Source organism: Physella acuta, unplaced genomic scaffold (assembly GCF_028476545.2).
Source record: "Physella acuta isolate Inbredline_101_S28 unplaced genomic scaffold, ASM2847654v3 ptg001350l, whole genome shotgun sequence".
Taxonomy (NCBI): Eukaryota; Metazoa; Mollusca; class Gastropoda; family Physidae; genus Physella; species Physella acuta.
Window position 1 is genome coordinate 26,660 of NW_026732865.1, and position 144,179 is coordinate 170,838.

The 144,179-nt window shown below is 36.9% G+C and overlaps 4 protein-coding genes across 6 annotated transcripts; 1 reads left to right on the forward strand and 3 right to left on the reverse strand.

Annotated features, from left to right (window-relative positions):
- Positions 1–9,779: 9,779 nt before the first annotated feature.
- On the reverse strand, positions 9,780–11,027 carry LOC131926914 (general transcription factor II-I repeat domain-containing protein 2A-like; the record flags this gene model as incomplete). The annotated part of the gene is made up of 2 exons (XM_059282504.1): positions 10,415–11,027; positions 9,780–9,919 (listed from the first exon to the last, which is right to left on the reverse strand). Coding segments are annotated over exons 1-2 (753 nt in total), but the record flags the coding sequence as incomplete, so codon positions are not given.
- A 5,257-nt stretch (positions 11,028–16,284) lies between these two features.
- Positions 16,285–31,561, reverse strand: LOC131926915 (phosphatidylinositol 3,4,5-trisphosphate 3-phosphatase TPTE2). 2 transcript variants are annotated; one of them, XM_059282507.1, is made up of 15 exons: positions 31,503–31,561; positions 29,879–30,197; positions 29,382–29,588; positions 28,967–29,092; positions 28,345–28,511; positions 27,810–27,874; positions 27,622–27,682; positions 27,181–27,262; positions 24,461–24,611; positions 23,243–23,323; positions 22,576–22,681; positions 22,152–22,249; positions 21,083–21,178; positions 20,522–20,595; positions 16,285–19,971 (listed from the first exon to the last, which is right to left on the reverse strand). In XM_059282507.1, the coding sequence occupies exons 2-15, from the start codon at positions 30,097–30,099 to the stop codon at positions 19,863–19,865; spliced, it is 1,644 nt and encodes a 547-aa protein (XP_059138490.1). In that variant the 5' UTR covers positions 30,100–30,197; positions 31,503–31,561; the 3' UTR covers positions 16,285–19,862. The 2 variants fall into 2 exon arrangements, with proteins under 2 accessions (XP_059138490.1, XP_059138488.1); XM_059282505.1 differs by lacking the exon at positions 31,503–31,561 and adding an exon at positions 31,181–31,264.
- Positions 31,562–32,171: 610 nt separating this feature from the next.
- On the forward strand, positions 32,172–104,201 carry LOC131926916 (ankyrin repeat and LEM domain-containing protein 2). The gene is made up of 16 exons (XM_059282508.1): positions 32,172–32,217; positions 37,228–37,430; positions 37,861–38,040; positions 38,821–38,999; positions 39,453–39,626; positions 39,988–40,174; positions 40,258–40,325; positions 41,081–41,203; positions 41,852–41,902; positions 97,664–97,733; positions 98,410–98,609; positions 99,268–99,380; positions 100,074–101,819; positions 102,398–102,541; positions 102,815–102,961; positions 103,399–104,201. Exons 1-16 carry the CDS (start codon positions 32,174–32,176, stop codon positions 103,574–103,576), a joined length of 3,807 nt encoding a protein of 1,268 aa, XP_059138491.1. The 5' UTR covers positions 32,172–32,173; the 3' UTR covers positions 103,577–104,201.
- Positions 104,202–106,674: 2,473 nt separating this feature from the next.
- Positions 106,675–110,731, reverse strand: LOC131926913 (proteasome maturation protein). Of its 2 annotated transcripts, none has more exons than XM_059282502.1 (6): positions 110,485–110,731; positions 108,351–108,445; positions 107,855–107,921; positions 107,646–107,747; positions 107,441–107,534; positions 106,675–107,314 (listed from the first exon to the last, which is right to left on the reverse strand). In XM_059282502.1, the coding sequence occupies exons 1-6, from the start codon at positions 110,485–110,487 to the stop codon at positions 107,247–107,249; spliced, it is 429 nt and encodes a 142-aa protein (XP_059138485.1). In that variant the 5' UTR covers positions 110,488–110,731; the 3' UTR covers positions 106,675–107,246. The 2 variants fall into 2 exon arrangements, with proteins under 2 accessions (XP_059138485.1, XP_059138486.1); XM_059282503.1 differs by lacking the exon at positions 110,485–110,731 and adding an exon at positions 110,410–110,430.
- Between the last annotated feature and the right edge of the window lie 33,448 nt (positions 110,732–144,179).

Sequence of the window (144,179 nt, forward strand, 5' to 3'; positions counted from 1 at the left end):
TGCGTCATGGCCAGATAAAGCGAGATAACAAAAAGGCTAAAGTTTTAAAATTAATTTTAATTTTCGCTCCGATTTTTTTTACGTGTTCTTTTTTTAAACTGTGGCTTTCAGTTGCTAATTTTTTTTAAAGGTGAATAGTATACATTTACTCAAAATCTTAATTAAAAATCACCTGTGCATTTTTTATATCTTGATGAAGATTATTTATCGTATATTTTAAAGTTTAATTTTAACCGAACGAACGGCGTTACATATTCTCGTTTGGATATGTATCATAAGACATATATAGATTCTAGGGATAAAATCACATGTGAAGAAGTTGATGGTTAGGGGAGGGGGTTGTGACGTTCTTGCGTTAGGATGAAACGGATAAGAAGTGACACAAAACACGCCTCCCCGAGCAAATAAATTACGCATCGTTTAGCGTTTAGCGACGAGTCACCTGAGACAGACTTCCGTACCTATTGTGATCCCATGGCTCCAGAGACGCACTAAAGCCATGCCTTTTGTTGTGGTGGAATCGGCTGCTGTGGTGACGGCATCAAGCAAGTACTGCATGTAGGCCTACAACCCCCACCCTTACTGTTTTTACTGTAAAATATTATAAAACCTAATACGATGAAACCTTTTTAATTTCATGATGACGTATGTAGCCCTGGAGTCTTAAGCTGCTGGCTCCTGTTTCATTGCTAATCTTTAATACCCCTTTTTTTGCCCCGCTACGTGTTTAAAAAGTTATAAATCTGTCACGTGCAGAGTTTCTTTCAGGCATCTCTTCGGAGGAGGTAGGGGTACTACCCACCCCTGAAGAGCGTCCACCTCCTGGAGGAGGTAGGGGTACTACCCACCCTGGAGAACGTCCACCTCCCGTCCCACCCCGGGGGAATTTTTTTTTTAAATATGTAAGCTAACCAGATTTGAGAGTCCGCCTCGCCTCCACTCCGAAGGTTCAAGTGAACCGCCACTCAAATACCAATGTCTGAAAGAAACCTTGGTCATGTGATCGTGATTTGTTTTGATCTATGCTCAGATACACGGATATGTCACGGCGAAGCCTAGCGGTAGAGCGCTAAACTGTAAACCCGAAAGTCTTGAGTTCGAATCCGGTTTGAAATCAGTTAAACGTCCCTGAGACCACTCGACAGCGGCTGGGGATAATGCTGACCACATTACCCCTTCATTGGCCGAAGAAACGTATGACTTCTACCTCCCCTGCCCCATGGATCGCTAGATCTAGAAAAGTAATGTTTACTTTACAAATTCCACGGACCGTTTCTCGCTGGTAGTTCTGGAATTACGAAGACAAACAAAGGGACATGACCCAATAATTCAGTGCCGTGAAAAAAAAAAAAAAACTTTGCGCATTCAGGAACCGGAAAGCTAGTTACAACCCTGAAAGTGGATACTAGCAATAGAACCGTCGGTGACTTGGGGCGTATGAAAAGATTTCAAATTCTTGATGTTTTTGTTACACGACAAGGTAGAAGATGGCATTTAGCTACTTTACGTAGATTTCAATGTCTTGATTTTTTGTTGTATAACAATGTAGCTCAAATACAAATAGCTGAAACAGAAGTTCCTCAAGTAAAAGTATATAGGAAATTAAAAAGATTATACCAAACAGGCCGTTGCGAAGAGTATTCAAAGCAAGTCATAGCGAAAGTTTGAGTTATACTACATAGAATACCAGCGTCCTCCATTTTTCATCAGAGAATGTCAATACAGGGGGATAATTGTGAACAGATTTCTCGCTATGTCATCGCTTTAATTATCTACTCTCCATATGAGAACCAGTATAGTCGGGTGGTAGAGCGCTCGAGTGCTAACATGAAAATATAGAGTTCGGATCTTGGTCCTGACTAAAGTCTTCGGGACGTCACTGAGTCCACCCAGTTCTTATGGGTACCTGATTCACGTTTGGAAAGTAAACACGGCTTGGCATAGTGCTGACGACACAATCATTTCAAAACGACAAAGTCAAAAAACTACTTCATCCGCCTAGTGAGTCTTTAGATCTGAGAAGGGAACTTGATATGAAAATGATGGGATAAATGCCTTCAAGATCAAAACATCAATAGATCACTCACGCCCATGTTAACTAACAGTCTACCAAACAAACTAAACCTTACGCTAGACGAGGCATCAAGGTAAAGTCACAGTGGAAAGAAACTAACCAAATACATCGACTTAAAAACCAATTTAAAAAAAAAAAAAACTTAAATGGCCTTTGATGTTTATGTCTATTTAACTTGGTTTTGATCCCGTGCCATATGAAAAGTCACATATGCGCGCAATCGTTAAAGTTTTATCAACTAGTGCGAAAGAAATTGAAGAGATTAGTAAAAGTCAGGGGAAAAAATCAAATGCGTGTATCGAGCTCAAAACCAAAGTTTACCTACTTCCATGTATCCAAAGCGAATGCAATATGTAGACCACATACATACATACATATATATATATATATATACGAGAAAAATGGCCCGTTGAGGAAGGATACAACGGGCGCTAGGCTGATAGTGCTGTCTCTTTTCTCTAAACTAAAACCACCCCACCCCCCCCCCCCCACACACACACCACCCCCCACCCCCCACACACACACACCACCTTCCACCCCCACCCCCCCACACACCACCCCCCACCCCCACACACCAACCCCCCACCCCCACACACCACCCCCCCACACACACACACACCACCCCTTCCACCCCCCCCCCCCACTAACACCACCCCCACCCCCACCCCCCACCCCCACACACACCACCCCCCCCCCACCCCCACACACACAACCCCCCCAAAAAACCTGTCTACCGTCCCATTCAACGAAATATAATTATATACTTTTTCCAGTGTCCGCCCCCTCCCCGAAAATTCTACCCCCGCCCCCGAAAATTTCAAGTACCCGCACCCCTCTCCGTGGAGGAAAAAGTCTGAAAGAAACACTGGTGTCGCGCATAGCCACTACGCGAAGAATTGCATTAAAGAAATTGCAAGAAAACCACTTTTTAGATTAGACACATTAATTAGGCGGTAATTTTATTAGTATCGATGAGGAAATTTCTTTTGAGTTGGGGAGAGGGGGGGGGGGGCTCAGACGTTCTTACGCGGGGGTGGGGCTTCGCCCCTACCCGAAGAATTGTATGAAAGAAACTTCACGCAAACCACTTAGATTAGACCAAATTAGACCAAATCAATGACGTCATATCAATGTGTGCACTATCCGGCTTGAGATTATTTTCTACTCTGTGCGCTAAATGTGTCGACGTCATACTTCGTTTTTCGAATTACTATGCATGTTTTTATTTTCCTTGTGTTTTCTCTAGAGCGTTCTTGTCAGACAGATAGATAGATAGATAGATAGATAGATAGATAGAGAGACAGCGAAACTATTAGTATTAATATATATATATATATATATATATATATATATATATATATATATATATATATATATATATATATATATATATATATATATATATATATATATATATATATATATATATATATCTTAATATAAATATCTTTAATATATATATATATATATATATATATATATATATATATCTTAATATAAATATCTTTATATATATATATATACATATATATATATATATATATATATATATATATATATATATATATATATATATATATATATATATATTCCAGCTGTCAATATAGTTGTGTAAATGATCCAATAATTAGACATTAATGTTTATATTTCTTTTAGCATTAAATAATGTATATACTTTCCATACCTAATTCGTCAGAACCTCACTGCGAAGCATCCATAATCCTATGCGTAACATTAAACTACACGCATACATACACATACATATTTCTGCCACTATGGCATTTTTTAAAATTGAAAATAAATAAATCTGTAAGCTGCGAACACCAAGGGAGCCGGTCTAGCTTGAAGTGGCCGACACTTCAGGGAATTGAACGATCCTTGAGTCACAAAAGCCAGTTGTCCAGCATTTGCGGCTGAATAGAATCTCGCTAAGGGGCTTCTGGATGGGCCTTGCGGAGGGCTTCTCGCTTACTCCCGTCCGGTGTATCAATATGGTCTTAAAGACCCCGACATCCGTTATTCACCCGTGTGCCTACCCGCTCATTGAGTGTCGACGGTAGCCAATCAACACACGCCCCGTTCGTGTATTGTCACGTAGATCCATTTAGCTTAAGCCAGAGGAAGAAGAAGAAGAAAAAAAACCTGTTAATGGTTTAGTGTTTCTATTGTCGTTTTAATTAAATTATGAATGTACGGCTAGATCCTGTTTTGGAGACGAGTGGCTTTTTAGGATGGTTGACTGGGTACGTGTGACCAATGATTTAGTACTTTTGGCTATCGGTGGTGAAACTTTTGACACATGATTGTGTACTTTTGACATATGATTGTGTACTTTTGACATTTGATGGTGCTCATTTGATATGTGATTGTGTACTTTGACACATGAATGTGTACTTTTGACATATGCTTTTGTACTTTTGACACATTATTAAGTACTTTTGACATACGAGTGCTTTTTGATCGACGATTATGCATTTTTTAGCAGATAGTGATGTCATTGCAATGGATAGTTGTGTCCCTTGAAAACTGTATTGTAATGGTTGCGTATTTATTTATGACGGATGGTTGTATATTTATGACAGATGGTTGTATATTTATGACGGATGGTTGTATATTTATGACAGATGGTTGTATATTTATGACGGATGGTTGTATATTTATGAAGGATGGTTGTATATTTATGACAGATGGTTGTATATTTTATGACGGATGGTTGTATATTTATGACAGATGGTTGTATATTTATGACGGATGGTTGTTGTATATTTATGAAGGATGGTTGTATAGACAGATGGTTGTAAGTTTATGACAGATGGTTGTAAGTTTATGAAGGATGGCTGTTATATTTATGAACGGATGGTTGTATATTTTGAAGGATGGTTGTATATTTATAGGAAGGTTGGTTGTATATGGATGGTTGTAAGTATATTTCTGACGGATGGTTTGTATATTTATGACGGATGGTTGTATATTTATGAAGGATGGTTGTATATACAGATGGTTGTATTTTATTTGATGAAGATGGGTGTATGATGTAAGGTTATGGGATTGGTTGTATATTTCTGACGTATGGTTGTATATACAGATGGTTGTAAGTTTATGACAGATGGTTGTATATTTATGAAGGGATGGTTGTATATTTCTGACGTATGGTTGTATATTTATGACGAACGGTTTTGTCCTCTATTTCCATCTCTCCCCCTACTGCCTGCCTGGGAGCCTCAATGTTTTCTCTACTCCTCCAGTAGTCTTTCTGTGAGGTCTATTAACCCTAGCAAGTGCCAAGTCTTGTAGTGTTCGATCTTGCCCCCCCCCCCCTCATCCCACCCTGATCTAACCATCCCACCCCCACCCTGGTGATACACTGAGTCTACAATGTTTAAGCTCAAACTCTCTAATTGGGCAAAGTCTTTTTAATTATTTTTTTTTGCTATGTTTAATCAACCCCGATATCAAAGCCCCCTGGTTCAACCACAGAAACCGCTTAGCTTCAGTGATACGATTTACATATTGACTACCCAAAACTTGATTCAATATTGCCCTATCGCTCTCTCTACACCCCCCCCCCCCCACACCTACACCCACACACATACACACAACACTACGACTTTATGTCAGATTCGCATCACATAAAAAAATAAAGAGAACTTCATTAAAACGTTCGTTATGTAAATTCCATTCCCAATATTTACATAATTAATCTGAATATTAAACACATTTCGTTCATACAATATTGATATTACTTTATTATTTAAATCAAGGATTTACACAGGATAAATATTAAAATATTGCTTATGTATTTTTCGCGTTAACATCGAGACATATTCCCCTCATTTCCATCAATAAACTATATTTTTAATCCGTTCCTTACGCAACGCCGTGTTTTTTATTTCCCCTATGCCCCAACACCCGCGGCGCGGCTTTTACGCACTGGACGAGTTAACGTCTGCTAAATGGTTTGGACCGCAGGTGACACATTCGCGCCATATGGGAAAACGCCTTCCATTGAAATTCCTCCACTATAGCCTTGAGGCCTGACTGCTTTCAACGCCAGCGAGGTACTTTTGTCGAAACTTCAACGCCGATATGGTCATCGAGTGCGGCAACGAGGGGGCAGGGGCGGAACTACAGTGCCGCCAGACCCCGCAATGGGGGGGGGGGGGCGCGTATATGGGCCCACGGCGGACCATAATCAATTTTTTTTTTATAGTTAAAAAGAAAATAATTTTCTTGCATTTTTGACTTGATGTTGTTTTTTTTTTAAAGAATACTATAGCTGCGGTTGGGTTATCTTTATTTTGTAGACACCATCCCACGCTCTTGTATATTCTTTATCCCTTTATTTTTAAATCATTGTGAAAGCCGAGTCCTCCTTCTCCTACAATCAAACATACGCTGTTGTCGGCAAAATTCTGTTGAAAAAAAAAATCCTTTGCGCGAGAGACCATTTCATGACTTATTTCCCTTTTTAAAAGTGTGAAACAGAGGTGATCATTAGCTCCTTTTAATAGATGTGTACTAAAAAAATCAAAAATCAATTACTTCTTTTAATTATTATTTAACAAAAATACATACCAAAGAATGACATAGTACAAAAAAGGAAATGTATTTAAAATTAATAATATAAATACAAAAAAATATATAAATAAACAACACGAGAAACCATGACACATACAAAGCTTACATGTTTCATATTCTTTTGACCGTCACGATGAAAGGAAGTATTACAGCAGACATAAAATAAAACAGAGGTTTTCAAAACAAACCAACTAATGCACTCACACACATGACATGATCTTATAATTGGGGGGCCCAAATTTTTTTTTTTTGCGGGGTGGCCATTTTTTTCTAGTTCCGCCACTGCAAGGGGGAACAGAATTTAACGCCAATTATAAACCCGGAATATTGCTTTTATTTTACCCTTTGTACCAAGCGATTAAAAAACTATTCACGCCGCATGCGAGTTTTTTTTGGCTTCATGTTTTGAAAAGGGGCGGATAATACCATTCACGGCGTCCGTTTGCCTAATTGACTGAAAACTTCAAAAAGGTCTTGATCAGAATTATTGTACACTGCTGTTACGTTTCATTCAGGCAGAAAAAAAAAATGGGCGCGAATTTCTGTATTAATTATCGCGATCTATTAATTATAGAAAATGTGTCGAATCAAGTTTGCACTTAACATACACCTGTTAAAAAACGATAGTCTGAAACTCTGGAATCAGATGAGAAGAGGTGGTAGGTGAGGGGGGGGGGGGCACTGGTTTACAGAACATGCGCCTTCTTGGTATTACTGTAAGGGCGGTGGCTGTGGTTAGACGACATGGATTCCAATTAGTTTTAAGTAACGGCCAACGCTTTAAAAAACAAGTTAATAAAAAGTCTAGTGACAATTTAAGCGCAATTTCCTTAATTAATTTTTTGTGACCGAACGAAAGGATATTTTTGAAAACTTTCTTCGGCAATATTGTTCTAAATTATGGCAGGAATCGATTGGTAAATGTTTCAAGTCGCTAAGTGGTCTGGTTGCCGAGATATGGGCCAAAAACTGCATTTTTTCCGAGTTTTTGGCTTTTCCGGGAAATCCAGGAAGGAATTCCGGGAATTTTTTTGGCCCACAATCATCCTCGGAACTTGCTAAACATATTTGCTTTTGGAACTAGTCCTCGATATTGCTTCGTTGAGGAGGAGATACCACTTAAAGCTGCGGACACACATCGGACACACATCGGACACACATCCATCCTTGGCGAGTTAATAATCGCAATTGTCCGTATGGAAATTGCGCTAAAAAAATCACAGAACCTGATGCGTCACATTAGCGATCAGCAGTGTTTCTTTCAGGGGGGGGGGGGGGCATGGTAAAAGTATATATTTTTAATATAAATTCTATTTCGTTCGGAGTGGGAGGGGGGGTTAAGGTGGGCGGTAGACGTTCATGGGGGAGAGAGGGGGGGGGGGCGTCAAGAAGATGAAGAGATGCCTGAAAGAAACTCGGGCGATCAGCTGTCTTTTAAAATTGTTCAAGCAGACCAACGCTTAAGTAAACTAAGCCACAAATAATTGAACTACAAAAACTTTGTTTTAACCGATTTCATTAATAATGTAAATTGTAGTTTGTTCTTGGTTGGACAAAGGCTATGGAAGCAAATCCAAAAAGAAAAGCAGGCTGAAATCGGAGTCAATGGCCTCAATGGCGCATAATCAGTTAACACGTAACGCTTAATTGTGTTGGAGGCGTGGTCGAGTCGGCAAAAAGGTCATGGTTGATAAATTCGAACAGTCTCGAGTTCAAACCCACTGGCAAATAAATCTCGATCCCCTTCAACACTAATAATTAAGAACGAAGAAGAAGAAGATTAATAATGAGTGTAAATGCTCACAAAATATATTTTTCGGAAGAATGCAACTTTAATTAGAAAACGAGTGGTGGAAAGTTTTGAAAAAAAATAATTGAAAACCCTGCACAAAGTATTATATTATATGTCTCTTCAGAGGCGTAGCGAGGGGGGAGAGGGGGGACATATGTCCCCGGGCGCCGACCTTAAGGGGGCGCCAAATTGAAAGTTTGAGGGGGGGGGGTGCAAATGAAAAGTTCGAGGGTGGGGGGGGTGCAAATGAAAAGTTCGAGGGAGGGGGATGCAAATCGAAAGTTTGTCCCCTGGCGCCGGGAAGGGTCGCTACGCCTCTGTGTCTCTTGACCACCAATATACGCAATATAACACAACATAACAAAATGACAACTCCATTTCATCCCTTCATGTTACAACTCATTAAAGGTTAAACGCGATTTTTTTTTTCCATGTGATAAGGGAGACAACATATAACAAAAATCTGTGATTCAACAAAAGAAAACATAATTCACGAAAAAACCTGTTAAAAGTATTATTTTTGTAAGTTGTTAAAAGCAGAAATTATTTGTAAAGAAAAAAATACATGAATTTATCGATTATTTAAACTACATTTAAAATGCTTACAAACTTTTAAACGACAACACTTTATTTTTATTTTATAACGTTGCTTATTAAGTAAAAATAATCTTATATAATATAATTCCTCACTACTTGAAAAATCTGTGGTTTAACAAATTTTTCTTATACTGTTACTTTGCCTCAATGGGTAGGGTGTGATGTTAAATATCACCCACTGAAGTAGCACAGGCTACAACAGGGGTCGGCAACCTTTTGGGACTGAAGAGCCAAAAGTCAAAATTTTCCAGGTTTTAAAGAGCCGCCATACTTTTTATTACAATGTTATGGTATTTGATTAATTAATGTTAGGTATATGCATTTGATTTTTTATTTAAAATAAAGAAATAGCTTTAAATGCGAAACAATCTTTATTCTTATAAGTACATACAAAGCAAAGTATATTAGCTAGCTGTGATAGAATAAAATAATTAGTAATCAAAGAATGTAACTGTAATTTTAGAATAATATTTTACAATAATTACATCAATGGGAGCATTGGCCTTGCATGACTTTTGAAAGTTTGGTTAAATCTGGCTCATAACTTGTTGTTTTCAGTTTCAAGCACGCCTCCAGATTTGTATTTGTAAGTTGGCTTCTTACTTTTATTTTGATTATATTCATGCAAGAGAACGCTTGCTCGCACGAATATGTGGACCCGAAGATCGTCAGCACTCCAAATGCCAACTTTTTTACCTCACTGAAAGATTCTAACAGACTATACCATGCTTCAAATACCAGTGTCTCAACTCGCGGCATTTCTTTAAGAGATGTCCACTTGTGCAGCTTAACATGCATGCTTTTCTGGACCTCCAACTCTTCCAACTTGCTCTTGAGTTCTGTAAACTTATCACTCCACAAATGTTTGGTTCTCAAATCTAGGAGTTGCATTTGAGGCAAACCAGCATCAATTTTAAATGGTTCAATGTTGATCTCATTTGTATTTGTGTTGAAAGGATATACAATGAAAGCCAGTGTACTTGGGCTCGTTTTGAATTGCTCAAATCTTTCAGCGAATCCATCCTTCATTTTGCTTATGGTAACGCTGAAGTATTTGGTGTCAATAGTTGCATTATTTTCATCGCGATATTGCTTAAGATTTTCGAAATAAAGTAATTTGCCGCTCTCCATATCTTCGACAAAGACAACTAATTTGTTTTCGAAACAAAGCACTTCTTCAAGCAAAGCATATGCGGGGTTTCCCTTCCCTTGGAGTTTTACATTTAGCTCGTTTAATTTCTTTGTGATATCCACCATGAAGTAAAATATTTGCAGCCATGTGTCTTCTTTTAATTATGGATGGACAATGCCTTTTTCATTCAAGAATGTTTCTATTTCACTCAAACAAGAAGCAAAACGTTTCAATACGTTACCCTTGGAAAGCCAAAGAACTTTATTGTACATAAGTAGGTCAGAATAATGGCTTTCTAATTCTTCAAGAAACTCCTTAGACTTGCGATGGTAGAGAGCTTTAGCCAAAATGCTGTTACTGATCTTAATAACCAAGTCCATGACCTCAACCATTTCTGTCGGAAATGTTCGGGCACAAAGCGCCTCTTGATGAACTATACAGTGAAACGTTAAAATTTCGCGGTTTATTTTCTGCCGAAGAATTGTTGTAACACCGTTATGTATTCCGGTCATAATTCTGGCTTCATCTGTTGCTATGGAAACTATTTTATTTATATCGATGTCATAGTCCTCCAGGCAGTTTTGCACAGCATCTGCTATGTCTTCTCCACGAGTTTGCCCTGAGAGCGGCAGCAAACCTAGCAGTTCTTCTTTAGGACCTTGGGACGAAATATACCTGGCGAATAGGGTAACGTGTGCCGTGTCTCTTATGTCGCAAGACTCATCCATAGCAAGTGATGTAGCAGAAGCCGACTGAATGTTTTCCACATGCATGTGTGTTATATTTGAAGACATTTTAGAAGTTCTATCTTGTACTGTTTTAGCAGACAAAGGCAAATCTTTGATTTTCTTCATGATTTCGGTTTTGATTTTGAAATCACGAAACAGTTCTTCAGCTCCAACTATGAAACAATCTTTGACGTAATCACCATCTGTGAATGGTTTCCCTCTTTTTTGCAATTTGTAATGATATCGCGAAGCTTGCCAGATTGGCATTACTTGAAGATTGCGTCCAGTAGTTGAGCATAGAACTGGACTGTTGTTTTTGTTTTTGAAGCTCTTTGACAGCTTTTTTCCGTGCCTCACTGGTTGGATATTGAACAGCGAATCGGGCATGTTTTGTAGTGAAGTGTCTCTCCAAATTTGACTTTTTATTGTGCGCAAGTTTTTCTTGGCAAATGAGACAAGTCGGCAGACCATATGTGTTGCATATGAACGCAAACGACTCGGTCCAATCCTGATTAAATTCTCTATTTTCTTCTTCAATTCGTCTCTTCTTTCTATCAGATGACATACTGGTGGCGGGGTTAAAATAAAGAGTTTTAAAATGTTATTGAGCATCTAAAACTGCGTTAATAAATCATTAAGTAAATAGTTGATTTTGTATATTGCTAAAAAAAACCTTTTATTAAATGTTAAAGCGTATAGAAAAGTATTGTACCTCCAGGCAGAATCGCTTTTTTAAAAATTTAAATCATCCTTAGAAGTATTTTTTGTCTTTCTATACCATGTTTACTGAATGTCACTGTAACAAAATAAATAAGTATACGAAAGAAATAAAATGTTCTTGTACCTATGGACGTTCGAAGGTACAAGAATAAGAATGATTGTCCAGCGGTCCAACAAGGGTATTTTCAGAAACTTCCACGTGTAAAATAATTTGACATGATGAATATTCAAAACAGACAATACATTTAAAAAGCTGAACACATATAGTTTATAATATAATACTTATCATAACAGCGTGAAACAAACAGAATATGCAGTACATCATAACTATGAAAATATTTACCTCAAAACAATAACGCCAGATATTACATACACAATTGAATGAAGTGTGTCAATATCAACAATATTTAATAGGAAGTACTTTGGAATAGGGAGGTTTTATTGTTTAAATTTATTATTATATCTTTCATTACAGAGTGTTGTAAAAGGCTTGCCGTCTGACATGCCCCATACCAAGCGACAATCAGCTGTCCGTAAACCGTATACTCTCTACTCCACCTATTCTCACTGTTCTGTGCTGAGTGTTTTTATCCTGTTTAAAGTATTTTCTGCAGTATACTATTTTTTTTAATGAGTATAGAAATTGAAATAATTTAATGATTAATATTTGAGCATTGAACCCGAGAGCCGCACTTTGACATCAAAAGAGCCGCATGCGGCTCGCGAGCCGCAGGTTGCCGACCCCTGGGCTACAAGACATGCAATAAAAAGTTGATGTACTATAACTATGAGCAATCTCTCAGCGTGTAGGTCCCAAGATCAACAAAGAAAAGACAAGTGATGAGAATTAACATTAACCAGGAGGCCCCAGTAACAATAGACGGAAGCAGGTAAATGATGTGCAAGAGTGGTGTGCAAATAAGAAGGAGGAAATGGCGCTGGGTGGGACACACGCCGCTTGAGTGGAACACCCAGGGAAAGCGGAAAAGATGGCGCCCAAGACAGACCTGGAGGCGGAGTCCCTTTAAGAACTGAAGCCAACAGGGATGTCTTGGGAGTTGACAAAATTAATAGCAGGGGATTGGATGAAATGGAAGGAAATGGTTGAGGCCCTATGTTCCATAAGGAGCAAAGAGGACCAAGTCAAGAAGTGTACTGCTTAAAAGGGCTGACCCTGGGAGATAACACACAAACGATCAATGACGCTTTTGTTGAAAGATCCTGGCTTTATGGCATATGCTGCTAATTCGTATACGGCCAATTCATTAACGTCAAATCCATACACGGCCTATAGCCCTAAAACAAATGGAAACAAATAATAATAGGTTACATATCTGAATACACTACCATGTGTAGGCTAACATAAATACACAGGTGTCTTTAAATAGAAGTTTCCTTACCTAAACATGTTATACAAAAGCGTCGCTAGACTAATTGAGCTTATGTTAGTTAACGCGATCTAGCGCTACTATTTAAATATCCTGATAATATTCATGAATGTTCCACGTATATATATATATATATATATATATATATATATATATATATATATATATATATGAGGGCCCCCAAAAAATTTCAGCATCCGCCCCTGCTGCGAAAGGCTCACTAATGTGACACGCCAGGTGCTGGTCAATATCAAAGCTGATATAATTGAAACTTATTATAACTTAAATATAAAAATTTAAAACTTCTGAATTCAAGAAAACGGTGTTGTCTCTCCGTAGTTTGGTTATCAGACCTAACTCGCAGTCTTTGCACGCTGAACCATTCTAACCATGATTCTAATTTAAATTTAAACGAACAGTTTCTAGATTGATCAACCAAATCAGATTAGAACCCTTAGATATACCATTATACAATATGTAGGCCTACATCAATCTTCGCACATACAAATCAATCTTTGCACATACAGATCAATCTTTGCACATACAGATCAATTTTTGCACATACAGATAAATCTTTGCACATACATATCAATCTTTGCACATACAGATCAATCTTTGCACATACAGATAAATCTTTGCACATACAGATCAATCTTTGCACATACAGATAAATCTTTGCACATACAGATAAATCTTTGCACATACAGATACATCTTTCCACATACAGATAAATCTTTGCATCCCTACAGATCAATCTTTGCACATACAGATCAATCTTGGCACGTACAGATCAATCTTTGCACAAACAGGTCAATCTTTGCACATACATATCAATCTTTGCACAAATAGATCAATCTTTGCACATACGGATCAATCTTTGCATCCCTACAGATCAATCTTTGCACATACAGAACAATCTTTGCAAATACAGATCAATCTTTGCACATACATATCAATCTTTGCACATACAGATCAATTTTTGCACATACAGATAAATCTTTGCACATACATATCAATCTTTGCACATACAGATCAATCTTTGCACATACAGATAAATCTTTGCACATACAGATCAATCTTTGCACATACAGATACATCTTTGCACATACAGATAAATCTTTGCACATACAGATAAATCTTTCCACATACAGATAAATCTTTGCATCCCTACAGATCAATCTTTGCACATACAGATCAATTTTGGCACGTACAGATCAATCTTTGCACAAACAGGTCAATCTTTGCACATACATATCAATCTTTGCACAAATAGATCAATCTTTGCACATACGGATCAATCTTTGCATCCCTACAGATCAATCTTTGCACATACAGAACAATCTTTGCAAATACAGATCAATCTTTGCACATACATATCAATCTTTGCACATACAGATCAATCTTTGCACATACAGATCAATCTTTGCACATACAGATTAGTCGTCGCACCTGTTCATCAATCGTTGCATCTGTGGATTGATCGTTGCAACTTAAGATTAATCACGCAGCTTTAGATCAATCGGTGCATCTTTGATCAATAAATATTCATGAGATACTCGAGGTTCGATCATCACCGTTCGATCCAAGGAGAAATAATGAAGTGAACAAAATCGATACATTGATTTTATGCGGGGTTTATAATTGATCATCCATCGCGTCCATTGTTTCATTATTTATTTTTTGTCAATTAATGCCAGATTCATGCCAGGGTTTAAATTTATTTCATCCGGAAACGCTTTCTTGAATTTTAATTTTTGTTATTTTTTTTTTTAGTGTTTTCCCTCATATTTTACTTGCTAAAAATAAAATTAAAACAGGCTCATGCTATCAAATAGTATTTCTTACAATAACTATCCTTACCATACTAAATTAACCTAAGTAAAAGAGAGCAACAACGTTACGTTTATCAACCCAATTTAGATTGAAACCGTTGTATTGCTGACTTAAAGATTTTACTCCAACCCTAAACAAGCAACAGCCTATCGACAGGGGTACTAAAGCCTGCAAATGGGGGATGGATGGGACACGCCCAGAGAACCACATCGCGAGGATGGCGTCAGACTGGAGCCCTCAGGTGAACAAAAAGTCGGCCGACCAGAGTTACTTTCAGGCATCTCTTCGGGAGGGGGGGGGGCGAGCGAAATGGAATTTACATAGAATATATTTTTAACAGTGACCGCCCCCCCCCCACCTGGAAATTATTTTTTAGTCCGCCCCCCCCCCTCCAATTCCAAGTCCCCCCCCCCCCCCCTGGGAGAAAAAAGTCAGCAAGGGCTGTAGGGCTTACATAGATAAAGCTGCCCACCCTCTCTAACGCCTCCCCCCCCCTTCCCCACGTGGCGGTTATAAAAGAAGTCAAAGGCTACTGCTAACATGGCATCGCGTGCGAATGTAAAGTAAACTTTGGCCCACTTGGTACTGCCATCCAGTGCAATCTACACCCCCTTGTAACGCCTTTGAAATTTAAAAGACCTAAGGAGAAAAGGTCTAAGTATTTATAACTCAATTTAGCAAATTGAGGGCGGCGTGGTCGAATAGCAAAGTGTACGCCACCCCAAAGTCCCGAGTTCGAATCCGGGTCTCGAGCCCGTTAGAGTCCTTGAGTCCACCCAGCTCAGATGGGTACCTGACTCGGCGACTGAGTATAGTGATGGGCACACTTTCCCTTCATATGCCGGGGTCACAGTAACAGGTGCACCCTACTTCACGTGCACCATGACTATCAGGTTCGAAAGGGTACTTTAACTTTTTTAAATTAGCTAATTAGAATTATTGTATAATTACTTCATTCAAAAAATTTGATCTATATTCTCCGTAACTATTTTATTCTATGTTATTGTTTTTCCCAAAATGTATTATTTAGACAAAAAAAATTACAAAGTAAAGGCGAAATAAATATTTATTTACATCAAAATATTCCACAAAATGAATACCATACACAGTTGAATTAAAACGTGGGAAGACAAATGAAGGGAGGGTAGCAAATAAATTGTGTGAACAACATCCAAGAGTTGTTTTTCTTGTTTTTTTTGTTTTGATTTGTTTGGTCTCCAGAATCATTTGGTTGTTTTTTTTAAATCATGTTTCTGTTTTTTTTTTATAATCCAAAGAATATGTGTACAGAATTATTACTTTAAAATATTCTGTTTTTGACACATTTTTAAATTTTTATTTAAAATTGATATAATTAAAAAAAGATGTTCAAAAGGTGATATATAAAATGAACTATAAACTTTCTACATTAGCTTCTTTTTGAGAAAAAAAAAAAAAAAAAAAAAAAAAAAAGGTTTTTAGGCCTCATTAAAAGAACAGCATGAAAAGAATGTATTTCATCACATTACTGTGAGGTATTAATTATATTCAAATATTTATCTTTTTAAAATTAGTTTACAATTAGCAATCAAGTATTAAAAAAAATACCTTTCTGTGTATACCAACAAAATAATCAACCTCTACTATAACTTATTTATATTTTGTAATAAAACTTTGACTGTAAAATTGAAAATAGAAAGCAGAGAATAGTTTCTTTAAAAAAAAAAAAAGAAAAATGCTTATTATTGACCAATCAGAATGCAGCTCAAGGATTTAATTCAACACAATTTAGAAACATTCAGCAAGACATGAGGGATAACTCTAGGTGCCGCAAGGATAGTGTTTAGGTGAAAAATTAAACTTATGGTAGAAGTCTGGAATAAATACATTTCTTTAACCCTTTCAGTACTAAGTAACCTCTCAGAAACAGCTGTCAGATAATACATTATTTCATTTAAGACTAAAATTACATCCAAAGTTCAATTTCTCTGATAATTTAAGCTCAACATCTATACTACAATATTAATTTGCTCAGTTATCCCATGGCAATCAAAATCGTAGTAAAAGCTCCCAAATAACAATCACTTCTAAAACATGTATCAGTTATACTATTATCACATTTATAAATTATCATTCTAATTATTACTGTAACAATTATATCATTTTTGCACATATTATGTTAAAGGTATTAAATGTCCCATGGCATTCAAAATGGTAGTAAAAGGTCCCAAAAAAAACAATTATTTTTAAAACATGAATCAGTTATACTATTGTTACTGTGATAAACTGTCATTCTTATTATTACTGTTGCAGTTATTGATGTCAGTCTTATGTGAGTTATGTTGAAGTAAATACAACATACAAAAAGTAAAACAGAGGTATCTCCACAATTGTGAATGTTGTAACCAACTACGGGAGCAGAAGGGTTATTTTCACCGTACTTTATTCTCTCAACCAGGCAATAATTATATTATAAATCAACCACATAAAATATACTTAAAAAAGCAAAAGGAAACCATTTTTTAAAAAAAAATCATGTAAAAAAAAATCATTCTTTAAAACCACATTTTAAAAGAAACATTGCAGGCATGTATAATCTTTATCTGAAACCTCAATAAAAAAAAGTAATCTTAATGTGTTAACCCAATCCATAAACAAAACTGTAAAGTTTAAGGTGAATTTAAACTTCTCAGAGAAAATAAGTATCAGGGGTGTAAAATGTGCATTTAACATTAGGTCGAAAGTTTTAAAACAAAAAAATGTTGTTTTAAAAAGTAAAATTATTAAACAACCATTATCTAGCTTATGAAGAGCTTAACTTTAAAAAAAGAAAACAAATATTGCAACCAAAAAAATTAATTGAACATGCTTATAGAGTATTATTATTCTTAAATGCTTTCAACACAAACAATAAAATGGGGAAATTTTGGACCAGAATATTTTGTGATGTAATAAAAAATATATTAGTGTATTTGAAACACAATCACAATGGGGAAAAATACACAAGTTATATACACAATTGAGAAAAATGATGGTAAATTATGATATTACAAACGTCATTAATAATATGTAATTGTGCATAGTATCATCTGTTGAATAAGTTATATATATTACAAAACAAATTATTAAATCAGAAAACAGCATGCACATTTAATCATTTTGCAGGGATCAGATAAAATGTTTTTAAAATTTTGTGAAATTTTTTTCTGAGAAACTATTACTGCCACAAATTATCAAGACAATCTGTGATGTTATTAAAGCTCTTTGACAGCCTTTGAAAAGTTTCATGTCACTTATTTGGCAACACTTGCAACTTTCCTTCAAGACTCAAAACAACCTGCATTGTGACAAGGATTTAAAAGTGACCACATTGAGTGCAGTTTGAAGAAAAAATAACATTGGAATTATTGCATTACTTGTTTTCATTATTGTAAAAACTGGCATATAATAAACCAAAACCTGCTTTCAAATTAAATTTAAATACTTTTTTTTTAAAATCTTGTTTAACTTTTAACTACACGTTATACCAAATGAAAGGAAAAAGCAATCTTTCAGATTTAAATACTCTTCAAAAATATCACAAAACAAGTTTGATAATTTTTATCACAATGTTAAACTATTTCATTTACCTGATACTGATATACAGGAATGCTCAGAAGATTATTAAGTGGAAAAAAAAACATAAATACAAGCATTCTGTAAAAATAATGTTTACATTTTTTAAAAATATAAAAAACAAATTTTGTAAAACCGGATATTACTGATTACAAAAAACTATTGCACACATTGAATACAGTATAACGAGAGTGTATCTGACCAGTTTTGAAAGCATTCTTAAGTTTAAAATACATTTAATACTTTTATTTTTAAATACAGAAAATTGTTCAGAACTTATATAAAATTTTACACACAATAGAATTGATGGCCTACTGCAAGAGTTAAATTATTGCAAGTTCAGCTACTACTTTTACTTCTGTTTAATCTTTGTTTTTTATTTGATTCAGCTGTATGTGGCTTAATTGAACACAAAATGATTTGCATAGCAAACATTTCATTTAGTCATGAATTATATAGGAAATATTATGGGACTAACTAACTGTAAAAACCTTTTTAAGACCTGGTAGATTTAACGTGACTCATTTTTAAGAAAAGATAACGCATGTGACTGACTTAATGGACAGGGGGACTATTTTATAGGACTTATGGTTAGAGAAAAAATTGAGCTCTTCTATTGAATATTTACAGTAAAAAGCTAAATTTCATAGTGGGACTTATGAAAACTGTATGATTATTATTATTAGAAAAAAAATTGTAGAATAATGACATGATTGTCCATTTTTCTTCAAAATTACTTTGTAAGTGCCAATGTCCAACTTCTTAAAAAAATTTCCTAAAATTTAATAATGTTCATCTTTCTGTAATAATACTTTCTAAGCATTATTGTCCATCCTCATGAAAAGTTTCAAAACATTAATGTTGATCTTTCTTCAAAAATATTTTCTAAACACTGAATGATTTCAGGATATACAAACAACAGTGCATTAAATATGAATATTCATTTAATGAAGACTAGTATATTTGTTCCATTTTCCTATTATTATGTACAGAATTACTGGCCAAAGCACACACTGTATAAAATTAAAAACACAAAAAAATTATAGTAAAAAAAAAAGGAAAATTACAAATTGTAAGTTTTCATCAAAAATAAAATTACACAAATTAAAGAAAACATGTATAATTCAAATTAATACCAAAGAGGCTGAAAAATGTGCTGTCTGTTCTTTAGAAAGTAATTGTGCGATGGTATAAATGACATGACTTTAAAAGCTTTGAAAAAAATGACAGTGGTTTAGAATTGCTTTACTAGATATCAAACTGCTTCTTTCTTCAGCATTTTCAAAATTCAGCTCTCAAAGAGGCTGAAAAATGTGCTGTCTGTTCTTTACAAAGTAATTGTGCGATGGTATAAATGACAAGACTTTAAAAGATTTGAAAAGAAATGACAGTGGTTTAGATTTGCTTAACTAGATATCAAACTGCTTCATTCTTCAGCATTTTCAAAATTCAGCTCCACTCCAAAGTTTTCACGGAAAACATTATGAGTTTTACTCTTATGTGGATTGTCCAGTTCATCCCTTGGAATGTACAATCTAAAAAAATAATTTAATGTTAAAATAATGACACTGGGACAGAAAATAAACAGAAATTATACAAAGAAAATGTAGAAATAATGGAATATGAGTTAAATGTGAGAAAGATGTAATATTTTGAAGAAAAAAATTTGGCGTTTCAACTGCTTAAATTCAGTGTATTACAAAGTCTAGTACAATATTATAGCTTTTTATAATTTAAAACAAAAATAGTTTTAGATATGAATTTGTATACCACTTTTTTCAAACATATACCTCCAAAGAATGTGTAAAAATCTACTGTAAGGTATAGAGCTAATGTATTATATTTATGTTTTAAAAAATTTTCCTCCTTAAAACTACTGATGAGTTTTATAGCAAGGTGCATCTTGTAGAACAAAAATTACAATATATATTATATATTTATATATATAATTATATATTTGTGCTTACCACTAAACCAGTTATATATTTGTGTTTACCAATGCACCAGTTATATATTTGTGCTTACCACTGCACCAGTTATATATCTGTGCTTACCACTCCACCAGTTATATATTTGTATACATACCGGTTATCTTCTATGAATGAGGTGTAGAACCAAAAGTAGAATGGACACTTGTCATAACCTATGGGTATCTTTTTCTGTTTTAAAAAAAACCTTAGGTTAAACATTTTAGAACAGTTCAAGTTAGAGTAGTTTTAGAGTTAACATTGAATGTAAATACCATCTAACTTTTTTTTTTTACAACTTGTGGCTTTGTTTGTAAAAAACTTTATTAAGATATGATCACAAGTGAAATGTTAAAATTAAAATTTCAAATTAGTGTAAATTACAACAGTAGTGTATTACCATTTTATTGCAGTATGATTAATTAGCTTTTATTAAGTATTATGATGACAATCACAGAGCCCAACAAAAATTGTTTCTTATAAATGTAACAACTCTAATTTTATACAAAAATATACAAACTTACGCTATTAGTCTTAACCAACAATAATTTCTTCTATACATATAAAAATTTTAAGTTTACATAAAAATATACAAACTTTCGCTATTAGTCTTAACCAACAATAATTTCTTCTATACACATGACGATCCTAAGCTTACATAAAAAATATACAAACTTACGCTGTTAGTCTTAAACATGATCTTGATATCACCATTGATGTTGGGGCAGTTTTTCAAGTTGGTGACAATGCTGTCACTATCTGTATACTTCAACACCTATCAAAAACATATCAAGTTAAAAATATAATTCATTTAATAAAAGAATTCTACTTTTACTAAATCTACTACAGACTTTATAAAAGTAGTAATTTTTGGGTACATTATATAAAAAAATCATAGTAAGAAATTTTTACAAAATCTATCATTAACTTTTTGATAGATATATTTTAGTTTGTCTAGTTAATATATGTTTTCCAATATTTATGTTAATGCAAGCATCTGTAAAAACATGTTTTTTGACAACTTCTCATCAGTGACTTATCTATAATATAAGCCGCGAGGTAGTGTGTCAGTCCGTCATCGCTATAGGCGCGGACACCCAGGTAAACGTGTAGTTTGGCGGCGGTCTAGATGACGACCGAGTTCGGGGAGGAGAGATATCTGGACGGACATTCGTGAGAGCGTCGGCACTCAATTTCTTTTTACCATAGCTTCATTTTCGTGAATTCCATGTTCGCACCAAAGTTCTACAGACACCTGCGCGCAGCACAGTGCGCTGAAGGAATATCCGCCCTAATGTGGGGACCCCCATATGCGCGCAGCACGGTAAAAACTGAATATTCGCCCCAATGCGGGGACTCGCACCCGCGCGCAACGCGGTAAATTTTGAGCTGCACTAAAAAAATATCCACCCCTAAGCGGAGAGCCCCATCTGCGCGCAGCGCTGTAAACTCTGAGGTAATATCCATATCCACACTGTGGCGAAGCACGGGCATATGCACAGCGCAGTGCACTGAAGGAATAGAATGATTCAAATGATAAAATGGCGGAGCACGGGTATGCAGCTAGTACTTGCATAAACATCTACTTTGATGAGAGAGCTTTGTTTTCAAATTATTTCCATAGAAACACTGTTGGCTCTCACTAGCAAATGACACAACCATTTACAAAAACTTTACTTGATTACTTTTATAATTAAGATCAGACATAAAGATGCTAGTAAACAGGACAGAGAAAAAAGTATTTTTACCTCACAGTTTGATTGAGTGCCTAAATTGCATTCAAAAATTAACAATCCATCCTGGCGCAGTTCCATGAATAGGTCACTGCCATCACCATTACCAACGGCTGCAGTGAATGAAAATGTTAGAATACATCAGAAGGGTAGGTCTACATATTGGTCAAATTATTTTTTACTTTATAATACTTGTATGCCGAGGTCATTAAAACAGAATAACTCTGCTTCATCTGTTATTTGTGTCTAGCTCCTGTCTCTGGCACACGACACCTGGTTTATATATGGGTGTGGGAAGGAAGGTGGGGTGGTTCAGTTGTGGGTGACCTATGGTTTTGAGATAAGGTGACTTTCCAGCAACAAATGCAGGTGCAGCATCAAAACCAAGCTTGAGTTACAAAATTTTTGTTGAAAAAAAAAACTTCCATCCTCTACTTACAATTTATTCCTGTAATCTTAATTGAATTCAACTTCAAAACTTTTTTAGGGGGTAGTTGTCGGTTGTATTCGTTTTTCAGTTTTTCATAATATTCCACATATCGGCTCTGATTGGTAAATGATAAATAATTACAATAATTAGAAATCATTTACTAACAATAATTATAATATGGTCGAATGTTAGAGAGTTTGGTTGCAAGCACAAAGGTTTCAAGTTCGGATTTGTGACTGTAAGATGTCCCTGAGTTGCCCAGCTCTGATGGGTACCTGACTTACTTTGGTGAAAGTAAAGTCACTGGGGATAGTGCTGACCACACCATCCCTTAATAAGCCAAAGTCAAGAAACATATGAACTCTACTACATCTGCTCAATGGATCACTAGGTCAAAAGAAAAACTCTACTTTAATACTATTTATAAAATTATTTGTAACAATAATTAAGCTTGTAGTCAAGGCTAATAGATTAAAATCCTCAGGGTTTTACCTATAGAAAAATTATCAATTTGAAATGGCTACAAAACAAGTAACCACTTTTTTACCTGGAATAAAACTGTGTTGATTTTTTTTCTTGTTAAAAGTATAAGGGTTAACTTTAAAACACAAGAAAATAATGTAAATGTAAATATAAATTTTGACCCTAAAACAAAAATAGATTAGGTTTAACTTACCTGGCTAGGTGTTTCTACACCTTGGAAGGTACTTCCCTTGCTTAGGTCAGTTCTTCTATCACCAAAATACTCCAGACTTTCCTGTGAAAACAATGCAAATTCTAAATAAAGTGAGTTAAGTACCCTTTTCAAACCTTAAGGTCAGGTTAAGTATAGTACACCTGTAACAATGACCTCTAACGAGATAGTGTGGTCAGTATACTTTTCCCATCCGCCTTTACTTTCCCATCAGAGCTGGGTGGACTCTGTGTCGTCATATAGACTCGAACCCAACTCATAGAAAACTATAATTTATTTTATTTGTTTATTAAGTAGTTTATTAAAAAATGTTATTAAGTCCATAACTTTCCAGATATGCTAGTAGCCATTAACATGCTAGTAGCCATCAGAACTACATAGATCTATACCGTTTGCAATTGAGAAAAGCTATTGTAAATAAACCGGGAGTGATCTCCCCTAAACTTTCTCGAATATTCTAATATAACACTACAGGGGATGGCAACTCGGGATATAGACTTCTAGACATGATTTTTAATCCATTTTAAATACTCACATTTCTTAAAATAGAATATAATCTCATAGAAAAAAGAAATGCACACCAAGTGAACGCTAAATAAAAAAGCGCATAATAGTGCGCAATATTATTAGTACTTTATAAATTTACATGCGTTTTTTGAGAAATCGGAAATAGCGTAAATAAGTACTTCCGGTCAACGGAAATTACTCAAAATTTGACAGAAGGTAGAGAATTAGCTCTTTTACGTACATATCAAATTTCATTTATCTATCTGAAATAGTACTCAAGTTATAGGCTTTTGAAAAATTCAAAGTAGAAAAAGTACCACTTCCGGTTATCGGAATTCGCTCAAAAGTTGATACGGATCTACGATTTTGATAAAATACTTATATATGAAATTTCACCAGCCTAGCTGTAACGGTACTCAAGTTATCGTGTTTACACACGGACACACAGACACACACAGACATACGGACAAGATTGCAAAATTATGTTTTTCCGTATCAGTGAGGTGTAAAACGTCGAGATTTGTAAAAATCTCGATTTTTTTTTTTTGCACGATTACAATACTTTCTCTATACTACGTATATACGAGAAAGTAAAAAAGTCACAATAGCTACGCTTATTTAAATGGTTGGTGCTCTTTAAAATTATTTTTTAGAAATCATACATTTTTTTCATGATTCCCATGTTAATCTTACCTGTGCACTTTCCAGCAGTCCACAGTCAATTAGCCATGTACAGATAATAGTGCCTGTACGACCTTTGCCTCCCTTACAATGAATAGCAATCACATTTTGCTTGTCAGCAGCCATCCACTCTCTTGCATTGGCAGTGAAATCTAACATTTCTCTGGAAATAATTTAAATTTTATCTTATGAAATGACAGAAATGTTATAGATCTAGTTTTAAGAAAAAAAAAGTTAAATTTAATGTAAGGAAATCTAACATTTATCTGGAAATAATTTAAATTTGGTTATAAAATGAGAAAAATGTAATGGTTTTAAGAAAACAAAGCTAAATTTAATGTCAGGAAATCTAATTATCTGAAAAAAATATAATTTAATAATAGGAAATGTAACCATTTTTAGAAAAAAAGTTAGCAAAATTTTATATTTCTTTGAAAAAAAAATATGATCTTACCATATAGGCCTAGTTAAATTTAATGCCAAGAATAACATTTCTCAGAAGAAAATTTTAATTTACTATTAGGAATTCTAACATATCTCTGAATTTTTTAGCATTAGCAGCTAATTATAACAATTCTTTCATTGCATGTCATTAAAAAGTACAACCAAATATTTTTTTTTTAACTTAAGGGCATGGGCGGGTGTACTTTTCGTCATAAATCCACTAAATCATCGATTTCCCACTTTTACTTGATCTATACAGAATAACCATCGTTGAATCTAAAAATGACATTGTTATGACCCTAAAATTAGTATTTAATTATGAAAAACCGGGTTCAATGTAGTGTGTACAGGGTCTTTTGTTTAATTTTTTAGTAAAAATAGCAATTTTTCGACCTAGAAAAGTACTATTAGGCTTCGCGGAAACCTAATGTGTTTCATATCAATGGAAAGGCCGTGACCTCCTTTCTTTATTTGTTCTAAAATTAAATGACCAATCAAAATACCTATTTTAATGTGATTATTTTTCTACGTCATAAAGTTGTTTATTTTACTCAGTCGGGTTTTTCCGGTATGCAAATTTTTGACCTCAATTTTTTCATTGGCATACGGCGGCGGAAGCTAGTTAGCGATTGGTCGTTTCGCTTCGTAAGTAAACATTCCCTTAGTTTCAGCGCGTTGCTAAGTTTGATCTAGTTTTGTTTCTCTAAGCTTCTGTAAAATACTTACATTATTTTAACATATAATTATTTCAATTAAATATACTATTAACAGTTTAGATTAGTTTGTGTGAATTATCATAAGCAGTGAGGCGATTTAATTTGTTTCTCTTTCGATAATGCGTAGAACAAAACACTCGCTAAAAATAGATACACTACACACATCTAACTAATTTACTAAAGCTAGGGCACGTCCGAATGCAACTGATTGCAGCTACCTCCACTCAATCTAGCACTATTCAGACAAGCACTGGTGCAGATGTAATATGCACATTTACTAAGAAACTGCGGCAATGTAAGACACAGTTTTTACAGACAGAAGAAAGCACTGTTACATCTCGTACTGGTAGTACTAATTGTAAACCACAGCCATGCAGAATTATTGTCGACTGTGATTTGCTTCTTGATGTTATCAATACATGTGATGTAGTGGCTACTATTGATGAAAAAAGTGTAAAGGGTTTGCTTCAAGCATGGTGTGGCAGTAATAAAAATGTTGTAAACCGTAAGTATACAACTGCAAAAGAATCCAGAACAAGGCCTTTCACAATAAACAAAGACATCGTCTTATCATAATTGGCTTTAGACATGAGACCATGCAAAATATACTTCTGTTTCTGCGATAGCATAATTCAATTTTGGGCCCAGGCATGCTATGGCATTGCTGTCAAAAGAAGGAAACCATAGTCGAAGACTCAGTGAAGGACGCGAAAAAAGACGCCATGACAACAGCTTTACTACAACTCTAGGTAAAACAAAGAGCGCCAGAAAAAAATAAAACTAACAGCCGAACAAGCTCAGAAGGAATATATTCAGCAGCACCAAACTTCAGGCTATAAATGTGGTCGATTTTAGTGACATACAGCGATAAATTTTTATTTTTTGCAACTTTTTGTTCGTTTTTTGCGTTTTTCTCAGTTTGATGTTTTTTTGTACAATTGTTGAAATAACTTTGTTAATAATTATCAGAACTGAACTAAATTTGCTCCAGTTACTCTTTATATATGTTCAAATAAAACTGATAGAACACTTTTGGAATTTTTGTAAAAAAAAAATTTTTGTTGTTGAAATAGTGAAAAAATTGGACGAAATAATGAAATTTTTACAGTGATGTTTGAAAAAAAAAAGTAAAAAAAAAACCATTTTCTTTTTTGAAAATGTAATCTATCAGAAGTCTTAAACACATGTGTCTGCAGACTATATTAAGTTTTCATGAAATTTGTACAAACCATTTTTGAGTTATTTCCATTTAAAAATCGTCAATAAAATCCAATATGGCCGCCGTCACCATGGCAACGCAAGATTTAAAAAATTAAAAAAAATATTTTTATGCTTAACTCTTTGAGTTATAACTATTAGCCAAGTATTACATCTTTAGACTCGGAAATAAGAAAGTTGGTACTCATCACCCGCCCATGCCCTTAAGCATATTTCTAAAAGAAAGAAGTGCCTTGTATGACATTAAAAAGTAATATCAAACATTATTTTGAAACAATAATCAAATTTAATCTTTTAAAGAGGAGAATATAAATTTAAAAAAAAGGTACCCAAAGTAATTAAAAAACAGCTCACCTCAGCTTAGGCACATTGTGGTCATCAATATAAATTCTTTCAACATTATTGAAAAACAGATTCTCATCATAATCACGCTCACCTAACAGAAAAATAAAAACAATTAACACTTGTTCAAATGGGAGAGTATTAAAAAAAAATTAGCATACATATAACGCTCAGTTCAGAAGGCAATGGGGTAGCCAAGTGATCACTAGATTAACAAAATGTTGGTTGAAAGGCACTCAACATGGTACAGCATAAAAAAAATGTGTCACTATTCACTATTCCCTTAGTGGAGCCCCACAATTTAGTTGCATACTAAAATAATGAAGCCTTTAACTAGCAAAAGAAGAAAGTTCTTGTGATATTAATATACAAAGTGGTAGAAATATAAAACTACATTTTCAGTTAAAGAAATATTGCAGTTTAAATAATCATCAAGAAATATTTCCTACTTACTACATAAATTATAAATTCTGTAATGCTCTTTGTGTTTAGTATTAAAGAACCGAGCAACTTCCTGTGGAAACAAAAAAAAAACAACTGTTAATACTGTAGCTCAACTAATCCAAAACTGAGATTGTTTATAATGTAAACAATTATAAAACTAATGATAGATTTATGTAAAAAACTAGACCATCACTCACAGCAACAGGATTACGATAGAGCGCCATCATGCCCTTAGATGGGAATGACATAGCAATTACCCTTTCTGTAGAATAAAAATTATTATACATAAGTTTACAGTTGTTTAAAAAATGTTACATTTACAGCACTATTATTAACAAATTTAAATTAACCCATTCAAATATTGTAAAATGTTGGTACAAATGGTTTCTTCTTTGTTTTTAATTATAATTTTGGACCTGATTTCCTCCAACCTTTTATGCGCCTTATAGGCTATTGACTACAACTTCAGCCTGCTTTTCTTTTTGGATATGCTTCCAAAAAGAAATTGGTCATTACAAGAAACAACTACAAGGCAGCAGTTGTTTGATTTTGGAGTTGCTCCTAGAGGGTTGCTGTCCCCAGCTAACAAGCATCATCTGCCCGAGGGTTTGAACAGAGGGGTTTGAACCTGGGACTTTTTGGTTTAGCAACCATAAGCTCTAGTGACCAACTATGCTGACTCTTAAAAACAGCTACTTTATATGATCTTTGAACATGTATTTTTCAATAAACCTGTAATGTAGCAGAGGTCAAGGTCAAAGCCATCTTTTTGGTAGCGTCTTTTGTTCTGCGACACCATTTGCCTTGTTGCCCTGGCAACCTGCCTGTGCTGGACTATCATAATGTAAACAATACGTACAACCCTGATGGCCCGCACAACTCTGCCAATGACCACAAGCCTGGAAGAAATAAATCAAGAGAAATGTTCTAACTTCATTTGTTTCAGATTTGTTCCTGAAATTTGAACATGTATCAGATATAGAAGACTACTCTCTGTGTAAAATTGAAGTTGCCATTTCAAGCCTGGTGGTCCATGGGATAAGTGAAGTAGAGTTAACCTGTTTCTGGAATAGTGTGTTCAGCACTAAGCCCAGCTTCCCTTACTTTCCCTGACATGACTTAGTTACCCATCAGAGCTGGGTGCACTCCCTGTAGCTCTATTATGTTGACACCCACAATATTTTTAAAATGACACTTTTTAAGACTGGTTTTAAACAATTATTACACTAATAAAGTATTTAAAAGTATTGTTTCATTTATGAAGTTTCTAATAATTCCTTTTTATTTATGTTTGTTGTGTTGTTTTTTTTCTTATATAAATTGTTTAACAAACTGAAACAAAATTGTTACATACTGTGCCATTCTTCCAGATTCAGAGCAATCTGAAGATGATATTGCTAAGAAGACAACATCCACAATGAAGGAGACAAGAACCACCCCAAAATCTAAAATATCCAAAAAGTTGTAGAAAAACCTGCGCCTGGAAATTAGAAATACATAGTTGTATAAAAGCTATTCAAAAACAAAAAAATTCTTGTAACAAACTAGATTATTTTAGTAAAACATTTTTAAATAATTAAAATTATATCAGTGAAAAATAAGTCATTAACCTACAAGTAACCCTAATAATCTTATGATACTAATATGTTTTTTTAAATAGAGTATATTCTTTATTATAATTATATAGAATGCACACATGCAGACTAATATTAATCCTGTAATTGAGCTCATTATAAAAAAATATAAGGTATTACAAAAATCAATCTTACCCTTGCACAAATATTCTAGCACAAATTTCAATGAGAAAGTAAATCAGGATGATGTGTGAAATAATTTCAAGGGGCTGATCATTGTTAGCACAGTCGTACAAAGACAGATCTACAATAACTAAGGTGAAATCAAGGAGGATCACGATCACAGTAAATGCTCGGAAGAAAAAATTATCAACTATCCGCTGAACTTGCATTTGGACTTTCCTGAAAAGTACATGTAAAAATAAATTAGTTTATGCCTGTTACCACCATGCATAAGTAGGCCTACAGTTCACTTTATTTCTGAATAAAACTATACTTTGTTATAATAAGACAATACAAATATTTATAATGTTTTTGACAATAAAATTATACACACAATTGTAGAAGATTTTCTTATTGCTAAGAATCACAAGAGGTATTTGAACTGCAAATCACGATGTTTTAAAGTAAAGTAAATTGAACTATACATATTTTAGCATCACTGATAAGCTAATGCATTGTTGTTTACTTACTCTATATTAGTTTTAGGAGCATAAGGATCACCAGCAGGGTCAGATACATATTCTTTATTTTCAACACCAAAAATGGTGACTTTGCCCTCAGTTTCGATTTCAATCTGACTGTCCCTAACTCCTCCATCTCCTTTATCGTCTCCCTTCATTGATAACCTGTTATTTGTCTCCCCTGATGATTTCCCCACTCCGTTTTTGTCAAATCTTTCATATGATGCCATAGTGATCCCTGCTACTAGAGCATCTAGCGTTGGTGTGGAAGAGTGATGCTCTGAAAGACTCTGTCCTTTTTTTTTCAACCACTGTGATCGCCTTTCACCTGTTATTAGTAAACAATGCATTATGTAATATGTTGTAAAACACAGAAGTGAAGAACACAGAAATGAAGAGATGAAGTAGATTTTAACTGTTTTTTTTTTACTACAGTTGAAGTTATTGATTGCGTCGTCAACACAATTCCAGGCCACCTTTATTTTCCATGACTAAAGTTAGTAGTTATTAATTTGCTCTTTCATAATCATTGTCTTTCTGGTATCTCTTTGGGCCCCTTTCACACCCTCCAAAAGCACATTCACCTATGTCTGTCCATTCATTCCCCCCCCCCCCCTTTCCTGAATAAAATAGAATTTTTTATTTAAATAGAAAATATATACTAATTTAACCAGTGAAAATGTATGTGGCCCCATCCCCAGAAAGTATGTTTCAAGTGCTATATTTAATTAATAAATAATAATAAACTACTAATATTATTAGACCAATACTGCCCTATTATACTATACATATTAAATTAATTATTAATTAATAAACAAGAAATTCAGAATTGATTAACAACATAATTAAATTCATGAATTAACTTAATTAATTAGGAAATTGGTAGGCCTAATGGGCCTAATGTGTACTAGTAAATATTATTATATAGGCCCCCTAGGCCCTACACATTATAATTTATTAATGAGTCATTATGAGTAATTTGGAAATTTCACTAATTACTAATTTTAACTTTAGGCCTAGGGCCTACTAATTATAATTAGGGCATAATTATTAATTTAATTAAATAATTAGTTTAGGCCAGGCGTAGGCCTAGAGTTAACTAGAGTAAGTAGAGATGTAGAGATCTAGTAAAGTAATTAAAAAAATCATTCCAGTGAATAATAAAGTGGGCTTATCATGGCTATGGCTTAAAAAAAAAAAAAAAGCAAAACCTACAATAAGAAGAAAAAAGTAGAGAAGTTGTTAATTTAGTATTTAGGGCTATATACTATATAGTATATAGATCTATATCTATAATTATAATTACTGTACCTTAGCATTTCAATTTAATTTTTTTGTTGTTGCTTTAGGCCTTAGGCCATTAATTACTAGACCTTATTATAAATTATAAGATAAGGCTTATACTACAAATTTTTGGGGGCGTTTCCTTACACAGTCAAATTTTTAACAACCGCTGTAGACTACAACAAGTCTGAGCTCTAAACTCAAGTTATCTTTGGAATATTAAATTAATATGGCAATTCTTTTCCTGGGCCTAAGAAAAGCTAAGCAGAAATAATAAATGGAAAGATGTCCTTAATTATTTGGGAATAAAACTAATATCTGTTTTTGATTTTGAAATAGAATGTCTCACGTTTATATTTTTTCCACGTTGTTTGCGACAGACACAATTTGACCTTTCACCGGGTCGAGTTTACATTTGTAAGAATGGAGATCATTGGTGCAAAATGCTCTGGTACTATTCCCCCCCCCCCCCTTTCCCGTTGTGTAAACGTTAGGCCTACTAAGTCTACTATGATAGAAATAGATAGGCCTACAATGTAGTTTTAATTTATAAACATCTTTACCGCATTGTTTGAGTTTAATTAATGATGTAGGCATACTCTTTCCTCCCACTCTTAGTAGTCTAGTAATTTGCTTTATCTTTTAATTAAGGCTGACCATATTTATATCGCTATGTTTAACATTAAATCTGTTAAAAACTTCTCCAATCAGAAATTAATAGATCGATGTCTATTATAAATTATTATTGTCTATTATTTCTTATTCCTTGTCTAGACACTTTGAAAGAAGTTGGCAGTGATGAAAAAAATGATTATGATTATTAAAAATGGTTTATCGCAAAACTATTAAATACGTTTACGTATTGAATGATTAAAGATCAGATCTTGAATATAGATCTAGATCCAGATCTTTATGTTCACTCAACATTGTTATAGTTTTTTTTTTTCAAGATCAATCATTTTATCAATTCAAATTTTACATGCGTTTTTCTTACAAGCCAATCAAATCGCTTGTAACAAAATGTCAACTCCGAAGAGATTCAAAATGGCTGATGATAAACAATTGTAAGTATTGCATTGATTTTTCATGTCGCTGTAGAATCTATCTCTAGAAGCTGCTTAACAGTGTTTTCTAAGCATTTTAACTATGTTTATGCCGAAATCGTTTATATTTCTTTAAAAATGTGTAGATCTAGTCATTCAATATTTTATGGCAACCTTAAATATCTTAGTTCTTAGTCACTACTCACCGGACGTTTTCTCAGCTGTTATTCTGCAGTTTCACTTGTGGTGAATTCGGAGAGTGAGTCAAATCTGATGTAGACTATTATTAGATCATCTATAATACTAAAGGCCTGAGAGAACTTGATTAGTCACCACTCGTCTTTACTGACTTAATAGTTAGATTGAGATAGATCTAGATCTCAGATCTAGAATTACTAGAATAGGTTCTTCTTCGTCTTCATGAACTGACTGACACAGTCACACTGAACTGAACAGATCAACAATAAATAATTTTTTATTTTACTTTACCATTTGCCAGAGGCTAAATTTATTTATTAAGTTAGATTTAGACCTAGTCCAGATTTATTGAACTTCCACCATCATACAAATAAAATTTATTCTGGGTAGGGAAAATGCAAAAGGATAGGCCTTAAAAGTTTAAAAGCCTTAAAACATTACTTACAATTTTAAATAGTATTATAGGCCATAGGCTAACTGATAAAAAAGTAAGAACAAAAATTCATTATAATTATTAATTAGGCCTACATTTAGACTAAGTGTTGCAGACTAAACTATTTCTGAATTATGAAATTATACTAGTAGCTAGGCCAATGCAAAAATTTAATTTCAGTAAAACAATATAATAGTTACATATTTGGATAGGGGCTGTCAATCTGATTACAGATCAGTTTGAATTTTCAAAATCTGACCATAAACAAAAAAGTTATGAATTTTTTAGTCATTAAAAAACAGCAGTTTTTTCAGACAAACGGGATAGACCCTGAAAGAGGAAAAATACTGGGAGGGTATGGACCAAATTTTTAAGCGTTTTTCACTAAAAGTGGTATAAAAGCCAGAATACTTTATCAATTGATGTAATTTTAAGACATTTTATAGATTTTTGTATGCTGAATCCAATGATGCTATTTTAAAAAGTGTCCTTCGATTACTCAACCTACTAATCTCATAGATTATGTAATACCCCCCTTTCAATTTTTTTTTAAACATATAATAATCAATGTGATAAGAAGTCATTCTTTAAATGTAACGCTGTTTTAATCTAAAATATGACATTTGTATATGCTCAAGCTAATGGTAGATTTAAAATGGTCCAACATTGTTACATAACTATCAAATGTAAGGTTATGTAATCCCACCCTTTGCTCAAAATATACCATGAATTTGTTTTAAAATCACTTTTGCTCATTGTCAGTTAACTTCAAGTTAATAGCCTACTAGATCTAGAAGAAATATAACTAATCAAGTTTTTCAATACAAAGAGAAGAATGCTATAGTAAATTTGTGATTATGTAACTTCTTAAAAGATGTTATGTAATCTATGTGCAATACTATAGGCCTACTCTATTCCAAAAATAAAGGCCTATCTCATTATAATTATATTTCTTGTTATTTTAAATATCTTAATCCTTTTTACTATAGAATTAGTCTAGTTACAAATGTGTCTGATCAGAATCAGAGTGTGCTTTATGGTAATTACGTAATATTATTACCCATATTAAAGTTAATCATTTTTACAATGTCAATAAAATAAACTTTGGAGGAAAAATTTTTTTTTTAAACTTGCACAAGATATAGTTAAGTTATAGATATATAACATAAATTTATATCTATGCCCAATGTTTATGCTAGTAGTAAGTAGGTTTATGTATTTTGTAAGCCTACCAGTAGGCCTTTTACAATTAACAACTTTCTTAAGAAAAAAGCACGTGATTGAGTGCTTGACTGTGTAGATCTAGTAGATTCTAGAAATTGTGTAAGACTACCGTGTTTGGCTATACACAGACACGTGTACCACCACCAGCTTTTGCCTAGATTTAGTTCAATCAGACATGTGGGTAACCAGGTCTTCTGACCAACGAATTTTATTGCCCTATTACGTAAACACGACCGCTGGATAGGCTAGTCGACCGCTGGATAGGCTAGTCGGCCAACCCGATGAACGTGTCAGATGAATATTATGTAATCTCAGAGACAAAAGTCTGGCAAGATTTCCTGATCTATGCCCGAGGGTTAGTAACATCAACTCCACAAAGTGAAGGGGGAGGGTGGTGGGGTATGAAACCACCGTGTACCGTACGGGTGTTACACAACATCAAAAGCGATGCTCGTCGGCTTGTCGCGTCACGGACTAGTGTGGGCGGGGTGAGGCTATGGGTGTTACAAACAGTGTAGGATGGTCAGTTGCTACCCCCATCCACCCCACCCCATTTTGGTCGATTTGGCAAGCTAGTAACCCCCACGTTGTTAGTGGTATTAAAATTTGTAGAAAAGAGCCCCGGATATAATTTAATTTATTTTTAAAGCCATTTTTACGAAAATGTAATGTACACAATAATGAAACGTTACGCGAATCACATCACAGCATTGTTTGATCGTGCCGAAGCTATTCGGATTAATTTCTAATGAAGATTCATTTTGACGATTGGTCCTCAGCCGTATAAACTAACAAAGCTTTTGTTTGACGTTTCAATGGGTTAAGACAAAGTTATGCCACATGTCTGTGTGCTTATAAATATAAAGTAGCAATAGCCGTCGAGTCAAACACGGGAACACATGTATCTATCTTTAGACATTGTTTATAGTATCATCCAATCGGATCAAGCGCCTAGCGTCACGTGACCACACACTCGGCTGTGCCACACGATGTGTAGATCACCAATCAGTCGGACGGCGGCCGACGCGTTAATTTTTATTTTCGTTCGGTTTTAAAATGTATGGACGGCTTTATTACGAGGTGCTATAATACATGTCATACATTAAAATAAACGGCGGGATTTCGGGAATACGGCTCAGGGTTCTAATGTAAAATATGTCCAATAATAGACCGGGAAACGTGGTTCAACTTTGCGGTCCGATATCTCCAAAAGTATTTAACTTATTTTGACCACGAACCCTGATCGTTATACGTCTACATTTAATGTATTCGTCTGCCAAATTTAACTGTTGTAGTACGTAAACTCGATACGTGTATACAAATTTTGTAACGCGTCATCAGGCTAAAGACGGCGATTCGAAGCACAGCAGGGCGGTTCAGTCGAACAGCGGTCGGCGCGTCGTGTTTATATTTTCGGTCCATTTCAAAGTCTATAGACGTCCTTATTATAGGGCCTTATAGGACATATGATACATATTAATAAACGTCGAGATTTCAGGAATACAGCTCAGGGTTCAAATAAAAAATCGATCCATAAATAGCTCAAATAACTTAGTTTAACTTTGCGGTCTGATATCTCCGAAAGTATTTAACATATTTTAACCAAGAACCCTGAGCGTTATACGTGTACATTTAATCTATTCTTCTACCAAGTTTCACAGTTTTAGTACGAAAACTCACAGAGTCTATAGACTCCAAGTAACACCCCCCTTTTAAAAAGGTGAAAAAGCCTCCCCCCTAATCGGCACGTCGCCGCGGAGGGTAAAAAATGCGATTTAATCGCCGATTTCTTCAACGTCTGAAATAATACAGAAATCAAACTTATACAGTTAAAAAGGTTATTCAATTACGAACAGAATGATGTATAACATGTTAATATAAACACAATAAAAACATGCAAAAAACAGAGTTAAACATGCAAGGGGTAGGGAAAAGCCGATTTGTCCGATTTTCTCGGCAGCGGCATTGGCCTAGCTAATACTAGATCTATTGGGCCTACCTATAATTATAATAATCCTGACAGAAAAAGACCCATCATATTATAACACTTTAAAGATTATGTTTTCTAGGTCCATATGAATTATAAGAATATACTTCTGGTTTGTTTAAAGCCCATAAGCCAATAACTTGCTTACTTTTAAAGTTAAGTAGATGAAATTTCACATGTAATTATTAAATTGAGTGCACAGGTTTCTAACAACTCTATTTCAATGTGAATACTGTAACTTTAGTAATGTTTTAGTTAGGTAGATGAAATTTCATATAGATCTACAAGGTTAAGATCTTATAGTATACTAAGTATAGGCCTACATGGTTTACTTTTAATTTTTGAGTGATCACCGGATCAGGCACTTTGATTTCCTGTCTAAATGAATGATAACTTAAGGACTGTATCAGTTAGGTGGGCAACATGTTATGTATAGCAATAAGATCTTATGCAGTGGCTTCATACACATTTTGAGTAATATCCAGTGACTGGAAGTAGTATTTTATGCTATTTTTGATTTCTCAAAAACTGTAAGTGTAAGACTTTGATTATTTACATAGTTTTTAAATTTAAAGCAGCATATTCAAAGAACTTTTTACCATTATGTGCTTTCTCAAAACTTGAGCAGCTTTTGTCACTGACTTTTATATTTTTAATCTATAGACCGATTATACTGCAAGTGCTTAATTAATACCATCCCAAACCCTTATTGTTATTTAAGCATAGATGAGAAAGTTTAGGGTAGATCACCCCCACTTTGTTTTTACTAGTAAAGCACGACTTAGAAATATATATTTATTATAAATGTAAATGTTAAATATTTTAGTTTAGTAAATTGATTAAAACCCTTTTTTGTAATAAAATGCTCTGGTGGACTGGTGCACCAATTTTGAACACTTTGTAGCAGAGATTTGTCATAGTAATTAATCAAGATAATTTGCCATTTTATAAATATTTTCCTTCCTTTACACATATTTCTAATATGATATGAATATAATGTAAATGTACCCAATAATTTTTATATTGATAGTTAGAAGGAGAGACTCAACAATTCTTGTTATTGAAAAGGATTTAAGAACCTTAAATTTTTAACATTATTTCAATTATGGTTTCTGAACATTTGGATTAAAACAATTAAAAATGTGCTTTGTTGACTAATTGTAGTCTAATGATTTTCATCTATCTACAGCTCATCAAAATTAGGTGAATTATCTAAAAAAATTGAAACAAAAGTTGAAGAATTGTCCAGAAATTATAATGATATTCAGCTGAAAGAACTTCTTGTTGAACATGGCCTTGAAAATGTTCCACTTACCTCGCATACTAAAAAAGTTGTAATTAAGAAACTGGCTCAGAAAATTCTTGGTGTTGATGGGGAAACAATTGCTTGCGGTAAGCTAGTAATATTTGTATGTGTGAGCCACTAAGGCAGTAGTTGGAGCATTTCTCAAATGTATGCTATAAGCAAGGGAAATTAATATTTCTAACAAGTTTTTTTTTTTTTTAAATTTATGTATGATATTAGAAGTTGATTTTAAGAAACAATACTTTATACTGCAGTTATTAAATGTGAACATTTAGGTTTTATTCATAACTTTAAGCTATAACATATTGTATGACATCATTTGTTTGTTTTACTAAGCGTTAATTTTATTCTAATTGTATTCTCTACATTTTCTCTCCAAAAAAAAATTTGAATGTAAATATTAAATGATTAAAACCTGATCTTAAACAACCCAATCCTTTAATGCTAATACACTTGCAATTGATAAAAATCAAATTGCACATTTAAAATCTAATTTAACACAAACTAAAATTTTAGAAACAAGAGACGCAAAAGACAGTAAAAACCAAAAGAATAGTGTGACGCCATCAGCAGAAAGCAATAACAACACAAGCACAACAGAAATGCGCAGAAATCTACAGGAAGCCAAGGAAACTCTGTCCTTGTGTCTGGAAGAATCAAACAAAACTCACTATGCTGTCTGCATTCCTGGCTCAGGTAAACATAATTTTTAAAAAAAAATGAAGTTTGAATACTTTTTTACATTAATGGATTTTTGAATAAAGCTGACTTTGGCTAATTAATCTGTAACTTTTAAATACATAGATTTCATTATTTGAGATTTTTTGGTTTTAAATTCTCTGTCAGTATTCTCGCTTATTAATCATTTAATGTGTATCCTTTCAGTACAATCTATTATTTTGGTTAATTGTGATTTCATTCTTTATCACCAGGTTCAAATTGACAGTTATTTCATTTAATTAATCTGTTATAATTATAATTGCTCACCTTTTGCTTTGGGATTTAAAATTGACACATTCCAGTACCTTCTGATTCTAAAAACTTAATTCATGTAGTAACAGTCTGAGCATTTTACCAGCAAGAGGTGTGATAGAAAAAGTTTTAATGAGAGAAATTACACCTGGCTAATGTAATATAAATATCAGAAAACATTTCATTTAAACAATACAATTTGAGATTTAAAAAGAAAAAAATCCTTTTTTTTTCACATGGTCCATTTTCAGTTATTAAAGCTGAGAATGGTTATTTTGAATTTGTTTTTGGAAGAATTTTCCAGTTTAGAAAGCTAAATCCAGCTGTTTAGACTGTTGCAGAAAAATGGCAGTTGTACATTTTTTAATGGCTCTACAATACTTAAAATAGGAAATTTGGCTTAAAGGTGTTAAAGTGCTTGTTTGTATCTGACGTGTTTGTATTTTGTTTTAAAGTTTTGTACCTTAGTGATATTATCCCCTTTAACTCTTTTCTCTGTTTTAGTTAACGCCATAACAGTACACAGTGACTTCAGGGAGGTGTTGAAAATAATGAAAGAAAATAAACTACTCAACCCTCGGATGTTGTCTTTTCGTAATTTGGCTGAAGCTGAAAACTTTGCTGAGCAGAACTCTGCCAACGAAGTTTGTGATGGGGCCACTATCAAGTCTAATTACCCACTGGTATGTTTTGTTTTCAGCTCTCAGTTGTTCTAATGTTTTTTTTTAAGTTGTTTTTTAAAAAGAATATATATTACTGCTAAATTAATTTTCAGAAAAAGTAGTTAAAATGTAATTATTAATTATTTATTATATAAAGCTACAATATCATTTTTTAAAAAGAATATCCCTAGGCCTACCAAACTAAATTTCTGCTTTTAAAAGATTGGGCTTAGCTTTGTTTCATAGCCTGTAAATAATAAACTCATTAGATTAAAATTTCTTTAAAAACGTTTAATTTGTTTCTGATTTATCTTCAATCTAGCTTTAATAATTTTCTATCACTAAATGTCTTACAAATAGTTATTTTTAAAAACTTTTATGAGATTTGAGGTAATTACTTTTTTTTAAAAAGAAACATTCTTTTAGAAGTTGCCTTCAGAGTTTAATATATATTATCATATTTAAAATTTGAAGGAAAAAGCAGAAGTAGAATCAGGTGAGGTCAAGTTGTTCCCATCTCTGGCACAGTCACAGATCAATGAGTTCAGGATACAACTAGAAAAGGGAAATATTAATTTTTGCCGTGAAAAGATTCTGGGCAACCCCAGGTTCCTGATCGGCAATGGTGACATGCCTACAATCTTGAAGGTACTATGATTGTAAAATTATATAAGTTAACTTTAAATCAATCAGTAGTTGTATTTGTTGTTCAAACTTACCAATTTTAAAAATATATCAACTTTAAATCACTCGATAGTAAATATTATGTCATTAGAATTTGCCAACAATCTTAAAATTAGTATAATTTTAAAAATCTATCCATTAACTTAAAATTAATCAGTAGTTGTGTTTTTCATTCATTATTTTTTAACCTCTTCCTTTCATATTGGTGAAATTTTAAAACTAAACATAACCTTTTTCTTTTGTTAAAATTTTTAATTCATGCTAAGCCAGTTGGATATTAACAATATATTAATTTGTAAAGAGATTTGTATTTTTTATTATTCAGGAAGGAACCCGCTACAATGCTATGCATTCCAGCGTCATCGCTGGGCAGATAGAGTCTTGCCAGTTGGTGATGGAGATGGTTAGTGATATAGAGTTCTTGAAGCGAATGTATGGCACCCAGCAGCGTGCAGAAGAAAACTCTAAAAGACTTGTGGATTTGTATCTGAACACACCTGATAAATCAGTGAGTATTTGCTTTGCCGCTCTAGCTTTCATTACTACATTTGTGAATTGAAAGAAAACTCTAAAGTCTTTTAGATTTTTCTTTCAGTTCACAGTGAATTGAAAGAAAACTCTAAAAGACTTGTGGATTTGTATCTGAACACACCTGATAAATCAGTGAGTATTTGCTTTGCCGCTCTAGCTTTCATATCTACATTTGTGAATTGAAAGGTAGCTTTATTGTGAACTTGCGGTAAAACATCTATAGGTTTCAAAAATACCCTGACAGCTCTAGCTGGGATCTAGGCTAAAGATTTAGATTAGTGTCAGTACAATTAGTAAAGATCGTATGTTTATTTTTTTACATTTATATTAGTATAATATGTTTCTTATTTTTTTTTTTACATTTAGATTAGCTTCAGTATAATTTAGTTAAGATCATATGCTTCTAAATATTTTTTTCTGAAGCGACTAAAACTCCCATAAACATCTCACTACTCATGTCGCAGCATTTAGAATATATTCATGTTCTCTTGCAAGGCAGTATTAGTTATTTTTGTATGTGTTGTAATCACTGCCAGCACTAATACAAATCCTGACAGTTATAGAAAGGAATATTGGCAGAACAAAAAGAAACTTTGTAAAATGTTGTAGTACCTATTTTAAAACAGCTTATTCCTTTAGGGCACATTCAAAGTATCTCCCAAGGCTTATGTTTATTGCTAGCTAAAATTTTATTTAATACTTATGGTTTGAATTACAGAATGATTTATTTAGATGTCTTTTCTAGATATTTGTTTCATAGATTTATTTAGATGTCTTTTCTAGATATTTGTTTCATAGATTTATTTAAATGTCATTTCTAGATATTTATTTCATAGATTTATTTTGATGTCTTTTCTAGATATTTGTTTCATACATTTTTCTCTTAGGCCAATAAGACCCCCTTACATTTTGCTAGTGAGAAGGGAATGGTTGATATTGTGGCTTTTCTAGTCAGCTTCAAGGCCTGCATTCGAAACTTCAACAAACATATGGTTTTCAACATTAGAAAGGTGAGCTACAAATATATCGCTTCCTTCGAACCAAACTGTTCTAACTTCATTTTTCATTTTTTTAAATTGTATACAACATTGTGTTCTAAATCTACCACGGCATCATGGTGAAAAATTTTGTGGCCTTATCTCACACTAATATTATTTAACTATTTAAATTTCAACTTAATATTGAAATGTTAGGGAAAATAAAACTTTAAAACCTTCTTGTGAACATTTTTGACAAGTAAAGTCGGAAAATCTGGCCTAAGGGAAGCGATATGTAAAAACCCTTGCAATTCCAATAAAGATTTGAAGTACCAGAATAAATATTATAATTACCATTACAATATGTTTCATTCATGCTGTAAACAAGCTTTTAACCATAAATAAAATTCTTGTTAATAGAGACTGAAATATTTGGGTATAATTATGCACAATATGTGTAAAAAAATTAAATCTTAACATCCCTCAAGTGACAGCTCTAAATGTATTTCAGAAGTAAAGAAATAAGAATATTTTTTAGCTAGATTAATTTTATATAGCTAGTCTGTAATCTTCTTTCGTTTTTAATCTCATTACCAGGTTTTACTTAAAAACTTTTGTCTTCTATTTAATAAAACTATTGCTGAATTTAACAATAAATGATTTTTTTTTATATCTTCAAAGGGAGATAAACACTATGAATCAAGAACCTGCACTGGCAAGACTCCAGAAGAGGTAAGCAGTTTATACATAAATGTGTTGGACATTTCAGGTTTTGAAAATTTAAATAAATTAATAAAATAAAGAGTGGTTCTAAAATTATAGAGCGCAACTTAGCCAGAAAACTATAAGACCCATGCATGCTGTTACATGAGAGAAACGGAAATAACCACAACTAACAATTTTTACCACCTGTTACTAGGGTACATTGCATGAATACAGTGTTGAAAAAATAACATTTTGAGATTAAGAATTTTTTTTTTATCAACCAGAACATACTGCACACTCATTTAAAAGCTGTTTCTTACTGTTTAAAAAAATTGTAGCTTTGTTGTTTCTTTAAAATGTCTATGTTTTGGGCCATTTATGTGATCATAGTGGTGGGTTGATGTTTTATTTAATTATAATTTTTATCCTATATGATTCATTATGTATAATATTCAAGTAACCTTACTGTAAATATCCTCAAAAGCTTATTTTGAGCGAGTCTTTTTCATGTATGCAAAGTTCTGATATATTCAGGGCTAATATAAGTATTGAGTTGAAGTTTAAACTTATCAGGGTACATTGTATGGATAGTTTTACATACAGTACTAACATGACTTCTGATAATACTGAAGTAAATCTTGGGGAATGGTGTATAGTAGACATATGCTTTGTGTTTGGACTGCTGTATTCTAAGTTTTCAAATTTTCAAATAAGTTATGATTGTCTTGTTCAAGATTTGCTTTTTTACAACTATATATAAGTCATGTATAAAAACAAAACATCTATTCGACATTTAAACATACTCCAGTACTGAATTAAGTCCCCTCTTTAAGGTGACATTTTTGTCTTTCTGATTCGGATTCTTTGTGACATTAAAAAAAAGACAGTTGTAATATTAGGTGCAATGGACATGACAAAGCTCATGTCAACATCTTTGACAATCCGCACATGGCATCCGTACGTCAGGAGGATTAGGCACTAAGCCACTCACCCGTTCGTGATAATTAAAAAAAAATAATCGCCAAGCCCTACTTGACACTTTTATGTCAAGATTTACCCCCCCCCCCCCCTTTCCCATCCCTGGCCTCTCTCTCTGTCTTTCTCTCGATTGTAGTTCGTTTTATTTCGATTCTGAAATCTTCTTCATCACGAAATATTTGTTTCGTAAAGAATTTCCTTCCTTTTGTATGGGATTTTTTTGTAAATGGCGTCCGTCATTTGCATCTTCATCAGTGCTGATATCCTTGGCGTCCCCCGTTGCTCTTGGCAACCGTCTTTGTTTATCAAGGTTTTTTGTAAATCCTCTGCAGGGTGTTTAGTTTTTTTTTTTACTTAGCCTTTGAAATGTAATCTAAGACGATGGGTGCATACATTTAATCTCCATTCAAACTTGACATGGGGCAATGTCAGAAAAAAATAAATTAAAGCTGAATTTGTGGTTCGGATTTGACAACAATAACAATAGGGAATTCCATGTTTTGTGTTTTTGTAATTCTAATGTTCGGGTTTGATAGCAATAGGGTATTACATGTTTTTTTTTTTAAATTCTGAATGACCAACGTATTAGTACATGTGTTTCTGTTAGTAAAGCATGTTGCATAGCGATGGGTGTCTCTAGTAACTAAGTAACTATGTAACGTAATAGTGGATGTTCCTATTAACTTACTGTAATTGTTACGTCGTCGCAGTAGATATCTTTAAAGTTTAATAACGGCTATAACGTCGCTATAGATATCCCTAGTTCTTAGTAATGGATACAACTTCGAAATAGATGTCCCTAGTAACGGCTATAACGTCGCAATAGATGTCCCTAGTAACGGCTATAACGTCGCAATATATGTCCCTAGTAACGGATATAACGTCGCAATATATGTCCCTAGTAACGGATATAACGTCGCAATATATGTCCCTAGTCCCTAGAAGCAGATATAACATCACAATAGATGTCCCTAGTAACGGCTATAACGTCGCAATATATGTCCCTAGTAACGGATATAACGTCGCAATATATGTCCCTAGTAACGGATATAACGTCGCAATATATGTCCCTAGTAACGGATATAACGTCGCAATATATGTCCCTAGTCCCTAGAAGCAGATATAACATCACAATAGATGTCCCTAGTAACGGCTATAACGTCGCAATATATGTCCCTAGTAACGGATATAACGTCGCAATATATGTCCCTAGTAACGGATATAACGTCGCAATATATGTCCCTAGTAACGGATATAACGTCGCAATATATGTCCCTAGTCCCTAGAAGCAGATATAACATCACAATAGATGTCCCTAGTAACGGCTATAACGTCGCAATATATGTCCCTAGTAACGGATATAACGTCGCAATATATGTCCCTAGTCCCTAGAAGCAGATATAACATCACAATAGATGTCCCTAGTAACGGCTATAACGTCGCAATATATGTCCCTAGTAACGGCTATAACGTCGCAATGGATGTTCATTTTCCCCTCAGTGGACTTGTATATTAAGGCGATTGTCGTTATTGGCTTTTCTGTCATCAGTACATCCTTTCTCTTCCCCCTCTCCCTTCCATTATTCAGTCCATTGCCCTCGGGTGTCGTCATGATTAGAGAAAGTATTTAGTTAGTTGACATTAACATATTGTGAGGTATGCTAAGTATTAGTATGAGTCGAGAGAAGTCACTATTTTTTTTAAATTAGCGAAACTTACTGCTGTATAATTACGATTGGCTGTTTATTATAGTGGATACAATATTGGTTAAAGCTTGTTTAATAAAAATAAAAAAAAATTAAGCGATGGGTTGTCTTTTAACGATGTAATTCAATTAGGAAATATATTCATTAAGAAAATGAAAAATAGAACTATTAAAAAGAACCTTTTGAGCAAAATTAAGGGTTTCGTTGCATGTTTCAAGCTAGTAGTGGGCTTAGCATTACATTAATTAATAAATTCTGAAAATAAACCCGCCTTACCCCTTTTTGTCCACTGGTATGTAGTTTGAAAGATAAGTATAAATATGTAAATCTGTCATAGCCATCTTCCCACCACTGGTACTTTATGTGGAACTTTAAAATGAATGTGTAAACTTGTCGTAGCCTACTTCACTGGTACGTTTCGTGAAATATAAGTATAAATATGTAAGTCACCCAATTTACCCACTATGATGTAAAGTGTAGGGACGGCGTGGCCTTAGCGGTAGAGAGCTAGACTGCTAACCCGAGATATTCGAGTTCGAATCGCTGAAACGTCCTTGACCGCAATATCCCTTCATATGCCGAGGTCAATGAATCAGATTAACTCTACTTCATCTGCCCCATGTGTCTTGGGCACGAACGGGATTAAGAAGATGTAATGTGTAACTGAAACTTAGAATGTTTAAACCTGGCATCACTTACCTTCCTCGACCCTCCCCTGGAAGCTCCCCCTGGGCGAGTTGCCCGGTGTCCAGCTCAACCTGCGCTGCCCCGCGGCCCCGTCCAGCCTGGACATGCTGCTGGAGATGAGCTTGTCCTCCACCACCTGCACCTGGTGCTCTCGCCGCTCCGGACGCTTCTGGGCGTTGGGCACCAGCGTGTTGAGGCTGCGGCTCAGTCTCCGGTCCTCGGACCCCGGCACGTCCAAGCTGTAGCTGCACTTGAGCTTGTTCCCTGCTGACCTGCCTACGCTGCGGATCATTAGCTGCCTCTGGGCGCAGTTGACCGGTAGGGATAAACGGCCGTACGGCACCGGGGAGGAAGGGTGGCTTCTTGTTTTGACGCCCGGCTCACTGACGGGGGAGTCGTCCACGATCATGACGTCGTTTTCGGGGATAAATTGTGTTGTGGTGGACTCGAGGATCAAGTCGTGTTGATTTACTGTCTCATCTTGGTTAGTCTCGTCCTCTATTTTTATTGTGATAGGAGGGACCTCCATACTCCTGCTGCGGTAGTTGGTTTTGGTGGTCTTCGGCGTGGGCTCGCTGTGAGCCCGGTGTCTTGTCACGTCACAGGACGCCATCGCCTTGTACCCTCTACCCGACGACAGCCTGGCGCCAATCTTGCCCAGCCGCGGGTTTTTACTGATGGGAAACGGGTCGAAGGTTTCTTGGGAATGGTCGTAGGTGTCATCAACCTCGGTTTGTCTTTGTAGTAGATTCCTTGTTGATTTATCCGGAGTGGTCTGCGTGAACACGTCTTCCGGGCATGGGGATAGAGCAGCGGGGATAATCTCCCTTGTATCGTTGATTTGTTCGATGCTACTTATACTGCTTGTGGTGTTGGTTGGAGTAGGGGGACTTTGTCTATCTCCGTGCGGTGTTTGCTGAAGAACTACATCCGTGTTTATAACCACATCGTGTATGTCTACGTGAATGGAGCCCAACTCGAGGGGTAAATCTTGTATAGAGGCCTGGTCCAGCCAGACCACACCATCCACGCTGCTACCAGCCAGCCCGTCATCAGGTATCAGATGCGGAGCTCCCCCGCCCTCAAGCAGTACAGGAACTCCTACCGACCCCGACATTGTTAAGTCTTGTGTCTGGTCCACTGGCTAAGTTTTAATTTACATTTTCTCTATCATGGTAGCGGGATGTTTGCGAGAGGCCTTGGGTGTAAAACTGAAGGCATTTTTTTCTTAGTAGCTTTCACATCATGGCTGCCATTGTGGAGATATTACTTGATATATCGGGAATCTGTGAAAGTAAAATTAGTGATTTAAGTTTGAATATGTAGAGAGACAGTTAAAATACGCGAATATTTAGTGGTTTGTTAGGTATATGTGTATGATTGTGTGTGTTTGTGTACACCCATACACGCACCCACACCTCCACACACTACGCTCACAACCACACCTCACACCTCACACAGACACAACAACACACACACATGAGTGAGGTTTTGTATGCATACACATGATTACCATTGTATACAACACCGGTACTTTTACATATAGTAAAATACTCCGTTCTGCCGTTTTGGAAGATTTATGTATAGCAGTACTTGGAACGAGCACGTCATTAATGCTAATTGGTTAATCCACGTACGTGTCCTGTAATCATCGAGCTTAGCCCACATACGCTTTAGGTTGAAGTGTAGGGTATTAGATACTGTACATCAAACAACGGAAGGGGGAGTGGGGTGGATGAACTCATAGCTATCAGCGCCGTGTTTCTGCAGGGCTTGGCTGTGCTACTAGTCTATGCCAATACTAGGAAGCTAATAGATTCTTAGGTTTAGATCATCAGATTTCGGCGTAACCCATATACAGCGTTGTATAATCCTGTGCTAAACATGACGTCCAGACAGAGGGAGATTGTCACATTGGGGTTAACTAGATAGAAGCTGTAAGGAATAAATTTATCTCCCCCCCCCCCCCACACACACACACAGACTTAACACTGATAAAACGAGAAATCAAAGAGGTTAAGTGTTGGTAATGTTTATTTTTATTGATAGCTGTTTAACTGGTTGAAGAGCCTGTCATCATTTTTAAAAAAAATTGCTTTTTTTTTTTACTATAAGAGTTTTTCCCCTAAGTAAATGTATTAATGTATCAGCGAAAGTTGCACTACCTGGATGATACCTGATTATGTAGGCTGTGGTTGGGTAAATTGGAAGATACATTTAGTTTGAAAATTTTAAGATAGGTAGACGAAAACGTGTTCGCTGTATAAACCAGTTAGTGTCTTTATTGATAGCACAATCACACTATCTGCTCCATGAAGTTATGGAGCAAAAAACGCCGCTACTACACTTTTTCAAAGGACTTGCTTTTGGGCGACTTTCTTCAGTTGGACCCATGTAATAAAATACTTAAAAAAAACATTTTAAAAAACCACGTTTTTCTTGTGGACTAAAAAGTAGAAAATAAATTTTTCTTTTGTGCTTCCTCGAGCTGTGCAGGTTCTTGTGATGACTGACAAAAAACGTGGGTACGTTCACCATCAAATTTCCCGACCCATCTGCCCGACCCACGTTTTTTGTCAGTCATCACAAGAACCTGCACAGCTCGAGGAAGCACAAAAGAAAAATTTATTTTCTACTTTTTAGTCCACAAGAAAAACGTGGTTTTTTAAAAAGTTTTTTATATAGTTTATTTTCTACTTTATCTAATGACTTGATTAAGTATGACTTGACTAAGTGTTTATAAATACACGGACTAAAAATCTTGAGCGACCGATACGCTTTAAACAGAGAAAGGGCGTAATTTAATTAAGCCTACATGCCGTGACCAGGATTCGAACCTGGCGGCCACAACGCGAAGTACTAACCACTATACGATCACGGCCAGCGCGCTCACATCGATTGGGGCCGAAGTAACTGTGTCAATAGGCCTCCAGTCTTGTCGGTATGTTTAGAAATCATGTCCTCGATTTTATGGTCCTTGGGGCGTAATTTAATTAAGCTAATTTAGGTCTCTAATTGCTAGTTTGTATGATTGCATCTGAAATTGTTAGGCGAAAATAGCCTGCATGCCGAATTTCAGATCTCTAAAGCAATCAGAAGTGGGCTAATTTTCGTTGTCAATTTTAACAACAAACCCACAAACGCGAAGCTGAGTTAAGAAAAACGGGTTAAAAATAAAATCTTTCATTCTCAGAAGTAGCCAAGAAAAATAAAAACCCTCATATAATACTCTGTTGTTTCCAGGTTATTCCTGAATGATGCGATGTTTTGGATTATGTACGTGCATGTGATAATAACTGGTGTTGTCAAACAACGGAAAGTTCTTTTAGTTGTTTGATAGCTTTTTTTAAGACTCCCCCCCCCCCCCACCATTCCCTCACACAAGATATAACTAGTGTTGCCAAGCCAGCGAAAAGTTCATTTAGTTGTTTGATAGCTTTTTTTAACACCCCCCCCCCCACCACCCATTCCCTCACACATGATATAACAGGTTTTGCCGGACTACGTAAAGTTCATTCAGTCCTTTGATAGCTTTTTTAACGTCGTCCCCCACACATACACGTAACGACATTCACACGCCATTGTGGCTTGAGCAATGGGGGCTGCCGGGAAAGGCGATAAAACTAATAAAGTCGATTTTTTTCCCCTCGCGAAAATAGACAAGAGTGTAAACAGAAGCAAGTGTTCCCTAATCGAGTCTCCCCCTTGAGTTGTCTTCCTCTGTGCTGTTTGCGCCCCCCCCCCCCTACCCCTTCCCCATTTCAGCTTGCTGCTTCAACGATTATAATTCAAGTAATCCACAAAAGCAGTTTTATATTTCAATTAAACCACAGTAAAAACAGCAGTTCAGGGTGTGGTTATTTATGTGAGTTTTAAACTGTTTACATTTCTTTGAAGGATAAATGCCGTTTAATGTGATGATTGGTTAAAAAAAAGTTGCTGCGAGAAAAGCAGAGTTATGTTTCCTTGACGAGGGAGGTTTTGTTTCTAGCATAATAAAAATTCAGACAAAAACTTAAGCACAAGCTTGATGGATTCAGCAAGGCGAATGTTATATTACACAAACGGGCTAGGGGTTGTTAGCATTGTATGCGTAATAAAAACATCAGGATGACAGGTTTAAAAAAAGGGGGCGAAGAACTGGAGCTTGGGGCTTGGGGGCGTGATTGGGGGGGGGGGGGGTCTACTGTGGTCTATGAAAGTATTTTCTTAATTTTCACTTTTGTTAAGGATTTTAATTGCCAAAAAGTACCCAACACCCCTGAACACGACAGATCTAGGTACCCAGCACCCCTGAACACGACAGATCTAGGTACCCAGCACCCCTGAACACGACAGATCTAGGTACCAAGCACCCCTGAACATGACAGATCTAGGTACCCAGCACCCCTGAACACGACAGATCTAGGTACCCAGCACCCCTGAACACGACAGATCTAGGTACCCAGCACCCCTGAACTACATACCCAGCATCCCTGAACACGACAGAGCTAGGTAGCCAGCACCCCTGAACACGACAGATCTAGGTACCCAGCACCCCTGAACACGACAGATCTAGGTACCCAGCACCCCTGAACTACATACCCAGCATCCCTGAACACGACAGAGCTAGGTAGCCAGCACCCCTGAACACGACAGATCTAGGTACCCAACACCCCTGAACACGACAGAGCTAGGTACCCAGCACCCCTGAACACGACATATCTAGGTACCCAACACCCCTGAACACGACAGATCTAGGTACCCAGCACCCCTGAACTACATACCCAGCATCCCTGAACACGACAGAGCTAGGTAGCCAGCACCCCTGAACACGACAGATCTAGGTACCCAGCACCCCTGAACACGACAGATCTAGGTACCCAGCACCCCTGAACTACATACCCAGCATCCCTGAACACGACAGAGCTAGGTAGCCAGCACCCCTGAACACGACAGATCTAGGTACCCAACACCCCTGAACACGACAGAGCTAGGTACCCAGCACCCCTGAACACGACATATCTAGGTACCCAACACCCCTGAACACGACAGATCTAGGTACCCAGCACCCCTGAACTACGTACCCAGCACCCCTGAACTACATACCCAGCACCCCTGAACTACATACCCAGCACCCCTGAACACGACAGATCTAGGTAGCCAGCACCCCTGAACACGACAGATCTAGGTATCCAACACCCCTGAACACGACAGGTCTAGGTACCCAGCACCCCTGAACTACGTACCCAGCACCCCTGAACTACGTACCCAGCACCCCTGAACTACGTACCCAGCACCCCTGAACAACGTACCCAGCACCCCTGAACACGACAGAGCTAGGTAGCCAGCACCCCTGAACACGACAGATCTAGGTACCCAACACCCCTGAACACGACAGATCTAGGTACCCAGCACCCCTGAACTACGTACCCAGCACCCCTGAACTACGTACCCAGCACCCCTGAACTACGTACCCAGCACCCCTGAACTACGTACCCAGCACCCCTGAACTACGTACCCAGCACCACTGAACTACGTACCCAACACCACTGAACTACGTACCCAGCACCCCTGAACTACGTACCCAGCACCCCTGAACTACGTACCCAGCACCCCTGAACTACGTACCCAGCACCCCTGAACTACGTACCCAGCACCCCTGAACTACGTACCCAGCACCCCTGAACTACGTACCCAGCACCCCTGAACTACGTACCCAGCACCCCTGAACTACGTAGCCAGCATTCCTGAACTACGTACCCAGCACCCCTGAACTACGTACCCAGCACCCCTGAACTACGTACCCAGCATTCCTGAACTACGTACCCAGCACCCCTGAACTACGTACCCAGCACCCCTGAACTACGTACACAGCACCCCTGAACTACGTACCCAGCATTCCTGAACTACGTACTCAGCATTCCTGAACTACGTACCCAGCACCCCTGAAGTACGTACCCAGCATTCCTGAACTACGTACACAGCACCCCTGAACTACGTACCCAGCATTCCTGAACTACGTACCCAGCACCCCTGAACTACGTACCCAACACCCCTGAACAGGGACCTTATTTTCTACGTGATGCCTGATGTTGTGGTAACTCCACATGTCTTTTGTATCTCTATCCGTGCACGTCGCGTGCAAGGTCTCAAGAAGAAATCACGTAATTACGGCACTCGATTTGAATGTGGTTTTACAAAGCTGATAGATTTACACAACGCCCGAGAGAGCCAAGGTTTATTTCCTTTCTCAGCACCCCCCACCCTTTCTTCCACACACAAACCTTCGACATCTTTGTGCATTAGTTGTATTTCTATTACAGCTCGTCCCATACATCTTACAGGGACGAATGTAATGTCATCCCCCTCCCGTCCTTACCATGCACGTCCAGCCCCCCCCCCCCCCGGCAATGCAGCCTTGTATGTGCGTTCTCGGTGACTTCCTATCCTGCAGTGTTGACGCTACCGGAACTGCCATTCATGCTATTGGTATTGATTTTTATTATCGGTATGGATCTGTTCAAACAACACCACTGAGTAGCTGTCCGGCAATTCAAAAAATGTTTATTTATAGCACCCCAGTTTTTGTTCAAGTTAATTAATTATATTATAGAAACTGATGTTCAGTCGGGCAAATGGGGTAGAGTTTGTGGATTTTTTTTTTTAAGTCAGTACATTGCTAAGTCGTCGTTTGAATAACTAGCCTGGTCGTACTCTGTTATATCCATTAGAAAGACGCCCATCAGAAGACTTAACGGGCTTTTTAAAACTAAAGTAGTCGATGTGAGTAGCCGGTGGTTAAAACGTAGTTGAGCGTATCGATACATGTCGAGTATTTTGTATTCGACGGCTTTCAACCATGGTCAGATTGCAAGAAAGAATCGCTACTGATTTTCATGTGGTGTCTATAGATCACAACAGTCAACTGTGGACTCCAGCCATCTCACAAGATTGCTGTTGAAAACCTGTACATGAGTTATAGCCTTGATGGTAGTTATAGCCTTGATGGGAACTATAGAGTTATAGCCTTGATATGAACTATAGACTTATCGCCTTGATGGGAACCAAAGTCCTAACTATAGCAGGAACTATGAAGTCATTAAAGTCAATGCCTGACGGATGAACGAACAAGGAAGAGAACCGGAAACAGTGTACACATGGCCTTCTGTGATAACGTGTGTGGCTAGGGTGTGGGGGAGCCCAGAAGATCGTGTGGGGGTGTGTGTGAGTGTGCATACAGACAGTCTATTGTTTGTCGTTGGCTTCCCATCAACAAATGGGCGTAATGATTTCCTGCTGGGGACAGAGTAAATGATCCCCGCTGTGTTGGTCCGCGCTGTCAAAAAATGAAACCCTTTCTCACCCGTTAATAAATTAATGGCCTTTGACTGGGTAGGAAGTGATGCTATTTTGGGGCGTGTTATAAAAATCTTTGATGCCGTCACTTGAGTTTTCGGGCTTTTTCTTGTTTTGTAACGCAATGCTGTTGTGTTTTTTAAAGTATGATTTAGAACATGTGGAAAGAAAGCAACCAAAATCAATCTTTGTTGGACGGTAGAGGTCTTATTATTAAAGATGTACACGTTCATACGTCATATGTACTCACCTTCACCCCACCCCTTCCTTATTCACTCAAGATATCTCTAAAAACTTTTTAAACATGCGGGAATGATATTACCTTTGTTAGTTAGTGTTGTAATTGTATACACTGCATAATAGTGCGCGACTTCGGATTCCTTCGACATAATTCTAATCCACATCGTTGTTAATGGGACGGAGTGGTCTAGCGGTAGAGAGCTGGACTGCTAACCCTTAAGTCTCGAGTTCGAATCTGGGTTTAAGTCAGTAGACCGTCCCTGAGTCCACCCAACTCACGTTAGGGTAAGTAAAGGCGGCTGGGCATAGTGCTGACCACAATATCCCCTTCATATGCCGAGGTCACAGAAACAAGTGAACTCTCTCACTTGCCCCATAGACCGTCAGGTTTGAAAGGGAAACTTTACTTTTACATCGGTGTTAGTTCTTAATTGTAATATTAGACGGGGTTACCTCCAGCTCACATATGTATTACGTGTCAGCCCCTACCTTGATCCGCCTTTGGTTATATAGCCCATTCACTTTTTTAGAACAATCTGCAAAGCAGTAGTTTTTTATTTTTTTAATTAAAAAAATAAATAATTTTGTAGTTTTTTCCTCAAGATGGTTTGCGGTTCCCAGCTAACGAGCCCCATCTACTCGGGATCCGAACTCGGACTTTTGGAGTTGGAAGTCACACGTGTTTCCAACCCGACTACGCCGCCCCTATCAGTGTTAGAGACTGTACATTATTGAGATCTTATCACCCCCACGGCCAGCTGAAAGAATCTTTCCCCCCTCTCCTAACCCACCAGCCCACACTTATAAAACCCAGATCGGGAATGCCTTTGGTGAAATAGAATTGAAGTGTTAACAATTAATGACCCGGGAGGACAATGCGGATAGGACGTGTCTATGAGCCATTTTGTGGCATCGATCCTGTCCCACCCCTTCACTGGCTAATGTTATCCGATGGGAGATCACTCTCAATGGGGTGTGGATAATGCTGGTTAATATTTAGTTGTCTAAACAAGGAAATGACGAGGTTTTCATATTCCCGCTAGTGCTGTTGGTCGCGATGTTTCGGAAAATAGAAAAAAGAGTAGCAATAAAAAACTTAATTAAACACGTAGCCAACACAATACAAGTTTAATATATCACAACTTAAATAATTTGATGACACCATCCACAAATTTACCACCACAACTTTACTACTTTACCACACTGTAGCCACATCAACTCTACCACACCACAAGTTGCCACTGGTAATATCTCAAGATTTCTGTATCATTGCAATCTACTGTTTAGACAAAACATTTCCACACGTTTGTTATTCAGCAGTATTGTTTAAATACCCCCCCCCTTATACAAACCCTATATAAGCTTATTATATACTTATTAACTCTACTTCCCGTGAATGCTCAAACAAGAACCTTCAGGTCTATCGCTTCAGTTGTAAATTGTTTCGCCTGGCGCTTCCAAAGCTTGTTTTCAGGCACGATTTGATTTTACAGTTTATTTTGTTCACAGAAGATGTGTTTGTCTGTAGTCTAAATGGTTCTCTGTTCAATAAGTGTGAGTCGAAAATTCTGACTTTCGCTTAATTGGGGAATTAGCTTGACCACACAAGAGCTAATTACCAGAGGCATCGACTTGGGTTGTACAGAGTGAAGGGCGTGGTCAAGAGTTGGACACGACGTAGAGAATGGGGAAGGGTTGGAAAACAAAATTGGTTGTAGACATTAAGTATGAATAGCTAGTGAGCCAGACGTTTCCCGAGACACTTGCACGAAACCGTTTTCCCGAATGCGACAAATGCCAGAATGGACGTTAGCACGAATGCGACAAATGCCCGAATGGACGTTTTCCCGAATGCGACAAATGCCAGAATGGACGTTTTCCCGAATGCGACAAATGCCATAATGGACGTTTTCCCGAATGCGACAAATGCCATAATGGACGTTTTCCCGAATGCGACAAATGCCCGAATGGACGTTAGCACGAATGCGACAAATGCCCGAATGCGACAAATGCCAGAATGGACGTTTTCCCGAATGCGACAAATGCCATAATGGACGTTTTCCCGAATGCGACAAATGCCCGAATGGACGTTAGCACGAATGCGACAAATGCCCGAGTGGACGTTAGCACGAATGCGATAAAGGCCTGTATGGCCTTTTGCCCGCATGCGACAAAGCCCAAATGAATGTTTTTCCCGATTGGTCGATTGCTGAATGCGACAAATGTCCGAATGGACATTTCTCCGAATGCGACAAAGCCCGAACTTGCCTCTGGGCCCTAACATAATTACTACATGCCCTAAACCTCAGTATTGCATCACCTCCATCCCATCACTGCAGGGCCTGCCAGAATTGATCTCAGATCATGTTTCCATCTGCACCCGTTGTGCCGTGTATTATTGTAGGACACTGGGGTAATATTTCTTTGTTATATTCAATCACTGGCATGTGGTGTCCTGTGTCTATAGGAATTACTCGGATCTATTCACCGAGTCGCACCAATAAGGCCCGTACGTTAGGGTTAACGCTGATTGTATAAATAGGTGTATGGCATGTCATATATATGGTTGTATGGCATATATCATGGATTTAGCAAAATTGCATTTTTCAGCTATATGAAATCTCATATGTCAGATGCTTCAATATGACATTTTTCCCGAGTTTTTAGCTATATGGCATGGCATGTGTCATGGATTCAGTAATTAGACATTTGTCCTGAGTTTTCAGCTATATGACATGGCATGTGTCATGGATTCAGTAATAAGACATTTGTCCTGAGTTTTTAGCTATATGACATGTCTACTGAACTTTACACTAGAACTAGTAGCGTGATGTGTTCTGTATTGTTACAGATGATTTATGGCTTGTTGGAGAAGTTTATTCTTGTTTACATAAAGTAAATGAGACAACATTTGATTGTCTTGATGAGGAATATTTCATTGACTTAATTGAGACAATGTGTTATTGATTTTATTGAGACAATGATTCATTGATTCGATTGATACAATGTTTCGTTGATTTTATTGAGATAATGTTTTATTGATTTCGTTCAATGCCTATCTCCACGAATGCAAGGCATTGATGCATACATTCACCCAATGCGTGGTGTTAACGCCTGCCCGACCTTCATTCATAAAACATGTGGTTTCACGACAAATGTCTGCGTACCTCCGAGGATTAATTTCTTTTTTAAATTCAGTCGTGCGTCTTGATGATATCCTAGATTCTATTTTAAAACGTTTTTCTTAACTCAGCTTCGCGTTTGTTTGGTTGTTTGGATGTTTGTTGTTAAAATTGACATCGAAAATTAGCCCACTTCTGATTGCTCTACAGACCTGAAATTTGGCATGCATGCTACTTTCGCCTAACAATTTCAGATGCAATCATAAAAACTAGCAATTAGTGACCGTAATTAGCTTAATTTAATTACGCCCCAAGGACCATAAAATTGAGGACATGATTTCTAAAGATACCGACAAGACTTGAAGCCTATTGACACAGTTACTTCGGCCCCAATCGATGTGAGCGCGCTGGCCGTGATCGTATAGTGGTTAGTACTTCGCGTTGTGGCCGCGACAACCCAGGTTCGAATCCTGGTCGCTCAAGATTTTTAGTCCGTGTATTTATAAACACTTTTTTAAAAACCACGTTTTTCATGTGTAGCAACGGACTAAAAAGGAGAACGGACACGGTAACACATTGTTAACGGTGACACGGTTGGTACGCTGGGCATGCTAAAATACACATAAACACGTTTTTCCTTAACTCAGCTTCGCGTTTATTTGTTTGTTTATGGGAGATTTGATCACGTGATTCGTGAGTAGATCTCCACGCCAGCAACGTAAATTACACCCTTTCTCTGTTTAAAGCGTATCGGTCGCTCAAGATTTTTTTAGTCCGTGTATTTAAAAACACTTAGTCAAGTCATACTTAATCAAGTGATTAGATAAAGTAGAAAATAAACTATATAAAAAACTTTTTAAAAACCACGTTTTTCATGTGTAGCAACGGACTAAAAAGGAGAAAATAAAATACTTAAAAAAAACTTTTTAAAAAACCACGTTTTTCTTGTGGACTAAAAAGTAGAAAATAACTATTTACATACATTTGATGACAAAAAACGTGGGTCGGGCAGATGGGTCGGGAAATTTGATGGTGAACGTACCCACGTTTTTTGTCATCAAATGTATGTAAATAGTTATTTTCTACTTTTTAGTCCACAAGAAAAACGTGGTTTTTTAAAAAGTTTTTTTTAAGTATTTTATTATTTCTTCTTTTTTTGCACCTGATAAGGTAGCGGTTATGTCCCCTGTTTCTATAGGTAAGAAGCACGTATTGACCAGGAATAGAATTTACTGCTCTTTTGATTGCAAGCGGCTTGTTTTGTGTGTTCTTTTAGACAAAACCAAAAGGTATTAGGTCTCTGTGTATAAGTTGATGATCGTAAATTGCTAAACATTTTGTTGTAGATAGCGAAACGCCACTTTGACTAAATTTGTGGACAATCATTAAATGGGTATTTTCCATATAAGCCCCACCACTACTGCAAAAACAGTGCTCGCGCCAAAAGTTAAGCCCCACCACTTTTTGGCAGCTCCAATTTATAATGCACTCACGCAACCTTGAGGAATAGGGTACCGAAATACAGACCTTTTCAATCAAATTATTAACGATATGAATCAATTACACTTTCTTCAATAAAAATTTAAAAAAAGGCCTACGTTTCATATCCTCTGTTTAGATAATCTTATTTTTTTTTTGGTGGCTGGGTTCTTTTTTTTTATCTGGAAAAAGGTCCAATTAAAATGGTAATTATCTGAGTATGCGACATGTCGAACAGAAACAGTAGGTTCCTATTTGTTTCTGGCATTTAAACTGGTATTGCTCCTAATGTGCGAGATCATTGACCTTGTACTGTAGTATAGACCTGATGTAGACAGGCTGAAGTTAACGAGACCAAATGACATTGTGATTGGCTGAAGTGTACGAGATCAATGACCTTGTGACTGGCTGAAGTTAACGAGACCAATGACCTTGTGACTGGCTGAAGTGTACGAGATCAATGACCTTGTGACTGGCTGAAGTTAACGAGACCAATGACCTTGTGACTGGCTGAAGTGTACGAGATCAGTGACCTTGTGACTGGCTGAAGTATACGAGACCAATGACCTTTTGACTGGCTGAAGTATACGAGACCAATGACCTTGTAGACCTGATGTAGACAGGCTGAAGTTAACGAGACCAATGACCTTGTGACTGGCTGAAGTGTACGAGATCAGTGACCTTGTGACTGGCTGAAGTATACGAGACCAATGACCTTGTGACTGGCTGAAGTATACGAGACCAATGACCTTGTAGACCTGATGTAGACAGGCTGAAGTTAACGAGACCAATGACCTTGTGACTGGCTGAAGTGTACGAGATCAGTGACCTTGTGACTGGCTGAAGTATACGAGACCAATGACCTTGTGACTGGCTGAAGTATACGAGACCAATGACCTTGTAGACCTGATGTAGACAGGCTGAAGTTAACGAGACCAATGACCTTGTGACTGGCTGAAGTGTACGAGATCAGTGACCTTGTGACTGGATGAAGTATACGAGACCAATGACCTTGTGACTGGCTGAAGTATACGAGACCAATGACCTTGTAGACCTGATGTAGACAGGCTGAAGTTAACGAGACCAATGACCTTGTGACTGGCTGAAGTGTACGAGATCAGTGACCTTGTGACTGGCTGAAGTATACGAGACCAATGACCTTGTGACTGGCTGAAGTATACGAGACCAATGACCTTGTAGACCTGATGTAGACAGGCTGAAGTTAACGAGACCAATGACCTTGTGACTGGCTGAAGTGTACGAGATCAGTGACCTTGTGACTGGCTGAAGTATACGAGACCAATGACCTTGTAGACCTGATGTAGACAGGCTGAAGTTAACGAGACCAATGACCTTGTGACTGGCTGAAGTGTACGAGATCAGTGACCTTGTGGCTGGCTGAAGTATACGAGACCAATGACCTTGTGACTGGCTGAAGTGTACGAGATCAGTGACCTTGTGACTGGCTGAAGTATACGAGACCAATGACCTTGTAGACCTGATGTAGACTGGCTGAAGGATCTCGCTCGCTGACATGTAATTTGTCACGGCTGTTTGTCCTCCATACACAGTCCTTAAAGTTTGTCCTGTCAGCCTCACGCTATTGAGTTCAGTGTAATCGGAATATGCTGACCTGGTCCTGGCTGTATTGTCCTGGTCCTCGTTCTGTCCTACTTAACATTGTATTGTCTTGGTCCTCTTTGTATTGTCCTGATCCTGTTCTGCTTTGCATCGTATTGTATTAGTCCTCTTTGAATTGTCCTGATCATGTTGTCCTGCTTAGCCTCGTATTGTATTTGACCACTTTGAAACGTCCTAGGCCTTACCATCATCTCCTACTATTCAAAACGGCGTACAGTTTTTGTTTTCCCTGTATTCTTACTATAAGTTCAGATTGAAAAGTCGACAGCTGTTGGCAACACCGTTCAGTTTTATTTGCGTGTACTGTTTGCATTTTAATTTTTTAATTTCCTCCGTGAAGTTCATGCATGTTTAGAGGCGATAGTTTTTAATCTTTAAATTTTTTAAAAGAATAAAACATCATTAAACTCGTGGCACTTTTTAAGGTAATATCATTTTAACCTGTGGCTGTTTGGGCTCTTTCGATCTGAGGTCATGGTGGGCCACTTGTAGATGTATGGAATGTTATTATTTTACATTGTTTGTAGTGTGTTTTAGATATCTGATCTGTCTGTTGTTTTACATTGTCGTCTAGTGTGTTTTAGATATCTGATCTGTCTGTAGTTTTACATTGTCGTCTAGTGTGTTTTAGATATCTGATCTGTCTGTTGTTTTACATTGTCGTGTAGTGTGTTTTAGATATCTGATCTGTCTGTTGTTTTACATTGTCGTGTAGTGTGTTTTAGATATCTGATCTGTCTGTTGTTTTACATTGTTGTGTAGTGTGTTTTAGATATCTGATCTGTCTGTTGTTTTACATTGTCGTCTAGTGTGTTTTAGATATCTGATCTGTCTGTTGTTTTACATTGTCGTGTAGTGTGTTTTAGATATTTCTTCTGTTGGTTGTGATACATATTTGTAAGATGCGTTTTTTTTTTTATAATTTGTGTCTGGGAAAGAAATAATACTAGTCTATGTCAGTACCGCCCACTGTCTCTTAGGTACAACTCTAAGTGCAGGATTATGTTAAGCTCTATCCATTGTGTCTTGAGTGGACGTATCAATCACGTCACTTAACCAAACCACCAGAGGTATCCACACACAGAGAAACGAAACGAAACGTTATTAAAACTTGAATGCCTAGAGCCGCTGAATTAAAATATTTAAAAAAAAAAAATTGAATGTGAAAAGATTTTGTCAAACGCTTTGGTGAGTTTTTGCAAGACAGAACAGCGCAGAGTGTATTGATCAACTGCATTACAAACTGGGAATAGTTTCAAGAGCCATTAAAGGATTAGAGAATATTTCTCACATTGTGTTTTAATGCTATTGAACTCGATCTGCAACCTACACGTTTCCAAATGGACAGTGTTCCACCAATTTATATCTATACGAGCCGACCCGCGGCGTATCATACACCGCTTTTAAGTTGTTTTATTTTCTACTTTTCAGTAATTCATAATTTGTGAATTCGACAGTACCAATGCTGCACTGAAAATATTTGCTTTAAAACACTAACCCCCCCCCCCCCCCTTTCCCCCAACCCCTACCCTACACCCCCCCCCCCCCGTGAAAGCAGCCTCCAGTTACCTCCTCTAAGTTAAAAATCGTTTCAAACTAAATTATCTGCCCCTAAGAGCCGTCACTAATTCCGGCTCTATGATTATAAACATTTAGCGTGACCACAGCTCACCAGACCATGTGGAGGGTGGGGGTGGTAGTGATAGAGAGGAAGAGAGGGGACTGCAAGGCGCGCTTGCAGCTTGTTTTCTAACGTCTCCCAGAAGAGAATTATATAGATAGATAGATATATATAGATAGATGATACTTCTACATCTAGACACACACACACTCACACACGCACACTTAAATATATATATATATATATATATATATATATATATATATATATATATATATATATATATATATATTGTATAGTTAACGCCTCCGTCTTGGGCCCACTATATAATGTGTGGTAACAGAGGGGGGGGGGGGGGTGGCTCATACATGGTCAACAAATAGATCTTCACAACTTTCTGTCCGGGCCTTGCGTCATCTTAATTGCCATGGCGGAGCCATCCAATCGTCTATCTTACGTTTGACTTAAGAGCTACTGAAAAGAAATTTCTTCAGCTAAAATTGGCTAAAATTTCCCCTCTCCCCTCCCACCAACATCCCTGGGTTTAAAATTATTTACATATTTTTAAAAATTAAAATTGAGAGACTTTTCTAAAAACATTTCTTGTCATGTAATTTCTTACATTCGTCCTCTGAAACCCCAGTTCTAGACAGGCCATTACACGCCTGTGATGAAGTAAGTAGGGGTAAGGTAATCGAATCGGTAGGAAGTGCGTGTCTCTAAGGATTCCACGTCTGTAGTCGTTGCGTCGCGGTACGCAGACGGGTCTTTCTACTAGTGCAAGGGGTTTTAAATTAGGGGGTAATAGGATAGGGTTTAAAATTAGGGGGTAATAGGATAGGGTTTAAAATTAGGGGGTAATAGGATAGGGTTTGAAATTTTGAATGCTAGGGTTGCTTTTTTACAGCAACCACGTATTGGATAAGTGTCGTTTATGTGGGTTGGCAGGGTAGTTCACCTTAGTTCTGGGTTGTCAGTGGACTTTTTTTGGGGTTGTCGGGGTGACTATATCTAAACAGTCGTTTTTTTTTTTGGTTTTTTTGTAATAATAGAGTTATGATAATTCTAAACTAGCTTTGTACTGAAAAGGCCTGTGTTAAGCCACGTAGGTTGTACGTTATTGTTCCATTTATCTAAGTTAGCTCAGGCTGTGTTGGTGATTTAGTACAGGGGGCTGTAGTTCATTCCCGTCAAGACAAAAAAAAAAACTCAATACACTAAGGATGACCGGAGTCCAATGTTTTTCGGCTTTACAAAAATAGTTTGTAGAGGCGAAAGACATAAATATACTAAGAATGGCTGGGGCCTAATGTTTTTGTAGAGCAAAAAAAAAACAAAAACAAAAAACAAACAAACAAAAAAACAAAAAAAAAAAAAAAAAAACCAAAAAAAAATTAGCCTAAGAATGGCTAGGGCCTTATGTTTTTGTAGAGCCAAAAAAAAAGCATTAGCCTAAGAATGGCTGGGGCCTAATGTATTTTTTTGTAGAGCCGAAAAACCAAAAAATACTTCGTATGGTTGGGGCCTATTGTTTCTTTAGTGCAGAAAGAAAAAAAAACGCAACGAAAAAATGCGCACAGATAAGTTCACATGGGAACTTTTATTGTTTTGGCGATAACTCAGGGACGTTAGCAAAGAACAAGCACATGTAAATAGCAGCAGAGTAAAACATCTCTACACGATAAGTGACCACATGAAACAAAGCTGTATTATATTGTGAATTCGTATTTGCGCAATTTTCGGTTTCCCTTTTTTCCGTTGCGCTTTTTTTTCTGAGTACCAAAAAGCCGCAAATTAACTCTTTATGGTTAAAAAACCAGAATATTACATATGGTTTGGAGCCTGATTTTTTTGTTGGGCCAACAACCAATATGCCATGTCAGGGGTTTCCAGTGAGCCACACACCAACACACTATCATGCAGTACCGGCTAAGCCAAAAGTAACGTGCGCGCTGATTAAAAAAAAACTACTGTCAAGTTCTTATGTGAGTTGGAGAGGGCGTTGCTAGACCACTCCGTCAAATATCACGGCTAACTACCCAGAATTCCTGTCATCCGTCACGTTCTGATCAATCTTTTGGCCCCGCTCTGGATCTAGCTGCCTTCATTTTTTGTCCAGTTTTAAATAATTCTAACCTCCCGTTTGCCCAATTGAATAACTTTTAGACAACAACATAATTATCGAAATTGATGTTGTGGCATTTAATACGTTTAAACCATATGTTTCTAACAGCAATTTTTGCGCAAGCGATACGTATTATCCTTGCGCAAAAAAAAATATTTCTAACCCTTACCTTATACAATTAAACAATCACATTCAGACCAAGCAAGAAATGAAGGCAAAAAACTACCAAGTGTACTTCAATATTTTCAAATAATTGATAAAAACGATGACAGGGGAACGGAGTGGTCTAGCGGTAGAGAGCTGGACTACTAACCCGTAAGTCTCGAGTTCGAATCCGGGTTGAAGTCAATAGACCGTCCCTTCACTTGCCCCATAGACCGTCAGGTTTAAAAGGGAACTTTACTTACTTTATGATAAAAACGATGAACCCTTGAACGGCTTTTTAATGTCAAATAAGACTAATTGGTAATAACTTTTGTTTAAACTTGAGAGTGAGAGTCAGTCAGGGCATAAATGGCACTAAATGGAGTCTCGTGATAACATTTTCATTGCTCCGTTTGGTAATCGCTTGCGTTATGGATTATCATCATGACATACGTTGATTTAGTACCTAAAGACCAGTCGAAAATATATATCATTTCTACTACATCACACTCACCAATTAATTACTCAACACACTCATTACGGTAGAACGGAACAATGTAATTAAATGAATACAAAACATGGCCTACTGCGGAAAGTTCTGCTAAACTCTACGCTTCACCCCCCCCCCCCTCCATTTTTTATGACTCTCCCAATAACCGGCGAGGTTTGACCCAATTACGGAAGGTCATGTGGCATTCGATAATGTCAGTCAAAGGTGATGTGTCATAACACTACATATAAATGTCGCGGATAAAATGTTAAGACAATCTGCTGTAGGTTATAAATCAACAGATTGTCTGAAATTGTCTAAAAACTAATACTTTTACTTATATTGTTTATAAAAACCAATACTTTGACAGATATTGGGTCTCATAGACCAAGACCTCGAATGCAACCATTCCCTGCTACTACTGGTAGATTGCACACGCAATTAACAAATGAGCGTACAGGATTCAACAAAATATTTCTCCACCCCGGGATTAACAGAACCGTGTACATAGGCCTATTCAGTTCATATAGAAACTGTCACCATGGTTAAGCTTGACCACTGAGCTAGCCTATGTTTTCCCCGCCAAATACAAGTCTCATGCTGAGCACCCCGTGTCACAACTGTACAACAGGACACTGGGTAGCTTAGTGCGGCGAATAAAAAAATAAGTTAAGAAACTTACACCGTTTATTTCCCTTATATATCCAGTTTGTAAAGTTACTTCCCCTGGATGAGTAGTGCTAGAAGCAAGTATCCTCTGGTAAAGAATGGAATATTTCGTGTGTTGACAGGACCACGGTTCCAATCAGTTGTCACGTCACTGGTCCTTTCATCTGCCGCTACACACAACACACTGGTCTTAATCGTGTCACCCCATACGGAAGTCAACGTCAGCACACTCGCTACACACCTACACACATCAGCTGTTGTCACCTAAGTCACACACTGCGCAGGCTCTGCACACATCTACACACTGATCGCGTCCTCACATAAGTCATGTCTACACACGCTACACACCACTGCTGTATCTAAGTCGATACCAAAACAAGTGTTTTTCACGTTAACTTTCCCATTCTCTTTACAACTACTGACTCATTGAGTACCACGTGACCGTTTGTTTTGTTGGGCTTTCGCTGTTTCATACATAATATCCTGTTACTTAAAAGCGGTACTATCATTTAGTTGTACTATAAAACTAAACTTTTTATTCAATTCCGGGAGAGTAGGTTTTACGAGCAAAAGGAATAGGCAACAAAAGGGAAGCAATACTCTCAAGGGATTATATCCTCTTACACACCTTGTGAGTGGGGTTATCGATCCTAAACGTGTGTCGGAGTTATTTACATGTTTGTATTGTACTTTTATAATCACATTGTTTTGATGCTGGTATGTTAAGGCAAGACTTGGGTTGGTCTTGTGTCAAGGACTCACACGTAAAGATGTCGTTTGTTTGAAAGATAAATGTGAGTTTGGCTGATGACAGGCTCACGTTTGGTGGGAGATGTGGTGTGTGTGCAGAATTTCACTTGGTGGCTAGTTTTCTCTAGATGAGCAATTAAATGTTCAGTGTCTGAAATGGTCTCAATCTTCCATGGCCACGGTATGTGTTTGTAGAATTTCCCTTCCTGGCTAGTATTCTCTATGTGAGCAATTAAATGTTCAGAGTCTGAAATGGTCTCAATCTTCCATGGCCACGGTATGTGTTTGTAGAATTTCCCTTCCTGGCTAGTATTCTCTATGTGAGCAATTAAATGTTCAGAGTCTGAAATGGTCTCAATCTTTCATGGCCATTTACGTCCGGTCATCACGACGTCCACCCAGTGAACTCCCCTTGTATCAGCTCAGCTGGTTGCTGGTCCAATTAGGAAAACTCGTTCCTCTATGCTCAATCACAGCTGCAGACACTTAAGTCTACTGTAGGACTATCAACCGCTGACTACATTAAATGTATACTACCTGCTCTACTACACATTCATTTTTCGTGTAGTCTTTTTTCTTTGGTTCCACGTAAAATGACGTAATTATAATCGTTAAAAAGAGGGTATTGTTTCTAATCATATGTTTCGTTAATGAACAAAAATGGCAAAGTTGCATTCGTACATTCTTTCTATAACTACGGTTGTCTTGGAGCTGTTTCTTTTTTTTTAAGTTGGTCCAAAAAAAATTTTCCCGGATAATTTTCAACCAATTTCTAATTTTATTTTTGAAAAACAATCTTGAAAGATGGTATTTGCGATAGATATGGGGGGGGGGGGGGGGGGGTGAAAGTAAAAGAAGACACAACGAGACAGGTAACGGAGGTGGGCCAACACGGCTTGGTGCTTACCACCTGATATCGGCAACAAAAACGCTAATTGCTACCACACGTTATGTAGATAGCTCAACTTGTGCCTACCTCATTAGCGTCTTCGTGAAGACTTATGTGAGTTGATTTACGATAAGTGGAGCATTCAGCTCAGGTTTCTCATCCGTGTTAGACCCAGTCCGTGTTATGCGACACTATTGTTTTCATTTGCCATTTACATCGCCTATCTTCTAATTTTTAGCGCAATTTCCATACGGACAATTGCGATTATTAACTCTTCAAGGATGTGTGTCCGATGTGTGTCCGCAGCTTTAAGTCGTATCTCCTCCTCAACGAAGCAATATCGAGGACTAGTTCCAAAAGCAAATATGTTAAGCAAGTTCCGAGGATGATTGTGGGCCAAAAAAATTCCCGGAATTCCTTCCTGGATTTCCCGGAAAAGCCAAAAAAACCTCGAAAAAATGCAGTTTTTGGCCCATATCTCGGCAACCAGACCACTTAGCGACTTGAAACATTTACCAATCTATTCCTGCCATAATTTGGAACAATATTGCCGAAGAAAGTTTTCAAAAATATCCTTTCGTTCGGTCACAATTTTTTTTTTTTAAATTACATAAACACCTACAAACCGATCGTTCTCCTAGCTTGAACGCACCCCAGCAGTATACGTCTTGTGTTTTGTCCCCGTGTGTGCTATTTTTAGATAACATAAGGAAATTGCGCTTAAATTGTCACTAGACTTTTTATTAACTTGTTTTTTTTTACTGTCCCATTGTTTTAAATACTCTTTACCATCCTCAGTGGTTTCACAAGTTTGGTGTCACTCGGTGCGGTTACTAAGGGTGTCGTGTTGCCGCCTCTCCTCCCTACTATGTTATTATTTTATCTGGATAAAACAGTATTTTGATAGTAAATAGCGTACACAAGCCCCCCGCCTTGTGACGTTACCGACTATCTCAGTTTCTCATTGTTGGTTACTATTATTTATGTTTCGCCCCCTATGTTCTCATTCTTCTCATTGCTCTTTCCCTGTCTTTTCCCCTGTCATTGTCGACATCGAGGCCACCTGACCTCAATTATTTCCTACCAGAGATCCATGCTGGCAACACCGTATTTAAATATATGCGTGGCTATGTGCCAGTTTTTTTTTTGCTACTAGACTTTCGATCCGGACATATTTTTTGTTACCCATTGTTATATTTGCCCAATCTGAAGTAACAAAAAAAAGCAATAACTTATGTTCTTGTGATATTCCCACAAACATATACGCTTTATGAAAACAGTTTTTACAAATTAAAACTAGAAGATAGTTGGTTACTATCACAGAAACAGATCTAGTAGCATGAATGAAAATAGTTCAGAAAAAATCAAACCAATACACGTCGACTACATTTTCCAGCAGTCACGTTACTTCCTGTTTCTAAAATTCATAAAAATCGATTCCCCCCCCCCCTCTCAAACGCAACACCGTTAAATAAATTAACATGCTAAACAAATACAGTTAGCAGCGCGTGAACAATCTCCCAAACGGCAACGCCAATTTTTAAAAATTAAAATTAGACTCCAATAAAAAAAAAAACAAACTCCGGAACACCAAGAGTACAATCCATGCCGCTGCCGAGTGTACATGAAAGTTTAATGACACAATCATGCTGCTAATGACACAATCATGCTGCTAATGACACAATCATGCTGCTAATGACACAATCATGCTGCTAATGACACAGTTGAACAATCCTAGGTTGGGTCGGTGAACTTTGCCAGTTCCATACAAGCAAGTACTTGTGTTATGTTTTTTTTCCTGGGACTTAAGAATGTCCCGTCATCTTAGTCCCAGATTACGTCTCTGGCGTTTTGTTTACAAATGTCAGGTGTTGTCATAAATGTCAGGTCTTGTTCATAAATGTCAGGTATTCTTGTCACAAATGTCAGGTCTAGTCACAAATGTCAGGTATTCTTGTCACAAATGTCAGGTCTTGTCAAAAATGTCAGGTGTTGACTTAAATGTCAGGTCTTATCACACATATCAGGTGTTGTCACAAATGTCACGTCTGGTCACAAATGTCAGGTTGTTTTGTCACAAATGTCAGGTTGTTTTGTCACAAATGTCAGGTCTTGTCATAAATGTCAGGTTGTTTTGTCACAAATGTCAGGTCTTGTCACAAATGTCAGGTGTTGACTTAAATGTCAGGTCTTATCACACATATCAGGTGTTGTCACAAATGTCACGTCTGGTCACAAATGTCAGGTTGTTTTGTCACAAATGTCAGGTTGTTTTGTCACAAATGTCAGGTCTTGTCATAAATGTCAGGTCTTGTCACAAATGTCAGGCTTTGTCACAAATGTCAGGTCTTGTCTCCAATGTCAGGATTGGGATCACCGTTGGCTTTGAGAGTAAGGTGTAGGTTCTGTGAGGTTGATGTTATGAACTACACGCAAAAAAATGTCAGTGATTCAGAGAGTAGGAACCTATGATAGCACATGCAGAACGAAATATATCAGGCTGATGTAGGGCTAATTTGTTAAGTACTTCATCAACCACGCTTTTAATTAAGTGCTATCATAGTAAGAGGCCACTTAAGTACTACATTTGTGTATATGTCACCGACAACGTGTAAAAACCGGCATTCTACAGAATCGACAGGCAATCAGTCAATACCGAAATTTCATACTTTATCTGAACTGAAAACAACAGCGATTGTATACATTGCCTAGGTATTCTATGTAATACCGGTTTTTCATAGATTACCGGTAACATACACACATACACACACGCACACACACACACATATATATATATATATATATATATATATATATATATATATATATATATATATATATTTAATGATATATGTATATGCCACCTTGCACTTTACTGCACAACATTACGTAACGCCAACTCATCGTTGTAATGTCTGAAAATGATTTTTTCAATAAACACTGTGACATTCATAAAGAAAGGAACATTTACCCTCCTGGCCTCATTACTGAAGTTTTGTTTAACCAATTATTGCACAATCGGCCTGACATTTCCTGGTAGAAAACTTTTTTCAAGGTCGCACTCGACATTTTAATGCTCAACTAAAGACATCCCCTCCTTCGTCGCTCATGCACTCCGTACTTTTATTTTTTTAAATTTATTTTTATTTTACTTTATTTAAAAAAAAAATTATTGTTGTGACTGATAACTTGTGATAAAAATGTTGATCCTTTTTTTTTTTTTTGCGGCAATTGTTTTTCTCTTGGCGTTTTGGCGTCCAGCTGGGAGAATAGAGGATTGTTCCAGTTCCATGGGCTTGTTCGGGCTATGTCGCAATCATCCCGACTGGTAGGGGGTGGGGGGGGGGGGAAGATACATCACACAACCTGCCCACCCCTTGTATTGACGGATTGAATGAGATATTGTTACGAGCGCGGCGTGGTTGATTAGGTTTTGTTTTTTTTGTCTGCGGGTTGTTTTTGTTTGTATGTATTTGTTTTCGCTTGACTGCCGGGTCTAATTAATTTACTATTCATGTTGACGATCTTTATTATTTTATTATTAATTATTATTGTGTTATTGATTTACATGTATTTGTTCATGCACATACTTAAATTTATTTATACTTATAGATGTCAATATATCTATCTGGTCGTCTGCCTGCCTGCCTGTCTTGTCTATCTATCTATCTATCTATCTATCTATCTATCTATCTATCTATCTATCTATCTATCTATCTATCTATCTATCTATCTATCTATCTATCTGTCTGTCTGTCTGTCTGTCTGTCTGTCTGTCTGTCTGTCTGTCTGTCTGTCTGTCTGTCTGTCTGTCTGTCTGTCTGTCTGTCTGTCTGTCTGTCTGTCTGTCTGTCTGTCTGCCTGCCTGCCTGCCTGCCTGCCTGCCTGCCTGCCTGCCTGCCTGCCTGCCTGCCTGTCTGTCTGTCTGCCTGCCTGCCTGCCTGCCTGCCTGCCTGCCTGCCTGCCTGTCTGTCTGTCTGTCTGTCTGTCTGTCTGTCTGTCTCTGTCTGTCTGTCTGTCTATCTCTGTCTGTGTGTCCAATAGTTATTGCGTAATGGTTTGATTAGTTAAGCAGGTCGATACAGTTTAGCTAATCGCTGACATTTCATCCCAGCCATAACTAGCATTACACAACATCCCTGTCTACTCAATACGTACGCTTAGCGAGATGCAACGCATAACGGTCAGAAATTTAATCCCAAAACGGACTTAAAACATCTGTTCCCTGTCTTGTTTTAATGGTAGTCTATTGTCTTATCTCCAAACCTTATCTATCTTTTGAGATTAAACTTGTCTGTTGGCATTAAGTAATTAGATCAATTCATTAAAAATGTCTGAATTTAGAATCCCGCAATTAGCTCGACTTTAGAACGTTTTTTTTAATCGATGGTCGGTGCAGCTTATGCAGTTTAAAAAATAAAAAAAAACCCCTCTAATTTAAGATTTCAGATTCATTATTTTCTATCACGCAGCGATTTAAAAAAATAGTTTAATGTATCTCTTCTTTAATTACTGTTGTTAGAAAGATATTGGACTGATCTTATTTATAGCATATGGCATGACACATGATAGTTTTCAAGCTTAAATATGCTATGTTTGTTACTATTGGTATAGTTAAAGCCTGACTCCCTGTTATATCAGATGTCCTCAGTGTCTCTGTATGTTTTTTTTAGCCTCCCCCCCCTACCCGTTACGGTATATATGCCCCTGGTGAGGAGTTTCTTTCGGGCATCTCTTCAAACGAAATAAAATTTATATAAGAAAAATATACTTCAACAAGTCTTCGCCTCCCCCCCCCCCCTCTTAATTATAGCCCTCCCCCTGTCAACTTTAAATCTATTTTTACACATGCACAACTTATGTAGATTCCACACATATTCACTGAAAGCACGTTGTCAGTGCCTTGACGACTGACCAGTTGTAAAGCACCCTTCCATCAACACCCTGAAACCATTTCCTTCCGCTCGTCGCTAGTTTTAATACACGTCCTTGTGACGTACGTGGAGTCTCACAGAATATTCCGTCTAATGTCACGACTTGTTTTTAGATAGTCTTACAGTAAGGTTAATAATGTCTGTTTACTTAGTCGTCTATTGATAGTGGTATTCTATTCATTATATCCCCCACAAGAACACTTTTTAACAGTAAACATTCAGCCGCATTTAACGATAAAATAGTATGTTTTTTTTTAAACGCAAGTTAACTACAAACATGTTAGATAGAACCCATTTTAACCATATTTTAAAATATTTTTTTCCAAATCGTTTAACTAGATTTTCAATGCATTTATTTAAACCCCTTTCAACTTTTCTCTTTTTTTTTTCTTTAACCCAATTTAACTTAATACATTTATACATTGATTCCAACCCAACTCGATCCATCTATACATTGATTCCAACCTTCATTAACTTGATACATCTATACATTGATTCCAACGTTCATTAACTTGATACATCTATACATTGATTCCAACCTTCATTAACTTGATACATCTATACATTGATTCCAACCCAACTCGATCCATCTATACATCGATTTCAACCCTCTTTAACTAGATACATCTATGCATTGATGCCTACCTTCTTTAACTTGATACATCTATACATTGATTTCCACCCTCTTTAACTAGATACATCTATACATTGGTGCCAACCCTCTTTCACTTGATACATCTATGAATCGACTCCAACCTAATTTCTAACCTCAAAAGTACGTACATTCCCAGCATCGTTTTACCAACAACCAAACTGGGTAGTAAATTATCCTGCCTGCAGTACATACTAAACTAGGCGTATTTCAGTCATAATCAATAACAAGTCACGCTCCATACCATAAACCTCACAGCACCTCGCTGAGCCCGTAGCTCTAGGGGCAACCTTTGCTAGCCTACTAAACAAACTGTTTTATAAAGCCAACCTACTAAACAAACTGTCGTATAACGCCAGCCTACTAAACAAACTCTAAAGTCAGCCTACTAAACAAATTCTTGTATAAAGCCAGCCTACTAAACAAACTTGTATAAAGCAAGCCTACTAAACGAACTTGTATAAAGCAAGCCTACTAAACAAACTCTTGTATAAAGCCAGCCTACTAAACAAACTCATATATAAAGCCAGCCTACTAAACAAACTCATATATAAAGCCAGCCTACTAAACAAACTTGTATAAAGCCAGCCTACTAAACAAACTTGTATAAAGCCAGCCTACTAAACAAACTCTTGTATAAAGCCAGCCTACTAAACAAACTCATATATAAAGCCAGCCTACTAAACAAACTTGTATAAAGCCAGCCTACTAAACAAACTTGTATAAAGCCAGCCTACTAAACAAACTCTTGTATAAAGCCACCCTACTAAACAAACTCTTGTATAAAGCCAGCCTACTAAACAAACTTGTATAAAGCCAGACTACTAAACAAACTCTTGTATAAAACCAGCCTACTAAACAAACTCTTGTATAAAACCAGCCTACTAAACAAACTCTTGTATAAAACCAGCCTACTAAACAAACTCTTGTATAAAGCCAGCCTACTAAACAAACTCTTGTATAAAACCAGCCTACTAAACAAACTCTTGTATAAAGCCAGCCTACTAAACAAACTCTTGTATAAATCCAGCCTACTAAACAAACTCTTGTATAAATCCAGCCTACTAAACAAACTCTTGTATAAATCCAGCCTACTAAACAAACTTTTGTATAAAGCCAGCCTACTAAACAAAGTTGTATAAAGCCAGCCTACTAAACAAACTCTTGTATAAAGCCAGCCTACTAAACAAACTTTTGTATAAAACCAGCCTACTAAACAAACTCTTGTATAAAACCAGCCTACTAAACAAACTCTTGTATAAAACTAGCCTACTAAACAAACTCTTGTATAAAGCCAGCCTACTAAACAAACTTTTGTATAAAGCCAGCCTACTAAACAAAGTTGTATAAAGCCAGCCTACTAAACAAACTCTTGTATAAAGCCAGCCTACTAAACAAACTCTTGTATAAAACCAGCCTACTAAACAAACTCTTGTATAAAACCAGCCTACTAAACAAACTCTTGTATAAAACCAGCCTACTAAACAAACTCTTGTATAAAGCCAGCCTACTAAACAAACTTTTGTATAAAGCCAGCCTACTAAACAAAGTTGTATAAAGCCAGCCTACTAAACAAACTCTTGTATAAAGCCAGCCTACTAAACAAACTTTTGTATAAAACCAGCCCACTAAACAAACTCTTGTATAAAACCAGCCTACTAAACAAACTCTTGTATAAAGCCAGCCTACTAAACAAACTTGTATAAAGCCAGCCTACTAAACAAACTCTTGTATAAATCCAGCCTACTAAACAAACTTTTGTATAAAGCCAGCCTACTAAACAAACTTTTGTATAAAGCCAGCCTACTAAACAAAGTTGTATAAAGCCAGCCTACTAAACAAACTCTTGTATAAAACCAGCCTACTAAACAAACTTTTGTATAAAGCCAGCCTACTAAACAAAGTTGTATAAAGCCAGCCTACTAAACAAACTCTTGTATAAAGCCAGCCTACTAAACAAACTCTTGTATAAATCCAGCCTACTAAACAAACTCTTGTATAAAGCCAACCTACTAAACAGTCTTGTATAAAGCCAGCCTACTAAACAAACTTGTATAAAGCCAACCTACTCAACAAACTCTTGTATAAAGCCAGCCTACTAAACAAACTATAAAGCCAGCCTACTAAACAAACTTGTATAAAGCCAGCCTACTAAACAAACTTGTATAAAGCCAGCCTACTAAACAAACTCTAAAGCCAGCCTACTAAACAAACTCTTGTATAAAGCCAGCCTACTAAACAAACTTGTATAAAGCCAGCCTACTAAACAAACTCTTGTATAAAGCCAGCCTACTAAACAAACTTGTATAAAGCCAGTCTACTAAACAAACTCTTGTATAAAGCCAGCCTACTAAACAAACTGGTATAAAGCCCACCTACTAAACAAACTTGTATAAAGCCAGCCTACTAAACAAACTCTTGTATAAAGCCAGCCTACTAAACAAACTGGTATAAAGCCCACCTACTAAACAAACTTGTATAAAGCCAGCCTACTAAACAAACTGGTATAAAGCCCACCTACTAAACAAACTTGTATAAAGCCAGCCTACTAAACAAACTCTTGTATAAAGCCAGCCTACTAAACAAACTCTTGTATAAAGCCAGCCTACTAAAAAAAACTGTTGTATAAAGCCAGCCTACTAAACAAACTCTTATAAAAAGCCAGCCTACTAAACAAACTTGTATAAAACCTACCCACTAAACAAACTGTATAGATAGTAAGTGCCCATAAAACTACGGGCACTCCATCAACTCTTGTATAGAAATTACTTTATTTTCTATGTCCGGAACTCTGATAGAAAAGTTTGGCATTGGAGTCCCATGTAAGTACCTGATATTGATTTCTGTATTCAAAGACTGGCATCTCTTGTTCCCGTTACCATGGGGAACGGGATGTAACGAGGAACTGGGGTGCCATAAAAATATGATTTTTAAAACCGTCTTCCCTGTGAATGTGAATCGTTCCAAGTGCAGTTGTGTGTGTTCAGGGTTACGTCTAACTCGATTACTTCCCTTAAGGCTTTGGCTCGCGACATTGATACATTCACTTCGGATCATTAAAAAAATTATCGACGAATTGATGATGCAAATATATACTTTAGGAGGCTCCCCGCTTAGTGTCGTAAAATTATGACGAAATAATAAGAAACTATACGCTAAACCTATCCCCCACCCCTCCCCATCACACACATTTAAGTAGCGGTACAGAGAGACATCATTTATCACATTCGATATTCAGTCTAGTGGAGTTAGTCCAAGTCGTTGTAATGTTTTGTTGGCATATTCCATTCTTCCACTTGAGTTGTCTCCGTTTGGCCCATCTATCTTAGTGCGCTTAGGTCTATCGTTGTGGTGTATGTTAGGGTTAGTAGATACATGCTGAGGAAGCACACACTCCGGGTAGGTATTAATACGTTCCATGTCAAACTTTGGCATTGAGATAATACTTTATGTCTGTATGGCTATTTCATTAACAATACCAGCTTCCAAACCCGTCTTCATACGTGACTCGTAGTCATTATAATACCAGGTGTAGTAATTGTAATCCTAGATGTATCACTGTTAGCTTGTTCAGTTTGGTTATCAGATATCACTCTTCTGTTTGCCAGTATTTCTACTACCATTTTCTAGAGCGCCAGGCTAGAGAGAGCTAGACATTGAGTTTACTTTGATACACCTAACACCGTGAGTAGTATATTAGGTCCCTTTTGGGTCGGTTTTTTGGCGGAGGAGCGCAGGCGCAGGCGCAAAGGTTATATAGTAAAATACTCGGAGGAGCAGGCGCAGCCTGCCGCAGCCTGGGACAATGACATATAGCAAAATACTCCCAGCCTGGCGCATCGGGATGGTGAGGAGCGAAGGGTGAAGGCGCAAAGACATATAGTAAAATACTACGCCAACTGGGGTTGTCGGAGGAGCCGTAGGTACAATGAGATATAGTAAAATACTACGCCAGCTGCCGCAGGGTGGGTGAGCAGGATGCACCGCAGGCGCAAAGACATATAGTAAAATACTACGCCAACTGGGGTTGGCGGAGCAGTGAAGGGTGAGTCACCTTTTGGTGACCTTGTGACGTAATCATTGACCTTGTGACGTAATCAATGACCTTGTGACGTAATCATTGACCTAGTTACGTAATTTTAATGTGTTTTTTAATGAGTTTTAATGAATTTTTAAAATTTTAATTAATTTTTGACCTAGTTACGTAATTTTAATGAGTTTTTTTAATGAGTTTTAATGAGTTTTTAAAATTTTAATTAATTTTTGACCTAGTTACGTAATTTTAATGTGTTTTTATTACGTAATTGTTTAATTTGTTTGATTTAAATTGTTTAATTACTTTGTTTATATTGTGTAATTTTTATTAACGAGTTACATAATTTGATTATTTGTTTACTTTTTAATTATTTTTATTTTGTTTATTTTTAATTTTATTTTATTTTTAATAAGTTTAATTAATTTGATTTTTATTTATTTTGTATCTAGTTACGTAATTTTAATTTTATTTTATAATTAGTTTGAATTTTTATTGACTAGTTATGTAATTTAATTACTTTGATTGTTTAATTAGTTTGTTTACTTGTTGTTTAATTTAATTACTTTGTTTATATTGTGTAATTTTTATTAACGAGTTACATAATTTGATTATTTGTTTGAAATTCATTTTAATTAATTTGATTTTAATTACTTTGTTTAATTTATTTATTTGATATATTTCTTTTCTTTGTTGTTTAATTTGTTGGTTTGTTTATTTGGTTGTATGTATGTTTTAAATTCTCCCCTACAACGACCGTGTACAAAAAACAGGTTAAATTCTCCACCACAACGAACGTTACAAACATAGAACATTCATTTAATCACATCTGTTACTTAGCGATCCGCGATCCTTTGTTTTTGACACGCGCTCCCCGGTTTTTAATGGGAATGTATTGATCGCACCCACGGGCCATCACACCTAATTAAATTTTGATAGGTCATGATGATTTATGTGGGTTCGCGAAGCGATCCCACCAGGGGGTATGGTCAGGGGCGGATTAAGCTTCTGCGGGGCCCCTGGCTGAAACTTTTTTCGGGGCCCCCTAAACTATATATATATATATATATATATATATATATATATATATATATATATATATATATATATATATATATATATATATATATATGCGTAGTTTATATAATGACATCACAAAACAAATGCCTTTCCAAAAATAAAGGTTGAATGGAATAAGCTAAATGTTAACAGAAGCCATGGCATATACAAAAAATGTTACATTAAATGTAATGTTAAATTACATTGAGACTTAAGAGCATTTAAAGTGACAATTATTTATTTACTAATGCAAAAGAAATTATGAATACTTACATTTATTACAGTTGTTTTTATTTAGAGCTAAAGACCAAGTAACTTTTATAGGGAACATTTTCGAGCTTTCCTGATAGCAAACTCTTCTATTAGTTTTGTATAATTTAGTGAGCTTACAATGTCATTTTCTATGCTCATAAGTGAGAGCATACTAAGTCTCTACTGTCCCATAGTGCTTCTAAGATCGCTTTTAATCTTTTTCATTTTGGAAAATGAGCGCTCTCCGCTGCAGTTAGACGCCATCATACACAGATAAATTCGAAGAGCAATGTGCACATTTGGAAAGCTCTGAATGCACTTGAATCTATTTAAAAACATCAACATTTCTAATTCAATGCTATCATTGTAGACGTTTTGCTCTTTTCCCCCATGAATTGATTTAAACAGCTCGGCGAATTGAATCAACTCCGATGAAAAACATTCTTCAAAGTCATCGGGATATTTGTTGATTAGTTTTGTAGCTGCTTCTGTAATGTCACCAGTGCTAAGGTTGGTCAGGTCACTGAAGAAATCGAACATTTCTTGAACAGTTTTATAGGAATCTAAGCGATGATGTAGAGCTGTAGTTAGGTGGTCGATCACACAGATGAATACTTCAGTCATAAATTTTTCTCTAGGAGAAAGTTGCATTTCTGAAACTTTGCTTTCGTCAAATTGTCGCTTCCTCTTTAGTGGTCGTCTGTTGGAATAAGTGTAGTCTTTGACTTCACATTTAATTTTTCCTTTTGATTCGAAGCTAGCGAATTCATTACGTTGACTTTCAATAAAAAGGAGAACAGATTTTAACAAATTAACTGCTGTATTAAGAGATAAACCTTTTTCTTGAAGAGATACATTTGTTTTTTGCAATCTCTCTAAAATTGTATCCCATACCTCCAATAATATTACTGTTTCTAGTTTTTGTAATCTTTTAAGATATCCTTCAGCTTCAGCTCTACATTTAAGAGGTTGATTTTCATCGGCTGCTAACTCCTCCAAAGCCGATATATTTTCCTTATACCCTCTATTTAAAGCCTTAACAGCATCATGTCGAGCGGACCATCTGGTTTCCGACAAAGCTTTAGCAACAGGCAATCCATTCATGTGCTTGTTGTGTATATGCCAACGATGGGTAGATGCAGAAAGCCAAGAGTAAAGGCTCTGAAGGAGATTAAAAAACCCAACTGACGTGGGGCAGCACTCAGCTGCACAGCTCCCAACTAAATTGAGTGAATGTGCTGTGCACGGTACATACAATGCCACGTCACACTTCTCCCGGATTTTAGCCTGAACGCCGTTATACTTGCCGCTCATGTTGGACGCGTTGTCATATGATTGACCGCGACAATTTTTAATGTCAATTCCATTTTCTTCTAAAAATGTTAATATTAAATTAGCTATTTCCGAACCAGTGTGTGAAAACATTGGTACAAATTTTAAGAAGCGCTCAATAGGTCCGGTGTCTTGTACATAGCGAATAACGATTGTGAGTTGATCAACATGTGAAACATCTGGAGTCGAATCTACAGATATAGAAAAATATTTCGCTGTCTTTATTTCATCTACAATTACAGACAAAACCTTTTGGCCCATAAGTTCAATCATCTCCTCACATATTGTTGAAGATATGTAGGATGTATGTCCTCGTCCTTTGTTGGCGTGTATCCGCATATGTTCTGCGAGAAAGGTATCGTACTGACTTAACAGCTCCAGCAACCCGAGATAATTCCCATTGTTTGGAGAACCAACCTCTTCAGTTCTGCCCCGGAACGGAAGACCACGAATACAAAGAAACTTATCACACTAACGATTCTGTGAAGTACTTGTCTCCAGTACTGAATTTCACTTTCATATTGCGTTACAAGTTTCCTGTCAATCTGACCAGTAGATTTTCGTGAACACAGCGCTGCCAATGAATCAATATGTTGTTTTGAATTTTCATGCCTAGATAGCACTTCATGGGCACTTTTCCATTGTTTGAACCCTGATGTCATTTTGTTAGTTATAGGTGACATCAGCTTACATACAAAACAATAAACACACCCGCTTGTTTTGGAATAACACAACCAATTTCTTTCAAATTGTTCTCCTGTTCGTGCATGGACACGTGTGAATAAAGAAATGGTGCAGAACCGACGTTGTGACTCTCTTTCTAACTGTATGACCGATTCTTTAAAGTCCCCGTTTTTGTTTTGACATGGTGTAGTACCACGTTGAATCCAATAGTTTCTAAATGCCTCTGACATCTTTTCCCGCTCTGGCCAAAAATGAAGGTCGTATATAGCATGACTATCTTCAAGGGGTTTTGCTGTATCATCTTTCAAATCACATTGTTTTAAAGTAGGAGCCTGCTCTACATCTTTTACCCCGGCGGTGTCTGATTCAATTGCAGATCCCTTTTCTATGTGACTATTTTCCTTGGTACTCGAAGTTGGTTTGAAAAAGGAGAGCAGTTTTGTAGTTTTTTCAGCAAGCTCAGCTTCGATCTTTCTTTTTTTCACCGATAATGCGCGTTTTTTTGCTCCACTAGGATAGTTACGAGACATATTCAATAGAATTTAAAAAAAAAAACAAGGCTGAATCTAATTAAAAGTCCGGCTCTTTGCTGAAATTGCAAATTGTCGTTTTTTCTCCAACAAGCAATTTTTTGACATATAGGTCTGATGAATGAGCCTTTAGGATTACTTTGTCTATCTGAAAAGTCTGAAGCCTGGATAATGGTGGAGGGTTAGAAATCAAGAAAAATTTTGAACTCTTGAGTAGACTCCGTGCGAATAAATCCAAAAGAATGACTGACTCAACAAATGTAATTCCGAGTGGGATTTCGGGGAGGAAGATATAGTTTGGGGACGTGCCGGAAGTGGGGGGGGGGGGGGGGGGGGTGGTGATATGCCAAGCTCAACAAAAGAGGTTCCAGTTTCCATTACCCTAACGGGTCGGACAGAGTTCACAGTTTAATTAAATTGGAAAAATACTTAAAGGTCAAAGTTCGCCATTGTTTATTGTTACAACTGAGGCCACGGTTGATGTTAGGCCTAGTGAGTTACCCCCCCCCCCCTTCCCCATCTCAACTTGAACAATGCTGTATTTTATATGAAGACATTAGTGTCGCACCTAGTTGTTATGTGCAGGGAAGAGAACTACGGTCGCCTGGAGATTGTTTTACCTGAGGTGGATGGCGATAGGTCGATTAAGTGAGCCCTCCCCCCCTCCCTCCGCCTTCACCCCCTTGTACCTGGTATGTAAATTTGGGAAAAAAACGTAATGTGATATCCTATTGTATTCTGACCAATGAAGATGTTTTTTTTGGGTTTTTTTTTTTTTTTTTTTTTTTTTTTTTTATGCCTTTGCTAGTTACAATTAGGTGGTAAATTTGGGGGCCCCTAAAAATCGGGGGCCCGTAGCTGCAGCCCTTTCAGCATCCCCCTTAATCCGCCACTGGGTATGGTAAACGTAATTTAATTACTTTGATCGCATTTTTATTTTGTTTAATTTGTTTGTTTACTTGTTGTTTAATTTAATTACTTTGTTTATATTGTGTAATTTTTATTAACGAGTTACGTAATTTGATTATTTGTTTACTTTTTAATTATTTTTTATTGAGTAGTTACGTAATTGGATTTTAATTTTTTGAATTTTTAAATTTTTAATTTTATTTTATAATTAGTTAAATTATTATTAACTAGTTACGTAATTTGATTTTAATTACTTTGTTTATTTGTTTATTTAATATATTTCTTTTCTTTGTTGTTTAATTTGTTGGTTTGTTTATTTGCTTGTATGTATGTTTTAAATAAAAGACTAACACTAGCGTGGACTTTGTATAGGGACCATTCAGCAACACAACGAACGGTTACCGAAAATAGAACATCCATTTAACCACACCTGTTACTTATCGATCCGACACCAAAGCTTTTCGTTTGACTGGGACCGTACACGTCCAGAGTTAATATTGGTCACACCCACTGGACCATCATCAACTTGATAGCCCGCCTAATTAAATTTTGACACCCGTCATTGATTAATGGGGTTCACTAAGTGTCTCTCCGCGAAGCACTTAGGTCATTATCCAACAGCTGTTGTGCGACAGCTGGTGGTGTAATTAGGTTGAGCAACCGGACATTACCTTGATGGTTTTCTAGTACGCGTATGCTACACGTATACACACACACACACACACACACACACACACACACTAAAATTAGAACAAAAGTCTTCTTATATTTTATTTGTTTATTAACGTTTTTCCAATTCATCAAAGGCTTTTAAAATTTCATCCTGTAAACTTAATAGGCGCTCAAAGCAGACGCGACTCATACTAACACCAGAATTTGTAGGAAAATTAAGATCGGTCCCATCTATAAGCTCTCTACGATTTAAAGTGTTTTTGTTCATGAATTGGCTGACAATCGCCAATTTAAATCCGGTGTGATTCATCGTTCGTATTTCCGTCACTTTATTGTTACCTCTGGCCACAAGTATCCAATCTTCATTAGACATCTTGAAATAATCTTTTATAATTAGTTCCAATAATTTGAAGTGTTAAACGTAATATAATACGATCGTTAATATATTGACGATTCGCTGACGCCGAAAAGGGTTGTAATATAACTTTTAAATTTGCACCGCGCGTTTAATCGAAAGAGCTAAGTAGTTAACCGCAAAGCTACCGTTAAGTGTGGCGACAGATGTTACCAAGCGGGTGGTGGTGGTGGTGGTGGTGGTAAATTTGCTTAAGATTATAAACTTCAAGTTTTAAAAATCAACAACGTTATAGTACGTCGTGTCAAATGACACACAGTTTAAAATGTCTACATTTAAATTTCACCAAAATAAGGATGTATAAACTAAATATGATATGACGTTAGCATACATATCATTCAATCTAATCATTCTAAAGTACAAATCAATAATTTTTTATTGATTAAGTGGCCGTGTTCATACTAGGGTCGGTGAAGTTTTCACCGATGAGTGTATCGGGTGGTACATAGGTTTTTTGTTGCATAGACTCTAATATACGAGGATCCATTAAAAGCATTTTCCTGGCCATCCTTAAAATCCCAAGACACCTTTAAGTACACCGAGGACTGGTCCGAGTAAAGCACCTAGGAAACCGCCGGTCTGCAAAATTTGCTTTCGTCTTTTGACGGTCAATGACTTTTTGGTAAGTTGTCTCAAGTTCACTTTGTGACGACGCAAACGTCTCTTCTAACCAGGCGTGAGGGGAACGTTGCCTTTTAAGACATTGTGACAGCACTCGCATAACGTTTTTACGAGTTGTGGGGTAGCATTTTCGACAACGGCTTTCACGGCGGGTGGTTTGGCCCGAGCCAAAAACCTTAACATCTCACCTTGTCGTTTTACCGACTCAGACATGGTTGCTTTTTATTTCGGGACGTAAACGACTTGCTGCTCGTAAGAAAAGATACTACTGCGTAATCTCAGATTATCAGGTGTTTCCTGTCGAAGGTCGATCAACAAATAACCATGAGGGGCCGATGTTGCGTCCTTAAAACTTTCCTGGACATACGAAACGCGACCGGGATACATTTGTTTTGCCAAATTTGTAATTTGTGAACCGTCTCTAGGGTTCTTGAACAACACGATGTAATGCGAATTGAGACTAATGGTTCTTTGTTCTTTATTTTTCCCGAATAGGTTTTGGACAATATACATGACACTAATATTACGATGGTGACTACCTTTCGTAAACAATTTTGTAATTCGATCATCTGTTTCCGCCATCAAATCATCGATGACGACTAGACGCCTACGTTTTCCATCCCCCATTGATCCACTTTCTAAGTCAGGAAGACATTCCACAAACTGAACGTTCTTCATGGTATCAAACAAAGGCTGCCACTCCCCGTAACAGTAATAAATTTCCTCAGGTGCAGGATCCATCATCCCTGACACCTGGGATAAAAATGTTTTGACAAATACTGTTTTACCACTCCCGGTTGGCCCTGCGATCAGAGCGGTAAAGGGATGTTTCCATCTCGGATCCATCGTCTTAAATGAATTATTTTGATTCCAGTCATACGAGTTAGTGTTGGTCGCAGTATAGTCTGTTTGGATCGCTGATGGCGGTTGATCGGTTTGTCTGTCGACCGGTGATGGGGTGTCCCTCAGTATAGTTTGGTTGTTGTGCGCTGTCTTATAATGGTTCGTTAAATTGTCAAGTTGTGTAAATAGTTTCCCGCATGTTGTGCAGGGATGTCTTTGTCGTCCGTGTACAGAGTCGTGATGTCTTGTCAAAGCGTCTTTGCGAGTGAATACCCGCTCGCATATGTCACACTTGTTACGGGACATGGCTGGGTGGGTGGTAGGTTGGGCGGCTTCCATTATTGACGAGTTATCTAGTAGTCGGCTGCTTGGGTAGGTCGTTGGCTGTAGAATAAAAATAATTACATAAAATAAAAAGCATAAAATAAAATACATACTTAAAACAAAATTAAAAATGAAACGTACCTATGGGTTTGAACATCTAAGGTGAACGTGAAGTTAGCTGTAGCTGGAACGTTTGGTTCAGTGGCTGCCTCGGGGATGTGTGGGTAGCTCAATAGGGTCGGTCGATGGAACAGTTGTGTGGAGGGTCGGTTGTACACTAAAAAGGAATACATGTGACGACTTATTTAGATACATATTTATTTAAAGGTTATTTTAATTGGTTAGTTTCCTTAAAATAAACGTAATATTCACCTTACCTCGGTGTACGATTCAAAAGTAAAGTAAATACATGTGAGTACTTATTTAATAAGTTTTGATTTTAATGGGGTTAGCGCCCTTAAAAGAAAAGTAATATTCACCTTACCTCGATGTACGATTCAAAAGTAAAGTAAATACATGTGAGTACTTATTTAATAAGATTTGATTTTAATGGGGTTAGTTCCCTTAAAACAATTCATACTAAAAATAAACGTAATATTCACCTTACGTCGGTGTACGATACAAAATTAAAGTAAATACCTGTGACTACTTATTTAATAAGTTTTGATTTTAATGGGGTTAGCGCCCTTAAAAGAAAAGTAATATTAAACTTACCTTTAATAGAATAAACACGCACAAAAGATGTGGTCTGTGGAAGGATTAGGTGGGTGTGATGGTTGGTAAAGCTGACGTGGGTTAGTTTCAGGAGTCAACAGAGGTCTCAGGTAGGATAAGTCGCTGTGATGGTTGGTTTGAAGTCCAAAGTCGAAGTGATTAGAACACAATTTGCGCGGTCATTTATACGGTTGGACACTCTAATTACAGCCCACACCAACCGACTCCAAAACATGCATGTTCCGAGTTCAAAACCAACCTCGGTGAAAACTTCACCGACCCTAGTATGAACACGGCCACTTAATCAATAAAAAATTATTGATTTGTACTTTAGAATGATTAGATTGAATGATATGTATGCTAACGTCATATCATATTTAGTTTATACATCCTTATTTTGGTGAAATTTAAATGTAGACATTTTAAACTGTGTGTCATTTGACACGACGTACTATAACGTTGTTGATTTTTAAAACTTGAAGTTTATAATCTTAAGCAAATTTACCACCACCACCACCACCACCACCCGCTTGGTAACATCTGTCGCCACACTTAACGGTAGCTTTGCGGTTAACTACTTAGCTCTTTCGATTAAACGCGCGGTGCAAATTTAAAAGTTATATTACAACCCTTTTCGGCGTCAGCGAATCGTCAATATATTAACGATCGTATTATATTACGTTTAACACTTCAAATTATTGGAACTAATTATAAAAGATTATTTCAAGATGTCTAATGAAGATTGGATACTTGTGGCCAGAGGTAACAATAAAGTGACGGAAATACGAACGATGAATCACACCGGATTTAAATTGGCGATTGTCAGCCAATTCATGAACAAAAACACTTTAAATCTTAGAGAGCTTATAGATGGGACCGATCTTAATTTTCCTACAATTTCTGGTGTTAGTATGAGTCGCGTCTGCTTTGAGCGCCTATTAAGTTTACAGGATGAAATTTTAAAAGCCTTTGATGAATTGGAAAAACGTTAATAAACAAATAAAATATAAGAAGACTTTTGTTCTAATTTTAGTGTGTGTGTGTGTGTGTGTGTGTGTGTGTGTGTGTGTGTGTGTGTGTATATACGTGTAGCATACGCGTACTAGAAAACCATCAAGGTAATGTCCGGTTGCTCAACCTAATTACACCACCAGCTGTCGCACAACAGCTGTTGGATAATGACCTAAGTGCTTCGCGGAGAGACACTTAGTGAACCCCATTAATCAATGACGGGTGTCAAAATTTAATTAGGCGGGCTATCAAGTTGATGATGGTCCAGTGGGTGTGACCAATATTAACTCTGGACGTGTACGGTCCCAGTCAAACGAAAAGCTTTGGTGTCGGATCGATAAGTAACAGGTGTGGTTAAATGGATGTTCTATTTTCGGTAACCGTTCGTTGTGTTGCTGAATGGTCCCTATACAAAGTCCACGCTAGTGTTAGTCTTTTATTTAAAACATACATACAAGCAAATAAACAAACCAACAAATTAAACAACAAAGAAAAGAAATATATTAAATAAACAAATAAACAAAATAATTAAAATCAAATTACGTAACTAGTTAATAATAATTTAACTAATTATAAAATAAAATTAAAAATTTAAAAATTCAAAAAATTAAAATCCAATTACGTAACTACTCAATAAAAAATAATTAAAAAGTAAACAAATAATCAAATTACGTAACTCGTTAATAAAAATTACACAATATAAACAAAGTAATTAAATTAAACAACAAGTAAACAAACAAATTAAACAAAATAAAAATGCGATCAAAGTAATTAAATTACGTTTACCATACCCCCTGGTGGGATCGCTTCGCGAACCCACATAAATCATCATGACCTATCAAAATTTAATTAGGTGTGATGGCCCGTGGGTGCGATCAATACATTCCCATTAAAAACCGGGGAGCGCGTGTCAAAAACAAAGGATCGCGGATCGCTAAGTAACAGATGTGATTAAATGAATGTTCTATGTTTGTAACGTTCGTTGTGGTGGAGAATTTAACCTGTTTTTTGTACACGGTCGTTGTAGGGGAGAATTTAAAACATACATACAACCAAATAAACAAACCAACAAATTAAACAACAAAGAAAAGAAATATATCAAATAAATAAATTAAACAAAGTAATTAAAATCAAATTAATTAAAATGAATTTCAAACAAATAATCAAATTATGTAACTCGTTAATAAAAATTACACAATATAAACAAAGTAATTAAATTAAACAACAAGTAAACAAACTAATTAAACAATCAAAGTAATTAAATTACATAACTAGTCAATAAAAATTCAAACTAATTATAAAATAAAATTAAAATTACGTAACTAGATACAAAATAAATAAAAATCAAATTAATTAAACTTATTAAAAATAAAATAAAATTAAAAATAAACAAAATAAAAATAATTAAAAAGTAAACAAATAATCAAATTATGTAACTCGTTAATAAAAATTACACAATATAAACAAAGTAATTAAACAATTTAAATCAAACAAATTAAACAATTACGTAATAAAAACACATTAAAATTACGTAACTAGGTCAAAAATTAATTAAAATTTTAAAAACTCATTAAAACTCATTAAAAAAACTCATTAAAATTACGTAACTAGGTCAAAAATTAATTAAAATTTTAAAAATTCATTAAAACTCATTAAAAAACACATTAAAATTACGTAACTAGGTCAATGATTACGTCACAAGGTCATTGATTACGTCACAAGGTCAATGATTACGTCACAAGGTCACCAAAAGGTGACTCACCCTTCACTGCTCCGCCAACCCCAGTTGGCGTAGTATTTTACTATATGTCTTTGCGCCTGCGGTGCATCCTGCTCACCCACCCTGCGGCAGCTGGCGTAGTATTTTACTATATCTCATTGTACCTACGGCTCCTCCGACAACCCCAGTTGGCGTAGTATTTTACTATATGTCTTTGCGCCTTCACCCTTCGCTCCTCACCATCCCGATGCGCCAGGCTGGGAGTATTTTGCTATATGTCATTGTCCCAGGCTGCGGCAGGCTGCGCCTGCTCCTCCGAGTATTTTACTATATAACCTTTGCGCCTGCGCCTGCGCTCCTCCGCCAAAAAACCGACCCAAAAGGGACCTAATATACTACTACCGTGCTCGTCTGCTGGGTTCGTGTTGCGCGTGAGTTTAACCTGTGATTACGCTAATCCAGATAATACCTGGATTATGATAGAGGAAGGTGTATGAAGGCTGCGTGCTGATTCTCTGGTGATCAAAGCCATCGTAACTTTCTCCAAAAAAAAAATAAAAAAATTAATTGATATGAGAGTCTATCGACCGTAGTCTAGTTGTATGTTCCGTGTCAACCTTAAAGCTATTTCTCAGACATAGACGGTGACTTTGGCCTGCATGATTTGTGTATAGACAGTTTCTAGTGTTCGTGACGCTGTTTGTTGTTGGCTTCATCGGCCTTGACTGCGGTTATATCCTGAAAACTTGCCGTGAAAATTTGGCCTTGAAGAAAATGAAACATCAGGAATTACATTCCACTTGTAATAAAAAAAAAATTCCGAATGGTATCGTGTTTCCACACCCTCGCCTCAATGTGGTCTTAACTGTTGATTTTCTTGAATTGATCAATTACTGGCACCGTCTCATACTCAGGGGCAGTCAGATGGTTAAGGTTTGACGTCAATTGATGGGTATCTTCTTCTAGCCTTATGATGCTGCCAACATTTGACACACATCTAGACCACTGGTTCTTGACCTTTTTGGAGGTACCGAACCCCACCAGTTTTATATGCGCATTCACCGAGCCCTTCATAATAGTTCTATCTACCGACTTAGTCTGATCGTGAGTCGGGTGTGTCTTGACCTCCACCGAACCACAGGGGTTCGATTGAATCCAGGTTAAGAACCACTGATCTAAAACATTTGTTTTGATGCTATGGATTTTTTGTTGTAGTTGGTGGTTGAAGAGTTTTGTTATAAATGCTATGTGTGGTTGTGATTGTAGGGTTTTGGTTTTGATTGTATTGTTTCTTGTAGTAGTTGTGCTTTTTTTTTGTTTCTTAAATTTGTGTTATAGTGGTAGTTGGTAGTTCAATAATTTGTCTCTTGATGGTTAAGGCTTTTGTGGGATTTGAAGGCGTAGGCAGCACGTTTAAAGCGCATGTTTACTATCTAGTCGCTACAACTCCAAACACTTTGCCGTACAGTACATGGACTTTGTGTGACAACGTGTGTGAACCTACCCATATCTAATGAGTAGCCGTGTTGGACTGGGAGGGGCGGAGGTGAGTAAACGGAGGCGGGCATTGTACTTCGGCGGTTGTTACCAGGGATTAATTATAGATTACTCTTTCTTCATTAGGCAGCGACCAGCTCGCCAAACCTTTCGGTTACATTTCTCTACGCACGCAATCAATGCCAACTTTAATTGGTCAATTATTAACAGCTGACGGTACCGGTCGAGTGGGGGAAAAATGTGTGTGTGTGGGGAGGGGGTGTAATTATTTAAAACAAAACACTTCGTACAAATTATTGAATATAATTATAGAGTGAATGGGTGAGTTAAGGCCCTAAAATAGATTTTAATTTATTTTTTTATTTTTGGGAATATGCTGGTGTTAATATTTGATTACTGGGTCGTCACACTTCTATGTTGAGCATGTCTAATGTCCAGTGGTCTCTGGGGTGGGGTAATCCAGAACAAGTGGCAGCTAGTGCTTGGATTAGAGAGTAGAGGTGATAGGTAAAACATGTACCCAGAATTTTTTCCAACTCATCTCTCCAAGGGGGAGATGACTCTCGAAACACCGCCACCCCCACCCCCATATAATTCTATATAGAAATATATGTACTTTAACCATTGTGTATTTCCGTCGTCGTCTCGTCCCCTACCGCCCACCGGAAATTATAAGTACGGTCACCTCCATCGAAAAATTCAAGTGTCTCCAAAGAAAAATGTCCGAAAGAAACATCAAATGAACCGATCTCCCTCCCTAAGACGTGAACTGTACGTTACGCATGGTGTTTAACCGTGTCTTTATTTTAATTACATATTTAGTACGGTTCCAGTTAAAAAGAATGTCAATTAAAATTCTATTACGAAATAGTCCAATTTTTTTTTTTAAAAGTCCAACATAATAAAACTTATTCTTGAAGTTCAAAAGATTTTCACTTGCATCTTTGTCCATTGCATTTCTTTGTTCTGCCTATCACTTTGCTTAGTTTTAATAAATATTTTATCTTCAATCTTCAATGTGTCTTATTCGCCACATTACATTTATTAGTTTTGAGGGTCAATAGAAATTGTGGTAATTGAAGTAGAGATTAATCACTATGCATCTGCATGTTCGCTGAAAAATAGGTAGATCACCAAGTGGCGTTGAGTAATTCATTGTTTGAAAAAGGGGCGGCTGGCCAATTATTTTAGAACCATTGTGTTACATTAGTACGTGGTTAGGTTCATAGATACTTACAGGCTATGTTTATCCGCATGGAAATCGGCATAAACGTAATATGTTGATCACGTGATGTAAAGGTCACTACAAGAATACTAACACAGTAACTTGCACACAACGCTTATAGATGCACGTATATATAACCATACATTGTCTTTGGATGAACGTAATATATAACCAATAACTGCCTTCGGATGAACGGACTATGTAACCAGTACCTTGAGCGTCATCCGTACGACGGAGGATGCACTAATATCTGCTAATTATTTCTGTCTTGGCCCCGTGGCGGTGCCAACTATTGTGACCTAGTCTTGTTGCTGTAGTGGTTGGTTGTACGTTTGTTTTTGGTTTTGCTGATGGGGGGTAACAATTTCAGTGGGAATTGTGTTTAGTGTGTATGAGGGTTAGTATCCGAACACGTGTTTCTTTAGTGTGTTTGTTATCTGTGCGATTATCTGTACGTTTTTTTGTTGTTGTTGTTTGTCAGAGTTTCTTCCAGGCATCTGTTTTCTTTTACCAGTGTCCGCCCCACTCCCCCTGAAAATATCAAGTGCCCCCTCCCCCCTGGAGAAAAAAAGGCTGAAAGAAACCCTGGTTGTTGTTCAGTGTTAAATAGAGTTAGGAGACCAAATATCTGAAGGTTTCTTTTGTTAATTGTGTATAAACGTCAGGTGTGCCTATATCTGAAGGTTATTTGGCCAGCGTGTTAAAGGGTTAGGAATGCTATTCTCTGAAGGCTTTATGGTCAGCATGTAGTCGGGTAAGGTTTGGGGATATAGCTGAAGATTTTGTGTTGTGTGTATGAGGCTGCGAGTTAGTGAAGATGAGTGGCATAACGAGGCACCTGGTTAGATGATGTCAGTGTTTCTTCCAGACTTTTTCTCGTGAGGTGGGGGGGGGGGGGGGTGAGGCACTTGAAATTTTCTTGAGAACGGACTAAAATTTCTCGGTGGGAACGGGGGACACTATATAAAGAATATATTCTCCATATAAATTCTATTTAGTACGGGGGAGGGGGGGGTAGACTTACTTCGCTCCCCCCCCCCCTCTCCCCGAAGAGATGCCTGGAAGAAACTCTGGATGATGTTTTTGTATTCCGGTAATTAAGTTTATTTTCTATATGTTGTGCTAGATATTTATGACCGGCTCCAATTAAAACAATTTAATTAACGATCTCAAACAAGTCTGGCGCGCTGGTGTAAAAAAAAAAAATTCTCGGCTTACGATATGTTATTGTTTTACACTGGTCGTTTTATTAAGAAGAAACTTCATCAACATGACCTTTAAGTGACGTAACATATCCCGCAGACACCTAAAGGTGACACAGGTCACCGTGGCGGCCTTGTCTAATTGTGGACTGAGCTATTTACGGATGTAAGTCGGGGGAAGAAATGACATTACTGATTAGAGGGCCCGGATTATGGTAGAACAGTGTTATTGTTAGTGGCTGGCCGCTGGTGGGAAATGGATGGAGAGGGGGGGGGGACTTGGATGGGTTAGGATGCTTTGTCAACGGTGGTAAAAATAAGACGACGTGTGTCTTCTTGTTAGGTTTAAGTGGGGTGGGCATGGCGGGGGGAATTAGTGGGTTAATAGGTCAACAAAAGAAAAGGCACCGCTGTAGGGAATTCGGTTAAGTGGGTTGGGGAAGGGGTATTGTAATAGGCATGACAGTATTGTTAGTGTATGAAGAGTGGCGTACAACTGCTGACCCGAAAGTCTCGAGTTCGGATCCCGGGCTCGAGTCCGTAGGGCGTCTCTGAGTCCACCCAGCTCTAATGGGTACCCGAGTCACGTTAGGAAAAGCAAAGACAACTGGGCATAGTGCTGAGCACAGAATCCCTTCATCCGAAGTCACAGAAACAGGTAAACTCTACTTCATTGTCCCCTGCGATCGCCATGCCCGAAAGTGAAATTTTACAGTGAAGAGAGATGTCACCAGTACCACAGCCAGACATGCTATACACGTGAAGTCATGAGACGTCCCATCACGTCAAAGCCAGCTGACAAACAAGGCTACCAAACACTAGTCCGATTCCTTGTGTAGATTGTCAAAGACGGTGTCGATATCGGAGTGATCGGATCGATGAAACGGAAGTAATCGGCTGCTATAACTCGTGCCGTAAGCTGATTAAAAAACCGTTCATTTTGTTTTTGTAATAGATTTTTTCTTTAAATCTTTTTTAACCTAGTCATGTGTTAAAAATGCGAAAGCCATCTTAAGGTGGAGTAGAGTAAAAGATAAGATGGGAGCTAATAATAAATCTTGCTGTCATGAGCTGCATCAACTGTTTCCTATGCCGGACACTCCTACCCCCTAGGGTGAAGCGGCTGTAAGGTTTGGTTCACAAATAAAAATATAGTTTTATATGTCAATACTGTCAGTATAACTAATAAACCGGGAGTGATCTCCCCTAAACTTTCTCGAATATTCTTATATAAAATAACAGGGGATGGAAACTCGGGCTATAGACATGATTTTTAATCCATTTTAAATACTTAAAGTTTTAAAAATAGAATAAAATCTCGTAGACAAATTAATTGCACACCAAGTGAACGCAAATAAAAAAAGCGCATAATAGTGCGCAATATTATTAGTACTTTTAAAATTTACATTAGTTTTTTGAGAAATCGGAAGTAGCGTAAATTACTACTTCCAGTCAACGGAAATTACTCAAAATTTAACAGAAGGTAGAGAATTAGATCTTTTACTTACATGTGAAATTTCATTTATCTATCTGAAATAGTACTCAAGTTATAGGCTTTTAAAAAATTCAAAGTAGGAAAAGTACCACTTCCGGTTATCGGAAATCGCTCAAAAGTTGATACGGATCTACGATTTTGATAAAATACTTATATATGAAATTTCATCAACCTAGCTGTAACGGTACTCAAGTTATCGTGTTTACACACGGACACACACACAGACAGACACACACACACACAGACATACGGACAAGATTGCAAAATTATGTTTTTCCGTATCAGTGAGGTGTAAAACGTCGAGATTTGTAAAAATCTCGATTTTTTCTTTTGCACGATTACAATACTTTCTCTATACTACGTATATACGAGAAAGTAAAAATAGCATGTAGCCTACCCAAGGGGGTTTGTTGGCCTACACTAGTTTGGTGGAACTGGGATTCTGATTACCAATCCACATATTGATTAGAATATACATTTTACGTTTGTGTTGTAAGGCTGAATCCGGAGTGGGCCATTTAACTTTACAAATGTTGCTTATTATAAAGGGGAAGTTGAGAGGGCAATGGCTCTAAGTTTTGTGTCTGCTTTCTCAAGTTCATGTTAGTAAAATTCTAGACCATGCCTAACTAATGCAATTAAATACGTAGTATGCCGCATTAAATTAGGTGTCTGGGATATATACGTCGATTTAGTGAGGCAACTCATGTTAGATGATATTAGGTTTATACAAGTAAACTTCAGGGATATTTTTTTTAATATAAAAGACATTTAGTATAAATGTTCGTTTTTATTTTACATCTGTTTCTATTAAAAATCTATTTTTTTTTATGGCCAGTCGAATGGATTCGTTTCAAGGTCCCCGTCTTCAATTATTTTTATAATCATGCATGTGTCACAAGTGGAATCGTGTTCCTGTTGTTACATATTCATGAAGGCATCGTTTGTCGTCATTGAACTGGAGGAGAGTTGAAAGGTCACTAGTCCCACAGACACCCGGGATGGATGGAGGGTGTGGGGAGAGACGCCAAGTGGGTATTAGACCTACTATATTTCGGGAATATCGCACAAATCGTGGACGGGGTAACGGCAGTTCTCTGGTTCATGCTTGAATATAGGTACTAGAAATATGAGATGAGAGAAATTGCTAATGGCAGCTAGAAATGGTCGTTAGTTTCTCGCGGTGGAGGCTGTGTTGTACTGGTTTTACATTTTAATAGATGTGGTCGTTTATTGACTCATTCAATTTTTGTTACTTAAACCACTTCAGTGATTCGTTTTTTGGTGAAACACTTTTTGACTGGCTCAGTACTTTCTGTAGAGCCGATCGGATATTTTAGTATATGTTAATGTTGGGGAGACGGGACTACGTGGTCGGGTGTTAGAGATCTCGACTGCTAGCTCGAATGTCTCGAGGTCGTATCTCAGTCAGGACCTGTGTCTGTATGACGTCCATGAGTCCACCCAGCTCTGATAAGTACTGTACCGGACTCACGTTCGGGAAAGCAAAGGCGGCTGACCACCCCATCCCTTCACAAGCCGAGGTCAAGAAACATATCAACTCTAATTCATCAGTTAGGTCGGAAAGGGGAACTTAACTTTTGCCTTATGTGGAGACGGTAATGGGGTGGAGAGCGACTACCAACGGTTACGTAATGTATGTTTTGACAAATTGAATTGGTCAGTTTCGCTTGGTATGGGAGAGGGGGGGGGGGGTTGACAAATTATTCCGTATTTTTCTATTTAGATAAAATGTTTTAGCCAGATCTAATCGCCATCGCTTCCCCACAAGCTACGAGCTGTAATTTAAACATCACCCCCCTCTCCCTTCTCCCCCCCCCCCCCCCACACCACGTGTCCGATGCGCGGTGTCGGCCAAATGGAACAAGCTCGACCAAAGTCGTAATTTTGACTAACACGATTTTCCCGTGGTCGTCTGATGTGGGTGGTGGCTAGGTTGTAGAGCGGCTGTCAAGTTTGGAGTCGTTGTTTTCAATTTGTTAGTCGGAAGGATTTGTTCGTTGACAGCAATACATAGTTAGCTGGTCCCTCCCTTCATGATCTATCTATGCAGTTATCTATTGATGTATCTATCTATGTATCTATCTGTCTGTCTATCTCTCTGTATGTCCGTTCGTTCGTTCGTTCGTTCGTTCGTCCGTCCATCCATCCATCCATCCATCCATCCATCCATCCATCCATCCATCCATCCATCCATCCATCCATCCATCCATCTATCCATCCATCCATCCATCCATCCATCCATCCATCCATCCATCCAATCTATCTATCCATACAATTATGATTGTGTGTTACTGCAGTGGACGGTTGTATGACTGACTTTTCGTGTTCCTCCCTATGGCCAGGTACTCGATCACAGCTGAGTCGGTTTGTGTCAGCTCCACGACCAATATAACGACTTTCATTAGACTTTGATTTGCATTTGACCTCTTCATACAACCTCGCCGTATAATTTACTATAAGACATTTAACCTTTCTTTTTTTAAACTATTTTAACGTTTAAAAACAAATCTGCAAACCAATTTAAAAAAAATAAAATAAGTTTACATTAATTATCAACTTAAACGTTTTTCTAATACTCTTTTCAACAAAGTACATTTTTGACAGCAACGTATTTTTCCGACCTACAACTTAATGATTACGATTAAAACAACTAAAGCCACCCGACAAGGCCATTTTGTTTCCACTGTTTCATTCTATCCCGCCAGTCGCCTCTACCATTAAATGAACGCCACGCAAGGGACGTAAACAACTGGCTTAATTATCCTTGCATTCCTGCTGTAAAACAGTAACAAAACCAGCCGCCTAACAACATTACCTCCCCTCGTCCGCGCTATACCAATTTGAGTGCTATATAAAAAAGTGATTGTTTTTTTTGTGTGTGTATTTAATTTAATTTTTATTTGGTACAATATTTTGTTAAATAATATCTACCTTGATGTGGCCAATTTGTTTGTGTATACGGCTTTACTATATAATAACGTAATAGATGGTCTTACCTTGGTATTATTAATCCTAGGATGAAATATCAGTAGATACAAATTAACGCTAGTCCGGTTGTGGAGACATGAGAAACTAGAGTCATCTCCCCTGAAGACGTTTGTTGTGTAATCTCTTTAATAAAACCAGAGCAAATGTTCCCCTGCTAGGTTGGTTCGGCCAGGATCGGTTGCGGATGGTGTGATTGAATGGGCAAATAGATGTTGAAATAGGGCGGGAAGATGGAGGAATCAATGGAGGGGTGGGTGGGTGCTGGGTGGTGGTGGTGGGGAGTGAGGGAGGGAGGGGGGTGGAGTATTGATTTGGCGGAGTAGGGGAAGGTTCATGGGCAGTCGTGGGGTTAGACAATACATGAAGTCTGTAAGAGATGGGTGTGGTGGTGGGATGGGGGGGGGGGGGGGGCGTCATGGGCAGTTATCGGATTAGGCAGTTTATGAAATTATTATGGGATAGTAGGGGAGTGAGTAAAATTGTATGATGGTGTAGGGTCCTATTGTGGGCTATGTAGGGTGGTAGTTCTCTATACTGTACTGCTGTTTGTAGGGTATGAAGGGGATGGGGATTTAAAATGTGCACTCTGTTGGGTGGGGATTTTTTTTTTGTATATTAATTTGATATGTAGGGGGATCTACTTGTACAGTGTAGGATATCTATAGGCTATGTTGGGTTTGTTATTTGTAGGCTATGTTAGGGGGAATTAGCAGCAGACTTTGTTGGGTGGTTATCTGTTCTTTGTGTTGGGTGGTTTATCTGTTCTCTAGGGTGGTTTATCTCTTCTCTATGTAGGGTGGTTTATCTCTGTGTAGGGTGGTTTATCTGTTCTTTGTGTAGGGTGGTTTTTCTGTTCTCTGTGTAGGGTGGTTTATCTGGTCTCTATGTAGGGTGGTTTATCTGTTCTCTGTGTAGGGTGGTTTATCTGTTCTCTATGGTGGTTTATCTGTTCTCTATGTAGGGTGGTTTATCTGTTCTCTGTGTAGGGTGGTTTATCTGTTCTCTATGGTGGTTTATCTGTTCTCTATGTAGGGTGGTTTATCTGTTCTCTGTGTAGGGTGGTTTATCTGTTCTCTATGGTGGTTTATCTGTTCTCTATGTAGGGTGGTTTATCTGTTCTCTATGTAGGGTGGTTTATCTGTTCTCTATGTAGGGTGGTTTATCTGTTCTCTGTGTAGGGTGGTTTATCTGTTCTCTATGGTGGTTTATCTGTTCTCTATGTAGGGTGGTTTATCTGTTCTCTATGTAGGGTGGTTTATCTGTTCTCTATGGTGGTTTATCTGTTCTCTATGTAGGGTGGTTTATCTGTTCTCAATGGTGGTTTATCTGTTCTCTATGTAGGGTGGTTTATCTGTTCTCTATGTAGGGTGGTTTATCTGGTCTCTATGTAGGGTGGTTTATCTCTGTGTAGGGTGGTTTATCTGTTCTCTATGTTGGGTGGTTTATCTGTTCTCTATGTTGGGTGGTTTATCTGTTCTCTAGGGTGGTTTATCTGTTCTCTAGGGTGGTTTATCTGTTCTCTATGGTGGTTTATCTGTTCTCTAGGGTGGTTTATCTGTTCTCTATGTAGGGTGGTTTATCTGTTATCTGTGTAGGGTGGTTTATCTGTTCTCTGTGTAGGGTGGTTTATCTGTTCTCTAGGGTGTTTTATATAGGGTGGTTTATCTGTTCTCTATGTTGGGTGGTTTATCTGTTCTCTATGGTGGTTTTTCTGTTCTCTATGTTGTGTGGTTTATCTGTTCTCTATATAGGGTGGATTTTCTGTTCTCTATGGTGGTTTACCTGTTCTCTATATACAGCGGTTTATCTTAAGACTGTGAAGGCTGCTTTATCTGGTCTCCATGTAGTAGTTTATCTGTAGGATGTGTAGGTTTATCTATTCTTTATGTAGGGTGATTTATCTATAGACTGTGTAGGGTGGTTTATCTGTTCTTTATGTAGGGTGATTTATCTATAGGCTGTGTAGGGTGGTTTATCTGCTCTTTGTGTAGGGTGATTTATCTATAGGCTGTGTTGGGTGGTTTATCTAGTAGAGTTGTGTGCCTGTTCTCTAATTTGGGTGGTTTATCTATTCTCTATATAGGGTGGTTTATCTATTCTCTATATAGGGTGGTTTATCAAGTTGGGTGGTGTATCTGTTCTATATGTTAGGTGGTGTATCTGTTCTCTACTTTGCTGTTGAGCTCAGCCATGTTGAGTATCCTCTGGTTACTGCCGTTTTCTCACCTCTGTGTACTGGCATCACCATAGACCTTCATCACTGTGATATTCTTTAGTGCAATCTTGTTAATTTAAATGTCATCTTAACCATTTTCTTCCTCTGGCCTATTAGAGAGCATCTTAATTAAAGCTTAACGACTGGTGTTGAAGCTAGAAAAAAAAAGTTTCTTAAAGGGTTTTTGCTTCTTTTTTTTGCGGAATTGTTAATTAAGCAGTTATGCTTTATGAAGAATCTGCCTTGCCCAAGTTAGATTGCATGCTTCTATTTTTGAAATGAATCTAGAAAAATGTAATTGAGCAGTGATTATATATTTAAAGGGTTGAATGCAGTATATGATTGAGTTATCTAAATGTAAAATATCTTAGATGTTATGCAAGTAGAATGCTATTTTGAAATGAGGTTTTTGATGTGTTGTTTTTACAATTAATACACAGCCCATATAAAGGAACCAACTATAATTATTATTTTGTTTTATTTTATTTAAAAAATTAATACATATACTATAGTAAGGAACCAACTGTAATGAATGCTTTTATTTTGTTTTATTTGCAGCTTGCTTGTTCCAGGTACAATGGTCCAAACCCAGCCACAGTCAAAGCTAAAATCATCAATCTAATCCAAGGTATGTCCTATAATTAGGTGCTATGTCTAGGTACTTTATTACACCACAGTTTATACTTAGGTGCCACATATAGCTAGTTTGTTACACCTCAGTTTACTCTCTCTGTTTTATTATCTGTATATAGTATACATGTGTAAATGGTGGACATGTAAATAATAGTGTTTTGCCAGTTTATATGCATGGATATGTTATAACCCTCTCAATGTATAAGTAATGCTGAGAACCCATTATAGCTGGGTTGGCTCACTGAAATCAGAATAAACAAATCTGAAATACTGATATTACTTGTATTTAAGCCTATAATCTTTGTTATATTATGACTTGCTCTACTGCATAACCGCAGGTCTCCATCCATGTATGTCTAAATAAGCCAATCATCATCAACTTTTCTCTTCCATGCCCAAGACACCAGGGGCGGATAAAGTAAAATTTATTTGTTTCGATTACCTTGGCATACTGGGGCATAGTATGTTTAGCACTATGCCCAGCCACCTTAGTTTCCCTAATGTAAGTTAAGTACTCATCAGAGTAAGTAAACAACTGGTGTATTTATCCTAGTTAGTAGACTCAGGGACATCCTACAGCGTTGAACCAGAAATAAGTGAATGTTTTCCTCGTATAACAAGGTACTTTTAATTTTGTCGAGATACCTTAACAACCAGATTCTTGTTTTCAGAGGGGACATGCTACGTACCCCTGATTAGGAGTGACACAACCGGACCATACGCCATGGTTGGCAACCCGTACACCCCATCCTCCCCCTACAATCTAGTCACTGAAATAGAGGATTCGTTCAATCCTGCGTCAGACGTTGTATTAAAAGACTTCAGGAATATGAAAGTCTGGGCCTACGCTGGCCCTATGTCTCCACAGGAGGTGAGATACACTACTTTCTCAATGTTATTTCAACTTTTTTTTAAACTGCTATTTCAACAATAATGTCCTTCTGATCACTATTTTGACAACAATTTTTGTTCTGATTACTATCTCTACAATTTTTATACAAAAATTGTCTCATCGTTAATTCCATTTATTTTTAGGGTTGCGTTTTCAAATAATATTTTTAATGTGATTACCATTTCTACAAAAACCACAAAATAAAAGCTCATTTACAATTGCTGAATGTGTTTTACAATACTTTTTACCTGTTCCTAATGTCCTTCACATAAGTAGTTTTTTTTTTAGAAATATTTTCTAAACTTAAATATAAACTTTTTACTCATAGACTTGTAGCTCACTAAAAAAAAAAAAAAATTTGAATTACTGTTTAAAATACTTTAATTATTCAAAATAAAAAATTAATAAAAACATTTTATTCTAATAATGTATTTATGACACCTTATGTGTTTTAGAAAAAATACAGCCTTATGATAATCCACAACTAAACAACTTTTCTGTCTTTTTATAGAAATAAATTGTTTGAGTTCTTATTAAAATATTATGTTTAATAAAAAATAAAACTTGAAGTCATTGCTGTAGATAATAATTTGTAACTGAATACAGTTATAATATTGATTCAACCCTTTATATTCAGGCCCAGGATTTTAAACTAGAATGGAAATGCCCAAGAGTAAAAAGACCGGACAAATACAACCGGGAGAATTTAAAGGTCGCAGACAGTGAGAGAGGCTTTGAGCGCTTCGGCAGGTAATCAAAGTAACCCTTGAGTCTGTTTCTTGTCCAGGATCAATATTTCAAGGTGTTTATTTAAGACAGTAATTAGCCCGGAACTGGACTTTGACGCCATGTTACCTAGAGGGTTAATCTCACTCAGAGTGCATGTCTTTACCTTGAAAAGGTTTTTTTACAAATAAGAAAAAAATATCTTTAAAAATATTTTGTTTTATAAGCTTTTGTTGACTTGATTCATATTTATTTTTCATTACTTAGTAAATGTTTGTTTTGATAGTTACTTTCTGGCAAATTGTAGACTTGAAGAGAAAGAATAGAAACGCAGTGAAAGTGGAGGGATGTCAAATTTTTTCTATAATAAAGTGTTTTAATTTTCGTAATTTTATTTTTTTAAATATTTTTTTTGCAAAAAAAAAAAAAAAAATTACAGCTTTGATGAGTATTTTTAAAAATATTTTTATTTGTTGTTTATTATGTTGGTTTAATACAGAGGTTCCCAAATGTTTTTGAGTTGTGACCTCATTGTATAAAAACCAAGTAACCCACGACCTCAAAATAATTAATAAAGAATATTTTTGTTTGGTTTAGTCAGCAAGCTGCCAACCCTCAAAAAACACATTGGGGTCATGACCCATAGATTAGATTGGGAACTCGTTGCTAAATAGTGTAATATTTAAATTAATTATTATTATTATTGAATATTTTCAGAGAACTGGCAGATGCCCATTCAACATCCTGGCAGGAGTACTGGCCGTTTCTTGATGCCTTTGCTGACTTGCGGTCAGAAGATGGTTTGGACAAGTTGGAAATTTTCTTCCAGAAACAGAGGATCCTCATCCTGATGCAGTGTTACCTGCTGCAACAGGCCCATTTTGTGCCCGCCCCACCTTACAAAGTTGGACCAGACTACGTCCTCAGGCACAGCAGCTTTAGCAAGTTTGAGGACAGCGGTGGCGACAACGAGACTTTTTTCTCCGCAGACAGCCTCAGCGATGATGACGACGACAATTTGAACAACACGTCTGGTGATCGGGGCCACACCAGCGGTAAAAAGCCGACCAAGTCTAGTAAAGAATGCGACCTCCACGCCAAGGCTGGTCTGTTGTCCTCCCTCTGGACTGGCCTGACCAGGATCAAAAGTTACCTGTCCCCAAGTACCTCCAGAAGCAACATCAACCATAATGTCAGCAATCGGACAAACCTAGCAGAGGATATGTCCGAATCCGATAGCGGATCAGGCTCAAAGAATTTAAAACCTGAGGAAACTCAGATCAAGGATAGAGATAATCTGTGCGAAGGAAGTTCGGTGGAAGCCGATATTTCTCAACCCGATCCTCAGTCTCAAGACTCGCTGAAATTCCACAGCAGTGATAGTCAACTCACTGAGTCCGTAAAATTCCACAGCACTGATAGCCACCCGACAGAGTCACTGAAATTCCACAGCAGTGATAGCCAGCTCACCGAGTCCCTAAAATTCCAAAGCATTGACAGCCAACTTTCAGATTCCCTAAAATTCCACAGCAGTGATACTCAGCTTTCCGAAACGCTGAAACTGGATCTTCTCCATTTCTCAGGTTCTAATAGTATGTACACCCCGGAGCCATCCAAATCTTGCTCCAAAGTTCTTGACGCTGACGACAGCTCATCGTCCGAGTTGTCGTTTTCATTGAGACATCTTGAACACCAGCCCCTGAAATACTCCCCCGACAGCCCCTCCCACCTAGACAGCTCCCTCTCCCCCAGGCACTGGAAGTATCGGACATCCAAGCCTAACTTTGACAGCCCAGAGAAATCACCCAGGAAAGACCTCCGCTTAAGCCCTGACCTCGACTACACCCGAAAAAGTAAAGACTCATCTGGGAAAAACTTTCACCCGGAAATATCCGCATCGACACCCAACAAACCATCATCCAAACTTAATGACAGTTTTAACTCTAAAATGGACTCTATCTGTAGCAAATTAGAAAATTTCTCAATCGCCACACCCGAAAAGTCGCTGTCATTTAGAACAACATCATCCCTCACAGACAATGACAATTTTGAAACGGCTTTAGAGCCTAGACTGCATATATTTACAGGTAAAATGTTCGCCAAGTTCACATCTGAAATCAACTCTTGGAGGACTCGTTCTAAAAATGAAGAGAGCTCCCCTAACCTAAAAACTCTGTATCCCATCCTGTGCTTGCGCCAGGACTTAGACCAGGAAACTGTGATCGCCGACGTCTTTTTGCCTTTATTAGAGGGAGGCGCCGGGAGGTACAAGCATGCACTGCACGGGCAGGTCTTAGAGGAGCAGGCGCACAAAGAACTGGTGAAACATGTCTGGGTCAACTTTTTGGCATTCTTCCCCACGTCCAATGATGCCAAAAGAATCTGCGGCTTGCTGAAAGATGAGGTCATGACAGCAGTCATAGAAGGGTTGCCTGGAGACAAGGATGCCTTTTTGATTGACAGGTCAGTTGGTTTTAGTTAATAGGTCACTGTCCTGATAGTCTATAATGTCTATTTTGTATGATGGACATTTCAGTTGTCTTTTACATCTGTGTAGGAAAGCCTACATTCAAATTTTTTAATACAATTTAATTCTCAAATGCATGAGTTTGATAGCAATATTTTTATTATTTTGAATCTATAGAGGACAAATGCGGTATGTTCACTATTTTGTGAAATCGATGTACATTTCTACTTATATTGTCAATAATACAAGCTACAATAACAATCATCAATGTCAGAAAAGTAGAATGCATATATTTTATGAATGCTTTACATAATATTTTGCATGATTTTAATATTGAAATGAGATTTATAAGCTTAACATAATATTTTGCATGATTTTAATATTGAAATGAGATTTATAAGCTTATTTTGCATACTGCATTTGTCCTCTATACCCTTGATTTGTTAAAAATTAATTTTTTATATTATCCTGGTTAATAATGATGAAACTTTTTTTAAAAGTTGTCTACCAATGTATCAATAATGCATCTTGAGTGGTATTTTCAAATTAATGACCCATGGCTATTATTGTCTAGAAACGTCAGGTCTGACACCACCAACCTGAAGAAGCTTTACATGGAATGCCAGAATGAGCTGGAGGAGACAGAGAGGAGTGTATGTGTTGAGGTGCGGGTGATCAGGACAGCAACAATTCCCTGCCAAGATATTTATGTTTGTGGGTGAGTTCACTTGTTTTAGTGAATAAACTTTGTTCATATATATTTTTGAAATTTAGATAATTTTTTTTTAATTGTTATAATATTGATTTATTTTCAAAGAACATTAATAACTTTTTATTATTTTTAAAATAAATAATGTATTACTTCCCTTGGGGAAAAATGATACTTGAGGTAAATGTTTTATTACCTCCCTTGGAAAAAAAACATTTAAAATAAGAACTTGTTTTTAAAATATATTTTGTGTTGTAAAACTTGTGGATGTTATCCCAATAGGTGTGTGCCAACAAAAGTTGATGCTGACGTATACAACACTTTGAACCAACAGACTTGTGATTACGTCCATCGTCAGGACCACAGGTTCCCATTGATCCATCAGTGGCTGACACAGATGGAAAAGCCTGGCAAGGATCACATTAACAGGTGAATAGTAGAAATTTGTTTAGATCAATTTTAAACCATCACAGCTGACTCTAATAACTTATAGGCCACTGAAAAAAATTTGCTTTAATAGTCTTGTCGTTTTGGTTTAGTTTTACCTGCACTTTGCCTATAGATTAAATGGCACTAATGTGGTTGTTCCGCTTCTCTCATTAGATTAGTTACAGGTTTATACTTTTAACTTTTTAAATAAATTCCCAAATCACCTTTTAAATAAAGATTCAAATTATACTTTACTATCAGAATTTACTTGTAAAATTGAAAAGAATTAGGGAAAAAGATACAAAAAAACAGAAATGTGTGGAGTTGACAAACGCATAGTAGAAGAATTATAAAATAGATAATCTAACAGTTGAGCATACACTAAAAATTTGTTTAAATGTTTAAACCATTTATTTCCTTTTCTCCATTTGACATAGCCTACCAAGTCCTTCTCGGCTTAGGCGCCTGGAGAGACAAACTCCACTGCTTCCACCCATCAGTCCATTGGCAACAACAGATAAAACCAGAGACCCAGAGAGGGAAATGGCTACCCCTAAAACTAGCAGAGGAAGTCATCCTAAAGAAAACATACCTATTAAGAATTTATTTTCTTAATACACATTTTTTTACTGGGAATTGTTTTTAATCTTTTAAATTTACTTACATATTTGAAATCTTGTAATGTCATTTTTGTTTGAATTGAATGGGTTGTTGGTAATATTTGGTAATTGTGAATCTAATGTCTGTTGGTTTTTTAACCAGTTAGAAATGATAGATAACTCTGGGGTACTTTTCTCTTGGAGGAGTTAATGTTTATCTCCTTTATTGGGATTTTTTCCTAAAATAAACATTTGATTCATAGTTGATCTTTTAATCTGCCTACCTGTATCTACCTGACTTCTCCACTTTGACCTAAATGATTCTCTGTCTGTCCTTTCCCCAAACTTCACTTCATGCCTCTTCTGTATCCATCAGAATTCTCTCATAACCTGATTTCCTGTCTGTCCTTTCTTGATATGTCAGCCCATTCTCTTCACACCTTCTCTTACTCATTAGCGTTCCTGTCTTCTTGATATCTTCTTCTTAATTACTAAGTAATAAAATGAATTAAATTTCTAAGTTTAACACATTTTGTACATACACAATAGAAATTATGTTTTTGAGTGTTGCAATCTTTTTGGTTGGTTTTATTGTAATATATCAGTGTTTTTTTTTTTTAAATAAAGAACATGCAAATACATTCTTTATAAATAAAACAAGGGTTGCTTTAACAACTATTTTAATTTGAAATAATTTTTTATCATCCTTGAAAGTTAATGGTATAAGAATTGATGTTTTTTTTAAATTTAACTTACCTGTGTGTTCAGCACGGTTTATTTTCCCTTTATGCAGTAATGATCTGTTTTAATTATTTTTTTTTATTTATATGTAAGTTCAAATATAAATGTTAGGCAGTTAAATGTTTTGTTAACAGGAGTATGATGCAATGGTTAATATATTGTGCAGCAATGTTCTGAAAACCCTTTTATTTCTGAAGAAACTAAACTGAACCGTTCCTTCAATACTTGTACAACTATTCATTTTGATTTTTTGGCTCTGGGTTTTGCCATTGTCAATATATTTTATGTTGATTACATGTATTATCTTGCAGTGGCCATGTTTGTATGAAAAAGCAATTTTTAAGGTTTCAGTGGATCACTAGTATAGAGTGTATTCTTAGCATTTAGTTATTTTAGTTTAGTGAAATATGACTGTATTTGTAATTTAACTAGCAATATTAAAAAATTATACTTGTATATAAATATATAGACAGAGGAATATTTATTTTAAAATGTAAGTGATTCAATTTTTAAGAAGTATTTTGTAATGTCACTTTTTCCATTCATTATGACCAGAGAAAAAAATAATGGTAATTATAAAATCAGATTTAAATAAAATTAATGTATCCTTTTATTTATAAATTAAAATCAAACATTGATAATGTGCATGTGGTCTATTCTATTTTAGGTAATAAGCAGCGTGTTGACAATTACATTTTTTAATCGCCAAAATCCAACATTTCCTCCTTAAATGTTTTATGATAACCAATATTTACTGTCAATCCATTAAGATGTTGTAGTTTTGAGTAGATCCAAATCATGACTTTAGTCTGTGGTGAATGTGCCACATGGTTGTGATGCTTTAATGTATTCATGTGAATTTATTAGTAAAAACATGTAGTGGGTAATGAAGATGTAGCTGTGTTGTAAAAAAAAAAACTACACCACCTCAATTCAATAAATATTTCTTGTTTTTATAAGTGTCACTTTTATTAGCTCAATTGTTGAAATTAGTTTCCACTCACTGTGCAATATTCACCATAAATATATTTGGTTCTGACTTTGTTTCATTGCCTTATAAAAAAGCACTTGTATTGCCTTGTTACTTTATTTGATTAGTAGATTTGTTGACCAGTATTGAATTTAGGAATATATGCATCAAATGCGACCACATTCAATAATTAAGGAAATAGCATAAAGTTGTTTCATTTTTTTGTCTAAAATAGCCCTGGTAGTTTCACTGCAAATATGGTTTTCTTTTTTCCAGTCTTTAAAATCAAAATAAGTTGTGCAAATCTTGATTTTGTTTTAAGGTTATAGATATATTTTTGTATCATTTTTAAAGGGGTTTAAATCTGCTTATTTGAAGATATTTGGGAAGTTTTGAGATAATTTCTACAGTGGTTGTGGCATCTTGCAGTCTTCCAACTAAAACCACGTTGTAAAGCATCAATTAATACATGCAGGTATAATTCATCAAACTTTAAATAAACAATTTTTTTCTCTGCCTTATTTATGTTCGCTAGAAGCAATTTTTGGTGTTATTTTTTTTAAACAAAGATACCTGTGTATATATGTAACTAATAATTTCTATATATGCATTTCTTCCGAACACTTTTGTGTGCTTGTTGGTGTTGTTAATTTGATTAAAATATCACACTGATTTGTTGAAACAATGAATGATGTCTTGTGCACCAGGGCTTTCAAGAACCACTTTTGAGTAGTTTGTGATAGGGGCAGTAATCCAAGGTTATAACTGGTTTTAAATGAAACTTATGCCAGCTGAAACAGCGCAACTTGTGGGCTGGTGGATTTTTTATTTTTTTTTATTTTAATTTGACCCAATATAATTACACAATATGTAGTGCCTTAACCCTGCTTCATAATTATTGAAGTTTTTATGTAATGATTTCATCATAGAAGTGTCTCAAGATCTTAATGTGAAACAGAGGTTAAACTTTTACCCCAGTGTCTACAAACCAAAGTGGATGTTACCTGATACCCAGCAATTTGGTGTTAACTAAGTAATTAGATTACATCAATACTGTTTTTGTGCTATTTTGCTAATAGCTTTTTTAAGCTAGGTTGTCGTTAAAGAATGATTTTGCAATTACTTTCAAGTAGTTAAAGGTAGAAAAAAATGTGTGTAGTGACACAACAAATCTTAACCTCACAAAATTTTTTTTTAATCTGAAATCTTTCTATGTGTACCATAGAATATTTGTTATCAGTTTTTAAATGTTGTATTAAATGTATACATTAGGAGGCATTGACCTTTTTTGTCTAGTAGGTAATTATTTCAAACATTTTCTTTGTTTAAACTTTAAGATAATCTAAATGTGATGGAAAATAAATGTACTATTTTGCAAATTAAAATGATCATTTTAAAAAGTATACTTTTCACAATTTTATTACAACATGCCACTCATTTTATTAAATAAAAAAACTTTCACTTGCACAATATGCACACCACAATGAACACTTATTTAAAAAATTTCATAGTATTACAAATCAGAACAAGCTAGAACTCTGGAACTAAAGGATGTGGCAACACACGATGAGAAAAAACATTTATCAATCTTAAAAACCAAAGTAAAATGCATGTTTTTTAAACACATTTTATTCTGCACTGAAATCAGTTACAACAGATTATTTTCACAAACATGCATTGTCATCAATACCATATAGAATTCACATTACAATGCGAGTAACAGCTTGTTTAGTATTGACCAATCTTTATAACTTTCACCTTTCTGCAATCTTTTTTCATAACCAATCAATATTAGAACATACTTTCAAAATAATGAGAAGTGTATTGATCTTAAAGCAGAACCTCAGCAATCACACTATGCATTTACTCACACTCTTACTCTAATAAGACTGAAGATTTAAAGTTAAAAAAAAAAAAAAAAACAAATTCAGACAAACACAAGGTTATTCATTTTAAAAAATGGACTGTGTGATAATTACAATAATCCTAAACGCCTTTCCATCATTGCATGTGGTTGTCCCATTACCTCACTGTCAGCGGGGTCTGTAAATTACATTGAATCAATTGAACCAAAATGTATAGGGGCAACTTCTATGCTAGTCTTATTTCTGAGACGTACTCCAGACATGTTGAAAATTCAATAAGACAATACCTTAGAAATGTACTCACTATTTAAAATATCCTCAAACCCAATGTGATCATCAGCTCCTGTTAAACCATCCATCAAGAGATTTGAGCTATGCAGACAAGGTAGTCGCTGCATCTAGAATAAACAACAACATTTTGCCACACATAGTTTGAATACTGAGTCAAACACAACAAATTTGCATTGATGCTGACTAACACTACAAGGCTAAGCACATAACAAATTTACCATTGAAGCTGAGTAGCGCTCCATTTGAAGTTTAAGTGGTGCATGGATACCTTGAGAATTCCTTAACATAGCAAAATCCATTTTCAACTGGTGTTCTTTCCACTGAAATGTTTCATGTCAAGTTTTCAGCATTTAGTTAATGGCAACAAAAAAATCCATACAATTATAGTTATATTAAATTAATTAAAGCTTGAAACAATAGATCTTACATTTTCTTCTGAAGCTTGAAGAGGATGGACAGTCTGAAGTCCTGCACTTGCTCTACTGGCCTGAAGCCTGAAAGAGGAATAGGTTCAAGTAAAGAAAATATATTGCCAAAACCATACATGTATACATTATCATCTACTTAAATGTACACATCATTAATTTTTAAAAACCAAATGAGCATGTTATTCAAAGACTGAATTAAAGATGACTAACTTTGACCTAGATATACCTGATCCTATTAAAATGTGTAACTCACATGTGTTGACCCACTTTTACTTCAAGTTATTTTTTTTTCTTAAGCTATACAGACCTAGATTCAAACACATGTGGATCAAGCTAATGAAGGAGTGATTTTTAATTTCTCAAAACAAAACAGCTATTCAGGTAAACTCAACTGCCTTAGCACTTCTTGAATTAGATTTAGCTTTTTCTATCCAGTAGCCATATGAACAGAAATATTACCTATGTGCAACTTCATGAAGATAACTTCCAACTTACCCATATATCATTGCATCTGGTACTCCATAAGGGCCTTTAGGTAGATCAATAACTTTGCTTGATGTTGGCTCAGGACGAAGGGTTGGGTAGCCACTCTGATAAGGTGAAAGATAAAGTAAAATGACAAAAATTACAAAATATGTTTCAAATTAAACACATTTATTGCAGAAGGTCCTTTTGTCTAAACAGCCTTAATGGGTTTAAAACTCCTAAATGAGAAAAACACTTCATCACCAAGATAGTTAATTATAACATAAAACATTCACTTTCTACACTACACTTTTACATGGGAGAGTAATAATTTTTAGCTACTAACCACAGGTAACTAGAATTGCCCCTACAATGCTATAACTTTAGGGTAATAAATATTATACCTGTTAGCAACCTGTGGGGCTTCCATTTAATAAAATAATCAGTAGTAAACTTCATGTAGAAACATTTTTAATTTTCCGGAATGATAAAATATGCATGGATGGATGTGGAATAAACAGCTTTGAGTTTGAGGATGGTGTTGTTGAGTGGGAGAGCTTATTGCTGTTAACACAAAATTCCTGAGCAATGTGTCCCTAGGCAGATGAGACATTATTTGGGGACATTAACCTATCTAAACTGGAGTGGGGCCCTTTGAGTGATAGATATTTTACAAATAGTTTCCTGTCTGTAAATTCTGCAACTGAAGATGGTACCAAAAGTATTATAATAACATTTGAGAGAGGGATCAAAATGCATGGGTCAACCCTATGATCTCTTCATCTAAAATTCTAATGCCCTGGTATACACCACTAGGATTCCATATCATTATCTCTGGGTGCATCCATTTTGTATCTATCCAGGCAAAGCTGAGACATTTATAAAAACAGAAAGATATCAATCTAAGACACAAGGTTTTATTAGTATAAATTTTCAAAGTTAACATTATAACTCATTCCACATTATGTGAAGTTACCTATCAAAGTCTGAGACAGACTTGGTGCTTTAAGACATGAGAATTAAGCTCTACAAACTAGTGCTAGAGGATGTAGGAAATAAAGATTAGAATGAAAGTAATAAGAAATAATAAAAGCCAATTCATAGGCGTGCCGTTCATAAGCCATTATGAAGATGAAAAGTGAATGCACTGTTTATAATAGCTTAAGCACTGCCTGTAACATGTGACAATCTAGGCCCTTTTACCTCTGTTTCTATTTTTCGACATATGATAAATCTCTATAAGAGTGTGATAAACAAACATATTAACATATAAAACTCAAACCTTCAATCTCTATCAAATATTGGAATTTTACATATTGTACTGTTATTGGTCTTAACATTGAACAGCATACCAATAATAAGTAATCACATGCACCAGGTCACCATGCATTTGCAAAAGCTATGCTGAAGTAACAACCCTTTTATAAAAAAATTACAACTACACTCATGACTCACTACACAGTAAGAGTTGTTTCAATTGAAGTTAAATTTTGAACAAAGTAGGCCTATTTGTGAAGTTTTGGAAATAGTACACATGGGGTCAGCGTGGTCTGGTCAGTAAAGCACTTAATTGTGTTCAGACATTTTCCCATCCTTCCAACATTAAACATTACCATTAAGAACCAACAAAGAAGGAAGTACACCTAAGCCTAAATAAATATATATTAAATATATTAAAATAGTCTGGGCCTAACTAAGCTTGTGCTGCAAAATGCCAATGACCAATCGTCCAAAATAAACAAATTTAACAAAAACACAAACAACAGTGATACCGGCTGGGAAAAAACTCAACTACAAGTTTAACTGTCTGTGTAGAAGTACAAGAAAGAACAGAATTCAGAACAGAAAAAGTGAGAAAGTCGGGTGGTTGAGCTGAGAAATGGGATCATGGACATGGAGCAGTAACGAAATTCAAAGAAAGGATCAGAGATGACGATCATCACGAAAATTAAATTAATCACGATGTTGATGGCGACGGTGTCAGGTTGGAAAAGGAGAAAAAGAGAATTACTGAACATGATTATCAAAACACTTATAGATCTAGATCTATGTTTGAGCTTTTAATTCAATTAAATGTCATTCCATTTACCATTATTTACCAGAAGCGGAATGTATAATGTCTTTTTAAAAATACACTTAGCAACATCAACAACTCAAAACTTACCATTTTCGTTTTCAATTGTAATGCTTCCGCTCATGCGCATTAGCTTATTTCAGTTGCTAAATTAAAAACTGGGATAATAAAGCTTTAATAACAAAACAACGATGTTTTTTTAAAGTAGGACAACGTTTTAAAAATGACGATATTTCTGAGGCCACATATTAATTTAGTGGCTAATAGTTATTTAAATACATTGTATGGACCCTTTCATACATACTAGAACTGACACTTTTATGTGTAGAATATAATCTCCACACTGGCCTATCTGAGTACATAGATGAAAACAGTAAAAATGCCGTACGGCTGTTCCGTCAATTGGAATATAGATCTAAGGACCAACGTACTAATATTGTAAAATGTACTCAAAACGGCGACATTAAACATATGTTTTCATAAATGACTGTTATTTCTAGATGTAGCTTTAATAACCTATTGCACGTTCACTTTTTAAATGCTACAAAACTATCTTTAACGGGGAGGATATCCAGCTAGTGTATCGGCTAGGTGCGCGCATCGCGGAGTTGCGCTGCATGTTTTGGTTAGTCCCCTAGTTCAACACACACGTAGAGAACATAGGGTGCGAAGTTAACTTCAGAAAGTTTAGTGTGGGGGAAAGTGCTAAAGTTTTCACTATAAGGATTGTTTTTAAAATGTGTTCGCTAAAATGAGTGTTCGATATTGGATTACAGGTCTGTTGATATTGATAGTGCAAAAAGTTTTATGATAAGTTTTAGTGAATGTTTACCTCAAAATTTTAGTAAGGTGTGTAGCCTGCCTTACCCACTGTAGCGTCGTTTACGGTATAAGGTAGACCAAGGTATATTATCTCCCCCCTCTTTTTTTACCTGTAATTTTCAGCTAGGTTGAAGTATTAAAAAAAAATTGAGGCTACAAAAGTTTACTTATTGATTTTGATATTTAGGCCTACTGATTCATTTTTTAAAGAAGCAGAAGTTGGTAGGCATTTTAAAATGTCTAGAGTATCCCAGTCCTAATAATATTCTTAGTAGGCCTATAAAGGCCTATATCTAGATCTATATCTAGGCCTATTTACTTTTCATTTTTTTAATAATAAGACATTTTTTTTTGGGCCAGATCAAGCTTAGGATCTACTTATTGAAAAAACAGCCTAGATCTAGAATCTAGGCATTACATTATTATTAGTAATATCATAAGTTTAATTATTAATTAGGCCTATTCTTAATTTATTCATTAGGGCCTAATTTTTATTAAAAACTTTTCGGCCTAATAAAAAGAACTGTTTAGGCCCTACTAAATCCCCAAAGAAATATTAGACCTAACTAAATGTTGAGTTCTTTCATTTGTCGTATTTCCATCTGCTTTGAAACAGAAGTCTCTTAAAAGGTATTGGGCTATTTATATTTACATTTCCGTAAAACATTTAGCCTTATGTTCAGCCATTGACGTGTTTTAATAAGTATTCACCCCCCCCCCCCCCCCCACAACTTGGAGGCTGAAAAGCCATTATCGCTGGCTTGAAAGTTGAGAGGTTATGACAATGAGTGCCTGCTGAGTCGAGAATGAGATAACTTGATGGTGGAGCCATTGACGGTTACAACCTTTTTGTACGGTTGGTAAGGTTTTTGCCCATAGATACTACTAGCATTTCCTCCCCACCCTCCCACCCAGATCCGCCTATGAGTGGACCACAGCCGTGCTGTATCTGTCATTGTTTATTTAGGCCGATTATCTTTCGCCCTAACCAGCGGCGTCACCAGGTCGGGTGTCACCCAGTGCCTGTAACTGAGGGGGTCACCCCCACCAGCTATTTAGCATTTTTGATTTTGTGTCACCCTTCCTCCTCTTAACTTTTTTTTTTCTTTACAATTTTTACGTATTTGGTGTCACCCCACCTCCCCCCTTAATGGTGACGCTGCTGACCCACACTTCTAAGCTACACAATACGACATATATTTATGTATAATAATACGCAGGGACTAATAAACCTTAATGTGTAGGCCTAAGTTATGTTCAGTTGTTTCGTGTAGTTCCAGACATGTAACATATAGAGAGAGCCTCGAAACCATTTTATTCATCTGCGTTCACTCAATTATTTTTTGAGTACCAGATTCTACTAACGGAAAGTAAAAAACATGGACCACACATCCCTCTCATGTACGAGGTGATAAGAAACGGATGAATTATTCTTCATCTTTTTTATGTGTGGATGACAAGGCCTGAAAGAGTCCTTTTTCCTGTCATTTAATTTCTCTACACGAAAATCTTATTGATAGACTAAACCTAGTGGTGTTAAGAAACGGTCAGAAGCGCATGCTGCATATAAAATGAAGAGGCTCTTGTAAGAATTGGTTACGCTAAACTGCTGAAACGTGAAGATGCTCCTTGTTTAAAGACAGGTACATCCATTTATATCATTAAGGGAACTCTTGTTTGCCCGTGTCCCGGATTATACCCCAGGACCTGCATAACCGTATGCGTATACATTTCCTACTTGTATTTGTAAAAAAAAAAGTATTTTTATGTAACTTTTTTGTGTTTTTTAAACCCGCAAAAAACGAGAAGCATAAAGAATATTTACAGAGATGAAAATAGCTCTGTTAGGTTGTCTTAATCGTAGGGGAATTTAGCTGAGGAAAAATTCTTTTGATGCTTGGTTTAATTTTTCTTCGAGAGTGTGTATGTGTGCATTAAAAAATCCAATTTATTGTTTAAAAGTCAATTAAGTATACAACCTGGTTAGGTACTTGCAAGGTTTTCCCTTTTCTACACACTACACACCATCCTTTGTAATTATTACTCAGCACGTTTAATTCACTGCATGTGTATATTTTTCTAAAGACAAAAAAAAAAAATCCCTTTGCCAATTTTTTCAGTATTGTGAGCCTAGTCCGTTGGATAAGTTGTCTTCTCAAATGGTGTGTTTAAATCACTTGGGTTACTCCGTAACCTTACAGATTAAGTGCTAATCCTTTAACAATAAAACAACAACAGATACTGGATTTATACCTTCTGTGTTCACAATATGCAAGGAATATACGGATTACTAGTCTTGTGGCTGACTGTGAGAACTTTCGGTAAGTAATCATTTATTTTTTTTATTTTTAATGGTTTTGTTTTTAGTTTAAGATTAGGTTAAAGGTCGTCGTTGAAGATTTGATAATCTTCGTCACAAAAAATAAATAAAAGCAACTGCCAAGCGTTCTTCTCCCCCCCCCCCCGTCCCTCCCCACATACACTTTTCTAACATAAAGCAACAGTTTCCATTCTTTCTGTACCATGATCGGAGTTTATTTTGTTTGCTACTTGAAAACCTCACATTAGAGGTCATCCATAAATAACATCATGCTTTTTTGGGCGATGTTTTATTTACCTCCCCTCCGTCACACGTCGTCACAAAAATCCCGACCCCCCCCCCTAAAATGACGTCACCAATCAGCCTACAACCCCCCTCAAAACTGCAGTTGAATTTTTCTTAAAACATCGATATTTTTCCAAAATCTTGTCTGAACTCTGTCAACATAGAGAATTTTAATAGTTCCTATTACAATTTATTAAAACAGTTTTCTAAAACGCGATATAAAGGCTAAAACTCGTTTTCTAACATTGCTTTTTTAAAATGCAAAAGTGTGACGTTACACCATCTGAACCCCTCTCCCTCACCACACACCGTCACAAAAATACGGACCCCCCTCTCTTACGAGTGTGACGTCGTTTATAGACCGATCCCTTATTAGTTTTACTGTTCGACTACGATGATCATAGTACCTTCTGACTCACCGACTCCAGTACCAACAACTTAATGGCAAAACACTGGCCATTTAACGACAAACTTTTTTTTTTAAATCAACATCTTTTTTTCACGCCAAGATTTTCACAATTTGTAAAAAGACAACACAATAAATCCCCAGAACATTTGGAGTGATTCACCCTGTTTAAAGAGATTTTCAGGGAGGACAAATGTATCCTAGTTCCCAAGGTTTAAGCAAGTGTTATTGCTATTATGGCTGTCACTCTTCGGCCATGTCATAACGTGCGAGCGTCTTAAAAGTCATGTGACAACAATCAGTGTAAATGATATCAGCTTGAAATAAACAAAAAAAAACATTTCACCAACTCTACGGCCAATGTATTACATAAAAGAAAAAAATGCTCTATTCCCCCTTGTGTAATATTGTCCCATGATCCGTTTTAATTGCGAGTTTAAAGTAGTTATCTGTTAGCTTTGTCACTAAACGGTAATTAGTAGTTATTGATTAAAAGTAAGGCCCTGTGTTGATTAAAAGCCATTTAGCTTGGCTGAACTGAAAGCCATTTGAACTGAATTTAAAGCAATGCAGCGTAGTAGTATTATAAGCCATTCAACTTAGTTTTACTGAAAGCCATTTATTGTGGCTGAACTGAAAGCCATTTAGCCTAGTTTTACTGTGAGCCATTTAGCTCAGTTTTACTGAAAGCCATTTATTGTGGCTGAACTACAAGGAATTTAGACCGGTTTTACTGAAAGCCATTTAGCACAGTTTTATTGTTAGCCATTCAGAATAGTTTAACCATAGGCCATTTAGCCCAGTTTTACTGAAAGCCACTTAACGCGGCTGGACTGAAAGCCATTTAGCATGTACAGTGTACGACAGTGTACGTCCAGGGATTACCGTCTGCACCAGAGAGCTGAGGGCCGGTGCCGGCTATCTCGGCCAGATTGCGCCGGTCTGACCTGTCAAACAACCAGATTCAGGGATTACCGCCCTTGTACTAAAAGGTTAACGACGAGTTTCCTCCCCCTTGTATATAAATAATAGAACGATGGCGCCCTCCATCCCTGCCCCTGCGTGTGTGGGGCATAAGCCCAAACATAGGAAGTGAAGGCTAGTTAATTCTATGAATTTTGTTCTTTAAGTATCTGAAATCGTAGCTATTGCATGGAATGTTAGGAATAAAATATTTTGTTTGTAAAAGCTTAATCAATTAAACGAGTCCACAAAAAAATGTGTTATTATTGAATAATTAATGAGTTAATTAAGGGAGCGCGATTAGCTTCGCTGTACCACATACATGATGATACCTGCTTAGAAAAAAAACGTTGCTAGACTTGTCTTAAATCTTTTGTTTTCTGCAAGTCAACACTTTTCTTATCATTGTAAATATATCAGCCAATAATTGATTTATACCCTGTTGATTCGATTTTTTAAAAACATACCGTGCATTGCTTAGTATTATTTTGTTGTTGCTAAGAGTATGTATTTAGAGGGGAGGTAACGATTGCATTGCTCTGACGAGAAAACGTGTGTTTAGTACGTGGTCAAATGTCTCTGTAAATTTCTGATGTGTTTTTTTTTTTTTTTCATGAAGCTGGACTTTGCTTGGTTTTTATTGTTCTGGCATTCGTGTGGTCAGTCGGTTTTAATATTTATTACATACGAATGGCAAGAGACAACACTTGATGTTGATGAAGGGTGGGGGTGTTGGTCATGTATTCTGTGCCTCTTTCAGGCATATCTCCTTAATGGGTTGGGGGGGGGGGGGGGGACACCATCCTCCCTCCCCGGACGAAACAGGAAAACTTTTTTAAAAATAAAAATATGTACTTTTACCATTGTTCGCCTCCCCCGGAAATTCCAAGGTGCCCCTCCCCCTGGATAATGTCTGAAAGAAACCATGTATGTAGTGTTTCTTCCAGACTTTTTTCTCTGTGGGGGGGTGGGGGCGGACACTGTTAAAAGTATGTTTCCTATATAAATTCCATTTCGTTCGAGATGCCTGAAAGAAACTCTGTATGTATGTATTGTAGAAACAGCCATTGGACAGTTCATGTTTTTATAGTGTGTACATAACTAATTTAAGAACTAATAGCGATTTATAAGTTCGATAGTTTCTAACCGCGGACATCCATCAACCGTTAAACAATCTATTAACAAAAAAAAAAATCTCGTATGCGGCGGCGTTCATAATTAGCCTCAGAGCATCGTGGCATCAAACTTCCACCTCATCACACCATCAGATCTAAACCAAGTCGAGGCTTGAGCGTCGTTACTTCACCCACTCGAGAGCAATAAGCGGCCACTTCCCTTTTTGACTTTTGACAGCGGCCTCCAGTGTAGCAGGCCACTCCCCAGACCCTTGTCCAAACGTTAACCGTGGAAGTCGACACTGTCAAATACAGCGTCGGCACTGTCAAATAAAGTGTCGGTACTGTGAAATATAGTGTCGGCACTGTCAAATACAGCGTTAGGACTGTCAAAACCCAGCGTCGGTAGTGTTAAATACAGCGTCAGGACTGTCAAATATAGTGTCGGTAGTGTCAAATACAGCGTCGGCACTGTCAAATACAACGTCGGCACTGCCAAATACAATGTCGGCACTGCCAAATACAGCACCAGCACTGCCAAATACAATGTCGGCACTGCCAAATACAGCACCAGCACTGCCAAATACAGCACCAGCACTGCCAAATACAATGTCGGCACTGCCAAATACAACGTCGGCACTGCCAAATACAATGTCGGCACTGCCAAATACAGCACCAGCACTGTCAAATACAACGTCGGCACTGCCAAATACAATGTCGGCACTGCCAAATACAATGTCGGCACTGCCAAATACAACGTCGGCACTGCCAAATACAATGTCGGCACTGCCAAATACAGCACCAGCACTGCCAAATACAACGTCGGCACTGCCAAATACAATGTCGGCACTGCCAAATACAACGTCGGCACTGCCAAATACAACGTCGGCACTGCCAAATACAATGTCGGCACTGCCAAATACAGCACCAGTACTGCCAAATACAACGTCGGCACTGCCAAATACAATGTCGGCACTGCCAAATACAACGTCGGCACTGCCAAATACAACGTCGGCACTGCCAAATACAACGTCGGCACTGCCAAATACAACGTCGGCACTGCCAAATACAACGTCGGCACTGCCAAATACAACGTCGGCACTGCCAAATACAACGTCGGCACTGCCAAATACAATGTCGGCACTGCCAAATACAACGTCGGCACTGCCAAATACAACGTCGGCACTGCCAAATACAACGTCGGCACTGCCAAATACAACGTCGGCACTGCCAAATACAACGTCGGCACTGCCAAATACGTTGTCGACGCTGATAAATATAGTTCGGTGCCATATATTTGCTAAGGCGGTGCTTCTTGGCAGAAAATCTAGATGTAAAAATTATTTGAAGCGATGTTTGTATACTGGTGTCGTCTTACTGTGGAAATATTAACGTAAAGGGTGCAAAATTTTGAGGATGGGCTCGCAAACATGTAGGGGCACTTGATTCTCTTGTTGAACTCCGCAAGTCAATTTTTACACGTGTATTTACGATTAAAACATTCACACCCAACTGGTATCATGTTGTAGGCTATAGGTCCTTCGATGGCCAGTTTGAGGTTTTAAGGTTTCGTACTTAATTCCCCCCCCCCCCCCCTATTTATTTCTATCTAGTCGTCTCACTGTCATGTCGCCACTGCCTTTTGCGCTTAACTTCACGCCCTTTACCAATATCACCACAACATTTGACTCTTACGCCAAATTCTCTATCGCCCCTCCCACCACCCATACACAGATTACCATTTTCTTATCTGACCCTCACGCTAACTTTATTCACCCCCTCCCTCCATCCAAATCCCACAACCCACCATCTAATTGTTTGACCCTCGCTCCAACGGTTTCACCCCCCCCCCCCCCCACACCGTTCCTTTATCCCCCCCCCCCATCCACATCCCACCATCTAATTGTTTGACCCGTCGCTCCAACGGTATTCCCCCCCCCCCCACTTTCACCCCACCCCCACCGTTCCATGTATCTCCCAACGCCAACCTCGTGAATGACAAACGAACGAACTATCCTCTAACAGTGGATAGTGTCCCATTCATTCATTCATTGAATGCCCGCCCCTCTTCGGAGGTGACACCAACCAATGAGAGTTACGCAGATTATTTCTTAACACCCCCCCCCCCCCCCCCCTCTTCTCATATCGTCCTTGAACTTTGATCCTGTTTGAACAATGAGACATACGGGCTCGATAAAGTAGGTGTGGTCGGGGAAGTGCGCAACTTCTTTCGCCCGCTCAGATAAAAAACAGATTAACACAATGTCACACTATATACTGTACTAGATATGGATCTACGTTTTTATGAATGAGAAAACACCGTGTGATCAAATCACCAAGGGGAAAAAATAAGTGTTATGTTTGGACATGTTTTGCTAGTAGTAAAGTAATCAATGCTGTAGTTAGCCTTGACATTAGCTATGCATATTTGTAGATTACTAAAATCAACACAACACAGCAACACAGTAGGTCACTGAAAACGATAATGATATTTATATATCTTGGACTATAGGCCTACATATTGATGTATCTTGGACTATGCATATTGATGTATATTGGACTACAGACATTGATATATGTTATACTATAGATTTTGATATATATTTTATACTACAAATATTGATATAAATTGGACCATAAAATGATCCACACTTGATACGAAAACAAGCCTAAACGTGTGTACTTTTACACCATAGTGTAAACATTAACAACAGTACAAGAAATGCATCACTCGGAACAGAACAGCGTGTTCATATTGTGCTACCGAAAGATCACTGCGCGAAAGAAGAAAAAAAAACGTCAAGCAGGCATTACCTAGGTTCAAGGTTGTCCCTTGTAGAATTTTCTAATAGACAAAATAACAGGTAGAAAAAAGGACGAGAGGGTATAGGGGGGGGGGGGTGCATAATATTCGTGTTAAATGAGGTCACCAGAATGGCTGCCGACGATACAAATATATCAACTGGAACGGCCAGGCGCATGAGTCAGCGGGACTAGGACTTCCTGTCTGGTTGTTTGCAGTTATACGTAAATATTGTAACGTGTGTTGTAACTAGGTAGTTGCATTAATATACAGTCTGGTAATATGTTCTGCAACTAGTTGGTTGTCTTAAGACTTGTAATATATTCTGCAACTTGTTGGTTGTGTGAATATAGACTTGTAATATATTCTGCAACTTGTTGGTTGTCTGAATATAGGCTTGTAATATATTCTGCAACTTGTTGGTTGTCTGAATATAGGCTTGTAATATATTCTGCAACTTGTTGGTTGTCTGAATATAGGCTTGTAATATATTCTGCAACGTGTTGGTTGTCTGAATATAGGCTTGTAATATATTCTGCAACTTGTTGGTTGTCTGAATATAGGCTTGTAATATATTCTGCAACTTGTTGGTTGTCTGAATATAGGCTTGTAATATATTCTGCAACGTGTTGGTTGTCTGAATATAGGCTTGTAATATGTTCGGCAAATAGTCGGTTGTCTTAAGACTTGTAATATATTTTGCAACTTGTTGGTTGTCTTAATATACAGTCTTGTAACATGTTCTACAACTAGCCGGTTGTCTTAATAGACAGTCTTGTAACATGTTCTACACCGTATTGGTTGTCTTAAGACTTGTAATATGTTCTACTACTTGTTGGTTGTCTTAATAGGTAGACTTGTAACATGCTCTGTACAGCAAATAGTCAATTGACTTTAAAGGTCTACTAACATGTTCCGCAAGACTTTAGGTACATTAATGCGTATTCTTGTAACGTGTTCTGCAACTCGTCTTTGGACATTGGGCATAGAGTCTTGTAACATGTTCTGTAACTAGTTGATTGCTTTAATACAGACTTTTAACATGTTCTGCAACAATTTTTTGTACACAACTACGGTGACTGCCAGTGCACGTCCCATCATGTGACCCATAAACAGAAATTATATCCGTCTGTGTATCTCTACAGCCCCTGGGTTTCTGTGTCTTGCTTCATCACCTTCTTCCTGTTAGATTTATTTATCTGTTGTTTTTGTCTTCCAAGTCCGCGCTCCCAGCTATCGTAACTCTACATACAGATGTGTTGTCGCAAGTATATTCAAGCAAAAGTATGCAGAAAACTGGGGATATATTTAATTAACAAACAGACAGCGTATGTCGTTAAGCTTTATGTGGTGGTAATTCAAGTGTTTTCTTTTGTATCGAAACACCACTGACCAACCACACTGACCAACCATCCACCCCCACACTTGCCAACTACCTAACACCACACTTACCAACCACCTAACACCACACTGACCAACCACCCAACACCACACTGGCCAACCATCTAACACCACACTGACCAACCAGCTACCACACTGACCAACCATCTAACACCACACTGACCAACCACCTAACACCACACTGACCAACCACCCAACACCACACTGACCAACCACCTAACACCACACTGACCAACCACCTAACACCACACTAACCAACCACCTAACACCACACTGACCAACCACCTAACACCACACTGACCAACCACCTAACACCACACTGACCAACCACCTAACACCACACTAACCAACCACCTAACACCACACTGACCAACCACCTAACACCACACTGACCAACCACCTAACACCACACTGACCAACCACCTAACACCACACTGACCAACCACCTAACACCACACTGACCAACCACCTAACACCACACTGACCAACCACCTAACACCACACTGACCAACCACCTAACACCACACTGACCAACCACCTAACACCACACTGACCAACCAAATACAACCCTCACATTCCTCAGCTCACGGGATGGTGAATGTCAAGCACCTACCTGCTCACCTACCTGCTCACCTCAGATTCTCCCAACATCCGGTTACCTGTTCCTCTTAACTCTCAGCAATCAACAAAACACAGTCCAACTAATTAAAACATATCCTTCAACCACCCCACCCCCCTCTCGCCTTACAATTATCATTCTAATGTTGAATACAAAAATATCGACCAATCCTATGTGTGATAATTACCATTCATCAACGAGGCAATCAACTGACAGCATCGTTTAATATGCAGAGGCACACCAATGCTGGAATAGAATTGCTGTGATGGGTTCATCCAACACAAACCACGCTTCGACGTCCATATAAACTATTCATTAAGAGCTACGTTAATTCTATCATAGCAAGGGAAATCTGATTATTTAAGAAAAACAAAGCGCAAATTAACCAAATTAATTTAATTACCTATTCGTAGTTTTATCACAATTTAACTAAATAATTCGATTATTTACTCAATGGCTTATTCCGAAAAAAAAAAGTGTTTCAATTTCCAACGTTTAACTTAATGGTTCAGATAATATCTTATTTCCAACATCCGGCCATGGTTTTATATTTAAAAAAAACAAACAACTTTAAACTCTAAACACAATCTGGGTTAGCAAGGTACCCAGATCACTCAACCGTGACCACCTTTAAAGCTTTCAGAAAGAAAAGAAAAAGTTTACACGGGAGAAAAAAGAACGACCCCGTCTATGCTAGTTTAAAAAAAAAATCTTTTCAATTTGGGCAATGGGCTGGGGACAATTGTATTAATGAGTGAAGGCGCCGCTTCCTGTGTCGACGTAAAGGTTACTTATGTAACTACGCGAGCTATAGGGCGAGGGTGTTTTTTTTTCAAGGGCTCAATTTAATGAATGGAGGGGAGTGTGTTTTATAGCGTATCCTGTGTGTAAGCTGTGTGTAGCTGTGAGGTGTGTACGTTTTTTTTTTATTATTGCGCCCAGTTGGAATTTTTTTTTTAAAGTACAAAGTAAGGAAAATAATGGCTTCATAGACTATTAAGGGACGGATGTAAATGAAAGGTCGGCGTGAGAGTGGTTAAGCCTGTATAATAATCTCATACACACACGCGCACAATTCTTACTAGCGACGCGAGTCTCAAATCTACTGTTATTCTAAAATAAATTATGACGTCTCATGCTGAATTAACCGTACCTCACTCCGTGGCCTGGCCTAGCGGTAGAGAACTAGACTGCTCACCAGAGAGTCTCGAGTTCGAATCCGGGTTCTAGACAGTCTCTAGTTCGAATCCGGGTTCTAATCAGTGGAACATCCCTGAGTCCACCCAGCGTTTACGTTAAAGAAACAAAGGCGGCTGTGCATAGTGCTGACCACACTATCCCTTCATATGCCGAACTCTACTTCATCTGCACCATGTGTCTTGGGCACTATCGGGATTAAGAAGAAGAAGACACCATGGTTAGGGTTAGAAATTGTCAATTTTTTTTCCAGTTATCGCCATCATCTACTGCTTTCTCTCTCGCTCTCTCTCTCTGTCACTCTCTCTTCCCCCCCCCCCCCCCCTCCCCACATGAATTATATTGTTTTAAGCCTAACAAACACAAAAAAATGGTAACAAACGCATTTTGTTAATGACAATGCTTAAACTTGCACTTTGTTGGGTCAACAATGTGCGAAGGTGTGCAGTTGTACCTGGGGCAAACTCGGGTTTGTTGACACTAAACCGCACTTTCAAATCCTACCAGAAAGCTGTAAAATATGTAATTTGTTTCGTTGGGGAAGGGGGTGGGGTGGATGGCGAAAAATACAGTGAGAAAAAGGAAGGGGATTTTGAAAAGAAAAATAACAATTGCTTACTGCGTAGATGAATTCTAGAACCGTGTAATGAGTGCTAAGGTAATTGGATATTATACTTGGTCCTGACTTTTCATCAACGACCAACCCATTTTTTTTTTTTTAAATCTAAGTTTGCGTATGACTATGGAAAATTTTTCTTATTCGCCGTCTTAAGATAATATACAACGATATAAAAAAATGTTTATCATCGGTGTTTAAATAAATGAGATGGTGGTAGAGACTTATCGACGGGGGGTTATTCGGTCACCGCGTGCAGGATGAGTTACTCACCTACCGCTGCACGTGATTGTGTGCGTGTACCTGGGCCGGTCACGTACGAGACGTGCTCGCATCGAGCGGGTTATGGGGGGGGGGGGGGGGGGGGGGGGTTACGGTGTTTGACGGGAAGAGATAAGTTTTTTTAAAAAAAAGTTAAACTTTGTAAAATATAAGTGTGCCGTATTTGTTGTGTTATGTACGTTGGTGAGTTGGTAGGTTAGTAGGTAGGTAAGGTAGGTAGATAGATGGATAGGTATATAGGTAGGCAAGGTATGTAGGTAGGTGGAAGGGTAGGTAGGTAAGTAGTTAGGTAGATTGAAAGGTAGGTAGATGGATAGGTAGGTAGGTAGCTAAGGTAGGTAGGTAGATAAGTAGGGTAAGTAGGTAGCTAGGTAAGTAAGTAGGTAGGTTAATAGGTAGATAGGTTGGAAGGTAGGTTGGTTGGTAGTAAGTAGGTAGGTAGCCATGCGTGTATTCTCAAAGTGGATGGTGTCCCACCTGTTCTTGGTTTAGAAGGTGGGTTACCCGGGGTGAAACCAAGGAGGGGAGGGGGACAATGAATAAAAATAATAAATAATGATTTTTTTTTTAATAAAGAACAAAATGCCATGGATAATTATTCTCTCTAGCCCAACTTCTCTTGTTGTAATTTGCCAATTCACCAATTCACCCCTGCGCACTCCCAAGGCTTATCACTCAGATGTCCTTGCAATAACGATGTAGTGAATAAATACATTTTGGCGTCTGTGTAGAGGTATCCCATTTTATCTAATCTTATCCACACTTGTCTTTTTTTGGGAGGGTGGGGGGGGGGGGGGGGCGGGGGGGAGGGGAAGCACTGCCCCTACATCCACCAATCCACCACTATTTTTGTACCCAACTTATGAAATCAACATTCTAAAACCTTAGACCTACTCAGGAATCAATGTCTTTTGCGTTTTATGTATATATATATATATATATATATATATATATATATATATATATATATATATATATATATATATATATATATATATATATATATATATATATATATAATATATATATATATATATATTTACGCCAGTTACTTCAAACTGTTCAATAAATGTAAACAATCCTCTTTTGACCTATTAATCCAATGGGAAGATGAAGTAGAGTTCATTTGTTTCGTGACCTCGGCATATGAAGGGAAGGTGTGGTCAGCACTATGCCCAGCCGCCTTCACTTTCCCTTACATGAGTTAGGTACCCATCAGAGCTGGGTGGACTCAATGACGTTTTTCTGACTTAGACCCGGATTCGAACTCGAGATTCAATAAATATAATGGTGTTTATGTTTGTTCAGGGTTATGCTCACCCGTTACCCAAAAACGGAAATATATTTGTTTATTGTATGGAGCTAAAAAATAACGCGTTTTACGGTAATCTTTTCTAAGGTTTTTACAAAAAAAAAAAACGTTTACTGACAGACGGCGCTATTTTGCGTAAGATCTTGACGATATTCGTTTCCAACTTGGTGGAAATTTTTATATTAAACATTAAACATTCCTGTAAGCCCCAGGAACGTCGGATGTTATCATAGGGTTAGATTTAAGGTTAAAGTGAGGTTACGGCTAGTTATCGTTAAACCGGTGCTAAAAAAAAATGTCGTTTTGCGGAAGTCGTTTCTGTGCTTCAGGCTTTACAGGAAATTACCGTAAATACTCGTTGAATGTGTTCGTCGTTTGATGTCGCAATCACATACTAGGTAATAGTTTTATTTTTTATTTTTTAAAAATATCTTTTAATGAAGGAAAGGCAGTATAATTTAATAGGCTAGGATACAATACTACAACACCAAAAGAAATATAATATAGTGTGTGTGTGCGGGGGGGGGGGTGAATGATGTGCAGCACGGCTTCACGCACACAGCTCCACACCGGGGTCATTCGGGGGTCAGGGGTCACCGATAGCGTTATCTGGGTGGTCCTGGATTAATGAGGTTGTCAGTAAATTGTGTACAGGAGGAAAGGTGGGGAGGGGGAGGGGAGATTGTATGTAGAGGGGCGGACAGGTTGAGGGGTACATATTGAATTTACGTGTACGTTTTTTTTTAAAAGGTGGTACTTTGCGTGTGGGGTAAAAGAGTTCACCTGTAACTCACGAACAATCCATGAACGATGAAAACCTGTACGAAAGCTGTTTTAAAAGCAAACAACAAGATAACAACAACACAAATTTAAACAAAAATGGCCATGGCTTTTTTTTTGGCTAGGGCTAAAGTAAGCATATGATGATAACATTTACGTGAACATACATTTTAAAAATACTCGAAGATAATTCGAATCTGTTTCGTTTCTATCTTAACCCAAACTCTGACCACAACTCTAGCCTCAAACCTATTCCCGACACTAACTCTAATCCAACCCCTGGTTAATCCCGACACTAACTCTAATCCAACCCCTGGTTAATCCCGACACTAACTCTAATCCAACCCCGGGTTAATCCCGACACTAACTCTAATCCAACCCCTGGTTAATCCCGACACTAACTCTAATCCAACCCCTGGTTAATCCCGACACTAACTCTAATCCAACCCCTGGTTAATCCCGACACTAACTCTAATCCAACCCCTGGTTAATCCCGACACTAACTCTAATCCAACCCCGGGTTAATCCCGACACTAACTCTAATCCAACCCCTGGTTAATCCCTTCACTAACTCTAATCCAACCCCTGGTTAATCCCGACACTAACTCTAATCCGACCCCTGGTTAATCCCGACACTAACTCTAATCCAACCCCCTGGTTTAAATTCCATTCATAACCTTAACACTAACAGTGATGACGACAGGACAAAAGAACCCAGCGCAATATCAAGATATTCTTTTGTTCTTCTGAGTTGCTATGACAACTGCAACATCATCTTGTGTTGTACGGCTAAGCCAACAGTACAGATATACTACAGAAACGTTCAATTACTTTCATACCTGATGTTTATTTTTTCTAAATTAAAATGTAAATGTATTGAAAAAGTGTAGACGATAAAGAAAAAAATGGGCTTTAAAAGTTCTTCAAAGGGGGGCGATTAAAATAAAATTCAGGGGAGTTAACAAAATTGGTGATGTCAACACAAGCGGTGGATCAAAAAGGGAGACAATTCGCTGTTGGGAAATCCCCCACTTAAGCCCTACCCTTTCTTAATGCATCCACTTGGCTCTCTGCAATCCTTCATCTGTATAACAACTGTCCCCCGTCATTGTTCGCATTTTACCCATTGATAGTTTTTTTGTTAAAAATTTTCGCATTAGCAATCGATTTAAAAAAACAAAACAAAAATCAAATATAATTTTATTAAATAGATATAAAATAAATATTGAATCTTTACTATGTTTGAATAAGATATTTTGAAAGAAAAATTTTAGTAAACGCAACAGGTAACAAATTATTTTTTTTTTCTTTCTATTACTTGAGCAAAATACAACATTTTCAGAAAACAAGGCTCACTCCATACCGTAGCATAGAATATAGTAAAGTACTATCACCTGTTGGCGATTAGATAGACATTGATTTAATAATTTATATGACAGGTCTTTGTGATAATCGAATGTACGAGCCGACCCGCAGCGTATCATACGCCGCTATTTAGTTGTTTTTTTTTTCTACTTTTCAGTAATTTATAATTTGTGAATTCGACAGTACCAATGCTGCCACTGAAAATATTTGCTTAAAAACACTAACCCCCCCCCCCCCCCCCCCCCCCCACGTGAAAGCAGCCTCCTCTTAGTTACCTCCTCTAAGTATAAAATCGTTTCAAACTAAATAATCTGCCCCTAATAGCCGTCACCAAACCCGTCTCTATGATTGTAAAATGTAAAGAGCGTGACCACAGCTCACCAGACAATGTGGGGGTGGGGTGTGGGTGGTAGTGATAGTGATACAGAGAAAGAGAGGGGACTGCAAGGAGGCGCTTGCAGCTTGTTTTCTAACGGCTCCCAAGAAGAGAATTATATATATAGATTATACACAAACGGTTTATTTGCTTTTGCATATCAGTGGTTACTATTTTTTTATTATATAAGAGATAATAACGGTTGATAAAACATTTTATTTTTATTTTAAAAGATATATTGAAAACGTTAGTCCTTTAACCAGGTTAGTTAAGAAGTTTTCCCCATATTGTGTGGCAATTGTATGAGCAGTTTACAGTGGTTAAATGTATGTTAAGTATATATAAATACCATCCCCTGGTAAGGGTAGCCAAGCCGCAACATACAGCATTCATTTTCATAACCCTCCCTTACCCCCCCCCCCCCCCCCCCCCACCCACGTGTGGTTCTCATTAGATTCCATGAATTATCCTAAATTCAAGATTTTTCTCATCTTGCTAGGGTAAAGAATATAGACTGGCATTGATAGTATCCATGTCTCGCGTATTATTATTTTTTTCTGTTATTAATTTTGTTTTTATAAAAAAAATATATCGGGTGTGAAATGCGTAAAAAAAAATTTGTAACTTATCAAAGGGGTGGGGGGATAGCAGGTTGGGAAGCTCCAACATGCCTGTATATACCGTGAGCTTATTTATGAAAAACGTGAAGTGGGAGATGCTATGGGGGTGGGGGAGGAGTGGTTGGTATTTACGCGAGAATGATGTTTCCATGTTGTAGTGGCATCGTGCCAGCCGGAGACGTCTGCTGCTGCAGGAAGGAAGGAGTCGGTACCAGACCTGGTCCACTGGGTAGGCAGGTGAAACGTTGATTCTGTAACACCTGTGGGGTTGGGGTTTGTTTTTTTTTTTTTTTTTTTTTTTTTTGAGAGCTGAGGAATTGGGTTCGGAACCAGGCAAGTCCGTCTAAAATTAGAGATCTGCTGACGTGGTATGTTTTACTGATATGAGAGAGAATAAATATATATATATATATATATATATATATATATATATATATATATATATATATATATATATATATATATAGTGTACAGCCATAGCTCTCAACCTAGCAATTTGAGATTGAATTTAGAGATTGAATGAATAAAGAAGTAAGGTTGTGTATTGATGTTAACTTTTCTACTGCGGTTTTTTTAGATGATGATGATGTCAGGTAGTTTTGTTTCTGTTAGTTTCTCCTAATTCTTATTCATACAAGTTAGGTAATATAAAGAAACATGTTTATAAAAAAAAATTTAAATACTTTTAATTTCAATTGAAACGCTTAACATCAAACGTGTATGAAAGAGATTGCCTGTGGTGACATAATAATATATACATAGTAGAATAGTCCGAAACATAGTTGTTTTACGTAGTTTTCATCACAAATTTTACATTTAAAAATACAAGAAAACCAAACGAATCATATCAGCTGACAGTGAATAATAGTTTAAACTGAACATTAAGATGTCACTGAATTCAACATTTAATGCAGTTAATACTTTTCTATTTCAGAAACATTCTAATTATAATTTAAAATTTAAGAAAGCATGAAAAATGGACAATCGATTATATGTAAAAAAAATGTTAATATACTTTTTGTTTGACGAAAAACTGTCGTGCATATTATGATCGTGTTTCATGTTCCCTGGAATGAAAAGTCAAAACACGTTGTGGTTGTTTCCCTTATTTATTTTAAATTTCCGAACTAGAAATCTAAAGCACAATTTAATTTTCATGATTTATATTTCTAACAATACAGCACACAAATACGAAATATATATATATATATATATATATATATATATATATATATATTTATATATATATATATATATATATTTATATATATATATATATATATATATATATATATATATATATATATATATATATATATATATATATATATATATATATATATATATATATATATATAAATATGTAGTCGTGCTAGAATCCATGTATATGTCTGCTATTAAGCCGCCCCTTGAGAGAGACATCGTTAGTAGATGTTAGACAAGGTTCACCTCTGTCCTTTTCTCATTAATTAAGTGGAATTAATTAACTGGCAAGGCTAGTGTCCTGTACTAGAGTATTGCAGGTACACACGTGAAGGACTTGTTTTTTTTTTTTAATGCTTCAGCTGAGAGTACACGTTAGGGCTCAGATACTCACCCGGGTTTTAATGTGCGCTTGATTTGTATAGTGGTTCATTTGTGGTTTAGTTCCTGCGATATTTCGAGGTGGGTGGGCGACATTACGGGTGAGGTTAGTAGAGTGTCTAGAAGAGTTTCAACCCAGAGAGCAGTAGCATGTTATATCACACGTCCAAATTTAAATGATAATTGAGTGCGGTTGACTGTAAATCACATGTATGAAAGACATTGTATTAATATTTTTTCTGAAATAAACAGAATTAGAGAAAGAGAGGTGTATATATATATATATATATATATATATATATATATATATATATATAATATATATATATATATATATATATATATATATATGTATATATATATGTATATATATATATATATATGTTTATACGAGTGTGTGGTGTAGATTGTATGGATTGTGGTGTATGTGTGAGATATTCGTATACAATATGTAACTTAACCATTTTTTGTGTGCGTATCACACGTTCAAGCAGCTAGCCTGACCACTCAAACCAACTTGAGTTTTCGAGCTCACACGGTGTGTGTTCCCACGTCTCCGCTGTTGTGTCATTACACTAACCACTCGGTGCTACAGTCAAACTAAACCCAACTCTCCCCCCCCCCCCTCAGTGGCTGAATAACCGTTATCTGACCATCGCTGGCCTAATTATAATAAAGTAAAAGAAAAGAAACTAAATGGTGATGATTACGGAGTGCTAAAGTGTCGTAACTTTTTTTAATGAGAAAAGAAATCTGAAATCTTTAATGAACAATAAAGATAGATCTAGTTCTTCGCGGTACCACGAGATTCCTATTATTCATTTTTTTGTTAGATAAAAGAACTGCAATCATATATATATATATATATATATATATATATATATAAATATATATATATATATATATATATACATATATATATATATACATATATATATATATACATATATATATATATATATATATATATATATATATATATATATATATATATATATTTATATATATATAATGTGTGTATGTTTACACAGATATACCTATATAATGATTATATAGCTTTATATTTATAGGCTTTTAAAGTGATTATTCATACGAAGACTTGATTACATAGCTATTATAATTGATCGTTGATAAAGCTACTGTAAATAGTGGGACATATAATCTGAATATCTAAGGCTAGGAATCGATTTCGGTTAGGTTTTTTTTCTTACTAGCTGAGGTAGATTAGAGGAAGAATTACTAAAAATTAGCATTTTTACCGACATGGTAAGCATACAATTGCGTTTTGAAAAGTACATTAAAAATATATTACTTTAAAAAAAAAAGCCATGGAAATGTAGTCTATTATGACCCACTTTCGTTTTGTTTACTTCCGCCATGACAGTTCCCCAAAGTAGCAGCGCCACCATGTCTCCCACGTGACCGGGTCAAGTCTGCGAGCATACCTTCATCTCCCACTTTAAAGACGCGACATGCCCAACGCTCTGCTCTAGACTCTGGTTTATCTTTTATTAATGACATAGGCGCTCTTTTCGGTTTCTTGGAAAAAAAATTATATAAACTACGAAAAACTTGACTAGAAGAGGTTATATTTAGTTGGTGACGGCTTCGTTTTAAACTAATTCTAGTTTATCAGCTTGTTCCACTTGCATGTATACAAGATAAAACGTGTAGTTGAACATTGTATTTCAAACAACATCGTCACTTGTTCATACAATCTGAATGATGTTCTTCATCACCTTAATGTACGTTTTTTAATATTATCAGTAAACAAGTGATGTTTTCCAACATTTATATTTTGTCCCATTGTCCCAACATCATATGTCTCATTGAATGGTGTACTACAACATCATATCTGTCGTTGAATGGTGTTCTACAACATCATATCTCATTGAATGATGTCCTCCAACATCATATCTCTCAATGTATGATGTTCACCAACATCATTTCTCTCATGGAATGATGTCGCCAACATCATATCTCCAATTGAATGATGTCGCCAACATCATATCTCTCATTGAATGATATCCTCCAACATCATCTCTCATTGAATGATATCCCCCAACATCATATCTCTCATTCAACGATGTTCACCAACATCATTTCTCTCATTGAATGGTGCCCCCCAACATCATCTCTCATTGAATGGTGCCCCCCAACCTCATATATCTCGTTGAACAACGACATATCTCTCAATGATCTGTGTTCACCACCATGGCGAAGCAGATTAAACATCAAATCTCCCTCGCTGCAAAAGCGATCACCATCAACTATTTACTACTATGTTGTTTTCCTACAGCTTAACTCCTCCCCCCCCTCCCTCCACCCCCTCCCCTTAACCTGGCACATAATTACAGCTAATGAAGCTGTAACGCTGCTATGAGGTCGTCCGCCGCAAGAACTCATTAACCACATAGCTCAGCGTATGACTAACGCCGTGATAGCTAGGCCGACCAGACGGCGTGCTAGGGGGATCTGTTGGTAAACAGCTGATGCGATTTCTAGAGTTGTTATCGGGGTAACGATTAAGATTAAGGGTACTGAAAATTATCCGGTGGTCTCACACGGGAGGGTTCGGAGTTCGAATACCTCTACAGAAATTATTGTTTTTTTTAAGACAAATGTTGTATTAAATAATAAATAAACACTGTCCTAAACCTACAAATGAATTGTAGTCTGTTGGTAATGTCTAAAAGTGCATTCTTTAGCTTGACATGTCGAGGATGCACTGCTGATTCATTCTTTAACTCCGTGCTGCACTATAAAGAGGCATCTTCGACTTCACAGCAGCCGAAAGGAATAAAGTAAGGTTTCTTTCATGGTACCTTTCATATGGGCAATGCACGCCCCTCACCCAGTCCCCCAGATGAATAATAAAATAAAAATTAAATTTAAGTAAAAATAAATCCTTTAACCATTCAGCCCCCCCCCCCCCCCCCAGGGACTAAGTATTAAATTAACACTTACACCTAAGGAAGAAACCCTGGGAATAAGACATTTTACTCCTTACTGTACGCGTAGTCGTACTGTATCCCAGTATTTTTGGCTAGTGTTAGGTTCCTGTATGTTCGAATAGCCATTGATACGTCGAAGTGTGGTACGGTTAAGCCAACAGTGCATTATTTTAAAGGCAGGGTGACTAAGAGCCATTTTACATGAACGTTGGAAGTTGTGGGTGAGGTAATTGAGGTTGTGGGTGAGGTTGTGAGGTTGTGGATGAGGTAATCGAGGCTGTGGGTGAGGTAATGGAGCTTGTGGGTGAGTTTGTGGGTGAGCTAACGGCACACCTTAAAAAAAATAGCACACGATGTCTCAAGTGGTCAAATACGTTTCACGATGTCTCGAGGTAGTAGTAAGACTATTTATAGATGTGTGTGTGCGTGAGTGTTACATACACTTATTCCTTATGACGACAGGCTCGCGACGATTGTGTGTGTCCATCAAGGATAGCCTCGGGTGAGTGGGACTACACGTGTGTCCTGCCATGCGTGTTGTGTGTTAACATCGGCTTCAATAAACTGTTGTTGAGAGCGACCTTTATTTTGAAAGCAGTGGCGTAGTTGCGGTATTTGGAGCCTGGTACGGTTTGGCGATGTAACAAAAAAAATAATTTTATATGTTAAAAAAGCGTTTTGACCTTTTATTCTCATGTGAAACATTTGGCCTGTTAATGGTTCTATCCCCACCAACTTCACCACCCCTCTTGCTAAGTAACGGTTCCAGAGGTTCGAATCTTTCACTTGACATCAATTTGATTTTGTTAAATAAATACATTGAGTTAAAAAATGTCATCACTATATTGCCTAGTACAGGGGTCGGCAACCTGCGGCTCGCGAGCCGCATGCGGCTCTTTTGATATCAAGATGCGGCTCTCCAGCTCCTTGCACAAATACTAATAATCTTAATAAAAAAATAAAATATTTGAAATAAAAAAATTTTAGTGGCTCTTTAAAACCAGGGAAATTTTGAAAATTGTAACTTTTGGCTCTTCCGCTTCAAAAGGTTGCCGACCCCTGGCCTAGTAGAAAAATACTTCAGTTTTGCCCAAGGAGTAGTTAAACTATTCTTATCCTAATCTTTGGCCTAATCTTATCCTTAATATTAATTGTGTACTTAAATCCCAATCACTATTCTTAACATCGATCTCGGTTTAAAACCTTCTTAGAAAAAAGTTCTTCTACACACACCCCCACATAACTATACATATAATATATATATATATATATATATATATATATATATATATATATATATATATATATATATATATATATATATATATATATATATATATAAAATTTTATTTATTTAATTAATTATATTGAGGATAACTTTTCTGGACAAATGCGCTAAACTAAGATCAGAGAACACAGTTTCGGGCTATAGAGTGGTCTTGATGTCCAGAGCCCCGTGTAAATGGTCACTAGCACGGAAGACAGACGGCACTTCGTAGAGTAGCACAAAGAAATGTCCCAGGGCACAGTAGGAACCGATAGCACCCAAAGGTTAATATTAGAAGCACTGCATCGGGGTCAAAGGTCAGTTAATTTAGTGAGAATAGCCCCAGGCTACACGGTGTGTAGGAAGGTCAAGAGGCGAAAGGTCTGGTACTGGTACTGCAGCCGTAGGCCCCGTTGTGTCCTGTAGTTTCCCAACGTTTTATAGGACGATCAGCAGTTGGTCAAACTTTTTAAACAGCCCACGTACATCATTCATTGTCTGTGTTTCAATGAGTCTTACTCCAATAGTAGCCTAGTGAGAAATCTTTGACACGAATAAAGGTTGTAGATTTCTCCATACAACATACAGCATGATATTTTGGTGGTGCGTTATATATATATATATGTAAATATGTATATATGTATATATATATGTATATATATATGTATATGTATATGTATATGTATATGTATATGTATATGTATATATATATATATATATATATATATATATATGTATGTATGTATGTATATATATACATATATATATATATATATATATATATATATATATATATATATATATATATATATGTATGTATGTATGTATATATATACATATATATATATATATATATATATATATATATATATATATATATATATATATATGTATGTATGTATGTATATATATACATATATATATATATATATATATATATATATATATGTATGTATGTATGTATGTATATATATATATATATATATATATATATATATAATTAGCAACCAAATTAGCGGAGGCTGACTGGAGCCTCCTTACGAGATACTACACATTCGGTTATTTAAAAGTAGGTTACTGGTTCAAGTGGTTGAACGTGGAGTTTAGTACTGGAGACTTTAATATCCTTAATTTTTTTTTTTTTGGTGAGGATGGGTGGTGAGTTAGGTGGAGGGGGTGGGGGTGGGTGGGAGTGATGCTGTAGAAGTTACAACTGATGTAAGTGGAGACAATTCAAGACAAATTGCAGACGTCACAAAGGTGTTGGCGTCATGGTGTGGTTGACGCGCGGGTGTGTGTATGAGTTGCTGGTTCGTGACATACGAGGACCTATTGGCTTTTGTATGACGAAAAAGTACACAGCATTATGTAAGCTTACAGACTCATCTTAGGCTTATGGTGGCTTGTGTACTTGACTTGTATGTAGATAGATTTATTTAAACCTAGATAACGCATCTGATGCATATGGGTCTTATATATGGCATGCAAATACAAGACATATATGTTATACAAGTACATTGACTCAAGAAAGCTTATTTATCACACCATAAGATGGTTGGCATAATATATGACATAAAAGTACATACACATAATAAGAATAGACATGACACTTTAGTACAGGGCAGAGTTGCTACTTAGACATAAAATACATACTGCATAACATAGGCTAATGAAACGCTTCATATTTTACAAGGATATATTGGGTCCCCAGGCTCCGGAATACAAACGTCACCTGAATCATGATGGCGTCCGTAATAGAGAAAGTTCAGAATTCTAAACACTCACACTCTCACATACACACCCACACACGCATGCTGTTTTTGGTGTGGATGTGTGAGAGATATAGATTAAGACGAATATATTGCATAAGCAGCTCTAGAAAATATTTCAGATGCCGTTGTAGTAACTGTGGTAATGATTTTTATTTTTTATTTTTATGAAAATCTATTCTGTGTACACACATCTCATTGGTTTGACGTATCATTTTTTAAATTGTTGCCTCCTTCTCCCCACTCCCGCCCCTTTCCACGCCCCTGCATATACCATCAAGAGGCTTACGAAAACTTACGTTGATAATTGAAACTCCAAAGTGGTTGGATTTGTGCCTTTTCCGCCACTAGAATTGTACACACCGACCCACTAAATGAACTCATGTGAAACATAAAATTTCTCCTACGGTTAAATTTTTTAACTAAACCTATCTAAATACATGCATTTTTCTAAACGTATAAACACAAAAAAATAACTATTATTAGTTTAATTTTTTTCAAACATTAAATTAAGTTTGTTTTCTTAAAAACCTCAAAACTAAACACGTACCAGAATCCGCCTAATTAAAATAACAATAAAAGTGCACGATTGCTGACCTAGTTATAGTTCATTCATATTCCCAACAGAACCGTGCCCGCGACTAAAGCTATTGTTTATCTTGAATCTGTTTTTCTTTTACGCCAAGTTAGCAACTTTTCGGTCGAGTGTTTGTTTTGTTACAATAGAGAAAGCCGAAATTAATAGATACTTTACATTGTTTTGTTTTGTTAAGCTTTTGATGAGTTTTTTATGAGATTGCGAGCTGAGGAAATATCACCTGAAATATTTGAGCTCTTTGAATTTTAAAACAAAAACATTTTGTATCGTGTTTTTTATCTTTTAATTGTGTAATTTATATACGTAGTGTTGTGCCTTTAAAAAAGAATCTGAAAATTAGGTTTGGATTAATCAAAGAAGTTTAAAAAAATAAATAGTGTTGTTAATTTTCTGCAATAATACATTTCATGTCATGTCATGTTTGCCTGTCGTCCCTACTGGGACATAGGCCGCTGACAAGAGCTTTCCAGACGTCTCTGTCCAGGGCTAGTCTCTCCAACTGTCCCCAGGTGTATCCAATCTTCTTGGTGTCTTCTTCCAGGTCACGTCTCCAGGTCTTTCTTGGTCTGCCTCTCTTCCTCCTGCCTTGTGGATTCCAGGTGAGGGCCTGTCTTGTTATGCTGGATACAGGCTTCCTGAGTGTGTGGCCAATCCATTTCCATTTTCTCTGGAGGATCTATACTTCCACTGGCAGTTGATTTGTCCGTTGCCATAGAACAGGTTTTACTAGTGTGTTGAAGATCCGGATTTTTATTCTAAGGGTTAAATCTCCCGAACCCCAAACATTTTTTAGTTGGTTAAAGACTGCTCTTGCCTTACCCGTCCTTATTTTTATGTCTGCTTCTGTCCCACCCTGCTTATCAACAATACTTCCAAGGTAGGTGAATCTATCCACTTCTTCTAGGGCTTCTTCTGCCAGTGTTATAGGGTTGTTGTTTGATGCATTGACTTTGAGAACTTTACTTTTCCCTCTGTGGATGTTCAGACCCAGGCGTGTAGAAAAATTTGCAACCCTGTTGGTTTTATCCTGCATTTGCTGTTGTGTGTGAGAAAGGAGGGCCAGGTCGTCAGCAAAGTCCAGGTCATCCAGCTGGCTCCACAATGTCCACTGTATACCGTTTCGCGTTTTCTCTGTTGACATCTTCATAACCCAGTCTATGGCCAGTAGGAACAGGAATGGTGAAAGTAGGCAACCCTGCCTTACTCCGGTCCGTACTGGGAAGGCCTCTGTAGTCTGTTGGCCATGCACTACTCTACATTTGAGACCTTCATATGAAGACATAATAATGTTGACTATTTTCTGTGGCACCCCGTAGTGTCTCAACAATTTCCACATTGACTGCCTATCCAGGCTATCAAAGGCCTTCTCATAGTCTATGAAATTAATGTAGAGAGATGAGTTCCACTCTTGGGTCTGTTCAATGATGATGCGCAGGGTAGCAATTTGGTCTATGCATGACCTTTCCTTCCTAAAGCCCGCCTGTTGATCTCGAAGCTGGGGATCTATGGCTTCCTTCATTCTGTTTAATAATATTCTGTTGAAGACTTTGCCTGGGATGGACAAAAGTGTTATCCCTCTATAGTTAGAGCATGCACTAAGATCGCCTTTCTTTGGAAGCTTTATGAGTAGTCCCTCCTTCCACTCCTCTGGTATTTATTCATCTTCCCAGATTTTCTTGAAGAGTGTGTATAGTAGTGTGGTGCTAGTTTCTATATCTGCTGTCAGTGCTTCTGCCGGTATACCATCTATTCCTGGAGCCTTCCAATTTTTCAGCTGCTTTATAGCTCTATGTATCTCTTCTTTTGAAGGTGGGTTGCAGTCTATAGGGAGGTCACTTTCAGCTGGTGGTATGAGTAGTATATTAGGTCCCTTTTGGACCGCAGGCGCAGGCGCAGGCGGATGTGGGGATGCGCAAAGGATATATAGTAAAATACTCGGATGCGGATGGGGAGGGGGATGTGGGGATGCGCAAAGGATATATAGTAAAATACTCGGATGCGGATGGGGAGGGGGATGTGGGGATGCGCAAAGGATATATAGTAAAATACTCGGATGCGGATGGGGAGGGGGATGTGGGGATGCGCAAAGGATATATAGTAAAATACTCGGATGCGGATGGGGAGGGGGATGTGGGGATGCGCAAAGGATATATAGTAAAATACTCGGATGCGCAGGGGGATGCGCAGGCGCATCCTGGGACAACGAGATATAGTAAAATACTCGGGATGGGGATGGGGAGCCTGGGACAACGAGATATAGTAAAATACTCCAGGCGCAGGCGCAGGCGCAGGGTGAAGGAGCCGCAGGCGCAAAGACATATAGTAAAATACTCCGGATGGGGATGCGGATGGGGATGGGGATGCGGATGGGGATGGGGAGGATGCGCAGGGATGCGGATGGGGAGTAGGTCAGTAGGTCAGTAGGTCACCGGTGGTGACCTTGTGACGTAATCAGTGACCTAGTTACGTAATTTTAATGAGTTTTTAATTAGTTTTAATGAGTTTTTTAAATTTTAATTAATTTTTTACCTAGTTACGTAATTTTAATGTGTTTTTTAATTAGTTTGAATTTAATTTTTAAATTTTTAATTAATTTTATTAACGAGTTACGTAATTTAATGCGTTTTTTAATGAGTTTGAATTTAATTTTTAAATTTTAATTAATTTTTATTATCGAGTTACGTAATTTAATTACTTTGATTGTATTTTTAATTGTTTAATTTGTTGTTTACTTGTTGTTTAATTTAATTACTTTGTTTATATTGTGTAATTTTTTTTTTATTGAGTAGTTACGTAATTGGATTTTAATTTTTTAAATTTTTAAATTTTAAATTTTATTTTATTAACTAGTTACGTAATTTGATTATTTGTTTGAAATTCATTTTATTTCTTTGATTTTAATTACTTTGTTTAATTAATTTATTTGATATATTTCTTTTCTTTGTTGTTTAATGTTGTTTATTTATTTGAATGTATGTATGTTTTAAATAAAAGACTAACACTAGCATGTACTAGAACAGTCTTTGTATAGGGACCATTCGCCAACACAACGAACGTTACAAACATAGAACATCCATTAAAGATAACGATCAGCCACATCTGTTACGTATCGACCCGCCCGCGAAGTTTTCTCACCGCTGCCCGTTTTAATGGGAATGTATTGATTCCACCCACGGGCCATCACAGCATGATGTCCCACCTAATTAAATTTTGTTATGCGTCACCGAGTTTCCCCGCTCGATTTGACGGGTCATGATGATTTATGTGGGTTCGCGAAGCGATCCCACCGGGGGGTATGGTAATTATCGCAAAGCCAGCGTTAAGTGTGGGAACACCTGTTACCACGTTAATCGATTTTTCCCCCGGTTGGGTCCCGTGCTTTTCACTAACAGTTATACGGACAGTATCATAGGTTTTTTGTTTTCACCTAGGCAATGTTTATGTTTTGTTGTTGGTTGGTGTAGACGTAATTTAATTACTTTGATTGTATTTTTATTTTGTTTAATTTGTTTGTTTACTTGTTGTTTAATTTAATTACTTTGTTTATATTGTGTAATTTTTATTGACGAGTTACGTAATTTGATTATTTGTTTACTTTTTAATTATTTTTATTGAGTAGTTACGTAATTGGATTTTAATTTTTTAAATTTTTAAATTTTAAATTTTATTTTATTAACTAGTTACGTAATTTGATTATTTGTTTGAAATTCATTTTATTTCTTTGATTTTAATTACTTTGTTTAATTTATTTATTTGATATATTTCTTTTCTTTGTTGTTTAATGTTGTTTATTTGTTTATTTGCTTGTATGTATGTTTTAAATAAAAGACTAACACTAACGTGGACTTTGTATAGGGACCATTCAGCAACACAATGAACGTTACAAAAATAGAACATCCATTTAACCACATCTGTTACTTATCGAGCCGGGATCCTTTGTTGACACGCGCTGAGCGTTTTTAATGGGTATTGTATCGATCGCACCCACGGGACCATCAAATGTTGTCCCATATAATTAAATTGGTTATGCTTCACCGCTTTTATGCGTTGTTCGCCGACCCGATCCCACCGGGGGGTATGGTAATTAACGCAAAGCCAGCGTTAAGTGTGACGACAGCTGGTGCTGTAATTAGTCACGGCTCTCGGCTTTTTTCATTAGACTACAGCTGTACATGAACTATGTTCACATATCGTACGCCCGGTCATTCTTTGATCAAATTAAAAAATTTTGTTTCCACATGTCCTGCGAACCGTCCCTTGCTATGTATGAAAGATTAAGGGTTGTAACTATGCGCTTATAGCGAGGGTCAGCGAAAACAAAAATATATTTAAGGGTCGGAATTTTCTTTCAACCACCGTTAAGTCAGGTTTTGAGACGAAACGAAGTCTCGGTAGGTTCGTGTTTTTTTTATGGGCGACAGGGCGACTTGATGCGTTGGTACGTAGGTATGTGGGGTTAAGGTTCTATAACTCTATATATTTAAATACGTTTTTTTTTATTCAAATGAGTTTACTCCCCCTAACGTAAGTACATGTAAAGAGGGATTTCCTATAGATCTGTAATGAATTAGGCCTTTTTGACTATGACTTGTTGCCCAGGTGTTGACATGATACGCTTTTTTGAGATATACATACACACACACACACACACACACACACACACACAAACACACACACACACACACACATGCGCGCGCGCGCGAAATTCATACTAGGTCGGTAATGGCGGAGATAACTTATAGGTATACATTATCATGGCGACAACAAAAGCGACTCTTATTTTATTTACATGAAAGCGTGTTTTCCAAAAAGTGTCACCATGCCATTGTCATTTTCGCAGCGGGGTTTATTTTAAGTGTACCCCGTGCACGGTTGTTTACATTTTAAAAGACGTGTCGCGTGTCTTCCCCTTACGGCTTCCCTAATAGAGAAACGAGAGGAAAGACAACTGTTCTAAAATTAGAACAGACTTATCTACACACACGAGTATCGTCCCTTGTGAAAAAAATTCGCGTCAGATTCCTTAACTAAACAGTCAATTTCTTTAAAAAGTTAAAAAATAATTTAGGAAGACAAGGGTTAACAAAATATATATCTTAGTCTTGCAGCAGATTACCTTCCCATGTTCGCTTTAGTATTACAGTTTTCATCAATCTTCTTTTTGACTTGAACTTCTTTAATTTTTAAGAAAGTTTACTTATACATAATACATTACGTCTAATGACAATTTTTTATTTTTACCACTCAATGTATTTTCTTTTTCTATATCTTACATTGTCATCTTAATTTTTGATCACCTTAGGTGGTGGTAAGGTGGTAAGGTGGTGGTAAGGTGGTGGTAAGGTGGTGGTAAATTTGCTTAAGATTATAAACTTCAAGTTTTAAAAATCAACAACGTTATAGTACGTCGTGTCAAATGACACACCGTTAAAATGTCTACATTTAAATTTCACCAAAATAATGATGTATAAACTAAATATGATATGACGTTAGCATACATATCATTCAATCTAATCATTCTAAAGTACAAATCAATAATTTTTATTTATTAAGGGGCTGGGTGAGTTATTTTTATCACTATTCGCCCTTCCCCTTCCCTTTGTCCGCAACCCCTTTCCCCTTCGCCCATCCCTAACCTCAATACCAACCGTACCACTACCCATTCTATTCCATTAAAGAGACAAAGGATTTATGACAATCCTAAAGACAAATATTTATTCAACTAATATCACAACCCCCTAGAAACCACTCCAACAGACTGGAATACATAACTTGTAGACACCACTCCACGTTGAATATCTCTTGCACCCTACGTACATCGACAACTTTGTCCGCCGCCCTCGCCCCCGTCCCTAAACAACCGATAGATAAACACACCGTACCACTACCCACACTATTCCCTTGGACAGACAAAGGACAAAGTAACAGACAAACATTTATCCCCCTTCGTTTACTGTCACAAGTGACAACGTTCCCATCCAACTCCAAAACATCCATGGCCGAATTTCGAAACCTGTCTTGTTGAAAACAAAGACCGTCCCACTCTAGTGTAAACTCTACCCCGACCAACTCCGAAACAGGGATGGTCCACGTTTTAAATCTACCTTAGTGAAAACAAAAGCCTTCCCACTCTAGACTCGGCCCCTAACACTTCCAAAACATACCTGTACTAACTTTGAAACCACCCTCGGTGAAAACTTCACCGACACTAGTATGGACTCTACACCTACCGATTCCAAAACATGAATGTTCCGAGTTCAAAACCAACCTTCACCGACACTAGTATGAACTCGGCTACCAACAATTCCCAAACATACATGTACCAACTTTCCAACCTGCCTCAGTGCTAACAAAATTCCCCGACCCTAGTATGAACTCGACTGCCAACAATTCCTAAACATCCCTGTACCAACTTTGTAACCTGCCTCGGTGAAAACTTCACCGACCTTAGTTTAACTCTCCCTAACAATTCCAATGATGCATGTACGAACTTTGTAACTTGCCTCGGTGAAAACACCCCCGTCCCTAGTATGAACTCGGTTACCAACAATTTCAAAACATGCATGTTCCGAGTTCAAAACCAACCTTCACCGACACTAGTTTAAACTCTGCCCCATCAATTCCTAAACATGCCTGTACCAACTTTGTAACCTACCTCGGTGAAAACTCCCCCGACCCTAGTATGGACTCTACACCTACCGATTTCAAAACATGTATGTTCCGAGTTCAAAACCAACCTTCACCGACACTAGTATGAACTCGGCTACCAACAATTCCTAAACATGCATGTACCAACTTTGTAACCTGCCTCGGTGAAATCTTCACCGACCCTAGTATGGACTCTAGACCTAACGATTCCAAAACATGCATGTTCCGAGTTCAAAACCAACCTTCACTGACACTAGTACGAACTCTAGACCTACCGATTCCAAAACATACATGTTCCGAGTTCAAAACCAACCTTCACTGACACTAGTATGAACACGGCCCCTAACAATTCCAAGGATGCATGTACCAACATTACAACCTGCCTCAGTGTTAGCAAAACTCCCCGACCCTAGTATGAACTCGACTGCCAACAATTCCTAAACATGCATGTACCAACTTTGTAACCTGCCTCGGTGAAATCTTCACCGACCCTAGTATGGACTCTTTACCTGTCAATTCTAAAACATGGATGTACCAACTTCGAAACATCCGTCTGTGTTAACAAAACTTCCCCGACCCTACTATAGACTCGACCCCTAACAATTCCAAAACATGCATGGTCTAGCTTCGAACCCTTGCCTCGGTGAAAACGTCACCGACTCGTGTATAAAATCTGTTCCAACCAACTTCAAACTTCCCTGGGCGCCCGAATAAAAATAACTCACCCAGCCCCTTAATAAATAAAAATTATTGATTTGTACTTTAGAATGATTAGATTGAATGATATGTATGCTAACGTCATATCATATTTAGTTTATACATCATTATTTTGGTGAAATTTAAATGTAGACATTTTAACGGTGTGTCATTTGACACGACGTACTATAACGTTGTTGATTTTTAAAACTTGAAGTTTATAATCTTAAGCAAATTTACCACCACCTTACCACCACCTTACCACCACCTTACCACCTTACCACCACCTAAGGTGATCAAAAATTAAGATGACAATGTAAGATATAGAAAAAGAAAATACATTGAGTGGTAAAAATAAAAAATTGTCATTAGACGTAATGTATTATGTATAAGTAAACTTTCTTAAAAATTAAAGAAGTTCAAGTCAAAAAGAAGATTGATGAAAACTGTAATACTAAAGCGAACATGGGAAGGTAATCTGCTGCAAGACTAAGATATATATTTTGTTAACCCTTGTCTTCCTAAATTATTTTTTAACTTTTTAAAGAAATTGACTGTTTAGTTAAGGAATCTGACGCGAATTTTTTTCACAAGGGACGATACTCGTGTGTGTAGATAAGTCTGTTCTAATTTTAGAACAGTTGTCTTTCCTCTCGTTTCTCTATTAGGGAAGCCGTAAGGGGAAGACACGCGACACGTCTTTTAAAATGTAAACAACCGTGCACGGGGTACACTTAAAATAAACCCCGCTGCGAAAATGACAATGGCATGGTGACACTTTTTGGAAAACACGCTTTCATGTAAATAAAATAAGAGTCGCTTTTGTTGTCGCCATGATAATGTATACCTATAAGTTATCTCCGCCATTACCGACCTAGTATGAATTTCGCGCGCGCGCGCATGTGTGTGTGTGTGTGTGTGTTTGTGTGTGTGTGTGTGTGTGTGTGTGTGTGTGTATGTATATCTCAAAAAAGCGTATCATGTCAA

Coding starts and splice junctions, on each gene's coding strand:
- LOC131926916 (XM_059282508.1), top strand. CDS start 32,174: ATGTCAACTCCGAAGAGATTCAAAATGGCTGATGATAAACAATT. Junction 38,041..38,820: donor TGTCTGCATTCCTGGCTCAG/GTAAACATAATT, acceptor TCTCTGTTTTAG/TTAACGCCATAACAGTACAC. Junction 39,627..39,987: donor ACATGCCTACAATCTTGAAG/GTACTATGATTG, acceptor TTTATTATTCAG/GAAGGAACCCGCTACAATGC.
- LOC131926915 (XM_059282507.1), bottom strand. CDS start 30,099: ATGGCATCATATGAAAGATTTGACAAAAACGGAGTGGGGAAATCATCA. Junction 27,683..27,809: donor TCTATCGTAATCCTGTTGCT/GTGAGTGATGGT, acceptor TTGTTTCCACAG/GAAGTTGCTCGGTTCTTTAA. Junction 22,682..23,242: donor GTGTAGAAACACCTAGCCAG/GTAAGTTAAACC, acceptor TTTACCAATCAG/AGCCGATATGTGGAATATTA.
- LOC131926913 (XM_059282502.1), bottom strand. Junction 107,922..108,350: donor CCAGATGCAATGATATATGG/GTAAGTTGGAAG, acceptor TTCCTCTTTCAG/GCTTCAGGCCAGTAGAGCAA. Junction 107,535..107,645: donor AGCGCTACTCAGCTTCAATG/GTAAATTTGTTA, acceptor TGTTTATTCTAG/ATGCAGCGACTACCTTGTCT.